The sequence below is a fragment of the Uloborus diversus genome, chromosome 3 (genome assembly GCF_026930045.1).
Source record: "Uloborus diversus isolate 005 chromosome 3, Udiv.v.3.1, whole genome shotgun sequence".
Lineage (NCBI taxonomy): Eukaryota > Metazoa > Arthropoda > Arachnida > Araneae > Uloboridae > Uloborus > Uloborus diversus.
The window spans coordinates 184156807-184300985 of NC_072733.1; the positions used below are offsets into that span (position 1 = coordinate 184156807).

The 144179-nt window shown below is 32.2% G+C and overlaps 1 protein-coding gene across 2 annotated transcripts; it reads right to left on the reverse strand.

Annotated features, from left to right (window-relative positions):
* Positions 1 to 8051: 8051 nt before the first annotated feature.
* LOC129218432 (recombining binding protein suppressor of hairless-like) lies at positions 8052 to 118269 on the reverse strand. 2 transcript variants are annotated; one of them, XM_054852690.1, is made up of 15 exons: positions 118205 to 118269; positions 59125 to 59293; positions 48868 to 49174; positions 45093 to 45270; positions 42834 to 42857; positions 40107 to 40202; positions 38974 to 39139; positions 33214 to 33388; positions 27085 to 27222; positions 24934 to 25046; positions 18651 to 18791; positions 18367 to 18522; positions 13947 to 14050; positions 10419 to 10500; positions 8052 to 8489 (listed from the first exon to the last, which is right to left on the reverse strand). In XM_054852690.1, the coding sequence occupies exons 2-15, from the start codon at positions 59281 to 59283 to the stop codon at positions 8277 to 8279; spliced, it is 2052 nt and encodes a 683-aa protein (XP_054708665.1). In that variant the 5' UTR covers positions 59284 to 59293; positions 118205 to 118269; the 3' UTR covers positions 8052 to 8276. The 2 variants fall into 2 exon arrangements, with proteins under 2 accessions (XP_054708665.1, XP_054708666.1); XM_054852691.1 differs by lacking the exon at positions 118205 to 118269 and adding an exon at positions 63626 to 63732.
* Positions 118270 to 144179: the final 25910 nt, after the last annotated feature.

Here is a 144179-nt window from a genome sequence, read left to right on the forward strand (position 1 = left end):
GAATAATTTCATCTCCATTAAAAATATTAATGTTTTATTTGGCGTTGCCATAGTTACGTCTTTTCGATTCACTTTTTCTTCTTTCTTATTCACAAATTTTAAGGGTTTCGATTTTGACGGAAAATCTTAGACTCAACTCAATTAAAGCTCGAGCTAAAGAGCAAAATATATTACTAGAGTCCACGAATATGAAAACGAAATTTCAAACGTACAAAACTGCAGTTTTGCAATGCTTAGAAGCCCCTTAGCCCTTACGGCTCTGCAAGTTGGTACAAGTTATTTTGAAACCCAGGGAAGGGGTTGCTTTTTGTTCCAAAGGGAGCTCATAATGGGTTTTTGATATGTTTCTTTCTAATTGACAATTTAAATCTTTGCGAATCAAATAAAATTACGAAGCAATCTTCGGGGGTTGGTGAGCGTTAGCGAGCAGGGGCAGAGCCCCCTAGTATGTCAAAAAAAATGTTTGAGAGCATACGGCGTATATGGAGTATAACCCTATGTGAACACCCCTGGTCATTGCTTTAACTACTGCCTCCACGTGTTTCCAAAAATCTTATGCGCCTGTGGTTTTTTTAGCGCCCTTGATCATAAGCGCCTTTTTATTTATTATTATTTTTTATTTATTTATTTATTTATTTATTTTTTTTGCGCTGTCAAACCTGACTGCGCCCGTTTCCCTCCCCTTTTTCTTTTTAAGCCCTCAAATCTGTGCCCCCCCCCCCTTTTTTTTGCTCCCTTCGGGTTTGGGAATCAAGGTTGGCCCACTCTTAGGGGACCCGGTCCGCCTTTGGTAGAAAGATCCGTTTTTGGGTCCAAAACGTCAATTTCGAACAAAAAACGAATTATTCATCGACTTTTTTTTCGAAAAGGTTTATAAACCTTCCCAGCACTAACCTAGGAAAAATGAAAAGTTTAACGAAATCGGTCCGGTATTTTCCGAGTTTAGCCCGGACATATTAATTTGGAGTTTGTGTGTTATTTATATGCAGAAGGAAACTGATGCTATATTATAGGCATGCTTAATTTCATTCGAAATCTTAATTATTGTCCGTTTTCTACGAGAAGGCAACTGACTTCTCCTTCGTCACGTGGTATCCGATGATTATATTCCGCTGTTTCCGGCAGAAGGTATATTTGGATCATAGAGCATTTTGTTGTAAAAGCAGCAGTTTTTAAAAGGTAAGAATAACTAAAATGACTTAGAAGCGCGTGAATTGCATACTGATCACGACCGCGTAAAATGGAACTCTGCGTTCGAGGAGGCGGGGCGAAGTGCCTTCTCGTGAAAAACGGACAATATATGTGTGATCGTAACTTCAATAAATATAAATAATTCGAGAAGGTTTGTAACTAAAGGTCTGTGACACGACACATATGCAACGTACGGTGCTTCAAGATTTTTATTTATTTATATTTATTTATTTATGTATTTTTGCAACGTGCACATTTTTTTCGGACATGGAGCTCAAGCAACACTTATTGTTTATGTCTAAAAAGTTGTGCGGTTTATAGAGAATCGTGTTAAACAGGTCAGCATTATAAAGGTATTCTACTGTGTTACAGTAAACATCTTTTAGCACATAGTCATTCACAAAAATTTTCACGTAACCTCATGTATTAACTTATTTATGTATTTATTTGTTCGTTTATTGTTACATTTTATTTTCATTTCTTCTTTTATTTACTCATGTATTCTATCAAAAATATCTTAAACAACAAATAGAAAATATTTCATTAGAAAAATATTTTGTTTTTCACTTTGCCCCATGAAAAAAAGAAAGGAAAAATTTCCACCTTTTTTTAAAGGTATAAATTTACTGATTTGACGTCATTACTCCTCCCCCCAAACCTCTCCATTTGCTAGATTTGCATGCAACAGCGGTCGAAGGGGGAATAATGACGTCAATCTGAAGCGAAATACTACGAGAAAGTCAGGTTCAATAGAAAAAGGTGCCGCTGCCGCTTGTTTGGGCGTAACAGACATCAGTACACAATATCTTTTAACATAATGGAAACTTTTAAAGTCTGATCAAATCTGAAGTACAAACAATTTTCCTGTATATTATCCGCGGCGGCGTATAATCCGCAGGTCCTAAAATCGGCCTGAAGAAAAAAAAAATTCGTATAATCCGCGGATAATACGATGGGAAAAAAAAATGAAATTTTGATGCAACATACAATTTTAGAAACTAAATTAAAAACGTGAAGTAGTAATAACTTTTTTAAGTTACATTCAATGCAAAAAAAAAAAAAATCTAAAGATTTCCTCTCGAAATTGTCATTATAGTACGCTAATTACTTGAAGCTCAAGAAAGGAGCAAACGGTCTAGTCTTGTGCATATCAAGGCTTCGACTGTATGTTGTTTATTTTACATAGCATGAATCACGTAAGAAGAACAATCAAGCTATGTAAAATAACCAACATACAGGCAGGGTTTAAAATCTCTAATGGCGAATCCTGCTGGAAATATTCAGGTTCAATGCGTTGGTAGAGAGAGAGAGAAAATGCACAGATATTCCGCGGCTGCGTATAATCCGCACCTCGTTAATTTTCCACTTCTTTAACAGATAATCCGCGGATTACATACAGGAAAATACTAAACGCGGGCTAATCGGGCCAAAATGATAAAAAGCGGTCTAAAACGGACTTTACCCTAAAAAAACAGATTTTGGCGGGAAAAGCGGGCCATTTGGGAGCCCTGTGGAGGTAAACCATCATTTTCAGGCTCCTTGAAACGGCATATTGCATTAAACACTGTTTACCGAGGTTCATCAAGCAAACAACTGTCATTCTCCTCGGTTTAACAGTTTTAAAATAGCAGATATCTTTTGCTTGACATAGTAAAAATGCCAAAATATAAATAAATAAATGAAAATAAAATAAATAAATAAACTAGGAGATAGATTATATATTAATTTTTAACTGAAGTGAGAGACAAAAAGAAATAACTCATTATAAAGAAATCAGTTTACTTCCATTCAATGATACAAACTTTCTCAGGATTTTTTGTGGCACCCTGTATACAGGGTGTTCCGTTTTATTTTGCAAGACCTCCATTCTCGCAAACGTGAGTCCTAGATACCAAAATGTTTAAAATCAGATGGAGGGTTAAGATATTGAAAGTTTGAAGTAAAAATAAAAATGAGTCAAAAGATACAAAATTTAACTTTTTATACGAGCCCTAGGTCCCCTAACTTATATTCAGAGAAATAATCTCCAATGAAAAGTAATTCCAACACATAAAGTTTGAAATTAGTACGACCGATATTCACCGAGATATGAAACGCAGCGTTTTGTGACTTACACCACTTTACACTCGCCGTGAGTAACACCTTTTAGGGGGGAAAATAGCAGTTAACGAAGGTTTAAAATTATGTGCGTTCATAGAGCGGTTTTTCAAATTGATTGATCTTTTGCAGTGTGTTTTTGCGTATCATGGCATTACATTTATTTTTGAATATAACGATGAAAAAATAAATACTTAGCTCTTTTACTTCGACAACCTGTCGTTCGTCTGAGTTGGCGATCAATTCCATCATCTTCTATATGGTCCCTTAAAACTTTGAACTGGAATATCTCCTTGAGTTTTGGTCGCACAAATTTCAAATGTTTTGTGTTAATAATATCTTTCAATTCAGACTATATTTCTAAATACATATAAGTTAGAGGACCTAGGGCCAGTATAAAAATTTAAATTTTATATTTTTTGACTCATTTTTAATTTTGATTCAGACTTTCAATATCTCAACTCTGCATCTGATTTTGAACATTTTTGCAATTGGGAGTATGCATCTAGGACTAACGGTTGCGAAATTAGAGGTATTTTTTGCACGTTAAAACGAAACACCCTGTATATATTTTTTAATTTTTTAGGAGACAAAGGGAAAGCCCGATATATTCGAATCAGCGATAATAACAAGGCACGATATAACGACGAGTTACTGTATTTAAATAGTTTTTACAATAAAATACAAAATTATTCAGGTGTGAAGGCATTCTCCTCCATACCCTTCCCTACCATACTACATTATTAAACTTACATGTAAATACTTTTTTAAGTACCAGGAGGATCAATTGTCACCTCCTAACTCTCTTACGCAGTGGACCTGTTTTTATCTCCAATAATAAGATAAAACTCAAGTTTAATTTCATTTTAAAGTTGTTGTTTCTCTCAATAAAAGTTTTCTACTATCCATTTCAGACTTGAAAACGGTTCTTAACTTCAACACACAAGTGAAGCAGGGGTGTCTATCTCCACAAAAAGCGATAGCGCTACCACATTCCTCAAATACCACTAAGATCCCCACACAGAAGAGAGAAACTATACCAATGAAAACAATCCCCTAAAAATTTCAATGATCCAGTCAGATCCACAACACCCCTCCTGTTGTCTGTTCTTTAGTGAATAATGAACATAAAATATCTTTCACACGCTTTGATGACCAGCAATGGGAACTAGATGTTTTGTCACATGCAAATATTGAATTCGTACCATACCTTCCATTTTCTAACAAAATTCGCTAAATTTGCTGACATGACTTAAAATTTCAGCAGATTTTTAAGACCTTATAGTTTGATAACAGGGTCACAAGGGCACGTAATTTATTCATCCATAATTATGTTTTACTATGATCTTTCAAATGCTTCCTATTTTTATATTTTAAACAATTTTTTGATTGTGTAGTTTCTTGGTCAGAAGAATGAAATAAAACAGAGTGTTTACAAATGTAAAAATATTTTATTTAAAACAGACTACAGTTCATAAGAAAATGAAGTAATGTATTCGAACCGTGAATGAATGATAAAAATATTTCGTTGCATTACAGTATTTTCTTCTATAATATTGCTGAAAATGTTACACACAAAAAAGGGGGGGGGGGGGGCACCATGATCACATTGCTTAAGTAACCAGCTAATGAAAAGTTGATTTTTAACTGGGAAATAAATACATGCCAAACCTATAAATATTGTATAAAAACTGCAAAGTATATGTACAATTGAATTAGTAGCACACATTTTCATTGCAGAAAATGATTTACAGAATTACATATGCATCAACTATTATATGCATTTCATAATGGTCAAATATTAGCTTGAAAAATGTGACTAAAAGTTCATAATTAAGCTCTAAGAATTTAGTACATTTAATTTCGGATATAAACATCAACAATCAACATGGTTGCTGGACTCAGAACATATAATTAGTTAAATTTTCATGAACACTGAAAAATGAGATTTTTTTTTAAAGCTAAGAATCAAACAAAAATGAAAAATCTTTAAGAAGGATTTCAATAGCAAGGATTTGCTGCTGCATGAGTGAGTATTTCAATCATACCTCATTCTTCATAAAATTAACAAAAAAACAGCAATTTTTAATTGAAAAAAATAGTTTTATAATTTTGTGCACCAGTCATGTTTAAAGTTAGTGGTTGTAACATATAAACTGATTAATTTAGCATTAAATCAATTGCACTAAAGGTATGAAACAATTCTTAATTTTTAAAAAAGATAACTCATAATGTGTCCAGTTGTAGTTCTAGATAAATATAAATACTTAAGTCAATTTGGACAAACGAAAATAAAACACAACTTAACATTGAATATCTACAAAACAAACATGAACCCACAAATCATAAACCTTAATTTGTGTAGAAAAGCAGAGACAGTAACAATTGATAACCATTTCATATGTATTTGACACATTTTTTTGAACATTTAAGTAGTACTTACATATGTATACAAATGCATACAGAGTTAGAAAAGAATGAAAAAATACAAATTTCAGCATATCTATATATACATATTAGAACAAATAAAAGTTTTACATCTTCCAAGATAATAATAAACTTACATTTATACATCTCATAATAATCATCTACATGATTGGTCAAGTCTTTCAAAGTATCACAACTAATTTGTTTTAACTGCAAAAGTTGTAAAGAAATACTGCACTTATCTAGAGGCACTTTTTGCACATTTTATTTTGTGAGAAAATAAATTTTTAATTAAAAATTTCTTTGAGACTTTTTATCAAATAACATAACCATTTATAGTGAATAAGTGTAATGGAAATGCATAAATCTCATTCCAACTTTTTAAGGTAGAGGAAAATGTTTGAGTGTATACCTACGAATAGTAAAAAAAAGTTATAGTGTATAAGCCATTTTTAAAGTACTAAAATATATTTTTGAAGATTCATTAAATTTGTTTTTCTTCTTTCTTTACTCTCCAAACTTTTTTCTCTTTCCTTCTTTGCCACTTATATTGAATTATTTAAATCTTTTGCTCTTAATTTTTAATTCTTATAAAGGGATAGAAAAATAAATAATTTTTTAAGAAGTAAGTATTAATATACCAGTATTCACACATGTTGCCAATAAGCAAGGTGGGGGGGGGGGGGGGTGATAAAAGCTAGAGGTTTAAGTTCAACTTCAAATGAATTTTCTCAGTTTTGAGAACCATGTCAAAAATATACCACATTAAAATTGGCACCTATTTGTAGCTTTAATTTACCTTTAGAGAAATGTGGCATGAATGAACAATGAATTAGAACTGTGTGTTGACTCGGTACAGCTTTTACACATGGCTTTAAAATGATACTTAAAGAAATACAAAATATTGAGCTACATATTGATATTCTAGCTCTTCATATAAAATTATATTATGTACAATATTTTTTGCAGTACTGGAAAAAATGTTAAGGTCAAAGGAAACTCAGCAGTTTTCAATGTCTAATTAAATTTCCTCTTTAGTATTTTATCATTTTCATAAATCTCACCTACCAGAATGTCCATGAACTGAGTTGACGTTTCATTTCAAAGAATATTAGATTTGTGTTCCTTTATTGAAAATTGTATATACTCCAGTGGGAGAGAGGGAGTTGTACCCCAAGACTCTCCCTTTTGTAGCCCCTAAATCAATAACAGCTTGAGAGAAAAAAAGCTTTCTTTTAGTTGTCAGGTTAGTAGCAACTTGTCAAAGTTAATGCATGGATACAGATAATAAAATACCTATCCACTAAGTCTAAGTATCAATTAAAACAAATATTGACTAGTCTTACACCTGCCCTTTCTTTTAGTAATTCCCAAGAATTTAAACTGCATTGTTTGATACATTGTTCTATCACAGCTAACTGCTTACCTCTTTCCGTTTTAACAAGAACTAAAAAATTTCTGTTGTTCTAAATCCTGCACATAATTTGTCATGGCAGTTCTGCAGAGATAAATAAGATACCAAATAAATAAATAAAATGAGAAAAGGTTTTAAATTGAGCATGGTTCAATTATTTTTTCCAGGTTGTGGTTTGTTGTGATAAATATGAAATTTAAATGGAACTTCATTCTTCATATTTTATTCATTTACAGAGGAACCTCGAATTTACCTATTCTGTTGGACCGGACCAGTGATATAAGACTTACCAAGCGGAAAAACAGAAAATCGGGGTGAGGTTAAAAATCTCAGCATATTGTTTACAAATTGGCACTTATCAAATTAATTAGTGTTTTCAGATACAATTTTATTTATAGCACTTTGTATACTATCAACTTTTTGTATTATTTGCTTCTTGGCTGTCATTCACAAATAAAAATTGTTTCAGTCCTTTGATGCATTGAATTGCTTAATTAGCTGCCAAGACATCCTCCAATTTTTTCTTCTTCCTTTTCAATATCTTTATCACTAACTTTGGAAGGGGGGGGGGGTTAAATCCAATATTGAAGGAACTCATGATGAGAAGAAACTATTCGTGCATCATCGACAGCTGGATCATTAGCAAAAAGAGAGTTAGCGGCTCTAGTCCTCATTGTCATGAAGGAAGATTGAATGATCCAAAGAAACCATTCACACACTGACAAAGGACATAAAGACAGAATTTAAAAAAGAGCCAGAGTAGCTTCAAACAGCTGTAAAACAAATTTATCTTTTAAAAAAAAGAAAAAGAAAAAAAGAAGAAACAGAGGAAAAAAAACCATCAGTGTGAGTCTTGCGGATGAAAAGGGATCTTGGTCTGTTTGTAGAAAAACATATTAAAGGATATTCAGAAAATATTAATGAAAAATGTGGAATATTTTAACATTATCAGTAGTGTTATTTTCAAAAACCAGCAGGAAATGACATCAGAAGCGGGATAACTTATACTCAGGGTTCTACTATATTTAAAGCTGTCATTTTTTGCAATGTGCTTATATTTACAAAACATTCAAAAAGCAGATTGGAAAAAATGATGTCATATACATGGCCTTAATATATTTTCCAGCACTGCATTAAAAATTCAAGATCATAGGTTATGATCATGGTAACTTTGAGGAGGCATCAAAACTGAACTTTGAGAATGACCCATGCTTTCAGTCATTTGATTATGTAATGTAGGAGGTCGTAAAACTTCTTCAATTTGTGGACAGTGGGGCCTTGGGCCAGGTTCTGGTGTATAAGTAAAAGTCAACCCAGTGGCATAAATAATGCCATCACTGCGAACTAATGAAACAGGAACCTGTAAAATCAAATTTGGTATTAGCTAAAACTGGTTTGTGTGAATATTATAATTATAATATAAAGATACAAAAAAATATAAATAAGAATCTGTAATATTTCTCTTAAAATAGATTAATGTAATTGCATTTTCATTCTATACCTCCCTCATAATAATAGATCACAGTCAAAGCTTCCCAAAAGGCTGACTCTCAAAACAATGATATTGGGAATAAACATGAATATCGTAATTCTTTTAAGAACATTCATTTGTGACAGGCATTCCCATCCATCAAATGATCTGGAGTAATAACAAGAAGTTCCCTCTAGAACAGGGTTTCTAGATAGGGGCCATGTTACCCCCTTGGGGACCAGAAAAAATGTTTGGGGGACACAGGAAAAAAAAATAGAGAAACCATGAACCATGTGAAGGGGACAATGGTTAAATTTTTTGAAACTAGTAAAAATCTTTGAGATTAGTAAAACATTCCCTTAATTTTGACCAAACCTATAATGCAGCAAAAATTTTAATAAAAATCTTGGGGCTTTCCTCTAAGAACAAGAAAAATGTCATGGCTAAAATTAAAAAAAAAAAAAAAATGCATAGATTGGAGGGTCTGATTCAACTAGTTATGAATCTGTCAAGTGCATAATTTTCCACGAAGCCTAGAGTGCAGAAGTCCTGTTGATACTCTCTCTGTGTCAGTGATCTTGTTTGACTTTTCCTGAGAAAACTGTCAGTAAAAGTGTGCAACACCCTACCTTCTCATCTTTTCGCTATTTATGAAAATATATAAATTAAAAGACAAAAATCCTTTTGTAAAATGTCATTTTACTGGATTCATTACCAGAAATGAATCTATTAGCAGGAAGATTTAATGGTTACAAAATTGATGCAGTTTGGGCAATATTAAACAAATCTAAGTTACTGAAAATTTATCGCTTTAAGTTCTTTTTCATTATGTTTGTGTAAAAATCGAATTTCTGAAGGGAAAAGAGTCAAAAATACTTGAATGATGGTATAAAAAAATACCTTCAATCAAACACTCTAGATTATTTGGTAGTTTGGCTTACGTTCATATTCCAAAACAAAAAAGGGACAAATTATCCCCTGAAGGAAAAACAGGTGTAATGGTTGGTTATGCAGTTAAATAGCAGAGGATACCGAATTTATTTCCCTTCTAGTGGTAAAGTAATTGAAACTCTTCATGTTAAATTTGATGAAAGCAACAGAAGCAAAACTGGACATAAAAAACTCTGTACCTTTAAAGAATGATAAAAGCATTAAAAATGTAAAAATAAAACTTAATGATTATAAATCAGATTTTTTTTGTAGTAAGTTACCGCCCTAAAGCCAGGGCTAAGGCAGAAATACTTCAAATACACCACCAGCTCAGTTATTTCACCCGAGGAATGGAGTTTCGTGCTTCTTAGCACTCATCAGCCCGGAATAGGAATCACATGAGCTGGAGGCGAAAAATCTCTTAAGGGAGCCAAGAGAGCCAAACAAACTGGTAGCTATTTCAGAATTAGCAAACCAGATTAGCGACCGCAGCAATGGTGCGGTTCAACTCAAAGATTGATGGCAAAGCTAAGGTATTTTGTAGTAAGTTACAGCCCTAAAGCCAGGGCTAAGTCAGAAAGACTTCAAATACACCACCAGCTCAGTTATTCCACCCGAGGACTGCAGTTTTGTGCTTCTTAGCACTCATCAGCCCGGAATAGGAATCACTTACGCTTTTTAAGGTTTTTTGTAGTAAGCGTAACTTGTAATGCCTGATCAGTTGGTTGATGCTTGACTTAAGTTTACTTATTGGCTCAGTCAGCTACTTTCATTTAAGAATGTATTAGAGATCAATAAATGGTTTTCAACTCGATTAGTATATTGCTCAACCACACTCTCATCACCAAATACTGCTGGAACTTTAACAACAATTGAAAAGAAAAATACCTGTGTTGGTTGTCGAACAAACTGCCAACCTTCTCGAAAGGCAGAAATATCAGGAACTACACATAAAATACTCTCTTGACACCTGGTAAATAAATTATAAAATAAATTATCAAAGTGCCTTTCTCATTTAAGTTGAAACATTTCAAATAAAAGTTACCATAAAATCTACATTAATATAGTCGATGCTCATTATAACAACCCCTGTAGTCCAAATAAAATTGGTCGCTATAATGGGACCAGGGTGGCGACAGGAACTGTGAAAAAAAATTCCCTGACTTTTCCCTGATTTCCCTGATTAAGTTCACCAAATTTCCCTGATTTACGTTACCAATGATAATGGTTTTCTTTCTTTGCTCTACTTGAAATCCATTGTATGTTTGTATAAAATACAGTATTTTAAATGTTTTAAGTTGTGTAAAGTTGTTGAACAAAAGATATATTTTAAAAAAGATGCTACTTTTTTAATAAAATGGTTAAAAAAAATAATAAAAAGACAATTTTTTTGGGAGGGGGGAAAAATCTACAAAACAGTATATTAAATTTTTATACATGGAAAGATTATAGAAAATTAAAAAAAAAAAAGATACTTTACTTTCAGAAACCACTTAGCATAAGAATTTTAAGAAACTATTAAAATTACTCTTAAAAACATATGTGCATTTATGATAGAACTAAAAAGTAATTGAAATTATTTTGAACTAAGTTTTCAAACAGTATAATAATTGTTGCAAGAATAACAAGTAATAGTGAAAGAATAGAAGTAATGTACTTATTCTTATATAACTAATTGACATATTTATGCAAAACAGATGAAACCATTTGACATCCATTCATAGGGAGCTTTTCTCTAATCAAGAACATAGATTTTAATGAATGAATACAGCATTTTAACAATGAAAAAATAAAGATTTTCAAATGATTTCAGTATGTAACGAAAAAAAAATCTTAGATTGCTTTTGTAACAAACAACTTTGAAAGGCAAGAAAAAGAAAAAAAAATCAATTAGTTAATTTCAAAATATATAAAAGAAAGAAGAATACAACTTGGTTATAAAATTAAAGAATTACTTAAGTCTGAAGAAAAGAAAACCTTTATAATCTGCGGTGACAACAAATAGTATAACGGCAAAAAACAAGGTTTTTTTAATTGAAAGTTCAATTTTAGCAATTAAATTAAAAATGCAAAGAAGTAATAACGTTTAAGCTTTCATAGTATTAATTTAAAAACCAAAGATTTCTTCTTGAAATCTTGATTACAGCACTTAATTACTTCGAGACAATGGAATAAAGACAAAGGAGCTAAACCATTAATGAAGGCTTCTTCTTTGCCTGTATGGTTGTTTATTTTACGTAGCATTGAAAGCGTAAAAGGAAATTTCAAGCTAGGTAAAATAAACAACCTAACAGACACAGAAGCAATTTTAGGAAGTTCATCCTGTGGTTAATAAGTAAGATTCAATACTTTGACGTTGAGGAAAAAAGCTGCACAAATATGCGGCAGTGCACAAATATCGCACCTCATTAATTTTATTTTTTCTTTTGAACAGATAATTGGAGGAAAATACGTAGGGAATTAGAGTACTTAATTTTGTAAAGCAAAAAAAAAAATTTTTTCTTTATAAAATCAATTTTCCCTGATTTTTTGTTATTTTTTCAAAATTCCCTGATATTTCCCTGATTTTTCCCTGATTAATAAAGTTCCCTGACTTTTCCCTGATCTGTCGCGACCCTGTGGGAGGTCGTTATAGTGAAAATGTACAAGATATTGCATGTTTCTTTTAGTTTTAGATAAAACTACAAATAATTGCAGGCATAAAATAAAAAATATTGCACATAAATTGCAAGTAAATTCAAAAGAATAATACTATTTTAATGTCAAATTATACTAATAATAACTGACAAAGTAGTTACATTTTTATTTAGAGATAATGGGTTGATTTTACTTTGTTAGACGTTTTTTTTTTTTAAATATTACGTTCTCTTCTTATTTAAAGCAGGAGGTCACCTTTTTTAGACTTTTTCTGAAAAAAAAAAAAAATTCATAATTTATATTGTTTGCGTACAGTTCTTGTCAATTTTGTGACCTTTTCATCTTCAAATAACATCTTTCGAAGAAAATATTTTACCTTCCTTTGATTTTTTTTAAAACATCCAAAAATTTAGTTTTTTTTTCTTTTTTAAATTGAATGTGAAGGTCTCGAGTCTTATGAATAACTTAAGTTTTTGGGTGCTTAAATTATTCTCTCACAAGTAGTTTTTAATATTTTGATATCCTCACATAAATAATTGCTGATGATCAAGTAACCGGCGTATTTCAACAATGAAATTCGCGCCACGGCATAATTTGATAATATGTTTTAGTACAGTTTAACACGCAGGGAAAGGCTTTATTGTGACAAGGCTGAACTCGAGCTGTAAATTAACTGTTTTACTGGTTTTACTAGCATTTCAGGAGAATGAAGAAACGAAAAAGCGGTCAACTATGAACGCTATCTACTGGAGTTTAGGGATAAGCCACTGGAGTTAGGGTTAAAATTTCAACTTTCAAAATATCACTGAACAGGCAATTGCTTCGTGGAAATGTAGAAGAAGAGAAGCAATTTTCACCTGTCATACCTTGACGGGCGAGTTTCTAGTTTATAAGATTTTCTGAGCTGTTTTCTTCTTATTTAATATGTATCACTATTTATTATAGTAATTTAAGTTTGAGAAACAATTGGCCAATAGCGCTTGTTAGCGATCCAGAAAACCTCGAAATTCAAATATCTGGGATAGCGATGGTCCCAATCTTTCCAGATAATTGGTTCTCTACTGTCCAACAAATTAACCGAAATAAATTTTATTGGTCTTAACACTCCAAAGATAAAAGGGCCTGTGTGGCTACTCTAGTCATGTGTTCAGTACAACTACAACAAAATTTATCAAACATACAACTTTACACCAAACATACTACAGACTTTTCATAATATAATCGAAATTTAGTGCTTATTTCAATCATTTATGGATAAACTTTACAAAAGTCTTAATATTGAACCTTATGCTCAGAATGACCAGATGAGTCTCATTGATGCCTAAGATATTTTGTAATAAAAATGAAGAATTACTTTATTTCTCATTAATATTGAAAGGGCCTCATAGTCTGATTTTCAGTATTTTAGTTTGCATGTGAACTTTCTTAAGCCAGTTTTAATTCCAAATGCTAAAGCTCCCTTGAGAAGATCAGGCGAACAATAGCAACTGCTCTTTGAAAGAGAAATAAATTTTACATTTTGAAATGAGAAAATGCCATAGTACACTACCATACACAGATTTTATTTAGTCACTATAAAAGATGGGTTTGGCAACAAAGCCTTGTTCATAAAGGAGCATACTAAGATGAAGCTACTGTATGTGATTCTTACTTTGATTGATAAAAATTCTTTGAGTAGTGCAAATAATATAGGATAACTTCATTTTGCATATGCCCATTCTAATATATATTTTATTATTTTTCAATTAATTAAAAAATTCATCAACAAAGAAAATGTACCTGTACATTGTTTCTGCTTCAACTTCCCCAAACCATACTCTTAAATTTGGAGTAAAACTTTCCCCTGAGAGTTCTAACATTGCGACATCACCTCCACCATTCAACTAAAAGTAAACAATCTAGAATTAATTTAGAATAAAAAAAGTGTATCTAAACTTATAACAGCATTAAAAGAAAATAATAAATAAAACATGCTACTACAGTTGGATTTTTTAAAATAGTAAAATTCAGATAGATATCCATAGCTGAAATGTGTGAAGCTAAAAATAAAAGCAATTAAGATGAAAAATGTTAATAGGGGAAAAAATACTCTCATTATTATCTCTTCCTGAAATACTTTATTTTTATTTTGAAAGTAAAAAATAATCAACTAATTTTACTATCAGACACAAACACAAAAATACAGAGGTAGGCCTATTTATTATATTTAAACAAACTTTTCTGTTTTTTTTTTTTTTTTTTTTTTAATGTTGTTACATAGTTTTATTATTTGAACACATTTTAAAGTTTACTTAAAATATGAATTAAACATATGGAACATAAAGTACCTTAAGATTGATACTATAAATATGTAAAAAAATTAATGAATTAATAACTCTGCTTTTTGCTGATATCATGACTTGGATGCAGTGTGGGATGCTTTCAATGCATGAACTTGAGTTACCTAGTATTATATATAAAATTGTTATTTTTTTCCAAAACTTACACTCACAAGAAGAAACTTGTAACTTGAAATTCTAATGAACCGTGACACTGACCTCTGTTACATTCAAAATAATTTTTAAAAAACAAAACAGAAAGTAAAGTATTGTCAGGATAAACTTCAAACTTTTAAATAAACTTTGAAATCGATAACTCAAAAAAAAAAAAAAAAAGTATCTCCCTGCACCTTTAATGCTTTCTCAATAAAATTTTATCTCTTTAACTCGAAGTATTTTTTCGTTTTTCTTTATAACTCAAATTTTATTTCCCATTCAATGAAAAAAATTTCAAATCCTCAAAACTCGATTTTCAAACTCCTATGCCTTTTACTTTGTTATCTTCCCCATTTACGCGCTCTTGAGAAGAAAAACGGGTCCTTGGGCTTTCTCTTTTGTTTGTGATTTTCAAAGTTGTGTTCACCACAGGTATGTGGGAGGGGAAACATGTTTCAGCTGCTGTTTCCTGTCAACAGTGGACAATATTCGAGTTTCTAGAATAAATGTTTCTCTCAACCGGAGTGACTAGTTCTCAGAACACAACCCTTTCTCGTTCTAGTGTACGTCTTCCTACTTTGCTTATTAGTGCTCTGAAGAAGCTAAGGCTTATTTTTCATCGAATTATGGCTACAAAACAAAAATGCAATACACTTTTTATTGCAGAGCAAAAAAAAGGTGATTGATGCGGATGAAAAAATAGAAAGAAAAAGATTGATATTGCGAAGGAGTTTGGTATTCCAAACAGCACACTGTCAACCATTCTCAAAAACAAAGAGACTATTTTTAAAAACTTTGATGATAATCAAGGGGATCGGAAAAGAATGAAGATTGAGGAATGTCCAGAAGTTGAAATATTCTTGATAAAATGGATAACTCAGTGTCGGACCCAGAACATTCCACTTGGTGAAAACATGTTGAAAGAACAGAAGAGGAAGATGAGGACATTGAAGAACTTATCAATCCAAAAAAGATCACCTTTAAAAAAGCAGAAAGTGCCATTCATGTCATGTGGCCGTTCATTGAATCAATACCTGATATTGACACAAAGACATTCAATGCTATATTTCCCATCTGGAAATGTAATTGACGTGGAAAGAAAAAAGAATACCTGTCAAACTCTTCTTGACAGTTATTTTCAATAAAGTATGTAATTGATTTTTTTGATGAGGTTAGCGAGAGTCGACTATATATATATATATATATATATATATATATATATATATATATATATATATATATATATTATGGCAGCTATTATGGAAAATAGACAAAATTTGAGTACTATCTCAAATGCTTAAGTTTAGCAAAAAAATCATGTATTTTCAATTACATCTTTTTTTAAAGCAATGATGCAGAATCTGACATTTGCAATAAAAGTACAGGTAAATATTATGCATTTTTTTATCATCAAAAATCAACAGTCAAAAATATTTATTACTAAAAGTAGAAATTACTGCAACATTTAGCTTGAATTTTCTATTAGCTATGGTTTTAACTGAAACTTAAATAAAAATTCATATTAAAATTTCTAATATCAAACACAAGTATTTTTGATGTAGAATTATGTAAATAAACAAATGAAAATGTTTCTTGCCTTTATGTTTTGTATTTCATATTTGTGCACAAGGTATATTGTAACATATTAACAAAAACATATGTGACCTTTTTTATGGGATTAAATGTTGTTAAATGTGTTACATAATTACAAGATCATTCTATTTTACTTAAAAAACTGACTTGTTTATCTAGCTTTGATTTCAATCAGTTATATGCAACTGTAAAATCGGAGATCATAGCATTAGGATTCAACAATTATGTTAAATGTAAAAAATTGTTGAGTCTACCTGATTACAGATACAAGTAAAAAAGCTATGGAAAATTGCCTTGCTTACTATTGTGTCAACAGTTAGAGATTAAAATCACTCCCAAGCAAGATGTTTTGATTTCTGCTGAAATTTCTTGTATCTTTTCCTTAAAAACATTCTAGGTGGGATTCTTGCCCACAAACATAATGACATACTTACACAGCACATTGTTAAATGCTGCTGAAATTATACTGATTAATATGACCTACACCCTAATGACCCAGTGCAGCACAAAATATTCATACACATAACTAAAAAAATAGGAATTAAATAATTATAGGTTTTGAGGTGTATGAAGATACTGCTATTAATATATATATATATATATATAAGGATTGGCTGTTTGATTTTTCAAAGGGATTTTTTTTTTGAAGCACTGAATTTTTTTCTTCAACTTATTTGATTTCACTCACAAAAAAAAAAAAAAAAATGATGTGAAATGGGCCACAGTTTTTTTCTCTTTTAATTTTCTTAGCAATAGACATGTGGATGAATACTTTCAATGTTATTTTAAATCAAATGCAAATTTGTTGAGTACTTAATCATGGGTGTAAAAACGAATTGCCGAAATCATTAAGCATGTTCAAGTTCTTCTACATCAGCAAATTTATATTTTATTTCATTTTAAAACATTTATTATATTTCAAAATATTTGTGCCATTTTAATAGAAAAAACAAGTAATTATTAAGAATTGGGACAAAATATAGGGAAGAAAAATCCTAAATTGCAAACCTTTAAAATCCAGGAATGCACAAAAGGTTGATAAAGTCAAATAGAGGTAGTGAAAATAAAGGAAACAAGTGAACTTTTTAAAGTTTCGAGTAAAACACACCCGCACTTCCCTAGACAGACTTCCAGTGAAAAATTTGGCTTTCTAGTAGTATCTCAAATTTTTGTCGCAAAACAGTTGGCAGTTTCTCATATCATTTGTATAAGTTATCACAAGTTTTCAAATTAGACACTTAACCCTTTTGTTCCTAGGTGCTTCATATCACTATTTCAGGGGTGGAAAATCAAAAAGTCATTTGTGTATCAGCGAAAATGCCAATTTTGTACCAGAATGACCAGTTTTGTATCAAGTAAACTCACCGTTTTGCAACAGAATATTTAATTTTGTACGTGATCACTAAAAACTTTAGCTAATGCAAAACATTTGCAGCAAAAATTACATAACATTTAAAACTTAATTTGGTAGCAGTATTTTCACGTTGCTTCCACAGCATTTGTTACAAACATTTAACATATTTTTATGTATAGCTTCATATCACACAGACAACAACTACAACATATAAATTTAAAATTGCCTTTAATATATTTATTACATTTTCAGCAAAAGAGAAAAAAAAATAAATAAAACATATTCATAAGCATTGTTTCTAATTATTGCAAAAAAAAGAGAGAGAAAGAGATGCTATGTAATAAAGGTGTGTGTGTTTTTTTTTACTTTTGTGTAAAAAATATTAACTTTTTTCGAAATTATTTAGCTGTTTAAACTTGAAAAGTAATGTTCTTGGGTGTAAAAACCATTTCTTTAACAGAAAGATATTTCAAAAAATTAAATTAAGTTAAAAAAATTGCTTGAACTAAAGTTTTATTTAGAAAAAACAAAAGTTTTTCTATCTCAGCATGTCATAAAACCAAATAGGTTAACAGAAGGTTTCAGATATTTGAATGCATCAACTTCAAACAATTTTTTAAAAACATATTGCCACATTTAAAATTCATATTTTGCTTATATTTTGTTTTTTCTTCAGTTAACCAAAAAAAAAAAGTTTATCACAGCATTTAAAATATTTTTCTGCAGGAGAAATGAAACTAATGCATAAAAAAAATACTTTCCATCAAACAAACCTTACATTTAAGCTATGGACTACTGGAACAGGAGTAACTGGTGCTCTCACAGGACCCATACCTTCATAAAATGTATATTCTGCCTTATCTGTACTAATAATTGTCCATGAAGCTCCATCATTTATCATTTCTTTGTTAGGTTCTTTAGGGCAAGGTGTAGCCTATAATTACAGCATACATGGTTAAATTTATATAAAAAATAGATGAGTGTAATGCAGATAAAAACTTAGAATGCATGCATTTAAAATTAAATAAATTTCAGAAAGGAGTTATGCCCAGGAATAACTACCTGAAACTGGATTATCCTCTCTTGGGACAAGCATAAGTACATCCGTTCTGTATCTTTCATATAAAAGGCACATTTATGTAGCTGGGAGACAGGATCATCGGCATCTAATAAAGCAGTTTGTTTGTCCACTTTTCTTATAATCTAATGAAGAATAACCATATATTTTTAATGCTTCAAACTTGGCAATAAAATGACAACTAAGATTTGCATAATAAATCACTTTGAACTTTTTACTCCACTCTTTACTCTTACTGGTGAAATAAATATAAGTAGTAGCTATTTTAGACCACTTAATATAGGGTAAAGTTACCCAGTATGACAGCATTTCCTAATGAAGGATATTTATGTTTTTTTAATACATGCACCTGACATCTACGGGGAATGATGGAACTAGTTGTGTAAAAATGGATTCCCTGAATTGCTACTAGAAACAGTGATCTGAGCTGCAGTTGTGGAGATTATAGGTGTTTGCTTGTTTTACAGTTCTCCAATTTTTGTACAATGCTACTGTAGTCAGGTTGCACTATTCTTGTATGTTGAAAATTGCAACTTTATAAGCTATTATTTTTCTTATAATATTGTCAAATCTTGTTTTCAAATTACTTTTGGGACTGTCTACAAAGTGTCCCCATAGTCTGAATGACACCTTAACCGGAAGAGTTTAAAAATTCATAATTATACAAAAAATGTATAGTAAAATTACAGATTTAACAACACAAGGTTTAGCTCGAATGTCATGTGTTTTTTCTATTATTTATTTTATTTCAAGTATGATTAATGCATGCAATTAAGAGTGAAAATCAGGTTGCAGAAGCATCCAACAATAAGGAACAATACTGAGAAAAATACAAAATGAGGGGCGAAGCAAATTTCTTTTTCTTTAGAAAAGGAAGAATAGAGAAGTGAAAAAGAAGATGTGTAAATGGTGCTGTGCCTGTACATTTGCAATGTCATCTTCAAAAAATCAGAGATCAATAGTGGGCTCCATGTCAAAAATGTCTGAAATAGGTTCATTATAGACTAAACTAGTAATTGAAAAAATAATTATTTGTTGGAAAAACAAATAATTAGTTAATGACATGCAAACAGTTGTTTTCTAGTATTTTTTGTGTCATCTTATAAAAGGAGACATTCCAGGCAAACAAAACATTTACTGAGTTTTCTTCATTACTAAAATCAGGGATAGAAGTGACATTTGCCAACAAAAATATAGGAAAATATAGGAATTTTCTGAAAAAAATATAGGAATTCGATGGAAAATATAGGAATTTTCTGCAAACAATATAGGAATTTTTCGAAAGATTATAGGAATATTTTGAAAAAAAAAGGATATACAGGAATTTCAATAACAAAGCTCGCCAGTATGACATTTTTTTTCAAAATGCAATACTACTATTCGATTAAAAACATGTAATTACACTACCTGACATAAGTGCAATACATACGCATAAATAAGTCTAAAAATACACACAAAATCAATTTTACAAACAGTAAACGAGCGTAAAACTGTAATTTGTACTAAACATATTAAGGCATACTTCTTTAAAAATAAAAAAAAATAGACCAAACTTTTTGTAGATGAACACAAATCTTTCTTAAAATAGTTGTGTCACTAATCTAAATTATAATGAAAGATTTTGCATGATCCAATACTGCGATGGGCAAGCTGTACAGTAGAATGAAATTCGTGAAGTTCTGCTCTAATTTATGTTATCACTTGACAATGCAGTAAAAGCCAAACTTAAAGTTTTATAAGTTGTTGAAACATGTGCTATGCTGAAATCAAAGTCACATGTCACAGTAATATCAGGGGTCAATCCAGGTTTCATTTTTTAAGTCCCCGTTATGCGAAAAAGCAAAATATTTTTTGTGAATTTTCTTTATTTTTGTGAAAAAGAAATTATTGTGAATTTCCTTTTCTTTTCTAGGAAAAAGTGTTCAGGTAAAAATTTAAATGTATGCAAATTAAAAATTTAAATGTATACTGTAATTTTTTTTCAGAAAAATCTCTGATATGATACTTTTTGACCATTTCCCCCCCCCCCCCTGAAAATCCTGACTTTTCAGCACCAAATTCGATCATAGTTGAAATCCACGATTTCCCATGACTTTGAAGGACACCCAGTAAAATATATATTTGATTAAGAAATATTTGGTCATTAAAGCAAAATAATCCAGACCTAAAAAACTTGGTGGCCACCACTGTCCCAAAGTTTTAAAGTACAAAAAGTGAGGGGGGGGGGTTAGTTTTTACTACTTTCATAAAAAAAATTAATAAATAGAACCTTGCACTTGTTTACAAAAACATGCATTTTGGAAAATTTAAGTTAAAATAGGTTTTTAAATTACTTCAAAATAAATAAATGAGAAGTCGTTTGGAAACTGCATTTTAGTAATCAAAACCGTTTCTTTAAGTTCATACCAAAGCCTCCAAATCAATGAGGATTGAATGCAATTGTGCAGATAAAATTTCACTTTTCTAGAAACTAATGCAGGGCTCCCAACACATTTCAGTTTTAGAAAAGGGTAAAAGAGGACCAATTTCAATCAAAAAGAGGACTAAAGAGGACCAGTTAGGATTAAAAAGAGGATCTTGAGAGGACCATTCATTTAAACACAAGGAAGCATCAAACGGCAAATTAGCTGCCTGCTGCTAAATCCATGAAAATAATTTGTTAATTAACCATAATACTGATTTTTAATGATACAATTCCTTTATCACCTTCTGCACAACTGATCTTTTTATCCATTGAATAATATTATTTACACAAACATTTGGATGGGAGGGGGGGGGGGGAGGCACTTAGCGCAGCACTTAAGGCAGCCTCCATAGAACTAAATGGGCGTAATGATACATTTTGAATTGAATCAGGGATGCTGGTAGTCTCACTGAAGGATAGATGAAGCTGTGCTTCATCTTTCTATATTTTAAAATTTATTTTGTGTTTTTCTGTATTGTAATGCTTCTTTAATAGCATTTATATCCCTTCTCCACCGATATGAATCCATCACACACCAAACAGATCTACTGTATTGAAAGTTTCCCTAAAAATGTCTGAAATTCTCAATCACAAAGAGAAGCAGATCACATGAGGCATAGTTTTGCAATTTTTATATTCAAAGTATATTTTCAAGAATCATAAAGCTTACATTAAAAAAAAATAATCCATGATTGCAGGGCCATGAGTGCTTTGAACTTTTATGGGGGGGGGAACAAATTCCCCCTTTAGCAGGCATCATGCCGCCTGCCTTGTCTAGTGGTCAGAGAAGTCTGACTGCGATAGGAAGGTCCGGGTTCGAATCCCGGCTCGGGCATGGACGTACTTTCTCTCTCTTGTCCTTGTCCCCTATAAACGGGTCCTTATGGCATGTGTGTACTGTAGAAGTCGGACTTCACACCAAATTACTCTACAGTTGGGAAAAGTGAAGCAGTGCACCTCAAACTGCGAGCCTACTTGGCACACAACAACAACAGCAGCAGGCATCATGACAATGAAATGATGTACAAATTCAACTTCATATAATTACATAATTCAACTTTGTTTCATATACAGACGCTACTTTAAAATGTTATGTGCTCAATTGTTTAAATTTAATACCCCTCCCCCTCCCACACAAAAAAAACAGTAATAACCGAAAATAAGCTAATGTTAATCAAAATTATGTTTGGAAAACTAAATAAGCTTGAATTAAACAACACAAAAAATATTAATTTTTTAGTTATTTAAGTAAAAATTTAATCGAGTTAATCTGACGTAGCATGTCAAAATAACTTCTAATTGCCATAAATATAAAAATATTTATAAGATGCAAAACGATTGAAAGCTCAGAGAAGCAAATTTTCACGAACCAAGTTCAATGTTGGCAATGCTTCCCATAAAATAAATTTATTTATTTTCTACTAAATTAAACCTAAACATGCTAATCTAAGTTGGAATATGGGAAAATAACATTCGATTGGGCAAAATATTTTAATATTTACATGATTCAAAAAGATTGAAATTTCAAACATTAAAAGCAATTTTCCGCGAAGTCCGAGTAAGTTCAATGTTACCATGGTTTCCAAAATAATTCCTACGTTAATTATTGAAATTAAATGAAAAATAAGCTAATCTAAAGTAGTATATGTCAAAATAACTTCCAATTGTCAAAAACATTTAAATGTTTACAAGATGCAAAAGGATTGAAATTATTTTCCGCGAAGTCCGAATAAGCTCAATGTTGTTATTGCTTTCAAAATATTTCCTTCGTTAATTATTGAAATTAAACGAAAAATAAGCTAAACTAAGGTAGCATATGTCAAAATAACTTCCAATTGTGGAAAACATCAAAATATTTACAAGATGCAAAAGGATTGAAATTTCCAACGCGAGAAGCATTTTTCCGCGAAATCCGATTAAGTTCAATGTTGCCATGGCTTCCAAAAGAATTCCTTCGTTAATTATTGAAATTAAACGAAAAATAAGCTAATCTATAGTAGCATATGTCAAAATAACTTCCAATTGTCAAAAACATCAAAATGTTTACAAGGTGCAAAAGGATTGAAACTATTTTCCGCGAATTCCGAATAAGCTCAATGTTGTTATGGTTTTCAAAATATTTCCTTCGTTAATTATTGAAATTAAACGAAAAATAAGCTAAACTAAGGTAGCATATGTCAAAATAACTTCCAATTGTGGAAAACATCAAAATATTTACAAGATGCAAAAGGATTGAAATTTCCAACGCGAGAAGCATTTTTCCGCGAAATCCGAGTAAGTTCAATGTTGCCATGGCTTCCAAAATAATTCCTTCATTAATTATTGAAATTAAACGAAAAATAAGCTAATCTATAAAAACATATGTCAAAATAACTTCCAATTGTCAAAACATCAAAATGTTCACAAGATGCAAAAGGATTGAAATTTCAAACGCGAGATGCAATTTTCCGCGAAGTCGGAATAAGCTCAATGTTATTGTTATGGTTTCCAAAATATTTCCTTGGGTTAACTATTGAAATTAAACGAAATATCAGCCAATCTATAGAAACATACGTCAAAATAACTTCAAATTGCCAAAAACATCAAAATGTTCACAAGATGCAAAAGGATTGAAATTTCAAACGCGAGATGCAATTTTCAGCGAAGTCCGAATAAGCTCAATGTTATTGTTATGGTTTCCAAAATATTTCCTTCGTTAATTATTAAAATCAAACGAAAAATAAGCTAAACTAAAGTAGCATATACTAAAATAACTTCTAATTGTGGAAAACATCAACATATTTACAAGATGCAAAAGGATTGAAATTTCAAAAGCGAGAAGCATTTTTCCGCGTCCGAGCCGAGTAAGTTCAATGTTGCCATGGTTTCCAAAATAATTCCTTCATTAATTATTTAAATTAAACGAAAAATAAGCTAAGCTAAGGTAAGCACATGTCAAAATCACTTTGGATTGTAAAAAAAATCAAAATATTAACAAGATGCAAAAGGATTGAAACCTCAAACACGAAAGCAATTTTTCGCGATAAATCATATCGAATATATATGTTCAGAAAATTGCACTAATGAAATATTTTTAAAAGAATTACAAGCACAATCCAAACAATAAATAAATTCAAGCAATAAAGAAACTTTTTATACTTTTTCAAGGTTTTCAAACACTAGAAAATGTGTGTGTGTGACCTTTCCCCCCCCCCCCCCCCCAAGAACTTTTCAAGGTTTTTCATGGGCGTACGAACTTTGTTTAACACGCGCTGCGGCGGCGTGCTTGGGAGAACAGTAACTTTTAACGAAATGAAAAACTTTTAAAATCTGATATTTAAGCAAAAACAATATAAAAGCGAACTAATCAGACCATAATGTCTAAAGTCTAAAGCGGACTTTACCATAAAACACGGACTTTGGCGGGAAAAGCGAACCATTTGGGAGCCCTGCACAGTAGGAAAGATAAAATGGCGGCTGCACGTGGATCGCGGAAAAGGCGGTAGCCAAAAGTCGAGGGGAAAAGTAAAAAAAAAAAGGAATCGGAAACTGAAAATATAGGAAAATATAGGAATTATAGGAACTTTTTCAGAAATATAGGAAAATATAGGAATATAGGAACGCTGCGATGCCTGTAAAATTCTTGTTTTAAGCTTTTAAACTGAAATGGACCAACTACCAGAATACTGAACTTCATTTTAATTTCAATAACCTTCCCCCTCCCCCTTAATTGTGTTAGTTGTACGTCCCAAAAACAAAAGATACTCCACATGTTAGGTGCTGATAGCCTACATTTTACCTTACATATCAGCATAAATACTAACCAATCTTGGCAAAGCCATTCCAGTCACAGAACAAACAAGTTTTACAGTTGATCCGTAATGTATGTATCCATCTCTTACAGTAAATTCTTCAGACTCTGATTCATTATCATCCACTGAAATATTTAAAAATAATAATGAACAAAATAAAAAAGAAATTGATGATAAATAATAAATTTTGCTACAACTCATTGTACAGATACAATGCATGAAGAATGCATTGATTTGCATTGAGAATTCATGAATTTGCCTCTTGTAAATGAACCTTCTTACAGTCTAACCTTATCAACAGAAAATTTTAAAAGCTTTAAGTCACCCTTTCAATATCTTGCGATAAAGAAGTTTTTTTCAAAATAATAACGTAAAAAATAATATAATTAGTCACTTTAGAGATTTGAAGATTACTGTTTTAAATGCGTTTACACAGTCTGATAAGTAAATTCCTACATGTCTAGTATAAGGGGATACTTTCCATTCTTGCTTTAAAAAAAAAAAAAATTAAGTTTGTAACAGTGCTGTAAAATTGTTTTTTATACTTTTGCAATTTACTCCTATTATTAATTTCAATTTCTTTTTTGATGATACAAGACTTTTTACTTTCAAAATTTATTTTCTCGACATTGAATTATCAACACAAAAAGTTGATATTATAGCACCCTGTTTCATAAATAATTTATTTAGTTTTATTCCTCTATTTCTATGACAACTAAACGGGTCCAGCAAAAAACAGCTTTTGAAAAAAATTAAATAAAGAATCTTAAAAACTAAGATGCTTCTATTTTTATAACTTAATTTGTTAATAACTGTTCGATTACAAACAATTTTACTCTATCATTTTTTATTCAAATGACACTATTATACCTCAAGATTGTACTTTTGTCTTAATTAATTTTTCCATAGCATTTAAACTTGTAAGTGAAGAAGTCACTTTCGCTACCAGTTCCATGTATATATCTATGTGTAGCATGGAAAGTTAGTTCTGTTTATTAATTCTGGTTCTTTTATGCGCATCCTTTTCCGGCATGATGGTCACAAAAAGTGAAAAGTTTCAAAAAGAAGTCTCTTTAAAATCACAAAAATGTCTGTAAATGTAGTATTTTGGACACTTTAGAAATCATAAATGGCAACACTACAAAAATGGAATTTTCTGCTGGCTCAATTTCCTTTTCAAACCTCCTAAATTATTTAAACTAAAAATTGGTGATTTTTGTAAGATTGTAAAATTTTAAATTTGTGCTAAAACAGTTAATTATTTTCCTTTCTTTTCCAAGAGGTGTCTAATCAAATTTTTGTAAAAGATTCAAATTCATTTTTAAATACTTTTTGTTTGTAACAACACTTTTTATTTCTAAACCTTCTGTTATTTTTCAAAATCCTCTATAATATGCTGATGAAATCCCATAATGTGCAAATAAAATGTTTACTTTCTGTATAAAAAATTTAAAACTTTATAACAATGTTAAAAATGCACAAATAGCAATAAGATTAACAATGTTTTTGTCAGGTGACTTTTTATCCAGAAGCTCTTTTTAACATTGTAAAAAATATTTGTGGTTATTTTGAAACATATTGTTGCAATTTTTATTACTATTGTGCATTTTGAAAGTTTTGTGTTTTTAACATACTCTATACACAGATTATCAAATTAAATTTGTTGCATGTATGTGTGTGTGAGTACCACACAATTACATACGTATAAACACCTACAACTCTATAATACATACTATTGCAATAAAATGTTGGAACAGAAAAATACAATAATAATGTAAAATCAAATAATTAACGTAACATATTTAGCACCAAGTTGTTCTCAGTTTGAGTTGAATGCATTGACTTTATTAATCACAGGAATCCATTATATGTCTTTTAATACCACCATACGTGAACAGACATAGAGTAACAAATTAGTGCTCTTGATATGTTACTTCGACATCAGATGTGTCTTTAAGCATGTGTGAGAGTTCTGATTAAAAATTTATGAAAACTTTAAAGATCTGTTGATCATGTTAAAATTGTAAGTATATTATCAAAAGGAATTTATGGACACCGTAAAAGAATGGCTGGTTTTGCCCACAATATTTTTGTTTAAAGTAAACAACTAATAAAACAAATAATTTATTTGTAGAAAAAATCTAATTCACTAGCTGCACTTACATAGGTGAATTGTAAAAGCACCCCACTGAGTAGAGCTTGCATGAAAATTTCCATTTTCAACATGAAGATACCTGGTGCTGACTGTCTGAGACCGCAAACGATTAAAAAGAGCAACTTTTGTACCTGAAGCTATGCACACTGAAAGATAATTACACAAATAAGATAATATATATATATATATATATATATATATATATCAAAATAACAAAATCGAGTATTTACTAATCTCCATTACTACTATTACAGTTATGATCAAATAAGTAATTCATTTTTAAAATAAAGATGTCAGAATAGACAATTACTGAGTCTGAAATCAATAAAAAAATATTATTTAGTGAATTCACAGAAGAAGTAGCATGTTTTTTAATGAAACATGCATCATTAAAAATTACTTGCTACATATGTTGTTTGTATTAAGAGTCAATTATAAAAATAATTTTAAGATTAGATACCATTTTTTTCCTTTTTATTATTTTAATGAGGAAAATGTTGATTTCTTTCTTTCTCTCACTCTCTCTCTATATATATATACATAACAGGAGCCCCCCCCCCAAAAAAAAAAAGAAAGATGATGTTCCAAGTTGAACACCCTCTCATATTTTTCCTTTTAGGTCAAAACAATTGCAAAAAAAGTTTCATTTAATTTTAAAAACAGCAACTGGTGCCGACTTGCACCTGAAAGTTGTGTACTAGGCTGAATGGATTTTTTTTTTTTTTTTTTTGGAAGTTTAGAATTTCATGTTGATAAAACGTTGCTCCTATAGCCCACATGTATCACAAAAATATTTACCCAAATTTAAAAAAATATTTAGGTGTCCAGCAGGACGCCTAAAATTTGTAAAATTTGTAATTTTCTTCCAAAATTGATTTTTTTAAATAAATTTTCATAAAAGTGTGAGATATATTTTAAGAAGAAAAATATCAACAGTAAACTTGGTGATTAGCGCTAAATAGAAATTTTTGCTCTCTTGCAACTTTTTTAGTCTCCCACATAGTACTATGTAATTTCTCAAAGCTAAATGGAAAAAATCCATTTTTTGAAGAAAATCATGAATTTTATGCTTCTTGATGGACACCTAAATATTTTTTTATTTGGATAAATATTTTTGAGGTACATGTGAGGTTATAGGAGCAACGTTTTATCAAAATGAAATTTCGAACTCCCCCCCCCCCCAAAAAAAAATCTATATTATTTGGCCTAGTATACAGGGCTGGTTTACACTTTTTGGTGCAAGTCGGTATGGGACAACTTTTTTTTTACAATTGTTTTGATCTAAAAGGAAAGATATTAGAGGATGGACTTGAAACATCGACTTTCTTTTTTTTGGGACACCCTAATATATATATATATATATATATATATATATATATATATATATATATATATATATATATATATATATATATATATATATATATTAATGATTTATGTAGCAAATTTAATAAAATTTCATTTTTGTCTTAAATTAAATTGTCATTATGTAGATGTGTAGTAAAAACATAGGTTGACATGGCTTTCTTTTCCTTCTGTATGCATGAATATTTAAATTTTTCCAACATTTTTTACAAAATACTTCTTACAAATGCTTTTAAAAGGTATTGCTACTCTTTCATTTACTGAAATAATTTATCGGGAAGGTATAATGCTTATATGTGTGAAATATTTTATCAGATCAACGTTTGAAATAAAGCAGGTACTAAGAAAACTAGATATTCTGGTAAAATATATTTGTGCTGTTCTACAGAGTTTAGAATTGAGGGAGCATAGTGATATAAAATACCCGGGTATTTATTTTTTGGGGTAAATACCGAAATTGGGTATTTACCTGGGTATTTATTTCAAAAGTTTATATTCAATTAAAATATTTTTCTGTATGTATTCCACAATGTATATATATAACCAACCATATACAAAACAATAAATTTTTGCCCAAAAATTGTATTTTGATCACATTATATTCAAAGAATTATTGTGTGAAACAACTTAGCAATCTAATATGATATTCACATTAAATGTGCTGGATATGCCTAATCAATGTTGATAGCCAAATTTCAGATATAAAAAGCCATTCTACAAAAGTAAAAAGCTTAACTGGTTACAAAAAAAAGCAAACATCAATTTTTTAAAGTCCTAGTCTTTTATAACCCAGTAATATATCCCTGCATGACATCAAAATGTGAAGAAATGTCGCTCAATTTGTTATTACTATTTCAGGGGTCTGGCCAGAGGATATTTGGGTCCGTTAACGGACCCTTCACAAAAATCCGATCAACCAAAACGGACCTTTCACAAAATCCCTATCAAACAAAACGGACCTTTCACAAAATCCCTATCAAACAAAACGGACCTTTCACAAAATCCCTATCAAACAAAACAGACCCTTCACAAAATTCTGATAAACAAGATCGGATCTTTCACAAATTGTTTTCTGAAGGAGCAAATCTGAAAGCAAAGTAACGCACCTTTCTTAATGTCAAATTAGAGGGATCAGCTTATACAAAATCTGCTAATTTTGCAAAGAAAAAAAAAATCAGCACCTGCAAGCGATAAATTGCTACTGCCAAATAAATATAATGCTTGTTGTTTGCTTCTTGGAAAGAAATTAACAGCTGGAAATAAGTTTGGTTTCAAATAATTTTGTTTTATCACAGCTAATTAGCAGCGGTGTTGTTGTAAACTTTTCTGAAAAGGCGTTTGGTAAGCACTTTTCTCCCCCACTGATGATTTAATAAACAATAATAATATATATCAGCGAAATGAACTTAGAACTGCAAAGGGATAGTAAGGGTGGGGGAAAAAATGTGATCGCTTCAGATAGGGTTACTAACTTTAAAATTATCACCATTTAGCATCTGGCGTTAAACCTTTATAATGACTTGATTAGAAAATATTCTCATCATTTTACCAGCTTGTCAATATTTGCGTTTCTATGGTGCGGTGCGATGTTCAACTGTTATTTTGGGAGAAAATTATATGGGTTTGATTTTTCGATGCTAACAAGGATGATTAACTTTAAATAAACTGTTTTACTTGCCTTTTTTTTCTTTAGATGTCTACATTTTTAAAAATACAATCTTTTAACATCCGATATAAGAATCATATTTTGTTCATTTTTCAAGCTAACTTCGTTTTATTAGGATGCAAATAAATGAAAAGTCTATTTTTGTTAGAACACGCACTTCAAGTTTTTAAAGCAAAATTCCATTTTCTTTTATGACTCAAAAATTAAAATGCTGAATTTAATTTTATTTTTGCTTTAGCTGTGTCCACAGATATTAATGATATGTTTATCATAGGACTCTAAAATGCAATTTAAAAATAATTTTATCAAAAATATTTCTTTTACAAGCCGTTTTTATACCTTTGATGCCTTCACTTTGAGAATTGCGATCTCTTTGCATCCGCTATGGGATTCCGATTTTTTGAATTTTTGATGTTTAGTACGCTTTGTTAAGAAGTAAACAAATAAAATCTATTTTTATTTTTGTTAAAATCACGGAATTTATAAGTTTTAAACAAAATTCTCTACAATTTTAAGAGTGTCCTGGGTCAAAAAGTTAAATGCTGAACCCCCTCGTCTGAATTTTATTTATTATTATTTTTTTTGTTACAATTATTTTAAATGCTGTACAGAAATATTTTTAGTATAATTTAACATAATGTAGAATGGTAGATAAATATTGCTACTTGAGTTAGCGATGCCGCCCCCCCCCCCCCCCGCTAAATACTAGAAAAACAACCCAAAATGATATTCTCAACATAGAAGAGGAAAACTCTCTACTTTAAGTTTAAACGATGTAGTTTGTACCTGCTCTAAATTCTAAAATTTCGATTTAAAAAAATTTTTTTTTTTTTTTTTTTTTGCGAAATTATTTTATTTTTCACAAAAATAATTCACTTTTCACAAAATTATTTTATTTTTCACAAAAAAAGGACCCTGTGAAAAATCCTGGACAGACCCCTGTATTTATTTACTTGTATCTTTTGCAGAAATTTCCTCCAAACTTAGTTCAAGTGTTCAGGCATATTCTGCAGATAACATAGTCCTTAGTTGGCTTATTTCATTTTGATATTTTGACTTTCTCTTTTTATTGTACTTCAAGCATATGTATTGAGTATGAGAAAAAGAGAGACGTTACAGCTGTTTTACAATGTCTTAATTTAAAGAATAACAATTTAATACTAAAAATAAATGCAGTACAACATAAATGTTAGCATAAAAATACTTGATCATTCCTTTTTCAGTAAAATGTGTTTGAAGATGTTTTACGGTTTATGTTTTTTAAAAAGAAAATCATCACCTTTTGATACCACCTAAATTTTTTTTGGCAAAATGGGCAGTTATTAGGGGATTTACCCTGCCTTCGGATAAATACCCAAAAAATATTTACCTTCCTACCCAACATTACTAATTGCGTGTATTAAAAATAGTTTGAATAAATGTTCATCATGAAGTACCGAGGAGCAAATGCAAATGAGCAAGGCAACAAAAAGCAATGTGAAAACTGTTTCTATATTTGCCACGTTATCACTTAAACAGCAATAAAATAAATAAATAACATTGTAGTCTTAATAACTTCTTAGTTTCACATCACTAAGGGAGCATGGCCCTGCCACTAGGAGGGTTTATATGTAGATCATTCTCATGAAAGCATCATTTTGAGCTTATCAAGTTCCGAAAAATTAAAGAGGGTGAAATTAGATGAAGCTTTTTACACAGATAGATATATGTCAGGGCTTAATTTTAAAAAAATATAGATCCTGAAAAATAAAAATATTTTTTGAATATGCCTTATCTTAAGAATCATTTCCTCACTGGTGAGGGAATGATGAATTCATTAAAATTTGATTCTAGTAATTACACCTAACTGATATATTTGAGTTTATTTTTATAAATATTCTCAAGTGAGGAAGCAGCTTATGATCATTCAGTTTTAAGGCATTATTTCATTTTGTTCAACAGATGTAAGAGAATGACGGATGCAAAAGTCCTTATCTTGCTATGCTTTCATACAGATTCCAAGAACAAATTTCCAACAATTGAAAGACTGATTTATGTTGCAATTTTTTTCCAGGATGCCATCTGTACATTACAAGAACAATTTTGTAAAATTTTGAAAAACAAAAATATTTCGTTGCAATTCAGGAAAGGAAATTGGCTGAGTTGTGACAGAATGACACTACCCGCTGGGGAAAAACTTAAAAATGATTGCCTGAACCAATTGTTAATGAAAATTTAGTTGCAAATGATTTTATTTTCTTCAATTATTCAATATTTTGAAATAACAAACATAAAAATGTGAATTTATTGCTTGTTTTCTAACTCTTGCTTGGACAAGGGAGGGAATGACAGTTTGGTACTTTAGACTCACATAAAACATAGTTAAAATGAAATATAGAAATTTTACTTTGATTCTCTTATTAAACTTCATTCTGAAAAGTATTTAAACCCCTAAAAATATGTATAAGTCATAAAATATTTGCACATTACGACAAGGACATGCAAATGACCAGTTCTGTGAGAACGACCCATGCAGATTTTTGAAATGTTATATTTTAAACAAATATAATTATAAAACAAAACTTTGATTTTGCATTAAAAATAATTATAAAGCATTTTTTTCCTTCTTTGAAGATTTCATCATGTGGAGAAAAAAACACTCCCTTGGATAGACTAATTATTCAATGAACAAAGTATATTAAAAGCATCATTATAAATGGTGAGGAGTTTCATCTGCATTGGAAGTAAAAAATAAGTAAAAGAGATTCCACAAACTAAGCAATAAATGCAAACAAAATTTATCAAGCCAAAATTTTAAGTTTCACATAAAATTTGTACATAAAGACTAAAATGATAACGTTTTTAACATGGATAGTTTTTAATTCCAAGTTGAGTTGTATGCGTTACTTATACATGGTTTAACTGGCCAAAATTTTTAGTTTCACATAAAATTTTTGCATAAAATAAATTTTTTTAACACAGATAGTTTTTAATTCCAGGTTGAATTGTATGTGCTACTCATACATGGTTTAAAAGTACATTTTAATCATTGCAGCATTTTTCATGAAAAGTTTTATCGATATATTTTTATGTGTAGACAAATACCTACAAAATATTAGTAACTTACGATCAGCATTTTTTAGAGACTGTTTCTTTTTTGATGGCTTAGATATCACCTTTATCCGCTTGCTCTGAAACATGCCCAAATCTTCCCCATTTCCATAAAACATTTTTACAGACAGCATAAAATGCTTACGCTTGTCAGAATCACTTATAAACAAGGTCTTTGCAGCACAATAATTCTGTAAATAATAAAAAAATTATAAAAATAATGAACATATAAAAGCAAAATAAAAATATTCATTTTTTTTTTTTTTTTTTTTTTTGAAATATAAAATGCACACAATTTTGACTCATGGAACCTACTCTTTGATTTGAATATCATAGATATTATACTCAAATGGACTAATGTAAAAATCACTGAATGCAGAATGCGTTATAAAGACTCGAAAAGACATGAACTGATTGACACAGATGAAACTGAAGTAAAAACTCTTTTTGGACTGTTATTGTTTTCAGCTGTATTCAAATCTAATCGTGAGGATGTAGATCGCTTGTTTGCTACTGAGGGTACTGGGCCAGAGATATTTCACTGCATTATGACCAAAGTCAGATTTCTTTTTCTACTTAGTTGTTTGAGATTTGACAATCCAGAGACAAGAAAAGAACCGTTTGGCAATCAACAAAACCGCACCAATATCTGAAATTTTTAGCAAAGTGATAAAAAATTCCCAGAGCAACTAGTTGGTTTGTGCATATACATGCATATATGCTTGTAAAATTTAGGGGTTGCTGCAAATTTAAAATGTACATGCCAAAGAAACCTGCCAAATATGGACTCAAAATTATGTGCCTTTGTGATGCAAGAAACAGTTATCTTTATAACGCATACATATATGATGGAAAAGATTCTGATGGACATGGGCTTACAGAAGAGGAAAACAATTGAATAAGCGAACACAAGCAGTACTTCAACTGGTAGAACCAATAAAAAAATCACATCGAAATGTTACTGTGGATAATTGGTTTTTTTCCATGGAAGTTGTGGAATGTTTGAAAGAGGCCACACATATGTTGGAATTCTCCGAAAAAATAAAAGGGAAATACCAAAGGAATTCCAAGCAAACAAGTCAAGAGAAATAGGAAGCTCTGTGTATGGCTTTACTAAAGAAGTGACACTAGTTTCCTATGTTCCTAAAAAGGAAAATCTGCAATTCTTATTTCGTCGATGCACCACTAGTAGAAACAGATGGTTCTTCTGGAAAACCTGAAATTATCAGCATGTACAACATGACGAAAGGAGGAGTTGACAAGTTTGATAAAAAATGTTCGATTTATTCAACAGGTTGTCGCACTCAAAGTTGGTCAATAGCAATATTCTACAGATTATTGGATGTATGTGCAGTAAATGCATACATATTGTTTCAGTCGCATAAGAATGCAACTAAAATGAAAAGGAAAAATTTTCTGATATCATTGGCAAACCAACTGACACATTCTCATTTGAAGCCCAGATTAAATTCTTCTCATTTGCCTAGAGAGATGAAGCTAACTATAATAAGAATTCTTGGAAAAGAACGCAATAAAGAAGGCAACGACTATAGTAACGAGGAGGATAAATTAGAGACAAGGAAAACATGCTGACGATGCCCTCCAAGTAAAAAAAGAAAAACCGCATACAAATGTATTGATTGCAATGATCTAATCTGCCTTCAATGTTGGAAAACACTGTGCAACGATTGCAGCTCAGTTCTAAAAGGTATGAAATTTCTGTGTTTAGAATTACATAAAAGCATTAAAAAAGTGAAAATATGAAAATACTAATTGTGCATTTGCAGCGACTATTCTCATTCAACTTCTGTGACTTTTAACGATGTTAATGTATTTTTGGAATCAACAATGTATTCAAAATTATTTTTAAGTACATTTGTATGAATTAAAAAGTTAACACAATGAACACTTTTTGCATTTAAATTGATTTTCAGCCTTTTTTCAAATGAACGTTCTCAGAGACTGCTCGCAGTAGTTGTGGGACAATTTTGGTCACAGTAGTTAAGGGTTAACTTTCTGACATTCAACACTCTTAGGGGCAAGAATTTCATTGAAAACTTCTTAATTTAATTCTTTTAATAAAAATATAACTATAACTTAATTTCTTTGCCTTTTCACAAGGCATAGTAAGTGTCATAAATGCAAAAAATCTTATTCCCATTTCGGATGCAAAGAGATTGCGATTTCCGAAGTGATCACGTTAAAACAGGGCTCATAGCAAGTGGAAAAAAATATATAGGAGTTTAACAGGAAAAATATAAGATAGCAAAATAATATAGGAGTTTGGTAGCAAAATATATAGGATTTTAAAAGGAAAAATATAGGAGTTTGACAACAACAATAAACAAAACAATAGGAATTTCAAAAACGTATAGCATCTAGTATGTTTGGAGCCCTAAAAAATATAAAAAACAGAGAGCAATTAATTTGGTTATTCTTTTTTCAGTGTCATAAATCTATCCATTGTTCTCAATATTGGTACCTCATTGCTTCAATGCTAACACTAACGATGAAAAGTTCATCCAATTCCATGTTTCTCTCCTCTCACTGGTTTTGTTGGACATATCATAAGAAAATCGTTACAAAAAGTGTGCAACACTCTGCCTCCCCATGGTTTTACTATTTACAGAAAAAGAAACTAATTTTTCTAAACGAAGGCAAAGAAAAAAAGATTGTGCTAATGCATACGTTTTTTTAGAAATGGTCAGTCTCATAGGGCTGATTCATTTAAGCGGTAACTTTGATTCAAATATTCTGCAATTTTTTAATGTTAAAACTGGATTTCATTTCACTTTTGAGGAAATGATTCATTAAAGTAACTGATTCAATTACCCGGCGCTCACTGTAATGGCATTATCCATAACTTACAGTTAATGTGTGTATTTATATGTGTACACATGAATAAAATGTGAATTTTACTTAATCTGCCAAACGAAAGGTGGTGTTACAGAGTCTAATTGGAGCATAGATCCATCTATTATCCTCTCCAATTTGTAACTGTAACGTAGTAGATAGAAAAAAATGAGCCAAAAAAACAAATTTCTGATAAGAACGAATTCTGAAATCTTTGGAAAATCTACACAGAAAATAAGTACAAATCTGAAAAAAGCAGACAAAATCCTATAAAATGACACTTTTTTCACTGAGATAGTTACATTTTTTAGCAAGCTACAAACTTCGGAACATTTGAAGTACCCAAATTTGAATTGGTACCAAAATCTGTACGTAGCATTTTCAAAAACAATCGTTTGAGCTACAGCCGGTCATTTCAATTACATGTAACATTATATGTGACAAAATTAAAAGCTTTCAAAACCTTTACAGTAGTACACTTAAGTTAACATGTTATACTATTAAAATTATAAAGTAAACAGTGAAAGAAAAGGAATTAATTGAAAACAAGTTTAAAGTTGCCAAGTAAAACCATCTATTTTGTATATTTCATAAAAATAATCAAACACAAGTTTAGTAAAAATGCCAACATTAAAGATGTAAGAATGCACAGTGCAGGAGAGAAAGAAGAAGAATTGACCAAAAGTTTTTGCATTTTTGGGTAGAATTTAACATCCGATGAAGAAAATATAGGAGTTAGTGAGAAAATATAGGAAATATAGGAGAATATCTGACAAATTGTGAAAATATAGGAGATATAGGAGGACTATGAGCCCTGTTAAAAGTAAAAAGACTGGCACATAAAAGAATTTATTTAAGTAAATTATTTTAGAATTGCATTTTAGAGCTCTACAACAAAAGTATTATTAATAACAATCAACGTTACTGAAGCAAAAGTCAAATTAAATCAGCGATTTAGATTTTAACTTTTTAACTCTCATAAAGGACACATAATATGGTTTGAAAATTTTAACTATGTGATCTTAATAGGAATAAAAGAAATTTCATTTATTTGCTCTCTAAAAAAGCATAATATGCATCAAAAATCAGAAAAATTTGATTCTCATATCGGATGCAAAATGATTGTTTTAATCATAATGAAAGCATCTAGAGTCTAAAAACGGCAAATAAAAGAATTTATGAAAGCAAAAAAATTTTTAGAATGTTACTTTAACAAATCTACAATATGTATATTATTAATAATTATAGACTTAATCATCAGAAATTTAGAGTAAGTAAAAAAATTTTGGGTGTGGGAAAAAAAAATAGTCTAACGAAAAAATCGGATTTTTGGCATTAACAGATGAAAAAAATATTAGAATTCTGGAAAAATTCGGTATAACGTATTTACTCATATCGGATTGGCGATAGAAGAAAATCTTGAATGCCTTGTAGAATAAAAAATAAGGAGTTCGTAAGGAGATAATAGCAAAATTCAGGAGTTTTAAGTGCCCTTATTTTCTTTTCTTAAAAAGCAGGAGTTTCTAAGGAATTTGTAAGGAGCGTACGAACCCTGTAAGTTGGAAAGATGAGGAAGGGGAATTTTTCCCCCATGGCCCATAGTTGTACCCCTATGGAGTACAACTATGGCCACCTCATTTTAACCTATATAATACATTAAAAACTTGATCTAGCTTTTTGTCATCTGAGTCTACAAGTTGCCGTCTGCTTGAAACTGTATAAATAACTTTTTTAGTCCATCATTTACCTTTTTTTTTTCAATTTTTTGAGATTTAATCATCATTTGTCATCTTGAGTGATTGATAAAGTCAAACATGGTAAATGTAGGTAACGTTCATTATCTGCCTAGGTTTTGACATAGAAACATCTGAAAACTAGAAAAATCTTACCAACTAAAGGCTAGGTACCTATAGTGGGGTAGTATATAGGGAATGTAGGTACCTACACTTATGTCTCAGAAAAAACATAGGTCTGACAAGTTTTAAATGAGATCAACAAAAATTTTGAAAACTAAAATGTGAGATCAGGTTTCACATTCCAAATCTCATCAAAACAAATAATTTTTAAAAATTATCTCAGTTTATATTTGGTTCGGATTTCAGTCAGCACCTTCTGCAGCAACTCCTATTAATATGGGCGATAGGGCGATCCCCACGTATTCTTTAGTCTTTTTTGCCATTATTTACAATAAATAACACAAAATATGATGAAAGCACCCCTACAGAGAATAAACTGAAACTTCAAGTGACTAAAAACCATGAAAAATAGGTTCCCCATTGTTGCACCCCAACATTCCCATTTTTGATAAATGCCGAGAGCTTGTGAAAACTATGAAACATTTTAAGTCAACAAGCAGCTGAATTCATAACTGACAAAATAGTAAAGCAAATCTGAATTTACTAGATCTTGGAAAACAGTATAAGTGGTCTGCCCAAAGGAGACTTTTGGCTCTTTCACGAGTGAGTCAACTCACGCACTAAGAATGACTAATTTATCTGAAGCCTACAACAACAATGGCAATCTCTGATAAAGCATCTTTAGCTACCTTAATGTTTACACTATCTGGTGAATTTTTTTGGAGCTCGTAAGTTCAAAAAAGAGGCCACTAGCATGCAAAATCATCACCACAGCAACAGTGGCCCATTGTTGCTCCCTTGGCACAAAGTTGTACCATTTTACGGTTATACACACATATCGCGGTATGGAAATAGTGTTCTACTACAAATAACTTTGAAAAACCATTTTTCTCACTTTAACTAGTTACTGTTACAAGACTCATGTTTTATGTTTCATTTGCTTATTTATTATTTTTATAAACTTAAGCTGTAGCATTGAATTTTATGTCTACAGAAGGCTTATTTAAAACTTATATAACAAATAATCTTAAAGTAACTCTCTCGCACTTTTTTTTCTTTCTACATACCTTGCCATTGAAATCAAGCTGTTGCATATCTTGTTCTGAGTTTCCAATTCCAATAAAAGCACATAAATGAGAACCTTGATCACTTTCACCATCTCGAGCCATCTGCTCTTGCTTTCTCCTCCAACCATCACCCAACAAATAAATACAGGGAGGAGGACAGAAAAATCTACGTAGGAAAGTCTTGGTTTAGTAAATAATTCCAAATTGGTGAATAAAAATAGGAGAATAGTTATACAAACAAATACAGTTTGAAATTAAACTGTCTCTGAAAGCATTAAAACTTAAAACAATTCAATATTTTTCAATTAATTGTCATTTTATTTTTTAATTTCTTTTAAAACACAATTTAATAGTTTCACAATAGGTTTGATTCTGAGAGAAGTCATTTTTTTTTCCAAACAAGAAATTCATGCAAAAAGTTGCATGCATTTTATGCAAGATAAAAAGCTTCCAATATTCATCAAATGCATCAATTTATACCACTCCTAAAATTTAAAGATTTAAAAACCTATTGATTAAGTTATACAGTTGAACTGGGTTATAATTAGGATGAAGGTACTGAATATATATGCTGATTAAATCTCAGTTCTTATAATAACCAAGTGTTCTTACTGCATAAAAATAAACTCCTATAAAGTATAACTTAAAAATTACTTATTTTTTTATTATTTTCAGTAGACACACACACACACACAAAGGGCAGTGTTTAAAAAAAATTTCTTTTCTATTTTCAACAATTATCTGCATGGAAAATTTTGATAAAGATAAGCAATACTTTCTTCAGTATTGATGTCAAACTGTTTAATCTATTTGATCTTCTTTTTTGTATTGTTTTGCTATACTTAATGGGCAGAAATCATAATTCAACTGCAGAGATTGACAATGCATCAAATATTTTAATATCCATCAGAAAAATGTGCGATCAAATTCATAACAGATTGTTTGAGGCAAAATCACTTATGCTTAGAATACTTCAAAAGTAAAAATTATAAAGCTGAAATAAATTGAAAATATTTACATAAATTCAAAGAAAACAGATTTATAATACATAATTCAATCTTTGAGTTATTTATTAAATATGGTTCTTTATGAAAAAGTATTTCTTAAAATGTTAAATAAAAAGATAAATGCACCTCTTTTCATTTCCATATGATTTCTGAGCCACTTTAGCATGAAGGATGACAATAACCATATCACCACGTTCTCTCAAATATTTTTTCATGGCATCTCTAGAGAAATCGAAGAAAGAACACAGATTAAGATTACTGTATAATAATTCTTCATTAATAAAAGTCAAATTGCATAAATATAACAATTGATCTACAAATATACATTACAGTCAAATTCCATTTTAACAAAGTCTGTTAGAGCAAAAATCTTGTTTAAGCGAAGTTTTATGTAATCTCCAACTCAAATTATATAGCAACAATGTCAACACTAGTAATATTGGTACAACGCCATTTGGCTACAGAGTAATGATTTCACTGGTCCCTCTGACTTTGATAAAATGGGTTTTGATTGTATATATCGTCGCCTCAGAGCAACAGTAGGGCATCTTAGTGTTATTTCTAGGATCAGATGTCTGAGTGTTACTCTGAGGCAAGGATATGTTCCCCTTTACTCATTACCTTCTATTTCAATCTATAGAATTAAAAACAAGAATACCATATGAATTAGTACTATTGTTTCTTATTTCAAAACAGAAAAATAAATGATGCACTGTAAATTATTTTTTAAACATTGTGTAATCTAACAACCTTATAGAGCTCTAATTTAACAATGATTGGGAAAATCAAAGCCCACTTAGCTCCACTTGCTTTTTATAGTTTGCAAGAATTATTCATTCAAGTGATAGTGTTTAACCCAGTGATACATTTACAAGATGAAAGGTATGGAATGACTATTATGCTCACTTTCTTTTCACACAGAAACATCAAATAACTTTTTTTTCAATCATATATATATATATATATATATATATATATATATATATATATATATATATATATATATATATCTTCATGTTTTAAACAATAAATAATTATTTATGCAATAGCAAAAATTGGGAACAACGTTATAATGATGCAAGAATGTAAAAGAGAAATAAAGAAGAGATACAGATGGGGGACAAAATAATACAAACACTTATGAAAAAGGCATGTTTTGTCATGCACAGAATATCAACGCAGTATCAGTGACATCTTACACATCTACAGTGGAACCCCAATTTTACCTTGTCCGTTTCATGCATTATCCTACTTCCGACATTAATTTCTGCTGGTCTCTGAAAAAAGCTATACTGATAATGTTAAAAATTCCGGATCTTATGTTTCTCTTTTCCAGAAAGTCCATTTAATACATTTTTCTATAAACAGATCAAAATAATTTTTCATCTACAAGAATCACCACAAACTTCTTTTTTTTAGATTTCTACTTTTTCAAGATGATTTTGTTTTAGAACTGTTTGGAGCCACTCTGACATTCTTATTCTTCTGTATAATTGTTTTTTGTCTGCGAGAAGGATTTCTTCGGATTGTCCAATCTTCCTTCATGACAACTGAGGACTACAACTGCTGATACTCTTCTTGAAAATTTTCCAGAAGTTGGTAACGAATGTATCTTCTCATCACATCACAAATTCCTACAATATCAGATTTACTATTACCTGCTTTCGATGACATAAAGACGAAGAATAAATAATCAAGGGTGTCCCTACAATTTATTCTCTAAGCATAAAAACTCTGAAACTATTTTTAATTGTGAATGATAACTACAAAGCAAATTTGCAAAAAAATGTTAATATAGATTTTTAACGCGGCTCTGATTTTACGTTTTCCGACTAGGAACGTTTTTTATCACTGTCCGAAGGAGAACGTAAAATGGGAATTCCACTGTATTTCAATTTAATACTTTGCATTACTATTAAGACGTCTTTTTTAAAAAGTTTCTATTTAAAAATCAAAATAGTTAGTACTTTAAAATAAAAGTTCAACCAGGGTGGATAAAACACTGCATTAATACCTGTTATACAAAGAACAGAAAGGACAGTCGCAAAACATTCTAAAAGAATCCATTAGAAAGAACAAAGAACTTCCACAGCAACAACTTTTGTACCCAAACAATAGCAATAATACCCCTTTCTTTCAACACATCAGTGCATACTCATGGCACCATCTACTGTAATTTTCGTTAAACTTTTTCAAAATTCTGTACCTCAGAGTCAGAACAACGTAAGTCACATAATCGCGATTTTACAGGAGAGAGGGAAAAAAAAGGAGAGGACATAAATATTCTCATTTCAGCAAGAGCTGTCCAAAGGAAACTTCATGGTTTGAAAATTTATGGAAGAGCTGCATTTGGTAAACCAGTGATGAGTCTGTTGTGCTTTTCAGTGATGCCGATGGTGTAAAAATGCACAAAACTAGACTCCTTGGCAGTGGTAACAAGTTATCTGGTCTGATAAATCAATCTTCACCATATTTCAGATAACTGGAAGCGTTTATGTGTAAAGAAAAGCTACAGAAGTCTTTTCTCTTGGCTGCCTCTTACCGATTGTGACGCATGGAGATACGCACAACAACACAATGTCGAACATTACCAAAATAAAAAGTGTATGTATGCATAAACAAATTAATGATGTAAATATAACCTTCTATAACACAGATTGTTCTGAAGTAATATTCTGATTGTGTATTTTCAAACTATTAGAAATAGTTTAAGCATGTTTTACTGAATCAAACTCAAAAATTAAGCTACGTGGAAATATATAAGAACTAATAAAAAGCAGATCTTCCATATAATTTTATGAAAGCAATATTTAGTAACCCTTTGTAACAAATAAAGATAGCAAGCATACAGACCTTGATAATCTTTGATCATTCCATCTGAAAAAGAAAGGTTTGATATTGTACATTGCTGAAACTTTTGATTAATTTCCACATATGTAGCCTCAAAATATACATATGATTTTTAAATGTTATTTTGTTTATAATTTATTTGAAAATGTATGTCCCTATGGTTCAAAAAGTATCGCTAATAAAAGCAATGGTTAAATTATTGATACTTATCTTTATGCAAACCATATACTAATTAAATTTGATAGTAACAAAATGAGTTCTATTTTCTTATCACTATTCCAGATAAAGCAATACTACTAGAAAGGTGGCTTTTGATTTAGAGAAACCATTATTATTTCTGTTATAAAGTGGACGAGTATATCACTTCCTCTAAATAGAACTTCAACTTCTTGAAAAGAGCATTTTCTTTAAGCAATAATTTACGGCTGAAATATTTTTTTTTTTAATTTTACATATGTGCAACATTTTTCCTGAAATTTGGAGCAAGAAACAAAATTTAGAATACTAAAAAAAAAACATAAAAGATGGAAAGAAATAATAACGGTGGAGTATGATGTATTGCAATAGCATGGATGGGTCAGTTCACGTGAAACAACAAAAAACAACAGAAACACATGCATTTGTTCTGAGAGTTCATGAAGATTTTCACAAATCAGAAAAAATAATTTGCACTTTTCCTACAATAAAAACTAAACGTGTAAAAAGTGAATCAAAAACTGAAATATTTCCACTTCAAAAATAATTTCTGAAATTCTTCATATACATTGGAATCTCAATTACTCAACACCCTAGGAGAACATAAAAACAAATCAACTTAACCAGATGTTAACTTACTGAGGTTCCATTATTTTAATTCCTAAAAAGTTTCTGTATCACTTACTAACTTATGCTAACGTTCACATTATGAAAATTAATTCCATACAATACATTTTCTTTCCTTTTTCTTTTCTTTTCTTTTCTTTTTTTTTTTTTTTTTTGAAAATTGCATTAAAAAATCAAATATTATTTGAATATTCCATGAGGAATAAATCCAAAATTTTTGAAAAGATATGAAAAAGGTTCTTGACACCAAAGTCTGTTAAAAATAAAAAGTTCTGCTCACACTTGTTTTGAAAAACATGTCTGGTGCCTTCTTTCTGTTGAGGACTCCCCTCACTAAAAAAAATTGAGTAAGGTTTGCCAGTAATAATGGGTGAAACATTACATGAATTCTGGAGTGTGTATTATCATTGTTTTAAAAGGTATAGAAAGAAATTAGTTACTTGATCATTTAATATGTCTGGATAATTTAAACCATCTAATAGTTAACTTGAAGTATAAGTCTACTTCCAATTAAAAATGAGTACCCATTCAAGAAAGTCAGATGAGAGAGAGATAATGCTTAATTTTTGCTAACGTATAAACTTTCAAGCAATTTCTCAGTAAGGATACAGAAAATCTGGCATAATCTTACGCAGAAATTAATCAGACATTACGCTATAATTACATTACAATGGTGTAACCTTCAACAAGTGATGTGTAACTTTACACCAGCTATATCAGTTAAGTTAATCCAGAGCAGTGAAGGCAGTTATGCTGCCACCGGTTTATGGAGTAAGATTACACATATTTTTTTACAGTGCTGGGTACATTTATCCTACCCTTTCCTAGTCTTTTAGAATTGCACTAACAGCACAGAGTGCTGCGTTGGTTGAAAGATGGAAATCTCTAAAAGCGCTTTTCAGAAAAGGATTGACTGATCAAGAAGCTGCAGCGAAAAATTCTGAGAAAAAGTCAACAAGTCAATATGAAAGAATGCTGGTAGCAAAAATTGGACTAGAATAGTGATTGGATGTCGACTTATAGGAGTTCCTGCAAAAGTGTGTCAAATTAGGGAGGTTTTTTGCCAATTGAAATTAGCATTGGGTCAGTCATAAGAAAAATAGATGTCGAGTTACCAAGGTAGTGAAGTTACTGAAGTTTCACTGTATGTATTTAATTATAGTTGAAACAACACATAAATTAAGTTTGTACTTCTAGAGAAGTGCTGACTTTTTTGCTAGAGCAAAGACAAGCAAGGAACTGAGTTATGTTCAAAGACATGTATATGGACAAAATTAGACACTCTGCAAAATTTCTGGTACATTTAACGAGCTTCAAGAGGGCAAGAACTAATCGGAAAAAGACTGAAATTTTCCTAAGAAAAACAATAAGTATTTGAAATGTTCATGTCTTGAGTTAATAATAAAATCATACAAGACTCATAAGTAAAAATGCAATTACCTCTGTCTATTACGATCATCTAAACTTGGAGGAGGAGTAGGTAATGGGTTTGGTGATCCATGATGAGGAGAATGATGTAGCATTGGATTACCAAGAGATGCACTATTGCCTATTGATAGGAGTTGATGTTGATCCCCATTGTGCTTATCTTGGGCAGAAGCATACTGCATTGAACTGTCTGCATAAAAAATAAACAAAGGTTTCAGATAGTTGAAGCTTAAGTTAAAAATGTTTGTTTTGATTCATAAAACAATTTCATTCAGCATTTAAAGCACATTATATTATTTCAAGTAATGCTAAAAATTATAAAGAAAATTTGCCAACTATTTTTAAAAAATAATTTTAAAAAATAGATTTGTTAATGATTTCATGAAATTGTGATGAAACATACTATAAAAGTAATATGATTGCCTGACATCATGTTAATATAAAAACCTTATTTCTAAAACAACATGACAATACGCTGAGAAAGATAAAAAAGATCTAATATGCAGTAAAGACAGCTATTTGGAACACACATATTTAGAAATTCGTGTCCTAAACATGTTGCTCGAAAAACTTCTAATTAACTCTATTCCACAAACTAAAACTAAAGCATGAAATATGATTCCGAACATGACTGAAGGAAAGCATTTTGCAAGCAATGATAGTTAATAACAAATGAATTTGAAGGACTTATCTAACTGTTTTTTTCTTTATCAGATATTATGAATAAAACATGCATCTCACCAAAATCATACAAAAAGATACATGAATCGAGGTACGAGAAGCCATAGTCATCAAATAAAATATCAAATTGTGCCATCAATATCTTATAATTAAAAATAGCAAAAACAACACTATTTATGACTTAATGCATTAACACTAGCAAAAATGACACTAAACAGTTTTTATCTGATGACTGTGCCTTTGAAAGTTCTTATCATGGAACAGATGTTATTGAGGCAAGATTCCCATCTATATCTAATTTAAAAAGTCATAAGTAGTATCAACAATAGGGAGTAAAATGAATTTTACATTGGTCTGCAATCTACATAATCTAAAATAAGTATCAAATAAATGATTAACATCCCTTAACATTATTATTAAAATCATCACTCCGGGTTATATTTAATATTTGAAGCAAATATTTGCAGACTTTGGCATTCATGACACACAATTTTTTTTGCTAGTATGCAAAATCTATAAATAAACAGATAATACAGACAATATTTATTTAAGAGCTCCTTAATATCTTTATTAATATTCAAGCATGAAGGTCTCACTTAGTAAAAATTTTTATCTTGCTTTATGTGAAAGTCAATAGAAAACTTTATGTTTTTTAAACTAAGACCTCTAAAACTTAAACATACATAATTACATACTTATTTATTTATTAATTCTGATAATCATACGGGGCACATTTCTGATATTCAAATAATTACCTCAGTCAAAATATTAATCAAATTGTTAATGAGTTATAATGTTACTTTTAAGCTGTGGAAAGCAAGTCTCACAACAGATTTTCTGCTTGTTCTTCGCAAATATTTTTAAAGTAACGAAAATTGCACTTGCTACTGAACATATTGAAAAGAATTTAACTTTATACAATACATAAATCTCCTAGTCAATACAATATAAAAGGATTCAAAGATTTCACATTTATTAACACAAAAGTGAAATACTAACTAGAGATTTTATGCATGTATTGAACACTTAAAAATTATTGAAACAAAAATTAATTCAGCCAGCGACACAGTATTCAACTTTTTGACATGACTTCTGTTCAAAACTTTTCAATTTTTAATATAAAGGAAAAGAAATTTTATTTGTTTGCCTCTCAACAAGGCGTAGCAAACATAAAAAGAAGAGAAAAATCTAATTCATACAAATAGATTGTAACTTTCAAAATGAAGGTGGTAAAAAGTATAAAAACGACATATAAAAGAATTTATAAAAGTAAAATTATTTTAGAATTGTATTTTAAGCTAAGTTTTTGAACAGATGGCAGAAACAGCAGCAGGGCCATGGGCGGAGTTATACTTTTGTATTTTAGGAAGAAAGGCCCCAAACAAAAAAATAGCTTAAAATATAAGGATGAAAAGAACAATATTGCATACAGTCAGAGAAGGTTAATCAGGGTAGTATTTCTAGTGAAATTTCATCCATGCAGAACAGTTTTCGTCAATTTTTGGTGGTGTAAAGAGAAGAAAATTGCGGCGGTAGGGATTCAGGACACTTCACTGGATAAATTTTAAATTAAGGCCAAAAACTGCAATTTTAGGCTATTTCCGGTAATATTAGCGGAAAAAGAGATGGGATTTTTGCACATTCCCCCCCCCCCCCCAACCTAAGTTAATTTTAGGTAATCCTTGATTGCATAATATGAGGTCAAGGGGTCTTCCGGGAAATTTCAACATTTAACTCTGAAAGACAATTGTGGGTACTTTTGCCGATACTGAGGGAAGGAGGGGCGATCCTTTGAAAATAAACTTTAATTAAAATATCTTTCAACATTGCAGATAAAGAAGTGCAATTTTAAGCTACCTTTGGAAGTAATTTTCAAAATTAAATCTTAAAGGCTCAATTTCAGGCTATCCTTGGGACTAACATTAGGGAAAGGGTGCCAGTTCTAGGAACCTTCAACAAAAGTTTTTTGGAAATCCAAAAAAGCATTTTAGGCTGTCATAATGGTATTCAAGAGAAGGTTCATTCTAGTTATATTCTGAGTTTTTTGATATTGAAGATTTAGAAATGATATTAGGCATTAGAGAAGATAGAGGGAATTTTCCTTCGAAAATGTTTTGAAATTTTAGGACCAATAACTCATTTTTAGGCAATATTTGATAATGTTAGGGAAAGGGAGAGTTTTAGGCTGCCTCCCGAAAATTTTCCAGCACTGTTAGCAACAGCAAGCGCACAATGAGAAAATATGAAAAGGGCATGAGTGAAGAGAAAACCCCTCATTAAATGTTCAATGCTGAGAAAAAAAAAAGAGAAGAAAGCTTTGAGTAATATTTTTCAAAAACAAAAAGAACTATTAGAGGGATACACATTCAGAAAGAAGGCTTTAAACTTCGTTTGTGTGTGAGGGTTTTTTTTTTGTAAAGGCTGATAAGATTTCAAGCAGTAATTAGCCCCCTTTTAAATTCACCCATGGATAGGGCCAGACTAAGATATTGGGGGGACCTAGGCAAACACTTTGTTGGTCTAGCTGCAGTCAAACTTGCAATTTTAGTCATTTGGGAGTTCCTAAAAAACTGGGACCCTAAGCCACGGTCTAGTTAGCTTATTCAGTAATCAAGCCCTGAACAAGGGGAATTGCTAAAGCTTCTCAAAGTAAATCTTGAAGTAAAGAAAAATGATTATTTCAAAAGGTTTCAGGTACTTGGGCAGTTTACACGAAAGAGATAATACTTGCAATGGAATATAAAGAATCATATTTCAAAGAGAACAAATTTTATAAAATTTGTGGGAATTACTGATCAACAAGAGAAACATGTTATTTAAATAACAAACATGTTCAAAAATATGAAAAAAGCCCTTTTATTCATAAACTTAATGAAATAAAGGACTCTTTAATAAAGAGAAATAAACAAGTGAAATACACATCTTAACTTGAATATATATATATATATATATTCAAGATATATAATGATAATCAAAGTCAGATTATATATATATATATATATATATATATATATATATATATATATATATATATATATATATATATATATATATATATATATATATATATATATATATATATAATCTGACTTCAAAATTCACTAACCATTGCACCCAGACATATTCACTGCAAGTCCATTCTCATATGAAGGTGGTTCATGAGACCTATAATGCGCAGAGCTTCCTTGATGATTTCCCATATTCATGTGATCATAGTGACCATTTGGACGAGGACTAGAAAGATCAACTGGGTGGCCTTCATATGCCCCACTTCCTCTAGTTTCTTGATGATGACCCATATGGTGTCCATTCATTTGCATGTGACTTTGAGAAGGGTGTGATTCACTGAGATTCATCATCATTGAAGACTGACGGTGACTGTCAATCAAAGAAGTTTGTCTATGATTTTCACCCTAAATCGTGAAGAAACATTTAGAAAAATTACTAAATGTTGAAAAGTACATGTGCTAAAACTATACATGACATTACATTTCATGTTATTCTTCAAAGTTCAAGACAATTGGTAATAAAACATAGAAACACTTTAGGAATTTCCGATCGCTCTTAAAGCAGAATGATACCTATTACTTATCCTTACAAACTCATCATGGTGCAATAAATAAGTGACCAGGAAAAGAAATTTACGCTTCTGTAAAATGACCTTTTGAACACTATGAACGGTAAAGTTCTGAATAGTCTTTTCATGACAGATGAGATCGATTTCCATATGTGTGGTTATGTTAACACTCACAACTACCGCTCAGATGTTCATAGGATAATTAAAGTTAAATAAATGCTTTGAGTTATTCTTTAAGTCTGAAATAAAATAATATATGTGGTAGTGAGAAGCAAAGGGAGGTAAGTGGACTTTAAGTTAAAAAAAAAAAAAAACATATTTGGAATTCAGATCCTAGGTAGGCTCTCATTGATTTTTTAAAATAAATCATGCTGTATAGCACAACCTACCAGGGCTACTAGTAGTATTCTTTGATTAATGCAGAGGAAAAGTTATCTTACCATTTGCACAAGTTATCTCAATTTTTACAAATTTTTGCACTTACATCCCTTTGCTTCTCACTGCCACATATGCACATGCAGTGGTCCATATACGCTGTATGGTCTCAAACATTTTTTAGACTATAGAGTAACCCTCAAGCTTTAAAAATTTTTCATATTATGACGTAATTATGTATATGATCGCGTACACATATTATGCGTAACGCATTAGTGGGAGTATACCCTCAGAAAAATTGATGGGAACATCACTCTGCTCATATGTAATCATTTTCATCTAAACATAACTTAAATTTTAATACCATCAGGTTTCTTTTCCTGACCTAATACATATATAGTTTAAACTAACGAAAAATATTCCATTTCTCGCTCTATTTTGACAATGTTCTATAAAAGGAAAAAATATTTTACTTTGGCTACAGTCATGAAATTAAACACTAGGGAAAGGTTTAGAAATGGAGCTGCTGTCAGATGAGCATTGGAAGTTGAAAGTTCTGTGGTCTCAACCTGAACCATAATAAATGCTAAAAGCAACTGGTGCTTGTTAAACCAGCCTTTGGGGGCATAAAAAGTAGCTGATAGAAAAAGCATTTTACTTAGTTAAGATCTTTAATAATAAGTAAATAAACAATATTTCATTTATTTACTTATTATTCTCACGATCTAAATCGAAATCCTCCTTCCTTGGGGGCCACACATTCACAAGGTCAACATTCAATTCCTTCTCACAAACAGAAAAAGGATTTTCCATGTAGCATTGCTAACAACAATAACAGATCTGACAGAGTTCAACTTATGGAGAGCCTGCTTGAGGTGTATATAGATATATGAAGTGGGCAATTCCCAACCTCAATCTAATTTAGCCTGTGTGCAACATGAGGACAATCACCACAGCAAAAATTAATCCAAAATTCAAAAAAAAAAAAAAACACTCAATTTTCAGTTGTGCAAAAATAGAATTTTCTTTTACGTGCAAATTCTCACACATAGAATGTTACTTTAGCTACCCAGTGATTAAACAGAATTCTATTTTCGATCAACCACATTACGAATCTTTGCATTAAGAAGTGCCAATTATCATAGTAATTTTTAATTATGGTTTTAAAAAAGTATTTGAATGCACAGTTGAATTTGGTAGACACGAAATGTCAAAAATGCATTTAATTTGTTCACATTATTCATTATTTGTAACAACCATGAATAAGTGATACTATGAATAAACAAGAAATACTTACCTACATTTAAAAATATTTACTGCTAATTATGACCGCTAAAATACCCATTGTATCCTAATTATTAGTTCATTCAGAAAAATTTATATATTTCTTAAAATTTAATGTTTTTGGTAAAAACTGGAAAAGGAAGATGATAATCAACAATTGCAGAACTGGTCATAATCCATAAGGAAAATAAACAGTTTTATCTCCAAACGAAGTGAAATGTCTTTAGGTAAACAAGGCTCTGTTTTACATATAAAAGCTTAAACATTTTCTTCTGGCTACACAACTTCACAAAATGATAAATAACTTCTAAAAAAGAAAAAAAAACAGCATTCAATTACAAACTTTTTCAGAGCAGAAGTTGGGCAATTTTGCTTTTTTAGACGAGACTTTCAATTTAATGCACATATTACGAGTGAATTTTTTTATGTATTAGGGGTCAGTCAATAAATAATGTGTCGGAGGCTATAAATCAGATTTTATTCAACATTCTTCAAAAATACTGACCAAAATTATTTAAACACTTATCCCACTGTGAAATTAGTCGCATGATTCCAGGCTCATAAAAGTCCTTTGGCTGGGCTAGAACCAATTACGCACGTACTCTTTTACATCATCATCCAAAAGAAATTGTTGTCTCTGTAGTGCTTTCTTCAGCTCCCCAAAGATATATGAAAATCACATGGGAGTGAATCTGGAGAGTAAGGCGGGGTGGTTTCAAGGCTTCCCATTCAAATTTCCACAAAAGGTTCATTGTTGCAAGCTGGTCTGAGACACCCGTTGGAGCACACTATACTTGTCAGCCAAAAGCGATTTGCGTCCTTTCGCAAATTGCCTATAGCACTCCTGAACTCTTGACAGGGATACAGAGTGTTCCTTGTAAACTTCTTCTATTTGTCGATAAATTTTACGTTCTTCTTCACCTTTAGTTGTCAAAAAATGCACAACAACCTGTTGCCCTTCTTTAAATGTCTCCATTACGTTTCGCTTTCCAAAATTCATTAACTGAACACGTCGGCTGCTCGGTCTTTTATTTTTCCTCCTTCCTTCTAAATGCAAATTGCCCTCTAGCAGGTGAAATGAGTGCAAATCCTGTTTGCCACATAAGAAAATGTATTTCAAGTCCCTCTGTTTCTTAATGCCACAGTTTAGGCATAATGTCCTCTGCCTCCAGAGATGGATACAAAAGAGAGGCGATGGGTGCGATCGCCCCTCCCTTGAGGGACTCTCCACCGGTACTTTTTCAAAAATGAAATACAAAAAAAAAAAATGCAAATTTAGACGAGTTTCATTGATGTTGGGAGAAGGGAGGTATAGGTTTGGGTCTGTATCCTGGAACTGTTTTGAAATTGAAGTCCAAAAACTCGGTGATCAATATTTTAAAATCAGTATACATAGTAAAAAAGTAAGTAATAAAAATCAATCACCTCTCCCTTGAATACTTTCTGGATCCGTCCTTGTCTGTCTCGTTATTTATTGACTGACACTCATAATTAAATAGTAAACCAAACTTAACTAATAAAGTACTCGTTTTAGACGTGATTTTGTATCAAATGTGGTCCTATTTTGAGAGTTTATCTGTATTTTATTATGGAGTTAAAATTATACTGCATTTTTTGGCCTATAATCCACATTGCAACCACTGGTCCTAGAAAATGTGCTCCAAACCAGTCTGTAACATGCTGCTGCACTTATACCACATACTGATCAATGCAACCGAATAAAACCATATTCTTTCAAAAAAATACATGTGTTAGGGTAGACCGACCAGTGAGAGAACACCACCCAGTGAATGAACAGCGCGTCATTTTTTTAAAAAAAAATAAGCTTCCAAAAATTTTTTTCTAAATAAATTCACTACAAAAGTGTTCTTTATTGATATTCTAAGCTATCTGACCACCTGATTGGTTACTTTGGATATGTATTTTTTTCCTGAAAAAATTTGAAAGTTTTACTGCCGTGAATTGTTCTTTTTCTCTTTCAAAATAATAAGGCTGTTTTCGTGATGGCAATTATTTTGATAAATATTATTTTTATTGATAAATTTTATTTTTTAACTTTACGAAAGAAAAATTAAGTATACATATTTAGGCTATGGATTTAAATTGTTTCAGTCAATGCAGAATGCGTAGATTTTCAGGTAGAGGGGTGTTCAGTCACTGGGTACGAAAAATTGCCAAAACCCCAGTGAATGAACAATGGCCAAAATTTCTTTTGATTTAAAAAGAAGTTTGAAGTTTTCTTTGAGATATTTTAATTTTCGTACTTTTTTGTAATGCAGATAGTTTTATATGCTTATTTATTTATGTACTAGTGGTACCCGCACGGCTTTGCCCCGTAATAGAAAAATTAAAAGGTCTTTTGGTTCGCCTGTATATTTACAAATAATGTTGTTACGGTTCCATGTTATGATAATTTCGTATCTTGCCAATTGGCTTGTGCCCATGTTACGGTTCCATGTTATGATAATTTCGTAATTTACTCGTCCATCTTATGATATTTTTGTTCTTAAAATTGGAATAAAAAAAGAACCACATCGAATTTTCGAAAAATCGCTTCGAGGTGCACACCCCCATGCTACAAACTAACTTTTTGCCAAATTTCATGAAAATCGGCCAAACGGTCTAGGCGCTATGCTCGTCACTGAGATCCTGACAGACAGTATATTTACAAATAATGTTGTTACGGTTCCATGTTATGATAATTTCGTATCTTGCCAATTGGCTTGTGCCCATGTTACGGTTCCATGTTATGATAATTTCGTAATTTACTCGTCCATCTTATGATATTTTTGTTCTTAAAATTGGAATAAAAAAAGAACCACATCGAATTTTCGAAAAATCGCTTCGAGGTGCACACCCCCATGCTACAAACTAACTTTGTGCCAAATTTCATGAAAATCGGCCAAACGGTCCTAGGCCCTATGCTCGTCACTGAGATCCTGACAGACAGAGAAACTTTCAGCTTTATTATTAGTAAAGATTTCATTATATATTTTATAATTTCTTTATTTTTGTCTTTATAAACAATGCACTTTTTACTGAGTTTTATCTTTTATCTATCTATATCTCTATTTGTATATTAAACCTACCTACCTACGTCTATCTTTCTATATCTTTATCTCTCTTGATAGATAGACAGATAGATAGAGAGATAGAGAAATAGAAATATATATACAAAGAGAGAGAATAGATAGGTAGATATGTGTGTATGTTTGTATATAGGTAGATAAATAGATAGAGGAAGATATAGAGATAGATATATAAAAAATAAGAGTTAAATAGATATATAGTTAGATAAATATAGAGATAGAATATGTAGGTAGATAGATATATAGGTAGATAAATATAGAGAAAGAATAGGTAGGTAGATAGATAGATTGATAGATTTATTGATAGATAAATAGATAGGTAGTGGTTAATAGATAGATAGGTAGATTGAGCAATAATATAGATAGCTAGGTAGAGAGACTGATATAGAGATAGATAGTAGGTAGATATATAGACAGGTAGATAGACCGATAGATATAGATTGGTGGATAGATATAGATAGGTAGATATACTGATAAGGAGATAGATAGATAGGTAGATAGATAGATAAATAGATAAGTAGATAGATAGATATATAGATACATACATAGATAAGTAGATAGATAAATTGATAAGTAGATAGATAGATAAGTAGATAAATAAGTAGATAGATAGATCGATAGATAAGTAGATAGATAGATAGATAAGTAAATAGGTAGATAGATAAATATATATAGATAGCTAGATACAGATAAGTAGATAGATAAATATAGATAGTTATATAAATAGATAGATAGATAAATAGATATAGTAGTTATATAGATAGATAGATCTCAAAGAAACTTAGTTTGTTTTTGAATCAAAATTTATCATGTTCATTCACTGGACCAATTTGTGTTCATTTACTGGTTCGAGGTGTTCATTCACTGGGTCTTTGTGCCATTTTTTTTTTAAACACCTAAAAAAGTCGGAAGCGGAACCATTTAAGTTCCCACGACTTTTTAGAGATATTTACATAGATCAATTAAAATGTTTTAGCTATCACAAATTGTATAGTATAGAATTTAAAATTACTAGGATTTTTAAAAAATGAAATAGTGCTTAACTGTTCATTCACTGGTCGGTCTACCCTATTTTGCTTATTTTTTTTAGTGTGTATTATTGAAAAATAATAAGAAATATTGTAAACTGAAATCCTAGTTGTTTAAAGATTGCTGCACAATTACATCAAAATGCCTATGTTATGCATGACACAAGGTGAAGAAACACAAAAACAAGTAAAAAAAAGTATTTAAACTGTAAAAGCTGAATTTAAACCATTTCAAACATTTAACTGTAGAACAATTATTTAATCACTTATTGATATAGTGATATACAATCCAAGCGGTGCAGCCCCATAAATATAGATATTTATGCTAAATTTTAAGCAAAGTTAAATTCATTTTAATCTTCATTCTGTCTGTGAATGTAAGTTGATGAAATATAAATAATATGAGACTGAGGATCTGTGGTGCAGCTCGTATCCAACATGCTATGTTTCCGAAACTAAAATAAAAAAAATAATAATAATAACAATGCTATGTGAAAACTTACCTCTTAACACACCCTCTTAAAAATTTCAATGTCATAGTCTGCGCCATTACCCCCTTCCCCCTCTCCAGTTGGACACCTTTGTATTACATGCAAAATGATTCAAACATAGCTAGTGGGTTCCAGATTAAAATAATACATTTAAATTCTCCAAACTTGGTAGCACCATGCTTATTATCCCTCATAATTGAGAACAATAATTGAATGGGTCTCTAGAAGAAGGAGAAACTTTACAGTGGAGGAAGGGCATATGCAGTGGCGTAGCTACACTTTCTGCCACCCAGGGCAGTTCCTCAATTTGCTGCCCTTTTGATGGGAAATAGCTAATACGTTAAAGAGTAAAAAGTTTAAAAAACTTATTTTTTTCTTCATATACTTTTTTTTGCAGAAGAAAAAAAAAAGGAATTCAGAGCCCCACCGAAAAATTCCACAAGTTAAGTCACAAATCAGAATTTTAGGCAATTTTTAGTAATGCTAATCGAAAAGAGGCTTGGAGCTCCCTCAATATTTTTTTTTTTTTCAAAATCAGTCAGTTTTATCTCTTCTTTAGTGACCTTAGGAGGTTGGGACTTCTCAGCGCAATTTTCCGAAATTAAAGTGTTTTTTCCCCCCTCCCGAAGATAGCTCTCCCATCTTCCCTTTAAACTTTTTGGAAGCAATGTATTAAAAAAACAACGTTAGCCGTTGTTTGGCGTACAATGTTATGAGAGAGAGTTCGGAGGGGGTTTTCCCACCCGAAATCTTTTTCGAAACTGTTGCTCATTTTATGCTCTTTATCACCTTCGTCAAAAAGGCTTTGTGGACTTCCCTCAGAAATTTCTAATAACGAAATTTGGAGCCAGCTGTAATGAAGTTAGGTGATTGCGTGGACATTTGGAGTCCCTTCCTTAGAATGTTTCTGAAATTGAAGTTTCAAAAACCTGAAATTGGGTTTTTGGGGGCATTAGATGAGATGGGGATTTTAAAGTTCGAAGTTGATGTCCTAAATACACATTTTAGACTATCTTTACTCAAGTTACAGGAAGGATCAGGGTTTTCCTGTCCTCAGGAATTTGTTGGTATTGAAGCTTTAAAAACTCAATATTAGGCTAAAAGATAAGATGTGAAGGGATGGAGTGGGCATTTTCCCTTGGAAATGTTTCGAGACTGAAGGCCCAAAACTGCACTTTTGGGCTGTTTGCTGACATTAAAGGATCAGAGGGTTCGGTTGCTCCTCCTGAAAAATGTGACGTTTATTGAGAGTTTAACTTCGGTGGGTCAATATTCTCCTGCTTAAAAACACATTTTAAAGCTATCTTTTGCAACGTTAGACAGCGAAGGAGGAGGGGGGGAGGGAGTTGAAAATGGAGCTACCAAAAACGCTGTTTTAGGATATGTTTGGCAAAGTTAAGGAAGGAAGGGATGATAAGTGGCTCTCCTGCAGAATTATTTCAAAATTTAAAGTCCTGAAAATGCATTTTAAGCTTTGTGACAGTAGGAAGGAGTAAAGGTCTGGGAAACTTTCCTAATTTTAAGTTTTAGAAGTGCAAATTTAAGGGTCTCTTTAGTTTTCAAATGAATTAATAACTCCCTCCTCGATCCGTGCTTGAGAGAATCACTTAATGTTGGCAAACTGAGAAGTTGATACCGCCCCAGGGTACGAGCAAGACTTAGCCCCTCTCCTTCCCTAGATCCGGTACTGCTATATTACTAAATTTTGATGATTCTCTGTTTCACTGATAGAGGACGATAAGATAAAAAGGCCCTTCACATTCGATTAACCAACTGTGATTCATGAGAAGAAAAAGTTATGTATCAAAAATCATTGATTTTGATGGAAATGTGAAAGGCTTTGCCTAGACAACATTTTACTGATTAAAAATATTTCATTAAAATGAATGACTAAATGTGAAACTCATTGTTTAAAGAAGTTTGTTGACATAAAACAGTAATATAAGTAATTATTATTTGAGTTGTGAATAAGTTTTTTCGTAAAATGAACGTAAAATTTATTCTGTAAATGAAACTTTTGTAATCATTGACCAAACAACACAAATTGTTGATACAAGTAATGCTATCCTGAAAATGTGCTAGAAATCACCCATCTTCTGAGACCTCTCTCCTCATACACTTGTTGTCACTTTCCTTTAAAAAAATTATGTTTTTACTTCCTTTTCCAAAAAAGGAAGTATTGTATTCGCGAAAAATTTTGCTCACCCCTGATTGAATGTTGAAATTTTTCTTGAACCCGACCACACGCAGATAAGTGCCTAAGAACGTATAAAACACCCGAAATATCCATTTTGACACTCCCCGAGTTAATTACAATGACTTTTCTCGTGACGTCCGTATGTGCGTATGGTATGTCGCACAACTCAAGAACGGTATGTCCTAGAAAGTTGAAATTTGGTATGTAGACTCCTAGTGGGGTCTATTGTGCACCTCCCCTTTTGGTTGTATTCGGGTGTTATTAAAGGGGTCTTTTGCTCCTTTTTGAGGGGAAATCATTGTTAATTTCGATATATACTCAAGTGGTGTTATAATTTGGCAGACACTTGACGATATATTGCAAATCTTTTGGTCGCCAAGTTGGCGATTTTTTTTTAAAAAATCTGGGTTTCAATTTGGCCACTGGTGGTGATATTTAAAGAGTAACTTATTGAATCACATTAAAATTGCCAATAATGGGAAAATGACATTAAAATTGGTGTAAAAGGAAGTCATGTGATGCACACATCAGCTCGTTTTTTTTTTTTTTTTTTTTTTGGTTTTTAAAAATTAGGTGGTTTCCATGGAACTTTCTTAAAATCAAGTGGTAGCTTCATGATCTAACGAAAAGCTATGAAATGTATCATTTCCTCCGAAATAATTAACCTTAACAGTGAAGAAAAAAAAAACCATTGCCCCTTGACTTTGCACTACCCCCTCCCTCAGTCTGTAGCTTTAGATAAAGAGCAAAAACAAACAATTGTGCTGAGCTGTCCACAAGAAAAACACATGTTTTGTATTTCAGTAATTTTATTATCATAGCATAGTTGTACCAAAACCTTACAATTTAAATAACTTTTTTTTTTTTTTTTGCTTTCAGTAATAGATCAAAAGCATGATTTCTTTATTGGGAAAATGTGATGATTTTTTTCGCATCAAAAAGTGTAAAATTGCCGCCCGGGGCGGACCACCCCCCTCCGTCCCTCCCTAGCTACGCCACTGGGCATATGTGACACTTGATCTTCATTAATATTTAGTCCTTCCTGTCCTAAGAGAAGGGCATATGTTACAAATTAGAAATAAAATGTTTAATTTGTAACATATACCCTTCTTCTAGGGAACATTCAATTGAAATGCAGCTAATTTGGCAATAGAATTCAAAATGACAAACAAAGTGAATTACAGACAATGCAAACGAATCCGAGATCGAGGATTCCTGGTCAAAACATTTTGCTGCCACTAATTTATTCAAAATTGGTTGCACCACTATTTTTGATTGCAGCAAAAAGCAATGAATGTTAAAACCTGGAAAAATTTGCTTACTTGGCTAGGAAGGCTATAAACGGCCATTGTGGATGAAGACGTAGGAGATGCGCTGGACAACGCAGAAGAATATTGCGGAACGGACATGGCATTGTTCATTCCATATTGTCTGCTTTCTTCGCTTTGATAAGAATGACTAAGTCGACTGCCCATAGCCATACTGCTCTTGCTGCAAAGAAAGAGTGACTTTTATTTTCAAACATCAAAATGCACATATAATTTAATTAGAATCAGCATCATTTGAGGTGCTTGAAAAAGGAAAAAAACGTTCAAAACCTGATCATTTGATTTGAATCTGCCAATGAATGATTTTTACTACGGGTGTAAACAATGCAAGACTCAATACTACAAAGAAATAAATTATGTAGACTATGAGCCGATCAAATAAATAATAATGGTATAACAATCAGAAATAATTATCAGAGAAAGGTTAAAATCGAAATATAAAGCGCGTCTGTTATTTAATCACACAAAAATATACAAGTTAAAATGATACGTTAATATACCAAATAGCTTTTTTTTTGGTTAGTGAACCTTACTCAAAATAATCTGCAGCTAATTAATTGAACTGAGTAATCAATATTATTATTTATAATCACATAATAAACAACAATTTATGAGGAACTAGTCTGAAGGAAACGAAAAGGACACAAGGTGTTGAAGAAGTGAAAAATCTGCGCACGATATGGCGTATGGCGTGCTAAAATAACACACCGTAATAATAAGAAAAATAAATACCTTTGTGCTGAACAGTAAAGTAAGAAAAACAACGTTAAAAAAAGCACAAATTTGCCAATTATAGTAGACACGTGTTTTACCGTAATAATCTTTACATATAAAAAAACAAACACCATAAAGTTTAAATTTGCAATTTTTCCATGCTCAATCAAATTACTTGTTTTAAAACAAGTTTTGAAAATGTGTTTGAGTTTCTTTGAACAAGTTTCTTTGAAAAGAAACAACGTACGCACTCTTAATTTTTCTTTCTCCACGCCGCTCTTTGAAGTGTGTATTTTTTATGTTACTTGCTTATTTTACTTTTTACTTGTTTGGTTTTGTTGTTGTAAGTAAACAGTATCACTTCAAGGCCACTGGAAGCAGCTATTCCTACTGAACTGCAGGTACGGAAGAATTATCGGCGCATTTCTATCACTTCTGATCAGGGTTCATACTCAATTTGGATAAAAAAATTCCATGACTTTTCCAAGACTTTTTCAGGATTTCATAAAGTTTTTCATGACCTTGTCACATGAAGAGAATAGTACTATTTAATGTAAAACTTAACAATTTCCGGAAATGGGCATTAGAAAAATTGTTACGTGAGTGCCACTACCTCATTGAAGCACTTACTTGTGACTGAAAAAATATCAGTGCACACTGCAGAAACTAATTATTCTTATTTGTCTTTATTATACAAATTCAAGCAAAAGAAAAAAATAGTGAATGCAACACACTGATGTTTTAATGTCTAACAAATATTTAACAAAATAGGGCCATATAGTAATGCATGGGACAAAAATTGAATGAGTCATTACTAAGTTTCCAAAAATAAATTTAATTCATTGTCCTTTGGTGTCAATAGTGCATCTAATCATCCATGTGACTTGACAGTATATGCGTTCATTAAAATAAAGCCACGTTTTTTCAGTAAATTACTTTTCCTAACCCAGATATTTCAGTTGGCCACCGAGGATCAGTTTTGCAAACTGTATGTAGGGAACTACTGTTTTAGAGTATTAGAATTCCCCTATTTCTATGTTCTATTGCCTGTCTAAAGTCTTCATTTTCTAAAGCCTTCAATATATTAAGATAAACTTTGGGTAAATTTAATAATGAATATTTTACAAGTAGTTGAAACAAACTTGGATGCAATTGAATTACTCTTTTTTAGAGGGCGCGCCAAAATCAAAAATGTGCAAGTCCACTACTACAGAATACAAAATATAAGAAGTGCTGAAAATAATGGTGGATTCAAAATTAGTACCGCCCCAGTAGTAAAATAACATTACAAAAAAAAAGCGAGCGGCTGTTACAGAAGCAGATGAAATTGGATTTCAAAACTCGGATTTGTTTTTGAGATCGTTCAATTTATATGCAATATTACTAAATCACTCAATATTTCTAGCGCTCTTTTAGCTATTGTTACTTTTTTACTGCCCAAGACATTTTTCCATGACTTAAAATAAAATTTCCATGACTTATATTGAAAATATTAATTTTCCATGACTTTTTCAGGTCTGAAATTTGTTTATTTTTTTCCATGACTTTCCAGGATTTCCATGACCCGTACGAACCCTGTCTGATTTTTAACGATATCAGACCAAAAACGGTTTGAAACAAGTTGAATAATTCTAATTTTTAAAAATTTTATTAAATTCGTAAGTGATTGAATCTAAAAGCAAATGCCTTAGAAAAACATCTTTTTCTTTTTTTTACATTAATTTATATTCCTGAAATTCAAGTTCACGGAGGTGTGAGTCACTTAGTTTTTCAAACAAAATCTATCTTCTTGGTTTTCAACAAAAAATTCACAACTTCTTTATGGTTGAAAATCATGGGAAATAAAATGTGGTGTCATTATACAGCCACGTGTTAATGAGAAATGGCGTTTTGTGTTTAGGTAAAGGAGGTGAGAATTTGTGTGACATGATCCCTTATCCTACTAAAACGAACTAAAACACAATAATAAACAATTAAATATACTTAAACAATTAGTATTTGAGACACCTTGTGAAAGGAATAACAAATAAATAAATATATACTTTTAATTAAACAAGTTATTAAGCAATATAAACATTGTAAGCAGGTTTTTATAGATATATTTTTGATGACATTAAAAAGCATTATTAAATGAATTGTTCCTTAAAAATTTTAAAGTAAAAGGCGTGTGACAGAAAAGTTACACTTTTTGTAGAATGACCCATATATGTTTTAATGCAAGAGGAAAAAAAATCATGTTAAAATAAAGGATTAATAATACTATATAGATTACTACTTTGTCTATAACACTATCACTGCATTTTCTAACGTCGTGTGACCAGTGGCGCAGCCACGGGAGGGGTTTTGGGGTTAAAACCCCTCCCAGAACACAAGCACATTCATTTCCTCCATTAAGATCAAGGGAAAAAGCAGAGTATTTGAGCTTTTCCAAGCGGAATAGGTTTCAACAAAATATTTTACTGCTTTTAATAATCGGGAAGCAGTCAGAATTTACTTTTCAATTCTTAAATATAAAAGTTGTATATTATGATGAGCACCCCACGTCCCCTATGGTATAAGATAGCTAAAATGGTGTCAATAAAGCTCTACATGGTATCATGGTACCTCAGGACTTCCATCTCTGCACAAATCCTTTTTAGGGACATCTAGAGAGAGGAAGCCTACCGCACCTGATTTTCTGAGGCTTTTAAGGAATTTTCATCAAAAGATCGAAACCGTTAGTAGCTAGCATTTGACATTCAAAAATACATGAATGTATTTGAGGAGGAGCTTTTAAATAATCTCGCAAAAAACACACAAAAAATGAATATCAGATTAAAGTTAAACTAAATTCTGTGCTTTTTCCCACTTACTTCGTTTTATAGTGACATCAATGCGAATTATTAACTGCTTTTAAGAAGTTACTTAGAACGAATAATTACTAATCTGTAGAAATTCTTTGTTATTGAATAATTACGCATTGTAAATGAATGGGAAAGAAAGCAACAATTTTCAATTTTGAAAACCATCCTAGAAAATATTTCTGGCTGCGTCACTGCGTGTGACACGAAAAATTGTTCATAATTATTTTAAATAACCAAATCTCATTTAGCAGAGATTTTGTAAATATGTATCAACATGTTTAAATCTAAAGGTCAAGTTTTGTTGGTCTCCTGACAGCCATTTTTAAGTGTTATCTTTAATCCGGAATTTGCGATTAAACGAAGCAGGTCCAGTTACTTCCAGAAATCGAAGCTTGATAGCACAATAGCAAAAAATAGTTCATTTATAATTATGACTCTTTTTGGTTATACTCAGGGGCGCCCCGAACTTAAATTTTTAGGAGGGCGGAAATTTTCATTTGCCGAATGGAATTCCAAATTTTGCAGAATGATAAAATGCGGGAATGCACACCTAAGTACATAAAATGTAAAGGGGCATTCGGACATTATTGTAATACTGTAGGTATGTTTCCAAAGTTACCGAATCGTCAGACAGGCTTTGACGAATAAGGAATTTCTTGCGAGGTCACGTTGACCTCCCGTGACCTCCCATCGGGGTGCCCCTGTATAGACGGTCTTTGATAACATGCAGTGTAAGCAGGGTGTAAAATTTACACGGAAGCTCAGCTCCGTCACTTCTTATCAGTTGTGAATTTTCTCAATGTCAGCAGAATTCAGACTACTACACTTCGGGAAAAAAAAAAAAAAGAAAAACTTCAGACGGCAGGGCTCCTACACTTCTTTTTGTTAGCAATTGAGAACTGACTGTAAGCATCCACAAATTTTAGGATAATCTTTACCTTATAGTTATTTTCCCTTCAATGCTGAATGAATTGTATCAATGTTTTCTTCAGCCACTGGTGTCATAATTAAGCTACAAATTTTACAAGTCATTCTTTCAGCCTTAAATTACAACAACTAAAATATTGTATGCAAAGGTATCGTTGCAAAAACATTTGAAGGCGTTGTTATTAATAAACTACATATATATATATATATATATATATATATATATGTAGTATATATATATATATATATATGTAGTATTATATATATATATATATATATATATATATATATATATATATATATATATATATATATATATATATATAATATTTGCACTACTTTTTCATGCAAAAAATCTTCCATTCAATTTTTCTGGGTTAAAATAAAGAAATATGAGATACAAAGATGCAAAAAAAAATTTCAAGGATAACTATAAACATATTGTTAAATCCATTGAAGCTGTATCACTATCGTGAACCCCGAATAATTTCACTATCTGCATCAGTATTTGGTTCGGCGAAGATAATATTCATCCCCAAAATTGCCGCGGCATTAAAAATCGTTATAACAACTAATCTAAGAGGATCTATTTCTAGAAAAATATTTTCTGGACTATTTCATATGCTGGCCATTTTTAATCACTACTCAAAACAAAACGAAAGTTCTTTACAACGAAAGTCGAAGAGATAAATAACAGTAAACAGAAAATATTTTTATTACATAATATTCATGTTTATTACTTATAATATTCATGTTAGAATTTCATACGCTTTTAACTGCTAAGACTATGGATTTACAAGTGTTTTAGCATAAGTTAAACGGTAAGTACTTAGTACATAAAATAATCAAATGAATAAGCGCAAAATTAAATAAATACAGAATATCATAAATAGAACAACTAAAAAACGTATTCAAAAAAGTTGGTTTAACAAAGCATCGGAGTTTAACAACGACGTAGAAGCAGTTCGCATGACTTGCAAACGAAAAGCAAAATTTTTTACGAAAACCACAGCCAAATTTTAGAAAAAAATCGGCATAAAAAATGACTGAAGCGGGAAAATTCTGTCACATTCAAAATATAGAGGTTAAGGCCATCTTACCGCTTTGTCCAACCAGGAAAGTTCGTCGGACGAAAAATCTTGAAGTATAAAATCTAGAAGGGGCATTCCGGATGTTATAGTGCGCGCAATGCCAGTGACCATAATATCGGAAAGGATTGTCGTCACTGCACACGAAACATGAACAAAAAAGAGCTGAAGAATAAGTGAGACTTCGGTTGTTTTGTGCAAACAGGTGGTCTAGCACCCATCAGGTTATCAAATCTTATCTAATTCGAAAAAGTAAATGTTATCACTAAACAAGACAAAATAGCGGTATTTTCAAACTGGAACGATTACTTCCACGCGTTGCTCTGATACAACATTAAGAAAATAAGTAAGGCGAAACGCTTAGCATTTTAAAAAGTATGGAGGAGTTTCCATCAGGAGCTTTTTGCCGTTAATTCTTTGGTAAATGTGAGCATTAAATGATGATGATAAAACATTAAGAAAGTCAACATTTAAACAGTAAGTTTAGATTTAGATATCAAATATTTATTAAATACTCAGCACATGTAAAATACTTGAACTACCTTTTCAGATTAGATTAAAATATTTTAATAACTTAATTTTGTTTGTGTGTTTCCCCTGTTAGGGTGAGTAGTTTATATTTAAAAAAAAAGGTATTTTCTCCAGTCAAGACTGATTTTATAGTATTTTTCTTTCTCTATGAGACATGTGATAGTTTGAAAAGTAAATTTACTTTTAAACAGTAGCTTTACATTTAAATATCAAATATTTATTAAATATTCAACTCATGTAAAATAAGAAAACTATCTTTGCAGATTAGGTTTAAATATTTTTATATCTTAGTTTCAAGTGTGTAACTCCCTGTATGGTTATGTTTACGTAAAAAAAAAGATTATTTCTCTCGTCAAGCTCTATGAGGTCTGGGATAACACGTACACATGCCTACATGTAATGAGAAGAGACATTAGGTATCATTGAAAAAAAAAAGCAACATTATATCAAAACTTGCCGAATACGGACTTTTTCGGGAGGTAACCTCCTCATCGAGGCACACATGCCTGGTTTATTCATAAAACATCAAATAATCCATTTTTCCCCCTTAAGTCAAAACTAATTTTCAATGATGAATTTTATTTTCTACCTTATCTGTGGCTCGTCAAAGCTAGTTATAAATGACGATGTGTCTCGACTAAGGATGCTGAACTAAGGGGATGGGGTAAGAGCGCAGACTATGTTATTGAAATTAAAATTAAATTAATTTAAATATTAGGCAGTCACAATTTTTTTTTTTTTTAGAGAAAGAAAAGCGCATCAAATAACTATGAGTATGCCAGCCGCATAGTTAAATATTGTACATAAAGAGCAGGACGGTAATGTAAATAAAAGATAAATAAATTAATTTTGAATACATATAAAAAAGGGTCGCTTGTAACAGTTCGTATACGTCTCTGATTTTTTTTTTAAACAAGTCATCAGAAATAAAATTAAAAAAAAAAAGCCCTTGTAAAAGGTAATAAAGCAACATTAAAATGCCTTAGTGCAAAAGAGTAAAGAATATAGGAAACATATAAACTTGAAAAGCACAACATTTGCAAAAGAAATTGCATACACGTGTTTTGGAGGAACAAGGCACCCCTACCCCCCTTTTTCAACGCAACAAGATGAGTTATGGGATGTCAAGAGATCCGACAAAAGCCAAAACCCCCGAAGCAAGAGACGCATTTTTTCTTTTTTGCAACATTTTGAGCTTTTTTAACGCTATCAAAACGCTGTTTGGTGGCTGGTCCACCAAAACAGTGCGTGTACGTGGGGGGGGGGGGGGGGGCAGAGGAGATGTGAGGAGGGGGAAGATAAGGAAGGAGGCGCCACTAAAGTTAACTTCTTGGGAAAAATTGGGCAATTTTATGCCATTATTGATTCAATGCCCTTCTCAAATAAATTCGGTACAGATGACCCCACAGTAGAATCCCTCCTTCCAATTCAAAATTCCACTTAATTTTTCCAAAAATAACAAGAGAAAAATATAAAACACACACTCTAGTCACATGTGAATGCATCAATACTATCACTATCCGATAATTTTGAACTTAAAAAGCGGATGGGGCAATGCCTCTTTTCTTTTGAAAGTGAGGAGGCAGTCGCTCCTTGTCCCCCGTACGAGCCGCCCAAGACGTTGTTTATATATTTTGAAACGGCTAACAAGGGTTTGACACATTCTAGAAACATTCACCGTGTTTTCATCACAATGTTTCCTCCCATCACTTTCGCTTTCTTTAATTCCTAGCAACCGATACTAAAAACACACACGTTAAGCAGGGTGATAAATCTAACACCCGAGACCCCCACCCGAAGAAAAGAACCGCAAGAATGACAGAGAGCGTCAACAAGGTCAGGCGCACTAACCCGCAGCAATTAAACGTAAACACACCGTTAAATCGGCAAACACACCGCGGAAGTGCTGCGACACAGGGGACTTGCGGGATGAATTTGTGCAGTCAGTCCTTTTTAGCGGGCTGAAGAAGATGGTACCCGATGACATCCATGGTTGCGTTTCCACCCGGACGGACAGCGAGCGATGGATTGAGGCGTGTGAAAGTGTCGGTTCCCGCCTGACCTTGAACTCAGGCGTGGAAAAGGATGTCTAGTAGCAAAATGCTCTTTCGCTCTGTATCAGAGATGCTGGGGCTTGTTAGAGATCTTCGTACACAAGTGGTCGCTCTGGGATTACCTGCCAACCGGTGCCGCGATGTAAAATGACACTGACATTCCTCATGAGTGACGTGGAATTTGCACCTTTTTGCCAACTCAAGTACATTGAGACATCACACATCAGGATCGTATACAAGGGGGGGGGGGGTTCTTAGGGTTCAACACCCCCCCCAAGAACATTTGAGTTCGGAATAATATTTTTTGGAAATTTTTAAATATAGACGAACATTTAACTGTCAAACCTAACTTTTCGGGGGGAGGGGGGGTCTTAGGGTTCCCCCCCCCCCAAAAGTTCGGTTTGACAGTTAAATGTTCGTTTACATTTAAAAATTTCCAAAAAATATTGTTCCAAACTCAAATGTCTTTTGGTGTATATTAATTGCATAAAACTTCCATAATAAATAACCCGACGGTCGACTTTAACATTAGCACAAATAGCGCAAAGATCCACATGCAAGTTTTTAAACCCTCCCCAAAATTATTTTTCTGGTTACGGCTCTGTCACACATTGCCTCAAGAGTAAAACGTATTGAATATTAAATGAGGCAATGATACGAGAATTTTTCATCTATTTTTTAAGTTTTGGTTTTCGAAGACGAATACCGAGCTGAGTTATTTGTGACAGGTAACGCCCGAGGAACACGATTAAGCGGTCCCGTGTTCTTTGAAACAGTAATGTTCGATACTACAAAAAACGGGGTTCCGTTTCAAGTATCACCCCCTCCTATATACCTTTGAACTAATTAACCCAGGTCCGTCATGTCGAACCTTTTCCGGGGGGGGGGGGCAAGCAATGCAAATGTGATCGGAAAACCACACCCACCTATGTGTAAAATCATTACATTTTCAAAGCCAGGGGGAAATTTACCCCCCCCCCCCTTCTCTGATCACCCTAAATGACTGGCCTGGTTTAACTCTCTATTTTATCAAACAAATGAACTTATTGGAAATAGTTTTGTATCAAATAACAAATGAAGAGAATAGGAAAGAAAGGTAAAATGTCAATTTTTCCTGCGTTCAAGAAAATCACGCTTGAAAGCTCGAAACCCCAGATCCTACTCTCTCTCTCTCTCTCTCCTCCTTTCTTACTTTTTTTTTTTAAATAGAGCAGTAAATTTTACTCTACAAACACTCAGTGTTGCCATATTGAAATCAATTTGATCAAAACGATGGACACTTGGCCTTTCTTCCCTGCACTCTTTCAAAATATACGAGTATTTTATTCTTGAACATAAGAATTCCTCTATAATTGTGTAGTTTGAAATAGTGCAATTCGAGGGAAGGTGTCATATTCTTTGGACACTTTAGTATGGCAACTTGTATTTTATAAATTTAGGCAATATTTTTTTAATAGTTTACTCAAACTTTTAAAAATCAAAGTTCTTCAAATAAAAGGTTTACCTAGGTGCAATGAATTAAAAAAATGTAATAACATATGTTGTTGTCCTTGTGCCAGCTCGGCATTTCCAACTGTACCGTAATTTGGTGTGAAGTCCGAATACTACAGCACACACATGCCATAAGGAGCCTTTTTAGGGTAGTCAACCATTCACGGCATAACAACACGTTCACACAGAGAAAGGACAAAGACAGGAGTTTGACCTTTAGCAAAAATGCCATGAACTTAAATCTATAAAAAACAATCTGTATTACTTATGATGAAGCGAGCTCGGAAACGTCCGTCAGTCAAATCTTTCTCGCAGAACTAAAAAAGCCCGTCAAAAAAGTACACGTCGCAAAACTCAGTACCCTGAATCACGACAAAAACCAATGCAAAATGTTAGAGATGAAAATCAAATTTGCAGAATTAGTAAACAAAAAATTCAGGCAGTGAAAACGCTACCAGTTCCAGATCGTGTCGCACGCAAGTAACGTGCAACACGATCCCAAACTGACAATATTCCAACTGGTTGTTGATATGGTGAATTTAGATTACTAGTCATGTGTTTAGTGACACTCCCAAGGTTAAGACAAATCGATTGACGTTAAGAATCATCAAAATTGGCCAAGGCGTTTAGCCTCTACAACGCCACATAGGATCAAACATACATACAAACATGCATAGACTCATTTTTAACACATTACCCTCTTTTGCTTGGCGCACGTGCAGTCGAAAAATACGGCAATTAAAATTTTATCTTTTTTTTTCTTTCTTTTTCAAATCTTTTTTTTTTTTTAACTTCAATTTACCACAGTATAAACTTTTCCTTTTCTCGCAATCAAAACAATCAATTTGCTTATCTAGTTCGCGACGAAATATTCACGATTTTTTCTTTATCCGAATCATCTAGGATTTTTTTTTTTTTTTTCTGCCTGATGGTATCAAACTTTTTTTTTTTTTTTTTTGTAAATAATAAAATTCATTTATTTCATCTTCTTCCTGGTACGAGAGTAGATGTTCAGTTACAAGAACATCGAACCACATCTGATCAACTGACTGGTTAAACTTTGCGAAAGGAATTTCACCGATCGGGTGACTTTTTTTTCGCCCCTTTTAAACAAAATAAAACTTTACGAGCAATGAACAGGGGCGTGCACAGGGAGGAAGAAGGGATACCTGTTGGCCCGGGCCCGAGCCTGAAGGGGGCTCAAAACTTTTAAAATGAGGGGTGAAATTAAGTAGGGACGTGGGGGGTGAACAATATGGAGGGGGGCCGTAAAAATCACTTGACGGGCCTTGTGAAGGGCTTCAAAATTTCTGTGCATGCCCCTGGGCATAAAAGGTCGGTTGTTTAAGTCATTGTAAGGTATTTTCTATGATTTACTTTCAATAGCATTTATATGTAAAGAAAAGTAATTATTATTATCACTAAACAAAATAAACAAAACCTTTGAGGGAAAAAAAATCACAAAAAAGTAGGCAAAGTAGTTACAGCTCCCCCCCCCCCCCTCCCAATCAAAGTAAAAAATATCGTGTAAAATTATGATATTGGTCTTATTATTACTGTATTATATCGCATCAGCCCGGCATGCTGCAGAATGTGGGGTTCACCTGGGTTCTAATAACATTGCGTGGTCTATTCCTGCATACCGGTAAAAAACGAGGTCAGAAAATTACACTTAATAAATTAAACATACGTTTAACTTCTAAAATACTATACGTATTATCTTATTAACATTAATGAACGGTTAAATTTCATTAAAATTTTCAGAACAATGCTATTTTTTTCATTCTGATAAGAAAAATCTTATCACGAACTAATCACGAATAGTTTTATATTGAAATTAAATTAAAGCGATGCAAATATTTGTAATTTGATTGCTTCTAAATCAATCATTTTCATTTGGATCCCACAAACAGAATCGAAATTAAAAGATACAGAAAAAATAACAAACTATACCAATATCCCGCGTTAAATATTTGTATTCTTGAAAAAACAAATTTCTTCAGACTACCTTTTTCTCTTTTTGTTGTAAAATGAGGCTAGGTAATTATCCCCATCCAGCATGCCGGTCAACTTCCCCTATTTCTGGCATGCCGGTTGACGCGGCGTGATACAGTACATTATCAAAATTAAAGTTTTTGGTATTATTATTATTTGAGCAAAAAATGTGTTTAAACAGGTGCTGGTAAAACTTCCAATGGACCGGGTACCAGTCCGCCGGAATAGCGGTTGAGAACCCATGATCATTCAGTTGAGCGCTTTGGCTATTTTGCTGAGATAAAAAAAAAAAAAAACAGCGCATCGGAATTAATTATTAAGTTTTCGCAGACGATGCATATTTTTGCTTTATTTGTATTTTGGAAATGATTGGTTTTGATCATGTGGACTGTTCCTGCACAAACTTAAAATTAGAACCGTCTATTTTAAGAAATTGTACAAAAACATGCCTGGCGAATTTATTTTAACTTAAATGATTTTTCTCTTCTAAAGCTCAGTTTTATGCATTGATAATAGCGTTCCATCGAACTCCGCAACACGTGACCTTTGCCTGACCTTTCAAGAATAGATCATACCAGACATTTTTTTTTCATCCAACCAATAATACTATACTTAAACACATTAAAGGGGGAGGGGAGATACTCCTATTACCGAAATAAAAGTGTGTCATGCGCCTCAACTTTTAATAAGAAAATAAAGAACGATGCAATGTCAAAAGCAAGTTTAGGGTCTTGTTTGAGGCTCAAAAAATGTGAACAGTTCACAAAAATTACGATCGCCAAATCTCTTTATTATATTTTGCAAAATCATCAACTGACTACGATTCAGGACCGACGAAAAGGCCATGTCAGCCTAATCGGAAACTAGGCGTCCGTCCCTGGAGGGGGTGGGCCAATCGGAGTAGCAGATTTTTGGCAAGTTTTTTTTTTTCTTTGGGGGGGGGGGGGGGGCCGACGACCAAATTGAAAGGGGGCTCACCTTGGCTCTCGGCGGCCCTAACTAAAATTGCACAAACACGCAAATAAATTCAAGATCGTTAAAACACATCACTGGGGAAAATGTTGTCTTAAGCAATCACCTCAAATATTTAAAAAAAAAACATAACACAAATGCAAATTATAATATACTGTAGTTTATGCATATGAAAAGGGTTGTTTTGGTCAAAAAAAAAAATCCCTTCAGAAAGTATTTTTGATCAAAAAATCCCCTCCAAAAGGTATTTTTGATTTAAAAAAAAAAAAAACCCTCCAGGAGGTATTTCTGACTGTGCTAGTGATTGCACTTATTGCATTTTGATCTCACAGAAATCGTAATTCGTTCTTTGTCGTTACTTTCGCGACCGATTTTATTGTTTGTGATTTTCGTGACCTATATAATAAAAACAATCAATTTCCTGAGTGAGTAAATTTATTTAAAAAACATTTTTTCACACCACTTAGAAAGAGTGTTTAAAGGAATCCCTTGGTTTTGTTTTTTTTTTTTCTGTTGAAGGGTGGAAGTTCGACAAACCATGCATAATTTTGGCCATTTTTTTTAATCATCACATTAATGGAGGAAGCAGATGTCCATTGTCCCACATAACATATATAACATATTACCACTTCTAATGTATACGCTTCTTCTTTGATATGAACGGGGGGGGGGGGAGTCACACTTGTCATCAACGTAGGAGATATCGTCACCCGTGAACAACGACTACATCAGAGACCCTTTTGTAATATTTTTTTTCGTTGAGAAGAGAGTGAGCTGTAGTTCAATGCACTATAGTATCGTAGTCCGTTTAATTTGAGTTCATTTCTTACTTCAAACTTAAAATATTATGAACTTTTCAAAATTTTTACACCTTGTTTTTCTAAAATAATTAAGGCCGGTAAAAGAGGAGATTCGTTTAAACGGAAGTCGGTTTACTTGAATCTGAAAAAATAAAAGCAATAAAAACCTCAAATAGCCAAAAATGAACATAAGTTGCTTAGGCGAATTCACTCTTGAAAAATCAATTAGAAGCACTTGAAGGAAAATGTTTAAGCTGGGGATTTCGCTGGTAAAGGTTTCCGCCCCAATCTACTAATTTCATGCAAAAAAATAAATTAAATAAATGAATGTTACACATAACTCGTTTTGATTTGTATTTAACAACATATCTAACAAACTCCAATAAAACATACAGAACGACTGCATAGAAAAAAAGGAGCAAGATACGAAATAATTTTTAAATTTGCTATAAAAAAAAAGTAGTTGAAATTTTTAGAATAAGGCCAGTTTAATTAAAAATAGAAAATAGGAAACACTAAAACAGAGGTAAAGCAACAAGCAAAAACACAAATATTTGAAAGTAGTACTTACAACTTCACTGCTGGTTCCTTAAAAATCGGTTTCCATAATTTGGGGAATATCCATGCAGAGAGAAAGTATCTGTATAAATGTATATGGGTACTTTGAACAGAAAATGGCCTTTTCCATCTGAGATAAGCGCCGTAATCGCGAGCATCAAGAAAAATGAGAAATTTCATTTACAGCTTAAAATTTCTACATAAATCTTTCAGATTTCTCTAGAGAGAAAAAAATAACTTGCTGACAATATGCTTTATCAAACGTAAGGTCAATATCTGAGGTTACATAGAGTTGGTTATAGATTATGTACGAAGGAAAGATGAAGATGCATATAATATTAAAGTGATAAGTGAGCGATTATGTCTTCTTTTTTTTCCCGTCGAGTTCGATGAGCTGCATTCCACTGCAAGATCGAAGTTCTACATGAAAAAAATAAATAAATAAATAAAGCTCCGAAGACTAGCTTTTGTAAACCATCACCAAGCTTGTAAATTATCTCATAGAACTCATCAGGAAGGAAGCATTCATATTTTCAATAATGATCGATATGATACTGGAAAAAGACAAAAAACTAGCCATGCAACTGAGATTTGTGATGAGGTTTTTTTTTTTTTTTTTGTCATACATTATGCAAAAAAAAAAAAAAAACTTTTAAATGTGTTAAAAATTTCTTTATGAAAAATGTACTCATATCAAAAAATGGGAAATTAAAACGGGCTCCTGATGTGATGCACCTGACACTGACATCACAAGACGCTTTTGATTTCAATACGCATAGCTCGTAAATAAGGTACCTATTAAAATAGCAAGTAAAATTATGAATACATTAAGGGAATGTCCAAAATGATGTCATATTTTTTATAAACTTTTTGACCCCCCTCCCAACATTGTCGCTGAGTGTCAAACTTCCCTACAACGACCCCCCCCCCCCCGTAACATGTCACGCTATTCTTCATTATCATATTTTTATAAAAAATGCGTCATGTCACACTTCTTGTTACCTCCTCACCCTCCCTTGTCACAATTTCATCAACTCTCTTGCTCCCTCAAAGCGTAACATCATTATTTGTGGACAGCCCCTTAATTAAAAAAAAAAAAAAAAATGTGAATAACCTCTGCGTTGAAATCCGAAGAAGACAATAACGAAAGGTGATGTATATAATAAATGAAACAATACATACAAAACCTCAAGGAAACTAAAAGGAAACCGCCAGCAAAGACTTTAAATTATGAACGATGAAACAATAACGAAATAGGTGACGATAATAAACATTCAAATACATTTTAACATTAATATACGGATCATTCTGCATAATTAGTAACTTTTGAACGAAATTATTTTTCAATTTCAAAAACTCTTGTTTTCTTTGTTTTTTTCATTCCTACATGAAAGTATTACCTACTAGAAAGTTACCATAAACAATGGCCCAGCTAAATTCCAATTATTTTACTCATACATTCAAAAAAAAAAAAAAAAAAAAAAAAAAATTCAAAAATACCTTGCTCATGGAAATAATAAAAAAAGAAAAAAAACTTTGGGTGCTTGAAAATAGAGGGCAATTTAATGACAAGGTAGTAATTTTGTTAATTGTGAAAACAATGAGCTATTTTAATGATTAGCGTGAATTTAATGTGAAGCTCTCTTAATTAAAGTACGATTTAAATTTTAGACATCCTTTTAGTTCGAATTTGTGTTAAAAATGGTATAGTATTATGTATTTCCAAATTAGTATGTTTGAGAATATACTATTAATTTGTAATTTTGGTAGACTGTATAAAATTGATGTATTTCCCCTCCATCATTCTCACCTGAGAAATAATGACATTAATAAGGTGGTCACGGAGGTGAGGAATTTTCAATTGTTGTGTACATTTTTCAAGGTTTTTCTTCGCAGCTACTATTTGCACATGTTAAACATAGGAAAACACATGCACTTCTTTTTTTTACATTAATTTTCCATCCCTGAAATTCATGTTCATGGAGGTGAGAATTCCTAATAACCCCCCCCCCCCTACACACACACACACTTGGATTTTAAAACAAAATCTGTACATTTTTCAAGGTTTTTCTTCGCAGCTACTATTTGCACATGTTAAACATAGGAAAACACATGCACTTCTTTTTTTTACATTAATTTTCCATCCCTGAAATTCATGTTCATGGAGGTGAGAATTCCCAATAACCCCCCCCCCCCCTACACACACACTTGGATTTTAAAACAAAATCTATCTTCTTGTTTTCAACAAAAATTTCACAACTTCTTAATAGCTGAAAATAAACAAGGGGACTTCCTTGTATCATGGGAAATAAAATGAGATGTCATTACTGCCATCTGTTAAGGAGAAATAGCATTTTGTGTTTGGGTAAGGAGGTGAGAATTTATTGCGTGACGAAATTCCTTATCCTACTAAAACGATTTAAAACACAATATTAAAACAATAAATATACTTTAAAAATTTGTATTTGAGACCCCTTCTTGTGAAAAAAATAATAAATAACTAAACATATACTTCTAATCAAACAAGTTAATAAAGCATATAAACAGCCCCACCCGGTGAGTATGCCACGGAGGTGAGAATTTCACATGCTGTGAAAAAAAAAATACATTAAAATAAAAACTATTATTAAAAGATTGTTGACAGGTTTAAATAGATATATTTTTGATGAAATTCAAAAAACATTGTTAAATGAATTGTTCCTTAAAGTGTTTGCTGCAAAAGGCGTGTAACAGAAAAGTTACTTTTTGAAAAATGACCCATATACATTAAAATTAAAAAAAATAATAAATAAATTGATCTTAAAAAAATGACTACAAGATAGTCGGTTTACATTGCTTTAAAATATTTTACAAAGGTATTTTAAAAGCATAAATGGGTTTTTATAATATTATAGCTGTATTCAAACTTTTTCTCAACGTGTGTAACACTCCGCGTCACGAAACGAACAGAAACAACAGAAACAAAGTAGTTTCATTTATTTATACATTTAATTGCATGTACATCAGTCGTGTTTAGTCTCCGTTCGTCAAACGTTTTCAAGGCGTGGGGGGCTAAAGGTTATATGGAGGCCAAAGGTAATTAAGCCTAAAGGAATCCCCAGAGGGCCAGTGAGGCCGGGGGGGGGGATCATAACAGCTCTTTCATGAGAACTAAATATCACATTATTATTGGAAATATTCGTAAAACAGAGGGATCTTGGAGGTTGACCCCTAGCCCACCTCGCAGCGCTATTGCTCCGGGCTCTTTGACAATATTATTTTACATCGAACACCAAATACGGCCGACATGGCACATTAAACCAAACAGCGAGGGTAAACAATCTTTTAATAGTTAATAGTTGAATAGCCATATACATTATTCATTATAATATCATAAGTTTCCATTCCACAAGTTGTCGGGGGAAAAGGGCTTACATAAACAGTGTTGCCAAAAAAAAAAAAACGAAATGTCATTCCTAGGTAACCAAATCAGAAGAGCACGTGATTAATGTTTCTGAGCTCTTTCCTCCATAACATCATTAATGATTGTCAATGTCTTTACGATCGCCGACAAAGAGAAGAAGATTTCCAAGCTCTCCCCCTCCCCCCAAAGCCTGGATGATTATCATTTTCAAAAGAAAAAAAAACCAGACATAAAAATTACTATTTAGAAAAAAGTGGCTGAAAGGCGTGCTATCAGTTTTTCCTCAACTGCCATTTTTTTCGCTTTGGTTTAATTTCTAAAATGATTTCACCGAGACAGGTGATAATAAAATAACTACACTGCGAAAGCAGGAAAAAATTAGTACTTGAAACACTAACCCATTACTTAAATTATACTATCTTTAAAGATCTGACAACAGGTCAGCAGACAATTACTAAACTGTTAACGCAAACATGCACTTCAACGACTGTACTAAACATGATTATCATAGAGACTCAAATAAATGGGATGAGACTTGATAAATGATAGAAAAGTTTGAAGTCAAAAGTGATGATCAGATTATTATTTTTTTTTTTTTTTTCGTTCGTTAGTTCAATTAAATGCAAGAACTGAAACTACTTCAGTGTTGACTGACTAGCTCATAAATATTCGTAACTTAAGAATATTTTAAGAAGGTTAAAATAAATTTTTAAACAAAGCTGTGTCGGCAGGTCGGGATCTGTGTACTCGCAGACCCCGCAGTGTGTGTGGGGGGGGGGCACGTCCTTAGGAATCAACGGCGCAAGAAATTGAAAAAAAAAAAAAAAACTATCACTAAGACTTATTAACAAATATAGATTGCTGGCCTCTAGGGAGGGGCCCTCCAATTTTTAGCAGGGGGGCCCAACATTTATAGATCCGCGCCTGTGTGTTGCTCTTACTAACGTAATACGTATTTTGTTCGGTGTTTCAATATGTGGTAAAATGCGAGTAAGTCGAAAGCTTACTCCAAAAAAGAAGCTTATTTTTGAGTGAACAAGGAATGTTTATCGTGTCATTTTACCGTAGCTAATGTCCGTTGATTTTTTATATGCATACTTCTCATATTTTTTGTTGAATATATGTCACGTTTCCTCCTCCAGAACCTCGGAGAGTTAGAGGTCAAGAAAGATAGCAAAATATTCGGAATTTTAAAAATAATCTAATTCGCCCGGTCTGTAGGGTTTTCCTTAGTGGAGAACTGGAGATGCTTATTGAAAACTAAAATGACCTTTATGCTCGGAAGGAAATTACTTGTATTTTATTTCCAGAAAGTTTTACTGAAGCTAACGCAGGTGATGTTAATCACACGTGACGAATGAAATTCGTGAAATTTAAATTATTAAGAAAAAAATATTTACTCGTCTCTGGTAATAAACATTATTCTCTGCTATTTTCACATACAAAAATTCAGTGCCCCTCTCTCTTTTTCTTGGCAACATCTTTCGAATTGGATATTCTTCGTACTTATTATTATGTCGGTATATTTTTGGAATATTACTTAACTTTAAATGCTTACATATGAAGAAAAAATGAAAGATAAAAAAAGAAAAGCAATGTTGAATCCCCCCCCCCCATTAATATTTTTTATTTTTTTATTTCTTAATTTTTTTCACGAAATGAAAAAAAAAAGTTCGAAAGCTTGGGTTATGTTTAACACAGGTAGCACTGAGTTAAAAATAGCACAAGCTTAAAAAAAAAAAAAAAAAAAAAAAAAAAAAAAAACACTACATTAGTCTAACTTATAAGGCGTGCGTTCTGCGGTTATACGGGGTGTCCGAAAAGTTTACAAGTTCAAGAGTTTTTTTTTAGGACATCATAAACAAATTTTAATAATTAAAGATCTAGTGCTATACTCTCCGGGCAGTGGCGTAGCGAGAAAAAATCCTTAGGGGGGTTAATTTTTTCTGAAGTTTAAAGTAAAACTATGCCCTCTGACCCCCCTTTCCTCCCCATGGCTACGCCACTGTCTCCGGGTAAGGCAACGAAATGCGTTTCGTACTTTGTATTTTACACAAAAAAAGGTTGACATTGCTGTGCATAGTTAAGCATTCAATAGTTCTAAAGTTACTGTTTGTAAGCAATTTTTGAGGTTGTTGAAACTGCTCTTCATACACTGCTATATAGCAATGTATGAAGAGCAAAAATGAAGAAATATGAAAAATATCTAAACGGCAGTAGTATTTATTATTAAATATTTTTAATTACATTTTTTATGATGTCATAAAAAAAAACCTCTTGAACTTGTAAAGTATTTATGGGCAAACTGCAAATTCATAAGGCAATTTATTGATTTTTTATGATTTTTTAAAATGTGTCAAGGACGTTTCGGACACCCTGTATATCTATTTGGTATTTAACTTATGCGTTAAATAAATAGGAAACAAAACCATGTGCTTAAAATATGTCTATCAAACAGAGCGTTAGTAAACTACAAGGGACTGAGGGTTCACTTTAAACGAAAGTCTTACGATATCAATTTCTTTTTAAATAAAAGCATACTTGCGGGTGTTATTGAAAATTATATACCAACCAAAAAAGCATATACTGAATTACAATTAATAAAAATGTATATCTATTTTTAAAATTATTGTTATTATGGGAAATTACTTCAATCAAAATATTTGCACACAGTTCCTCAATTGTTTGTTTAGAATTACCAAGGACTAAAGAACTTTTTCTAAAAACGAAAATAGCTTGTTTTACAGTTGTCCTGATTTTTAAGGGATGGTTTGAAAAACACATGATAACACGCACTAAACTGCTTTTATTTAAGATGAATAAGTTTTTAAAATTCTTGTTATGTGACATAATTTAATCAACACTTTTGGATAGAGTAATAAACTCTTTGTGAAGAGCTGTCAAAGAGCTTCTTATGACAGTTAAGTTTAAGAGTCAAGAGTTCATATCTTTTGTTCTCAAAAGTTTGTAGAAAAATCTTTCAATGGAGGGTTTTGCTCTGATCTTTAAAGTGTGGTTTGAAGGGTGGAGTCTGCAGTGGATCAGATCACGATAGAAATTGTGGGAAAAGTGGACGAGTGAAGGAAGAGGCAAGTAATTAATCCGATAGGAATGCTGATTTTGTGATCCTAAAATACGCAAGGGTAGTGTAATAGTGTGCTGTGTCGACAGCTCACTACAGCGATGAAAAAAAAAAAAAAACCTATAAGCAAAGCACCAAGTGAATAGGAAATAATTTTTACAATACTAACCTTTGATTTTTCAATTATTCAACTAATATATATATATATATATATATATATATATATATATATATATATATATATATATATATATATATATATATATATATATATATATAGTATTGAAACAATTCCTCATTATTATCAATTAGGTAAAGGTTTAACATTAAAAGCGAATGACAACTTTAAAAGCACAGCATAATCCTACAATTTGCTTTATTGTCTGAGAGGGCTCGTTCACCGAATTTTGCACTACGAAAAGACATGGTCGTAAATAGAAACGTAATTCAAATGGGCGGGGGGTAATATAAGTTGAGTTTGCTATAAAACTCGAAATGTATGAATACAATTTTCGGCTTAAAAACTTGTAAGTTGGTGACCTGGGGAGAGGGTAGCTCCTCAGCAGTTCCCTAACTATACCCATGCCAATGAACTTAGCACTCGAGACAATACAATAAAAATGTATCGTACGAAAAAGCAGAAAACGAAGCATACAAAAAATTAGAAACTTGGTTCATTTTTACATGACAAAGGAAATAAAAATGAAATAAGAGAACATAAGGCTTTTTTTTAAAAAAAATGTTATGAAAGTTAGAGATATCCAAGGGCGGATCCAGATTTTTTTTTTTTTTTTTTTTTGGAGGGAAGGGGGATCAAGTTTCAATGGTCAGCGTTATATTTCCAACGTTAAAAAGTATTAGGTAAGCAAGGCTGCCCATTCCCCAAGGGTGATGGCGCACCCCTTCATTACGGAGCATCATCCCACCCGAAGAAGTTCAAAACTCGTTCAAATTACCCCCCCCCCCCTCCCTTAAATTTTTCACTGCCACCAAAGTCTGTGCCATGGCTCATATTCACTCAAATTTTCTTCAAAAATTATATTTTTTTAGGCAGACAGGCTGGTCACATTACCGTAAGCTTTGAACATACGATATTACAGGAATAAAACAGTTGGAAATTGCCCAAACACATGTAGTTAGAGGTGGTAGAGTGCTCTGAAAGAACGTTGAGCTCCTCAGAGATTATTGTTCTTTGAAAATGAATAAAAAACTCAAAACAGCCCTAGCATAGTAAGCGAACTCAGTCAATCCTTTGGATTATGACCAAATGAGAAGAAATACCTTACAAAACAAAGCCATAAAAGAGTTAACATTGATATTTTTCTCAGATGTAAAAAAATTAAGTTTAATAAATAATAATCGTGATAAAATTCTTGCCACAGGAGGGTCAGCTGACCCTTTGACCCTCCCCTGAATCTGCCCCTTTAGATGTCATCTGTCAGGGTTAAGGCTGTGCCTGGACAACAATGACGGACAATTTGAACACTTGCGTTAAATGGCTGGTTCCTAACGTTATTCCTATTATTTTGATTTCAGAAACTTTTCTGTGTCATTATTAATTGTTCATGTTACAGTCATTCAAAGATAAAGTGTATACATTTTTTTGGGACACTCAATATATGGGATGGGCAACTAATAGCGCCTAGAGGTTATTCAACAAACTAAAACTGAAAAGTTACATGAAAATTACAGATAAAAACAACGAAAAATTCGACAACAGTGTAATTAAAAAATAAGGCTAACACAAATTCATTTAAGATTGAATTTTCCCTAAAGTTTTAAGACTCCAAATATTTATTTGATTACAGTAAAAAAAATGCATTGATTCTGTACACAACTTGTTGAGTTTTCAGAGAACAGTTCAGATTATGATCTGTGGCATTATTATACAAAATGGGAAAAACGAACTACATTAACTGCAAGCTACGTAAAATTTAAAAAATGTAACAAAAGGTAACGCGCAACCATGTAGGATGAGAGTACTAAATATTGGATATTAGTGTAAAAGTAACAAAAATATTTATTGCAGGAAATAAATAAAATATACCCAAGCTATGACTTCAACTGTGTCCACTTTGAAATAACGTCAGCGAGAAAACTACGTTATGCAATTTAATTATATCATAAACAGCCAAACAATAAACCCCGCAGCTGAGTTTCAACGGAAACAGTCCAAATTTTTAAATTATTTAAAAAAATTAAACTCCTAATGATGTAAGATGTGAGTTCAAAAACAGTCTATAAATAATGAAAATAAACAATCGCTCAGTCTCGATCAACACACTTGGGCTTCGTATTTGATATTTAGCCACTATGAATATGGAAGGAATAAGCCAATAAGAAAATTTTATGATCTGCAATTTAAGCATACAATCAACTAAAAAACAATTAATAGTAGAGTTGAGTTTTAGCGGCGACGCGATGCTGATTACATTTTAAATTTATAATAAAAGTATTACCCAACAAAAACCTCACCATGTCAGATGGGAGTACTAAAAACATTATAAATAATAAATATATCGAATCCCTCAAAATAAACAACATACCTAAGCTGTGTATTGAATATATATTCGCATTGGAATTAGCGTCAGTGAAAAACTTTGCGCAAGTGTAAACAATAATTAATACAGGATTTGAGTCCGAACATTTCCAGAGAGAGGGAGCCTTGTCACAATTCAAAAGAGAAAGATCAGCTGACAAAAAGAAAGTATTTAATACACAGTTTGAGTATCAAGAGAAACATTTGCAGCTAGATGGAGGCTTGTCCCATTCCAAAACTTAGCTGTCCTCAGCATATTTTAATTAAAATGTGATGTAAAATTCAGAGCTTGATACTAGAGTGAAAAAAATATAGCTCTTCCAAGAGAATGAACAGTGAATAAATAAAATAATTAACGCACAATTTGAGTTCCAAGAGAAATATTTTCAGCTAGCTGGAGAACTGTCCCATTCCAAATGTAACCATCTCCGGCCTTTTTCAACCAATATCGGATACGAAAATGATGAGCTCGTTATAGGGAAAAGAACAGTTAACTCAACAAATAAAGTACAGCAAACATAAAAACAACAATTAATACATAATTTGAGCAGCGAGCGAAATATTTTCAGCTAGATGGAGACATCCTAATAAAAGTGACACTGCAAATGCTGAGCTTGTTTTATAGTGAGAAAAACTTAACTAAGAGAATGAACATAAACAAAATGTAACCAGAGATATTGTAAGGGTATTTTATTTTATTTTTTCAAATCAATGCGTGTAAATACTTCTTCACATTTTTAGGAGGACTAAAATTCATCATGGAAGAGTAAAATAGACAAAAACTGCATGCAGAAGACCAAAAAAAAAAACCACTAGCTCTCTACAGGATGAAATGAGATGGCAAGGTCTTTAAACAGAAAGGATGCGTACTATTTTGTGTTTTAACGTTCAAAACGTTTGACATGTTACATTAAAAAAAAAATAATAAACATTTAAATGTAAAAAAAAAAAATCCAATTCTATCTTTCCCCTAGCTGATCTCATTTAAAATTCAAAGCGTAAAAATAAAAAAAATCTGACTAAAATTTTGAGGCGTAGAACTGATATTCAATGCTATATACGCTCGTAGAAGCGTTAAAAACAGCTTTAAAAATTATTAGTACACAGTTTGAGTGCTATGCTATATATTTTCAGGTAATGGTGAATTGCCCCACTCCAAACGTAACTGTCTCCGATATGTTTATGCTAAATCTGGTATGATAATATACTGAGTTCGTTTTAGTAAACAAAAACAGGTAATTTAACAAAAAGAATAATTTCTGGCAAACAAACTATAATACAAAACTTGAGTTATAAGGAATAGATTTCCAGCTACAGAGAGGATTGTTCTACTTCAAACGTTGTCCCCGGTATATTTGCAAATGCTGAGTTTGTTTTAGCAAAAATATAGTTCACTTAGCAAATAGAATGAACAGCTGTTAAAGAAAATATAATACACAATTTGAGTTTCAAGCGATACATTTCCAGCTATATGGACATATGGAAGATTGTCCCATTCCAAAAGTAACTGTGTCCGATATAATTCAACTAATATCTGATATGGAAATGCTGATTTTGTGAAAGGAAACAAAAAGTTAACTCCCCCAAAGAGATTGCACTCCTGACAAAGAAAATAAGTTCTACACAATTTGAATTCTAAGCGATAGACATTTCATGAAGGGAAGGATTGTCCTATGCCAATCGTAACAGTCTCCGATATATTTCAACTAAAATCTGATATGCGAATGCTGAGCTTGTTATAGCATAAAGAAAGCGAACTCCCCAAAGATAATGAACAGCTGTCAATACATATATTGAGTACATGGAGCTGTCATAGTACAGCCTGTCAAGGAAAACATAATACACAAACTGAGTACATGGAAGGACTGCCCCCGATATATTCCAACTAAAATCTAATATGTAAATGCTGAGCTTATTATAATAAAAAGAGATAACTCACCAAAGAAGATAATTAATACACAATTTGAGTTCTAAGCGATACGTTTCATGAAGGGCTGTCCCATTCCAAACTTCCCTGATACATTTTCACTAAAGTCTGATCAACAAATGCTGAACTTGTTAAACTAAAAAAACAGTCAACTCACCAAATATGAACAGTAGAGCAACAGAAACTTCACCGAAGGGTTCGCAACCAAACATAGGCTTGTCCCGTTGGTAGCATAGCTGTTATCCAAGCGTCCACCGTACAGGAAAGCTCCGTTTAGTACGGGGAATACCGGGCAATCCCCGTTAACCAGAACGGCCGATTATGCCGACAGAAGCGGCACGCCGAGAGCTTTCCCAGCGTTGACAGCGGTCTTGCCCTGCACTGAGCACAGGAAGCTGAGCTGATTGCACGCAACAGGGGGTCACGACTCTCGTTCTCCTCAATTCCGAGCCCTCTCTCTCCAATTGTTCGGGGGGGTTCTCGACCAACCGAAAACGAGATTGGTTGATTCACCCCCCTTACGCAAACTGCACGCATCAGATTTTTGCTTTTGGTGGGGAGGTGTGAATGCAGGAAAAAAAAAATGCCGTGGTCGAGATTTGAAAGGGGAGGGGGATTACTGCGAATTTACCTACCGCGGAGGTGGTCGGGTTACTTTGACACTCATACATACTCTATGATATTCTACTGTTCACGAGGAGAAAAAAAGACAGAAGGGGAAACGGGTTTACATACATATTTTTTTCCGTTGCTTTATTTAATTATGATGTAACACCACACGTGCTGCGAAAGGGGGAAATTCGCAGAAATGAACATTAACTTCGCAGCTCAACTTTCGTGGATTTCAAGCTGTTATTTAGTTTTAACAGGTACGGTACTCAGACTTAATTTGAAACTCATGCATAGTAAATACCTCATGCGACGCAAATGCAGGGCACAAGCGAAAAATGCAATTGAAAAAATAAGATTAAAATATTGCCACCAATAAATAAGCAAAAACAAAATGCAATCAAAAATTTAACACAAAATGACAGTTATTATTCCCTTGCATTTTGGATAAAATATTAATCAAAAACTTGCTTATTTTTTTTCCTCTCTCTTTCTTTAATGTCTCAAGGAGATAAACCAAATACTTATTGGCAAGTGGGTTAAAAACTGTTTATTACTACTTAATATTTAACAAGCTTTGTGTTTTTCAGGGCATAACAGGAAAATGCAACTATACAAAAAAATATTCACCATATCATATCTAGCATCCAGCCCCTGGCATTTATTAGAATTTTAAAATCTTGAATTCAAATTATGCTTTTCGTAATCACGAATTGCGAAAGGAGCCTATTCGTTGGGTTTCTCGTTTCTACAAATGGGTCCTGTCGCAATCATAATTATGAAAAATATAATTTTAATTCAAGACGTCAAAATTCCAATTAATATGACAGGGGCTGGATGGTAGATGTTGTGCGCTGGCTGCTTATTTGGTTTAAAAAAAAGATTGTGTTAAGTCGAGAGGGTCGGGTATAGAAGTCGAACATCGGGGACATGAGCGAGGAGCCGGAGGAGTCCGCCCCCGCCACCACTCAGAAGGATCATCCGCGTGCGGAGGCTGGTGAACCTCAAAAAGAATAGAACGCCATTCAACGGTAAAGTAAAAACAATAAGCAAACGTGATGGCTCAAAAAACTAACTTTCTGAGGATGAAATGGCAGATGACAGTGGAAGAGCAGATGCGCACTATTTGGATTTTCAACAATTGGGATTTTTGACATTTAAAATTTAGAAAAACAAGACTACATTCAAATGCAAGGCTTTTAAAATTCCGATTATTCCCCCCCCCCCCCCCACTTTCAACGATGCTAAATTTTCCTTGAAAATACAAAACGTGAAAATACGCTAGACTAAATTTTATGAGGCGTACTTATGAGGCGTTAAAAATATCTCTGGTAGTACTCATAAATACAAATTCTTACACGTTTAAGAAAAAAAAATCTAATAATAGTTTTGAATTTGTAATTAGTTTAGATTTTTATTTAAAGATAGAAAAGTACTAAAAAATGCAATGCACGGGGACAAGACATTTGTAGAAAACAATGTCATTCGCTAAACGAAAAAAAAAAAAAAAAAACTGAAGAGAAATGAGGGGAAAATATTGATCAATATCTTCAAACCGCATTACACATTCTTTAATTTTCCTCGGGCTAACGGATGAGTTCATGCTAGACATTTTATGCCTAAGGGATGTAACGAAAAGGAACAGCAGACTAATTTTTTAAAGGCCGCATTTGTAATTAAACATAATTCCAAGCCATAAAACAAGATTAAAAGGGTTCTGAGTTAACAATGTTCCCACATTTTGTTAGGTTTAGCTATAATCGCGTTTTAACTTCGGTTCCTCTTGGAAGAAAGTAATGAATATTAATTGTCAAGTTCACGATTGAGAATATTACTATTACAAAGTTTAAAAAATAGGATTAGATATTTTTATTTGTGTCGAAGGAAGATAATCACAACAAGCGTTTGAAATAACATCTCAGTTATAAACCTAGAAAAAAAAAAAAAAATAGCAAGATATTGTGTATCCATGTCCTTAGCAAACGCAAAAAAGAATTCATTTAAAATATAGATTAATGGAATAATATAGACAAATTTCAAGTAACCTTTAACTTAGTTAAGATTCGCTTACTAGATATTTTCATTGGAATATGCTGTTTTAAAATATGAAACACTTAATGTCGTTTAAATCAAAAACAAAGCTGCAATACATTTCTGAGGATAGAAAGTAAAGGGCACTAAGTATTAAAGTCAAAAACAAAACTGCAAAACATCTCTGTAAATAGGAGGTAAAGGGCAAGAAGTCACAAAAACAAAATTAGTTAGGAGATAAGTTTAAAGCTTTGCTTCTATGGTGATTTGTAATACTGGATTGTCATTTATGGGCTTTTCAAACGATAATGTGTTTATCAAAAGCTTAGTAGTACATTATTTTATATCACTGAAGAGAGAATAAAAAAATAAGTAAGACGGTGTTTAAATCTCGATTTGGAAAAAAAGTGGACATAGCACCCTTCATCTCTCCCCCAGAAACAGATTTAACCACACATACCACACGTTTTCAATGAGTTCAATGTAACCAGTCTCATACCTCCTTTCTTATGATTTACATTAATATCAAGGCTGCGAAGTCGGAGGGAAAATAACCGACTCCGACTCCTTTACCCAAAATCAGTCTGACTCCACAAGCACTGGTAGAGTTGTGAACTTTGAGATAAAATGACCGACTCCAACTCCAGACCTTGGAACAAAAAACTTTCGACTCCCGACTCCGACTTCTTTACTTCAAAATCAGTCCGACTCCGCAATCCTGATTTATATACATGGTTAAAATCGAATCAAACCATCATCTCACTACCCAACCGATTTTTAAAAATCGATACGATTAATATGAACCATCCGTGATTTTGAGCTAAGAAGAAAGAGTTAAAGGAGAAAGTAAGCGAATGAACATCTTACCTCATCAACAGAATCCTTTTCAACAGTCCGCTAAGAAGAAAAGCATCTTACCTTTTAACTTGAACCAACGACAACGTTCTGAAGAGCTATGCGAAAGCTAACCGTGTAAGGTCAAGTTCCTCTAGACACAAATAATAAGAAGCAAAAGGAAGCCAGGGGTCTCACACGTATCGTCCATTGTTCTGTGATTATATGTCGAGATGACAAAAGCTCATCTTTATTACGATGCCCGTTATCTCTCCTACCCCATAATTAAGCCTAAGGATGCGATATGGAATTTTTCCCACAGTTACTTTCATTGTTTCCTTGCGCAGTCTCCGACTATGGAAGGGATTGGGAATTGCTACAATTAATTGTTTGCAAGCGTGTAAATGGACCTCAAATGAGAATTAAACGACAGAGGCGTGGAAAGAAATAGAGATCCACTACTTCCGCAAATTGAGACTGTTTTAACGAAACGAAAGTAAGCTATTTTGACTTCCACAAAATAAATGCATCTTAGGAAACGGACTTAGCATGAAAGATTTAAGGTGTGATTTTTTGAATGTATTATAACTATAAATGCTTGACTTATGCCAAGCTTTACCAACTATGGAAAATGTAATAAACATTATCTGTAAGCTTTGTTTCCAAGCGTTTAAAATTGCTTGAAATTAGGATATGACGGGCAGAGGCACGGAAATATAAGATCCATGGTGTTTTTGATTTGCGCAGAATGTGACTATTTTAAGTGAAGAAATAAAGTTTTTTTCACAAAAAAAAAAAAAAAAAAAATACGGAACTTATTTAGGATGAAATAATTAAAGTAATTTTTGAATTAATAAATCAACTAAAAATGTTCGATTTACGCCAAGCTCTACCAATCATGAAAAATTTAGTGAAATCAGTCTTCGTTTACAACTGTGTAATAGGAAAATACAACGACGGAGGAAAGGGGGGGGGAGATACTGCTTTCTGTTTCTAAAAATAGAGAAGGTTTTAAAGTGAAGAAAGTAAACTATTTTGATTTTTACAAAAAAGGAAGCAGTTTAGGATGAAATTATTAAGGTGATGCTTTTGGAATTTATAAGCCAAGTAAAAATGTTTGGCTTAATGTCAAGGTCTACTATTTATGGATAAAAAAAAAATGAGGAAACAATCAATAGAATTTGTTTGCAAGTGTTAAAAATTGCCTGAGATGAGAATATAACGACGAAGGTTCGGAAAAGAATTAGAGATCTAACTGTTTTCTACATTGGATTTTGATTTCTCACAAAGGCAGTAGTTTCTAACTTTTCTTTAATTTCATCTCACAATAATAATGATAATAATTACAATGATAATAATAATTGTGATAATAATAACTAAGATCCTTTTAATTTTTGCAACATTTCAGTTTGGTAAACAGTTTTTATTTTCTACTTGTTTTAATGAACCGCAGTACATTACACCATTTATTGGGTTTAGAATGTGTTATTTTACCTCAGCATACATTTCTCCATTATATAGCACAGTAACATTTTTCTTAATTTTACAAACGTATACTATTGCAAGTTAAATACAGAAGACATACATTGATACAACACAGTAGTATTTTATAGCAGTAAGTTACCGCAGTATTTTATAGTATTTTATAGCAGTAAGTATAGCAGTATTAAGGTATGAGAACGAAACTGTAGTCTCTAGCTGTGATAACCGGGCTGTCTGATATATTGCAAACAGTAGTATTTTGTTTAATGCGATTGCTGGGCTTGCTTTTCGGCAAATTTTTCTCAGACAACTGTTTCGTTAAAGATACTATCACTTTCGGTTCCTTTTAAATTGCACGACCATTTCGACACTTTCTCATCACCGGTACATTACGTTGCTTTGTGCTTGAATATAGGAAAGATCGATAACTGTTTCACATATTCACATGGCAAACATATCATACAGTAAAACCTGTAAAGTTGACCACCCTTGTAAGTTGACCACCTGTCTAAGTTGACCACTATTTTCAGGCACAGAGTTAGATTTATATCATATAATTCAACCTCTATAAGTTGACCACCTGTTTAAGCTGATCACTAAAGTAGCAAAGTATCGCACCGCAAGTAGTCAACTTACACAGGTTTCACTGTACCACGTACAGGGATGAGGTACGCCCGTAAATTGGAAAACACTGGATTGAGGTGCTTTTGGGTTTGTAAGTTAATTGAAAATGTTGGAGATATAAATTCTTATTATTGAAAATAGAATGAAATAGGTCAACATGACTTACTGCAGCAAAAATAAAAGTTTACGAATAGGTTTTAAATTAGAGCAAAAATGAATGATGATAATTACTGTGACTTTTTACTCAATACTCTTAACACTGAAGGCATTCAATAAACGTTCACACTGCGTATACACCCACACAAACTATCTACTTGGGAATTTTTCTTTAAAAAAAAATAATTAAAAAACAGATGCTCATTTTGTTTTGTGTGAGTTTTTGAATATGTTTTGTTTTGTTTTTATTCAGATTTTGCATGCTTAACTTTGTTTTCTGAGAGTTTCCATTATAAAATTTTCATTTTGTGTGTGCAGTCATTTCGCTCTTTAGAATGAAAAATATTTAGTTTACCTAATTTTGGAATGACGCGCATGAAATTTTGCATTAATAAAAATTTTGCGGTTTTAGTTGTAGTACATGCGGTTTTAGTTGTAGGTGATGCATCGTTATGTATTTACTATTATATGTAGCTAATAACTCTAAAACAGATTAATTCGTAGCTCTACATGAGGATATAGTATGAGAAAACCCGATCCAACAAAATCGTCTTTTTTCTTATGCTTATAATTTTAAAACATTTTTAAAACTCTAAAATTCCAGAACGCCAAGCTCTGAAAGTGAAACAATTGTTATTTAATTAATGTTTGAAAATTGTTGTCCATTAAACTTAAAACAAAAAGGCATTAAGGGTAAGCGAGGGCAAAGGTACTGTAAAATACAGCTTTGGTTAGAAATTTGGGAAAGAATACTGTCACTATTTCTCAGCAATTCGCTCGTATAAACTGAAAACACTTTTACCATCCGTTTAACCACGACTGAATGGCATTGGTTTCAAGAGTTAGTTAACATCCTTCTTCATCAAAGCGCCGATGTATGATTTGTATAAACAATTAACTTTCTTGCGGGATATTGTCTGGATCCAAGTCTCACGCCTACAACATGTCGCATGCAATACTTCAATACATCACGTGACAGATTCTAGACGGCCATTATGCGAATCAGTCTAGTATAGGGATAACAAAATACTTTTGGAAACAACATACAGTGAAATCTCGTTACAACGAATACCAATACAGCGCAATATCCGTTTCGAGGAAATAAACTTTCAGTCCCAATTTAATTTCCTTTACATTATATGAATTCCATTACAACGACATTCCCGTTACAACGAAAAAAAAAATTGCGGTCACTTGAAGATTGCTGTAACAGGAATTCGCTGTATTTGTTTCCCAAGTTTCATACAAGGCATAAAATGAAAGATAAGTTATATGCTCTCTGACAGCTTATATTTTCTAAATGAACTGATTAAGAAGCTTAAAAATATTTTAATTGAAAAGTTACTTTTTTTTCTTCGAAAAAACATTTCTGAGTTTAAAACCAAAGCTCTTTAAAACAGATTAATACTTCTAAAATAAGAAAACTTTGAAGATGCTGCAACCGGGATCTATCAACTATTTGTGGTGTCAAATCTTTCTAGAAACAGAACAAAAATTGCTAAAAAATTATTAAGGTTTCTTTTTTCCGAATAAAACAAAATTTTCATTGATGGTAATAAATAATTAAGGAATTAGTGTACGTAAAAAGAAACATCTAACGTAATCTAAATCATGAAACATTATTAAAAGTATCTATACACTGGAAAGCAAAACATTTGAACCTATGAAACTGATCCTTTCAAATGTGAGAACATTCATCAGTGTCTTATAATACATATAAATGCCTAAATTTCTCCACAAGAGGTTACATTCTTTTTACAAAACAAAAGTGGATGAAAAGTTGTTCCAATGGGAATGAAGTATACTAGCAGAGATCTTTCAAGCGAACCATTTTATTTATTTATTTATTTATTTGCTCATTATCATATCTCCAGAATTTTGCCCTGGGAGTTGTCGTGCTCATAACGAATCGTATTTTTTCCCAGAGGGGTTAGTCATAAAATGTAAACATATTATCATGCACATGGCTTAAAACCAAGAATTCTGAGGGGGATAACCACCCCCTCGCTACGGCTTTGAAAAAAAAGGAGAATTATATCAAAAGTTAATGGAATCAATGCTCCAGAGAAACATACACACAAGTGCCCTTCTTGAAAACCTTTCAAAATTTTACTTATTTTCATGCTTTCATTCTTTTTCTCTCATTCCCTACTTCTTGGAAAAAGTAGGGTAAAAAGAAAAGCAATCTGCTCATTCCAAAACCGCAAAAACACTTATAATTTACGAAGGTACAATGACACCAAAAAATAGCGCGTAGTGTTTAAAGGAAGAAAGTACCAGCGAACGGAAATGAAAATATATAATTATTTTATACGGGCGAACATATTTTTAATGCTTCTAAGCAAACAGGTCTTTAGATTACATCAAAATTACTGCTATTATTATAAATTAAAAGTATAAGCCGCTAATGATTAAGAAATTCAAGATATAAAGCGATTAAAGGAAGAAAAGAGTGCGCTGGGAAGCGATCATTATAGAAAAATTTTAATTTTGAATAATAATGAATGTGATGAGTTTTTTTTTACAAAATAATTAAACGCATTTTTGCCGAAATAAACTCAATCAAATAAATGGTTTCATCAAACAAATAACTAGTTTTTCTCTATTTTCCTATGTTTCAGTTAATTACATTCATTTGCACCTTAAGTGTAACAGAGATTCAAGTCACTGACCCATCTGTTAAACTGGACATTCATGTATGAAATTCATGTTGAAATATCACTTTTAATTTTGGTATTAAAAAGTACGCACGCGTCAACGTATTCAGAAATCATGCAGTTCATTGAATTTCATATAATTTATTGTTTAAATTTTAATATAGACGGAAACGTTAGCATGGCATATCGTATAAAAGAATTTCGTTTTAGTCAATACTTACCTAAAAATAACGATTCTGAAAATCATTGACAGAGCGTTGTATATAAAATTTGGTCCCGGTGATTCGTCTAAAATTAGTGTATCGTACTGTTATTTAGACTTAATATATAGAACTAAAAAGTTTATAATATGAGGACCCCAAAATCCTGCAAGTTTTTATTTATTTATTTATTTTTTCCTGTTTTTGAGCAAAAACAATTTTTCTCAAACTTAAAAAAATAATAATAAGGAATAAAGCAGACAGTATAGTCCCCCCCCCCTTCAATTTTATTTAAGCATATCAGTTTCAAAACAGCTCAGTATGCGAATCGCCTTATCTAGTGGTGAGAGGAGTCTGACTGTGGATGAGGAGATCCTGGTTTCGAATCCCGCCTCGGGCGTGAATATACTTTCTCTCTGCTTTCCTTATCTTTTCTTTGTGTAAATGTGTGGTCCTTATGGCATGTGTACTGTTTAAGTCGGACTTCACACCAAATTACGGCACAGTTGAAAAAGTGAAACAGCGCACCCCAAATCGCCAGTCTGGCTGGCACAACAACAACAACAGCTCATTATCAAATGGTATGAATACATGCTTACTCTTTCAGAAATTCAAAACATAATAGACAAAAGTTTCAGATATAATTTCTCTAAAAATTTAAGTACATAATGGCAGCTTTTTAAAACATATTAATGAGTTCATATATAATGGGAGGGAAAAGAGAAAAAAACAATTTATGTTTTATAACTTTAAAACATTTTTAACCTACATAATGTACTACTCAAAGTTTTAATCATCATTTTACTATCATAACAGTTTTATTTACAATGGTCTAACTGCTTGGGACTTGGAAAAATATTAGTTTACACACTTTCTCTTTACTTCCTCATTTGAGCAGCCTTAGAGCAGCCTTAGTTACCTCACTGAACACACTAATCTCCAGCATCCGGCTACCCAGTAACCATAACGCACCATAAAAATAAATTTTGATCGTAAATCGGTGCATCTGAATGAACATTTGAATATTACGAATTCAGTCACAATTTCAAGATAAGGTTTTATTACGCGGTTTTCTTTTGTCTCCTTGTAAGCGTTACTTGCTTGCAAATAAGAGATCGATAATAAACAACAAAGTACTTACGTAAGAGTGCTTTGTGCAATCGATTCCTCAAAACCGAACAAACCTAATAGTAAAGCAGTGGCGTACCTAACATAGATGACACCCGGGGCACTACTTTATGGAAACAGCTGCCCCCCCCCTGGGGGAAAGTTCAAAATTTGTAGTCTTAAAAATGCATTTTAGCTTTATAGTTTACAAAAACTTGCGATTTCACTTTGGGTGTCACTCCTCAGACGGGTGACACCCGGTGCGGACCGCCCCCCCCCCCCCCATTTGTAGTGACGCCGCTGAGTAAAGATAATGTGATTCTTACTACAAAATTATCACACATAAATGCTTTCGGTTACTGTAGTAAAAAGTCATAAACTATTATTTTCCACCGGCGTCTGTATAAATATTTATGAAGGCCAATTTTAATATATTTCTCATAAGACGACAGCATATCGATAGGTGTGCTAATGAATGAAGAAAAAATAATATGCTTTTGAGAATTTAGAAATAAGCATTCAGAAGGACGTATGATGAGTTTCAAACAACATGCGTATCTTTTGCTAATCGAGTAAAAGTATACGAGTGATTCTCAAAACTCCTGACAATATCATGTCCAGGAAGGATAACACAAGAATTGATTGATCAAGAAAGTTTTTTTTTTTTTTTTTAATTGTTAGAAATAATTTTTTGATGCTATTCCGTATTAAAACAATAACTCATTTAGTTTTCCAAAAAAAATTTTTTTATAACCAGAAGGTCACTCTAGTGCCGTGTCTCAATCTGTTTCTCAAATGTACCTATTATTATTATTATTATTATTATTATTGAATTTTATATCAACATTCCACTTAATCTATTTGTAGGACTCAACTAGAGATGAAGAGAAAAAAGATGTTTTTTAAATATTTTTTAAGCACTTTTAAAGCACTTGTGATTGGAAAATGTCAGGTTTGTGGAGAATCAATCACCCAAGCATGCGTTGTACCAACATAATGTAATGGCAATTATAATATGTTATATTATATATACAAAAATACTAATTCTGGTTGTGCTAGGGGCTTTGTTTAACTGATTGTCTTCCTTAAATATCTAACTAAAAACCTTGCAAATAAAATGAAACAAAAACTTCTAATATACACAATAATAGTAAATTATAATAAGCAGTATGCTCAATCCATTTCAACAGGTGTGACATGCCTACGCATGTATTTGCTCTTTATTCCAGGAATTTTAAACTTTGGTTTTTATTTTTTATGTATTTGAATACAAGGAGCCATTATGTATTTTAATATAAAGTATCATTTCCAAAAAAAAAAAAGGATTAAAAAAGTGATTAGTAAGTGTTCCGGGTCCATAACAACTAGAGTGCTAGTAACAACGTACTGAACAATTTTTTTAAATATAAATAATATGAAAACATTAATTACATGATTCATTATATAATTTTTTATTACTAGTTTCCAATTATAATTAGAGGAAAATGTGTAAAAATGGACACAGGTGTAACTATGGGCACCCCTACCTAGTGGCTAAGGGGGGTACTGAAGACTGGTGTTGAGGACTGTATATGGTGCCGTTTACTAATATAAGAGAGCAGTTGGAAACATTCTTTACAGTAGTGTGGATGCAGCTTGAGTTATTGTTCAAATTGGTGCTTTTTTAGACTGCAAACTTTTTAGAGGTAAGTGAAATCTTTCCTTTCATGTTCTTATATTTAGTCAAAAACAATTTCACATTGATATCCAGAAAGCGGAGGTCGTAAGTTACTTTTAGAAGCACACCTTTAGTCACGCACGCTTTTATGTTACATCTGAGAGTGGCTATCTACCTTAGGTGTAGTTGGTGTAAATATGGACCCCCATTTTAAAAGTGCCATTTTAAACTATACTACACCTTTTTTTTAAAACGACAAAAACTAATTCTCAAGCGGTGAAACTTGCATCTTTCGGGATGGAAAGTTCCTTGAAGCACTCGGGAAGAGATGTGGGTGAAATATGTGCCTTACATCCGGCACAATTTGAGTAGTGGCAGGTACGGGGGACTCTGGAGTGAAAATTGAAAAGTGGCAGAATCTAATTCTGCCAAATGTGGGCACTAGGGTGGTTCAAAAAAACTTCTTTTCAGCTAGAGTCCAGGACACTGCCTATTTTTTTAGACTTAATAATAGTATTATGCAGTAAAAGTTTCAGCTTATTACTCAGATTTTAAGAGGGTGCTCAATAACCCCTTAATTAAATATTAGCCGTAACACAGAAAATGTCACTAACCGAAAAACATTTAATTTCCCCAGCTGTTTTTCTTAAATAATTATGTTTTTGCAATGTATATGCATATTACTCGTGTATATTATGTAGCATTGTTTTTTCAAGTCAATATATTTTTTAACCCCCCCCCCCCTCCCCATACTTATAATGTTTGGGTGAGGGAGTCGAGCACCCACTTTCAGTTGAAATAGAGAGCTAAAAATCTTCCACTATATTACTATCCACAAGTCTAAAAATATTGAAGGTTGCCCTGTTATCTAGGAAACTTTTTTTTTTTTAACTTGTATTTTGGAACCACCCTAGTGAGCACACATGGATTGTACGGGGCTAAAAACGCCCGTAATGTTTGTGATTTCTGTAAATATTTTTTTTTCCATGTAATAAATAAATTGTCAAACATTTTGTATAATGTTATTCAGTTTTTAAACTTTTTTGGGGACTTTTTTGAAGGGTGCCCATATTTACACCCCATTTTTTCTGGTGCTGTTTTTAAAGCTTTTTGTAAATCGTCGTTTTTGAAATGAAATCATTGATATTAATCGCTGTTACGCCTTCTCGCATATAGGCTACTTGCTGTAGTTGTCAATGAAAGACAAAAATCTAGAATTTTTCAAATTAAAAGTAACTGTAAATCAAAAACAAAAGGAGGGTGCCCATATTTAGACCTTTTCCTAATATTAAAATTTCATACTTTTGGTAATATTTTGATACCGGAAACCATTATTTGAATAGCAAACAATTAATTACTACGTGACTGAAAAGGGGTCAAGGAAAAAATAACTAGGCAAAACTGACTTGAAAACATGAAAACAAACATAATATTTAGTAAAAGAATATTCGGATTTACTTAATTTACAGAAAACAGCTGAACAGAGTACAAGGATATTAAAATATGAGAAGTTCATCAAGTCACTAAGAAAAAAGTAACGAATATTGCGTATGACACAAATACACATTAACACAGACACGCATAAAAGCGCGAGAGCCCTGTAGAATCTAATTTTTGCACACAAAAGAATCTTATTTTTTTAAATACATTTTTCGCATTCACTCTGCCTTTATATAAGTCAAAAATGAATAGAATATAAAAATTAAAATCACGAAGGGAAAAAAATTTAATTTTTAATCTACAAAATCTGTAGGATTTAAAAACTACTACGCAGTCAGGTATTTGAATAAACAAGTTTCCGAAATATCTAATCAACTAAAAGGACGAATCAGGAAGCCACTAGAATTTACAACAAAAATTATGAAATGAAAAGAAGAAAAATAACTCAGACCGTTAAATGAGCCACTGATTTAAATTTCTAAAACGGAAATTTACACACAAGAAGCATACATAGATTCACGCTTTGCATACTCTTTAACCTTGGCTATCAAGAAATCTGTTCAATATATAGTGCGTGAGAACTTTATGCAAGAAGTAAAACATTGCGAAACAATATTCCGAACTTCTGTAAATCATTATCACACACAAAACACAGAAACAGCTCACTGAGCACGAAAGTCAATGCCAAACAGTGAAAGGATAAAATAGCCACGAACAATAGAGGAATAAAAAAGATTCATTAAGCAGAACTTGCTCATCCATGGGCGAAGGGGAAAAAGATATTAATCAAAAGCATTTTACCATTGAAAAATTTTGGACTAAATATGCAAGTATCAATGGGAATAAGTTTTTAATTACATTTAATATTATTTGCCAAAATGCTAAATATTCTGCGGGTTATTATTATATATATTTTTTCAAAATAAAGTAAGCTATTTTTATTGATCCAGCACGCTATGGATCACGGCCGTCCGAACCAGCGATGTAGCTTCCGGAAAGAGAAATTTTAACTTATCTAGAGGTGCCACGATTTCGAGCACCGCAAACGCGAGCTACTTTGGTCCTAGGGTCTTTCTTTGGCCAAAATGGAGAAAAAGATACAACGTTCTCTGTCAACCTTCAGTATGCAATTTTTAAACATATTTTGACAGAAACCGCTAGAAAGCATCCCCAAGTACTCAGTAATGTGTACCAAGCAGTTCCATTGCTCTGTTCAAGAAGCGACACTAGTAGTTCTGCGGTCTTAGGTTCTGCGTTCCTTTCGCTAACATGTGTCTTCATAACCTCTCAAACTTTAAAATACAGAAGCAGTTCCGCATCAGCTAAGAGTTTTTTAAGTGTCTATTTATGAGCACTATTTAATACTCTAGGTCGTAGTAAAGTTGTATTTCTCATTTGTTTTTAGGCTTTATTTTTAAAAAATGACAATGACAACATATCTCTTAACCTAAAAATTACGACCTACTCTGGCCTAGCAGAAAAACTTGAAAATATCCCTCAGAGAGATTTGGAAAAGTAAAGAACAGCTAAAAGTATGACTCTAAACAAGAAAAACAAACAAAAAAAAAAAAACCAAAAAAATAACCCCGGATTTATCGGCAACGGATAAAGAGAGAAAGAGTGCAGACTCAATTCTTTAGGGCTCAGTTACATGACTTTCATTATAGAAGATGAAGAGGAATTAAAAGTTGCAGGAGGTTTAGAAAAAGGTTTACCCAGTTGCATCTACTTCTTACGAATTTTGTTAATTCTGTTGGAAATTTACGGAATTTTATTATTGTAAAATGGAATGAGCTCAGGTTCCCAAAGATAGCTGTTCATGCGAGAGAATAAGGAGCTAATGTTCAGAGTAAATGGAACGCACCAAAAAGTTTCAATTTAGGATCTTATCTGTTGTACGAATGGTATTATCTTAATGAAGTTATTCAACCTCCAAAACTGATGAAAAGATGACTGCTCTCCATCAGTAATTTCTGAGACACTATCTAGGATATGCACACAGACTTTTAAAAAAAATAATAATAATTTTCCTTAAAACAAATATGCGTGACTAAAATTTCTTGTAAAATGTGTTTTACTCTTTCGAATAAATATTTTTCCCTAAGAACACATGTCTTTCTTTGGCTCTAGTTAGATCTACATTGAAAATAGGCTTTTCGTCAAATTCTTTTTTTGCATTAAGGTATTTGTTTACTTCTTACTCCAAGTATCTTATGAGCCTTCTGAAGCAGGATGTATAACTTTTTAAGTTTCTCCTGTTACAAGTTAAGAAATCATTAAAATGCTTTGGAATGCAATTTTGCATTTTGATAATAGTATGGTTATTGCAAAGCGAAGAGAATCACCGTTTTCTAGTGGTTAAACACAAGTTAAATAATTTACACATGGGAAAAAATCAACACATTTTAAACGATGGTAAGAATGGAAGGGGGGAAAAACTACAACGGTACTTTTTAAAGAAAATAAAGGCATACAGTTCTGACGTAAAACACGCTGTTCAAAGCCGTCTAGCGCGAAAATAAATCTTTCACAAAATTCCTGATCTCATTAATAGGTCATACCCCTTTCACAAAATTCACAATGGCAAAAACAAACTCACAAAACTCCCGATTGAAAATTCGGACAAAATCCGAACGCTTTCTAAAACGATTCAAAATCTCAATAAGCATTTAAAATTGGTACATTATATCTTTTTTACTGAATTATTTCGAACTGGTATAACTTTCTTCATATTTTCGATTTTACGTAAATTCCTATGTCAGTTTTCATACAATAAATAAATAAATAAACAAAAGAATTAAATTTTATTCTGTTAAGTTTACGTTTTTGCAATTAAAGATTTCCGTCAGGTTTTGAAAAAATATTTAAACATTGTAAGGACCTTAGGTAAGCGGCAAAACATCATACATATCAAAAGATTACACATAAAGCAATGGATCACGTGTGACTCGCTGTATACCACTCACAAAGCGAACAACAGATCATGTGACTCGCAGGTTATGAATAACAAATGGAATAAAATAGTATATAGCCACGAAAAAGTGAAATTAATACGCAAGCATGATTGCTCAAAAAAGAAAAGAGAAAGAGAGAGCGAGAGAGAATAAAGAAAAACACACATGAAAACGCAGAATTGTTTTTAAAACTGATAAAAATAAATGAATAAACAAATAAATATAAGACCCTAGGACAGTTTCCAGGCAGGTCACTAATTGTTTTACAGTTTCCAAAGTAGAGCACAAATCGTTAAAGAAATACTTGCTTTGAACAATTCCTTAATGTTCACTCATTAAAAAAAATCGTACAAAATATTTTCGATTGCTCCGTATTGCGTTCTAGTAAAACGCTGTCATCTTTCTACGCGTAGCACTGCAGTAGCTATTCAAAAATTCGAACCTGTAGCTTTTATTTGCTTACCAGGATTTAATATGAATAATTTATTCTTCAGGAATTTGTTCTTAATGATTAACTTTTAAAAATATTTCAGTAGGCAATAATTTTAAGAGCATAAGATGACTTTATTTTTTTTTTTTTTTTTTAAATTCTTCTCCGAAACATCTGAAAAATTCTACAGGTTTATCTGTCTCTCCCTTTTTTTTATTTAAAACGTTCCTTCCGTTTTGAATATTGAAATTCGACTTAATCCCATTTTCTTTTTCCCTGACTTGATTGCGAGTTTCTGACACGAATAAACGAAAAACATATTGCTCTAGACACACGCACACACAAAAAAGTTGCTTCTAAACGTGTCTAAAATAGAGCACGAAAACTATACCAATGAAACTAATTTTAAAATTTGACCCAATTGTTTATTTTGTGTTTTTATACGCTGAGTTAAAACTTATACTACGCGTTTTAGCGCGGTTTTTCATGTTTAGAGAGAAAAACGACAGGTTGAACTTTTAAAACCTTGAGAAAGGAACCAAAAAGATCCTTTCAATGACACAAAAGAATTAATAATACTTATTAGATGCAACTGATCATCAAGGTTTTTTAGAAAGAAACTTTAAGAAATGTTGAAAGTTAATGTTTCCATTTAAAAAAAAAATGTGTTTTGTTGTAGATCAGAAGTTTCCAACTTGGGTTCCCCAAAATTTTAACAGAGATTCCACAAGTGATAACTATCTGCTTAATCACAGCGCCAAGAGTTTAATTTTTATAAGAAATCAAATTTTTACAGGTAGTTTGCCAGTAAAAGTAAGTATTAATAAATATTTTATTTGCTGCTTTCGTTTATCAGTCAGAGAACATATTTTAAAAAAACCAACATTCAAAAAAAAAAAAAAACATTTTGTACCTAACTATCAGGGGTGATAGTGGACTCAAGTAAAATTTCTTGAACACTGAAACTTTTGGAAACTACTAACCCGGAAAAACTCTTCAAACATGCATACAAAAATCATTGTGGGGGAAAAAAAATTAAATGCCCTTTTTTTTTTAATTTTTCAGTTTTAATGTATTGTCAGCCCACAATTTTCGGATCTCAACCACACCTACTTACTACTCGTTATTTTAATACGTATTTGCATAGTCATAAAAATTTAAAAATAATTTTCTAAACTTGAGTAGGATCAAGCTTTGATCCTAATTTTTCTGCTCTTTGATCAAGAAGTTCAAATCGTAAAAGGTGGAAGACCCCAGCTCTACACGAAATCCAAAACCTTCTACCCAAAATGCTACGTAATGTTTTAGGAATGTTAAATTAGGAGTTAAGAATTCACTGGATAAAAAATTGATCAGATGTTAAAGAATTCGATGACAATAGAGATTCAAGTGGGCGATATGGAATGAATAATCCCATAATGAAAATCCTTATATATTATTTCTGTAGCCTGTTTTTCGTTTCTACGCCAGATTTTCATCAATTCTTGATCGATTTCTTTGATTTACGCCTTATTTTAAAGCTTATGGTACTGGCTACTGACGAAAAATAGACCCACGGTCTAAAAATTGTTTTTTTCAGCAGAAAAACCTGTTTTAAAGAACCAGAATGAGGTTTTCGGTTAAACTTATAAATTTAATTTGCGCTATGACCGACAGAGCTGAATAGCTTGATCGGCAGAGCGTTCTCTTCGTAACCAGGAGAATGCGTGTTCGGACCCACGTCTGGACAATCTGCAACAAAAAGTTAGAGAAATATCGCGCATTACATGAACAATTAATTAAGTGAATAACCACTATGAAGAAATAGAATAAATGAGAAGGAAACGCTCCCAGCTGATATGAAAACTTTAAGTGACTTTGCGCTAAATTACTTCTGAATTGTACGTTTTTTTTTTTTTTTCTTTTTAAGCTTTGGCTCTGGTAAGAAAATTAAAGCATAATGTAAGCGAAAATATAAGTAACAGGTTTAAGATTTCAGACTACAATAGAACTGTTTTTTGTTCAGAAAAAAATAATGAATCGTATATTGAAATATATATTCTTCTAATGAGTTTTTGATTCTTTGTACAAATAAAAAAATTACTACCTCAATTTGAAGGGTAAAATATATATTTTTTCTTCTTTTTGCAAAAAAACAAATAGCTTATCACATTTTTACTACAGTCGAAAAGCTACGCTTAAAAAAGAGCATAGTTCAATTTATTTTGTATTTTAACCGTGCTGTTAAATGATGAACACGTGCTGCCATCTAAGTTATAACGGTTCAAGCAGCCTGCGGTAACAAATTGTAAAAATTTTCAAGAATAAAAAAATGTTTCTTGAATGTCTTATCTTATATATTGTTCCCTTCTCATTTTGAAACTTATCAGGCTGGCTAATGAAGAAAAATAGGCTAACGGTCGAAAAATCAAGTTTTCGAAAACGCCCCTTGCTGTTTCAGAACCTTGATGCTGCCTATAGTTCTTATGCATTTTTTAAAAGCAAAATTCTAATGCAGTTTTCCATTTTTTACGTCGCTTTCGGCAAAAAAAAAAGGCCTGTGTGTGTGTTCATATTTTAATAAAGCTTAAAAGTACTGGACTTAGTTGTTCGGTTAAATTGATAAGTTTTTTTCGGTAGAGCGTTCGGCTATAAACTATCTGAACTTCGGGCAAGTTTGGGCTGTCCGATATAATATCAAATTTATATTAGTATTACGCATTACATGTACTCATAACATACAAACGTAATAGAATAAATGCAGTGGGAATGCTACTTGGTGTTTCGACTCTTTTAGGCAGGCTGCAGTTATCATTCGGATAAGTTGACAGTTAATCGAAGGGTGTTCTTCCTTTTTTTAAGCTTTGACTACATCCAGACCACTCAGCATAATGTAAGCATAAAAAAGTATTAGATTTATCTAAAGGAAATCCTTTTTGTGCAGAAACACATTTTCATCGTATGCTGAAATGTAGATGTTTGTAATAGCAGTGTTCGACCTTTTGTACAAATGAAAAAATACTACGCCAAATTAAAACTACGAGTTTCACCAAGTAAACCTTTAATTTTTTATTCGCACGAATATGATATAAAGCATTAAAATTATTATCAACTTCATTAGCAAGAAATCATTTTCTACTCCTCTGCTTTCTGCTAAAAAAAATACATTTTGTCTTCGTTCGAAAAATTACACTTAAAAAACGGACTCAGTTCAACTGGTTTTGGTTTTGAATTTTAAGTGTTCGATTAAAAGAGAAACATGTTCAAAGATAAAAACGCTCTTTTTCAATCTAATTTATTACTTCTCTAGAATGTTCCTTTCAATCGCTACATGAGATCTTCGTCATTCTTTAATCAAATTCCATGCTTTGCGAATAATTTTAAATCGTATCATGCTGGTTAATGACAAAACATAGAAGCATGCTCTTATTATTATTATTATTATTTATTTATTTATTTATTTATTTTTGGCAAAAAGCTTTTTTGCTGTTTTCTTACTACGCATTCCTTCAATGAATAGCTTTCGAAAAGGAAGGCGCAATTGCTAGGTTTGTTGGGGTGTGGGGCTGTTAATCAGAATGGCGCCAATTCGAATCCGTGCCAATAAATATCTCTTTAATGTTTCTTTTTTTCCCGTCATATGCTTGCATGGGCAGGACTGTATTTGCCACAACCTGTTTTTTTACATGCACAATTATTGCTTTTTCACGAGTCACTACTCAGTCACACTTTTAATTATATTTATTTTTGAATTGAAAATATGTACGACCAAAAGGTGAGCTATGATCAAATTATCACAACGTTGTATTTAACGAGGTTTTGTTACTGATGTCTTTAAATTACATGCCTTCTCTTCTGCGCTTACTTTTTTTTCGGTTCTTCTTCTTAATGTTCTTCCTTTGAAATTCTTAAAGAGCGAAATACCTTCTGAAACGATTCGAAGCACAGTGCGGAGTTCCGCACGGGTCGGCTAGTTAAATATAATGTAATATAAGTTAAAAGTTATGAGCATAAATAAGAGGGTTTTATTTTTTAAGTTGTGATTGCATCCGACTTAATTAATATTATCAAGAAAATATTTCACTTTAAATTATTTTTATTGACACGTTTAGCAGATTTATGCTTGGTAAGAGAAATGAAGAGATTGTTAATCCCACATTGATGTATAGATAGATACACAGGAGTTTAGGTACGGTCTTTTCCCTAGCTTTGAAGTTACACATTACTAAAAGTGATACAATTACGAACATTGTTTATTTTTTAACAAGAATTCAAGAAGCATTTACAGACGCCTTTGTGAAGGTTTTTTTTCAGGTCAAAAATTGGGAAGTAAGACTTGTGGGGAGAAATTCTTATGTAAGAATTCCAAACTTCGAAGAATTGTACAAGTACGACTGATTTTACAATTAAATAAATAAATTTATTAAAAATAATAAATAAAATACATCGAAGTCGAAAACCAAATACGTGAAACGTTATTTGCTGAGAAGTGGAATCAATGGTTAAATACGCCTTCCATGCACTCTCTCCGTGCTCTTTTATCTTATTTTTTATTTTATTTATTTATTTATTTATTTATTGTTACTTATTTATTTATTTACTAGTTTCTAAAGGATGGAAAACTGACTGAATTTTCCATATAATTGAGTGATTGGCCGAAGAACAGGCTTCTTTTATTGCTGCTTCTCCGTTTCTTCCGTTATATATTAAGGTACTTTTCTTTCTTTTCTTTCTTGGGAGGAGGACAAAAGGGCCACGATCAGTCAAGTGTGAGTCAAATCTGCCAGTGAAGAAAGCTGTTTATTACCCCTCAAGAGTCAAACAATCATTTCTCCGTCGGATAAAAATACGACGCACTACAAAGAACAATATGATAACTTGCATTTTAAGGCTGAAAATCACCAAGCAAATTCTTGAGAATTTTTCTACGCTGAGATTTTAAAAGAATGAGTTTTACTTTAATTGTAAAATGTTTTTTGAATGTTCTTATAAAATACATTTCGGCAAGATCATTGTTTAAAATTATTGTCATCATTGTTTTAATTTTGTCGTGAAAACTTTTGTTGTGCTATTTGGAAAAGGTAAAAAAAAGGGGGGGGGGGGTATCCGTTGGAGAAATGTAATGAAAAGGCAGAGATATATGCGAGGAATAAAATAAGTTTTTTTTCTTGTTTTTCCAAAGAAATAACAATTATATATAGTAGAACCTCTCAATAAGGGACACTAAGGGGGCCGGAAATTTTGTCCCTTAAATAGAGGTGTCCCTTATTTGGAGGAAAATGAAATGATGCATGCAGTATATTTACTCAGTATAACTTCGTACTAAACATAAACTATTAGCATTAAAGATAAAATGCTAAAAATGATTTATACAGAATGAAATTCAAAAGTAATTAAGTTTCAAATGTTATTCTTTTAATAATTAAAATTTAATAAAAAGTTTGGCAATGGTATAGTTTTGTAGCATACATGAATTATTTTGAAAGTAATTCCATGACTGAACATGAATGTACATGAACTTTTTCGATTTTATGGAATTTAAAATTTAATATGATATAAATTTCAATCAGTGTTCACATTTCAAGTTTTTTACACTAAGCTATTCATGGGCCGTTGATTATCCTTTGGCTGTTAGCCTACTTTAAAAAAATACTAAGAGAAGAAAACAAGAATGCAAATTTTAGCACGAGTTTCACAATACATCATATTTGTACATTCTAATGTTAAGCTTTCATCAGTTGAGTTTTAGATTCTTAAATTCCATTAAATTCAAAACTTTGTATGATGCATTTATACATTAATTGTAGTAAGTTTCCTCCGTAACTGTCCCTTAGAGTGTCCCTTATTCAGAAGCAAAAACAATGAGGTCCCAATTCAAATGGACTGGGACTAGAAAAAATTTCCCTTATTTGGAGGTGTCCCTTACAGGAGGTACTACTGTAGTACATGATTAGAATTTCCATTATGAGTGCTTTAAGAAGGAAAAAATCAATCACTAGCGGATCCAAAATCTCCCTCTGGGGGGAGGGGGGTATAAAAGGCTTTACATACACAGCATAAGATTGCCAATGTGGCATAGGGGGGTCCCCTTGCTACGCCCCTGCTTCCTATTATTTGCTACTCGAATTATTTTCTTAAACTATCCTCATAACCACAAACAGTTTGAAGCTCTAGAAATCATCAGTAAAGTAGTAGGAAATATATTTCTAATGAACTAAAACAGAAAAAGGTGGAGGGTTTGAAAAAAGGTTTCTTCAGCTCGCCCTTGTAGCAAAATTCTATATCCTCCTAAAACTACGATATGATTTTTCCCTTTTTTTTCTTTTTTACTGGAACAAAATCGCTTAGATAGCCTGAGACAAAAAACATCTACATAATGCTCAATTATTATGTACTATTGAATAACTTAAGAAAATTAAATTACATTTAAATAAAATATTAATTTTAACTATTTAATAGAATTGAACAGCTAATAATAATAGAAATTTTTTAACTCAACAAATAATTAATAATAATAAATAAAGAAAAATCTAGTAGAAAGTGACATTTTTAAAAACAATTTTCGTAATAAAACTAACTGAGCTCACACACCATAGTGGGGGAGTTGGAGATCGTTGGACCTAGGGCGCTTGGACCTGTCTCAATTATCAAAAAACTATTAATATTTTTCACTTTAATTTACGACAAAAAATGACACCTACCTATAGTCTTACAAATGAAATCACATAATACAGTTATATTGAAAGAATATTATTGTAGAAAGTTTTTTTTTTTTTTTTTTTCCCCAATAGCGTTGAGTAATTTTCGGAAATCCGCAACTTTATTTTTCAAAACGGTTTTCATCATTAAAGCGATTATTATAAAAATTAAAGCGATAAAATCCTTCAAAAGTAAAGTTGTTTTAGATCACAATTATTTGTAGTTTCTTTATTTTTTGTCACGAGGAGGGAAAAAAAAAACATGATAGCATATTTTCAATCGAAAAACATGGTTTACGTGGTGGCAATTTCTTTGGTTATGTTGGACGGACCAGCTTACCTCAAGTATTTTCCACGGTAAAAGACGTACTGTTGCACAAAATACTTTACGGAACTACAAATATGTCAGGTCACTGTTTATTTGCATGAACTTAGAGAACAATATGGTCTCTAAATTCTATAATGCAATTAAATTTTGAAGATTTCCAGATACAATATTAAATTTTTTTTTTTTTCGTTCAGCAACGGAGGTTAGGAGATCCACCTGTTACTGAGAAAATACAGTAAAACCTGTAAAGTAGACCATCTTTGTAAGTTGACCACCTGTCTATGTTGACCGCTTTTGTCAGGAACGGAATTAGTCCCATCTTGTATAATGAAGGAAAACCTCTGTAACTTGACCACCTTTCTATCTTCGTGTCTATCTTGACCACCTGAGTATCTTGACCACTAATGTACCCCAAATTTGGTTTGGAGTATTGTAAAAAACCCTTTGTAAGTTGATCACTTGGTTTATTTTTTAAAATTTAATTTAGCAAATTATTTTATTTTATTATTATTTTTTTATAGCTTTCCAAGAATATTTTTGATGCCAGACCAGTATTTTACCAACTAAATAAAACAGTAGCATAACTAAACTTCCTTGTAAGTTGATCCCACATTGGAAAACTACTAAGAACCCTTTTATTCTCCAAACTTGTTTTTCTTTTGTTGTTCTATTTGAGATTACCTTTTGTACTCTCTGTTCAATGAAAACATGTGTCAGTAAAAAAGTACAAAGCATTTTTTTTCCAATTGCAATATTTTGTGGCAACACTGGAATTGTGCTAGAGTAAAAGTTACTTGCACTGCAGTATTTCTGGTGCAAGGGATTAAGAAATAGGACATTTTCAACTGCTTTTTTGAACTATGCGAGTACAGCTTGTTGCTCTTTGTGTTATAGTTTTACATAAAATGGCTTCAAAAAGAAAGTGAGTTGAACTTGAGATTGATAAAAAGTATGAAACATTAAAATTAATTGAAAAGGGAGAAATCCAGAGAAAAGTAGTTGACACATACGGAATTTCCAAAACTAGTGTCTAATAAGTGCGCCAAACTTCAATAAGAAGTTGTTTTGTTGAAAAGTAGATCATCGTGGTTATAAATGTATTAAATGTATATGAGAAAAAAAAAAAGCGAAAAATTTATTATTTTTGATTAGCTATGAATTTTTTGGAACTACTAATATCAAATAACTTTTTATAAACAATGATTTTTTTTTGATCAATTTACTGAAATTTAAAATTACATGACACATTATACATTATTCTGAGAAAATAACCTCTAAAAATATTTGAATAACATTTTAAATTATTGTTTCAAAGTAATGTTGAACAATGAAAGTGAGTTGAACGGAAAGAGTAAGTATCAATTAGTCAAAAATGAATACATGGTGCAAGAAATGACAAAAAAAAAAAAAAAAAAACATTACCCCCTTTATAAGTTGACCACCAAAGTACTGCACCGCAAGTGGTCAACTTACACAGGTTTCACTGTATTATTTAAATGTTGTTACTGTCCATTTAAATACTGCTAATTGTATTATATGGAATATAGAAGTGGAGACCATGTTCCTCATGCAATGTAACAAGGAACAGTCATATTTAGAGTATTTATTAGGTGTTTTGTACACAGCTGGATACGTCTGTTAAAATAAAACTTCCCTTCAGCTTATGTTTTTTTTTTCAAAATGCAATAATTATAATATTATTCTAATTCCTTATATATTTATCGTACATTACTTCAATGTCGCACATGTATTTTTGCAAAAGCATAACATATGAGGTAGTGGGAAGCAAAGGGATGCAAGTGGCAACATTAAAAATTTGGAAATAACCAGTACAAATGGTAGGTGAACCCCTCCTCTGTCTTGGGGCAAGAGATAGTACTAGTAGCCCTGGTAGGTGCTGCTGCATAGCATGATTTAGAAAAAAAATTCAACGAAAGCCAACCTAGGACGTTATCTTTATAGTCGTTTTACTCAAAACTTGAAAATGTCCACTTGCATTCCTTTGTTTCTCACTGCCTGATATGTAATACATGCTAGAATAAAGTTCGTTGGTTAAAAAAATTTTTTCGCCAAGCAATCATTCGACATCGATACAAAAAAAAAAAGATTGTTGTACTTTTTGTTAAAGACTCGAATTTGTATCAAATATATTAGAAAAATAGTCTGAATTATTTCCTTTTAAGAACTAGCAGGAAGCAAACTGGATTAAAAAAAAAAACCTTATATAAAAGATCTTAAAGTGATATGGATATATCAAGGCCACTGATCATTTCCAAATCATTAAAAATAAACATTGAGCAGGAAGTAGCAGCCTTTTTTATGTTCACAAATATTATTTAATACATTTTTTGCTAATTTTAATGCGCGTTAACTCTTTCATAAATATTATTTTTTTTTCCTTTGACCCTTTGAGGAATGACTGTGCACCAGAAGTGATTACCTATAACTATTTTTGATTAAAGCCATCTCATCAAAGTTAATTTAAAAAGTTACATTTAAACTTCATGTTTTTGTTCTTAAACGCAAAAGAAAGTATTTTAGTCACAATATTGGATAACATTTATCACTAAAATGGTAAAAGAAGTTGTTTGCATAAAGTGGTCAAACGTGCCCCATTAAGTGGATCAACGAACTTCGGACATAAGGCACGTTGGTCCAGTTCAGTTAAAAAATTATATAAAAAGTTAATGAGTCTAACATTCTCAAAAAAAAAAAAAAAAAAAAACTAGGACAGCGGAAAATATGTAATGAAACTTACGGTAGCAAACAAAACTGCTCATTTAATTTTTGAAGAGATAGTAACTGTAAAACAGAAAAGCGGACCAACGTGCCCCAAGTTCTCCTTTCTTGTCGTTCAATGATATAATCATATTTATATTTCTTATATACTATATAATAACTTATGCCAGTGGCGCACACAGGAATTTTGCAAGGGGAGGGTCCCAGGTCGAAAGCCTCATTATTATATCTTACCCCAATATGTCGTCAAACATATCGCCTTGATTTTATCGATTCCTGAGAACGAAAAACAGTAAAAAATTTAAACTATTGAATGAATAATTAGCATAACTTAATGAATTATACTTGAATAAAATAGTAAAATAATTTACGATGAAAGCAAAATAATTTACGCTTTTACTTTTCTCATAATGAAAAAAATTTGTTCAAGTTCAGAGAATCTCATTTTACTCTGTAATTACAAAACTAAAAGCATAATTATTACACTGTATTCATTTATAATCACCATTCTGCTTCTTATTAGGAAACGTGTAAAATATTTTTTTAAATCTTTTAACACGAGGATTTTTTTTTTTTTTTTTCACTTATTAGAACTGAAATTACTCCTTTGTTTGAAATTATTCGACGTACAAAATACATAGAATCGTATTCAAGCGGGAAAAAGATGCAAGACTCTGGGAAAGATCCGGATCCCCTGGACCTCTTGCGTGCGTGCCCCCCCCCCCCCCCCCCCCCGCCACTGACTTATGCACATAATATTTTTCCGAACGGCGGAAGGAATTTACCAGCAAATATTTCAAATGCTGAAACATTATCCAAAATTATTACGGGTTAAAATAATTTCATTTGCGATGCAGTTATGCACACATGAATACAAAATCGTAAGATACAAATTTGTAATCAATGAAAATTTCAATTTTCATAGCAAACTCACACCATGCAATGTTGGATTCACCAATGCAAAATAAAAGTTAAACAAAAGAGTAATAAAGAAGCCTAGAAAAAGAGAAGGAGAGAGACAGTTAGTATTTAGATTTTTTAAACAATCGAAAATTTTCGATGACCAATCCGTCCCTGCCCCTCAAAGAAAATATCACAGGGCAATAGTAATTAATTTATTTTGAAAGTTTCATTGAAACTTAATTTCCATTATACTTTCACTGATAATTTTTTTAAAGAAAAAAAATTGAAAAAAAAAAAAAAATAGAACCGACTTCAAAATTGCTCTAAAAAGTGAAAAATAATTTTATTCTTTAAACACCATCGATAATACTTTTAAACATAATTTTTGAAGTTGGCGCAAAAACAAAAAGTAAAATCCATTGTAACCATGCTTCGTTCATATTTTTATCAAAAAATAATCCAAAAGTTAGGAACGAAACATTTATATCTTTACTCAAATATGCTGTCATTAATGCGTAATGCATGTGGTAGTGAAGAAACTGGGCCTGGTTAAATTTATACTTGTAGTTGAGTTATGGCTGTGAATGATTTTATCGATCGTTTTTGCGCCAACTTCAAAAATTATGTTTAAAAGTATTATTGATGGTGTTTAAAGAATAAAATTATTTTCACTTTTTAGAGCAATTTTGAAGTCGGTTCTATTTTTTTTTTTTTTTTTTCAAAATTTTTTTATTTTATTCTTTTTCGTGTAAATGTATTTCTGAAATATTAAGAAGTTACCATAACGAAACTTTACCTTATATTTTTTTTTTATAAAAATTCTCCATACTTTGAAAAAAAAAAAAAAAAAAACTAAAAACACGCCTTAAACCTTAAGCGATTGAAACTAAAAATTTATCTTTGTTCCTCCCTGGAATTCATTTGTGTGTTAATTTAATTATAACCATTTAAATATTACGTTTTCCCAAACTAATTTACATTTCACAGCATAGTTCCTTTTTATGCAATCCTGTAAATATTTACTTAGCCCAAATCATCTGTTATTAGCATACATGATAACGATAAAATACTACTATAGTTGAAGCAAACCTAACCTAGTAGCATTGTGAAGGCTAAGCATATCCTAATCACTGCCTAAACCTCGCTTCCACGTTAGGTTTACCCCCATTATAGAGCAATGAAACTGAAGAAACTTGATGCTTGCTTCAGAGAAGCCTTCATTCAAAATTATCACCACAATTACTATTAATATTATTGTTGTATGGCACCAAATTTTTTAAACAATGGGCTTTAAATTTAATCATTTAATAGGGAAATTGCATGAAATTCACTGTAGTTTGACCATAACTTTTTTTCTAAAGAACAATTATGGTCAAACAAAGTAATGGGACCTAAGTTGAGTCATCCCCTATCCATTAAAAGAAGAATCATCAAAATCGGTTCACTAGGTGAGACGCCGTGAGTGGACAAAAAAAAAAAAAAAACATACATACGGTATGAACTGATAACCGCCTCCTTTTTGAAGTCGGTTAAAAATATTAAAAGCGATTTGAGCTCCCCCCCCCCCTCCCCCACCGCCCAATCTCAAATGTAAACAAAAATGTCAATTTCAGAACACGCAAAATGCAATTTAAAAAAAAAAAGAAAGAAATGCTTTTTATTATCATTTTACTTTGGAACAATCATGGGTAATTTTTAACTTACATACAGGATGATTTCGCTACGATTTCAACTTTGTTCTCTTGTTAGTTTTTTTTCATAAGCTGAAGAAATGCGCTGATTCTTAATTGAACACGTTATATGGAAAAAAAAAATAACTGCTTTATTAACAATGTTATTTTATTTTTTAACAAAAAAAGTCAATTTTCAGAAAAAATGGATGCGTTAAAAAAACGAAAAAGAGACGATTTTTTCTAAATATACAAGCTTTAGCTTCTCAAAAAAATTTCGTAAGGCTATTAAAACATTTTTCTTGAGGGGAGAGAGAGAAGAAATTTGTATTTCCGGCTCAAAAAAAAAAAAGTTTTAAATGCCTAAAAAAATTACATGAATGGATACTTTTTATCAAAAATTTTAGAACTTCGGATGACCTAAATGTATAAAAAATAAAAGTCATATTTCACTATGACAGAGAATAAGAAAACAAACAAATGGAAATGGTTTACATTTAAGCATTATTAAGGAACAAGTTCAGAAAGGTCCAACACAAGTCATACCTAAATTAGCAAATAATTACTCAAATGAACAGTCCACTTTCACTTAACTATTTTAAAGGGCAAAAGTTTTAAATGGCAAAAATTTTAAATAAGTCATATCCCACTTAATTTGAAAATAATTACATCGAAAAAGGACCGACTTTTTACGTCAAACTTTGTACTTAGGTAGTAATTATATCAATTAATAAAATGGGAAAATCATATAACAGGAAAGTTTAAATACGCATGATAATTTCTTCTATTTCGGTCGGGTTGAAGATTTATCTTCTGCTATATTATAACTTTGTAATGATCTAAGTTGTGACCACTTCAAGTTTACTTTTGTACTTTGAAGAAAGAAATGAACATCATATTGAATCAATTTTACTCATCAGTTATTTGAATTTAAATTAAGTAATGTAAATAAATACTTCGGATGGGAGAACGTCAGATGGCCACTACTAAAATTTTCAGATTTTGGAGTAGCCACTGCTGGATCAAATTTGAGGTTGGAGGGGGGAAAATGAAGAAATTGAAATTTTGATATTTTTAGAAATTGGGAATATTTAGAAAGCGTTGGGCTATAAAAAGCTCAAGGAGTTTCAAGAAGGGCAATTCACATTGCAGACCTACAGTTTAAAAATATACTTCACTGTGGTTACTACTAGTGCGTTTTAAACCTTGAAGTGGCCACTACTGAAGAAGTGGCCACATTTGGTGTTTTACCTTACTGGATATTCTTCCACATAAATAATCCAGCGTAACAAAGTATTTTAAATGAGAATACAGTATTACTACAAATAATCTTCTGAATACATTGCAAATGGATTTCACGAGGATTGAACAGTATTTGAAACTTCTGAAACATATTTTTCAGACACGGCGGGAAAAAATAGCAATTCGATTCGTTTCAGATGGTTTTTATGTACTTGTAAAAATAGTGTATGGGTCATTCTCCAGAAATGTAACTTCTGAGCGCAAATATTTTTCAATTTCGAAACCTTTTGTATTCTTTTTTTTTTTTCATTCTTACATGAAAGTGTCACCTACTAGAAGTAACTATACACAATGGCCCAGCTAAGTTCCAATTATTTTACTCATAAATAAAAAATATATAAAAAATGCCTTGGTCACGGAAATAAAAAAAAGAGAAAAAACTTTTAATATTTAAAAATTGAGGCCAATTTAATATTAAAGTAGTAATTTTGTTAATTGTGCAAACAATGAGTTATTTTAATGATTAGTGGGAATCTAATATTAAGCTCTCTTAATTAGTAGTTATCCTTTTAGTTCAAATATGTGTTCAAAATAGTATTTAGTAAACTTGAGAATATGCTGGCAATTTATAATTTTGGTAGAATGCCTTAGATTGATGTATTTTCCCTCCATCATTTATTTTCACCTCAAAAGTAATGACATCGATAAGATCTATCACGGAGGTGAGGAATTTTCCAATATAGGCAGGCCTATTTGATACATTTTTCAGGGAAATATTTTTTTTCTTTGTTGCTACACTCTGCACATGTTAAGCATACGAAAACATCTTTTTCTTTTTTTACATTAATTTACATCCCTGAAATTCAAGTTTACGGAGGTTAGAGGTTACAATAACCATACTTAGTTTTTAAAACAACATCTATCTTTTTGCTTTTCAAAAAAAATCTCACAACTTATTTATGGCTGAAACTAAACAAGGGGGGGAGGGGAGGGGCTCCCTTGTATCATGGAAAATAAAATTTGACGTCATTACTGACACGTGTTAATGAGGAATGGCATTTTGTGTTTAAGTAACGGAGGTGAGAATTTATTGTGTGACATGACTTCTTATCCTACAAAAACGAACTAAAACACAGTATTAAAAAAAAAAAAAAACTATGCTTAAACAATTAGTATTTGAGACACCTGTGAAAGGAGTAATAAATAAATAAGTATATACTTTTAATTAAACAAGTTATTAAGCAACATAAGCAGTCAAACAAGGTGTGTGACATGGCGCGGAGGTGAGAATTCACATGTTGTGAACCAAAACTATACTAAAAGAAAAATTATTACTAAAAAATAGTTGGCAGGTTTAAATAGATATATTTTTGATGAAATTAAAAAGCATTGTTAAATGAATTGTTCCTGAAAGTTTTCACTGTAAAAGGCGTGTGACAGAAAAGTTATACTTTTTGAAGAATGACCCGTACCTAAAATTGCTGGTAATATCTCATATCGTTATTTCAAAAACTTTTAGGTGCTATCTGGAGCTGAATTAAAGTGAATCGTTTGTTGGCAAAACGATTAACTCGGCTTGACAGAAATTGAGAAAACTGATGGAGGAGAAGCAACGATTGAGCATGCGCGTTACAATTAATTTCTACTAGATTGTAACCATGATTTTTCTTTTCTTTTTAAACATTATTTTAGATCAAGTTTCCGAACGCGGGGCCCGCGCCTCACCAAGTTGCATATTTTTTTCTCAGGGGGTAGTGTAAAAATAAGTTAATAGTTTTGAATTCTAGTCAGAGATACTTTCAACGTCCTTACATGCGTATTTCAAGAGCTGAAAATCGGAAATACGCCACAAAATTTAGTCAATAGCATTTTCACGCTATGTTATTTTAAATAAGATTCAGCATCGTGGAGGATTGGGGAAAAAAACAACTGAAATTTGAAAAATATTACATTTCAATAGTTTTGTATATGTATTATATATATATATATATATATATATATATATATATATATATATATATATATATATATATATATATATATATATATATATATATATAATTCAAAAGGTTAAAAATACTGAAATATAACACAACTTTTCTTCTTACAATTTCCGATTTCATCTTCAGAAAGTTAAGATTTTTGTGAAATTAACAATTAAACTTTACTGTTTTCTTATGTTCCGAAAATAATGTTCTCAAGCTTTAAAAAATAAAAGTATGGAAATATATCTGCTCTTAGTGATTTTGCCTTTTTTACATTGCAAACTTTTTTTTAAAGTTCCTACAAGTTGCTTGAAAGATTTTTAAACCACATTAATAGTCATAAACAGTAAGTAGTAAGTTAAAGCTCTTGAGCCAGGGCTAAGGCAGAACTACACGCAATGAACCGACAGTCCGGTTATGACATCCAGAAACTGCAGTTTCGTCCTTTCTACGGACTCATTTGGAATAGTCAGTAACCGAGTTTGACGTTCCTGTCATTGAAGCTGAGATTACCTTCTTTCCAGACTGATGAGTCCATAAAAAAGAAGGGGTTTCATAACCGGGCTGTCGGTATATTTCATACACATTAATGGTCTCTTAAGGTTATGCAGGGATTCGAGACTGACAAAAATCATTTTAAGAGCTGAAATATTTAAGAAATGGCGTATTATGAATGATTCAGTTAATTGAATGTATTTTACATAGATGCAGGGGCGCTGTGAGGAAAGGTGGGCAACTCCCCACAACTCTTGATTTTAAGCCAAACTGCCAATTCTAGTTTTGAAATATTTAATTATAGGCATTTGAATATTTTAAATGCCTCCAGTGATGGCGTATTTCGCGCATTTAAAATCGGAAATAGGCCTTAAAAACTTAGTCAAACATATTTTTATGCATTGCATTGTAAATTAAATACAAGCACCATGGAAAATGGGGGAAGGGGAGAGTAATTGGAAATTTTAAAATATTAGATTTGAATGCTTCGTTATTTTTTTAAATACAAACTGTCAAACATTCTGAATGTTAAAAATCAGCATAGTATGCAACTCTTCTTTCCGTGCAATCTTCCATTTCATTCGAAGAAAATTAGATTTTTTGGAATTGATCTCTATTATGGTTTTCACTGCATTTGTCTAGTGCACACCTCTCAAATGAATTTTATTAGTGTATTTTGTATAGTGCACTATTAGTGTATTTCGTAGTGAAATTCGAAAAAGTGGTAAAATGCCAGAATATCTTATTTTAGTATATCATCCCCCCTCCCCCATTTAAAAAAAAAAAATCTTGGTGCAAAAAAGGAATTTGCTGTATCAGTTCACATTTTCAAAATAAAAATATTTTTTGCACCTTAAACTATAATTGCCAGTTTAATGAAGAGATTTTTCCGTGTTTTGTTCTACTTCGGTAGGAAACAAACATCGAGGACTAAACTTCATGCGTAAAGTGAGTAAAATTCATGGGTAACAAAACCATTACTGCAGAATAAATTGAAAGTTATACTAGTATGCTAAAAGACTTTAGCATCACATGGGTATTAAGCAATTTGTTAATTTCACATTGGTGCCAGGGAAACATATTTTTTTCTTTGTAATTAAAAAATTGTAATTAAAACAGACAGTCTAACTAGTTGACAAGATAAGAGACAGAAAAAGACATGCAAAGTAACAGCAAAACAATTAAAAGGTAATAAAACGAAACTAAGTCGCTCCCATTTAACCTACTACACGAAATAATTTCAGGTGAGCAATGAAGAAACTGTATGATGACACAAAAGAAACCATAAATAAAATTTAAAAAATCAGTTAAAAATTAGTAACTTTTTGAAGCTACAATTTTTAGCAAAAATCAAAAATGTTAAAACATTTCAAAATTGGGAATTTTTAAAATCAGTTTAAGATTGGAAATTTTCAAAATTAGTTTACAATTGGAAAGTTTTAAAAGCAGTTCAAAATTAGAAATTTTCAAAATCAGTTTAAAATCAGCACTAATTTTAAAAATCAAATTAAAATTCTTAATTTTTAAAATCAATTTAAAATTAATAATTTTCAAAACCAGTATAAAATTAGTAGTGAACATTCGTAACCTTTTATCAAAATTAAGCTAAATTTACATTAATTGCAACTTTTGTGCTACTTTCATCGTAAAAAATGTTAAATTGTTATAGTAAAATCTCAGTAATAAAACGCTTTGCATCACGTAAAAGGTGACAAAAAATCCAAAGTGCTCTAGGTAGAGTAAAGACCTATTTTTAAGTGGAGAAATAAATAAATAAAAAAAAAGAAGAGAATAATAATAAAAGGCAAATATAGACATCTTCCGCGTTCCAAAATCAGTGAAAAAAAATCTTACACATAATTTTTGAGCAACCTTGAAAAAGACAACATAAATATGAGTCAAGAGAAAACACAAGCAGGGAAATCCATACCTCAGTCATATAAACCTCATTCATTTTCCCGAAGAGAAAAGCGGCTAATCAGATCGCGGGCCGAAATTCCTGCACATCCAACTCCTTCGATTGTCTCGAAATTATTAAACTCGGAAGAAACTATCTTTTGGAATTTCACACCTGACACCAGCAGCAGCTCCTCCCAAACACAACAACAACACACAAACAAATCCGCCGCTTCCTTTTCTATTTGTCCAACAAAATCCTTTCGTCTCATCCCACCTTGATTCTGGCAGCCAATCGCGCGCATAGCTTGCGGAAAACGAGAAACAAAAAAGCAAAGGGATCGTCCATATACCGTAAAAAAGAGCATCCAAGATCGAGCTCTATATGGGATGAGTGTCTTCCTGAGGGAACAGCACACTGGGCTACGGCATGGGAACAAACCGATCACGCTTGCAGAGTGACACCGTGGGAACAATAGGAAAGGATCGGGCTACTGGCTCTCTCCCCCACACCACGCTTTTCGAATATCCATCACTGGAGAGGGATGCTTAATTGGCTTACAGAGCGGGGAGATATTAGTTCTTTTTTATTCTCCTCCTGCCGTTTTTCTTTCTTTTTGCGAGTGCGGGTGTTGGTTTAAGTCGCGGATTACGCAACAAGTGGATCGTCGTAGGGATGGGACGTTTTGGATTGGGTACCATTGATGACGCGTCTCTGCCTGTGTCCACATAGTAGGAAAAAAAAGTAGGAAATGGATTTGTTTTGGTTTCGGAACTGAGCAGTGCGAATGACGGAAAGCATAACACAACCATCACCTCTCATCTCAAATACAAGGTGTTTTTTTCTCTCTCTCTATCACTAGAATTCATTGCGTTTTGGATTTGATGACGCGTCTTTGCCCGTCTCCACACTAAACAAAAAAGTGGAGAAATTAGTTTTGGTTTTGCAACTGAACAGTTCAAATAATGGAAAGAATAACACAACCATCGGCTTTCTCATCTCAAATGCAAGGATTTCTCTCTCTCTCTATCTCTCTAACAAGAATTCTTTAAGTTTTGGATTGGACACCATTGATGACGCGTCTCTGTCCGTCTCCACACAGTAGAAAATAAAATGGAGAAATTTGTTTTGGTTTCGGAACTGAGCAGTTTGAATAATCGAAAGCATTACACAACCACCAGCTTTCTCATCTCAAATGCAAGGTTTTTTTTTTCCTCTCTCTCTCTCTCTCTAACAAGAATTCATTACGCTTTCGATTGAGTACCATTGATGACGCGTCTCTGTCCATCTGCACACATTAGAAAATAAAATAGAGAAATTTGTTTTGGTTTCGAAACTGAGTAGTGCGAACGATGGAAAGCATAACCCAAAAATCACCTCTCATCTCAAATACAAGATGTTTTTTTTCTCTCTCTCTAACTAGAATTCATTGCGTTTTGAATTAAATACCATTGATGACGCGTCTTTTTGTGTCCACAATAGTAAAAAAAAGGAGAAATTTGTTTTGGTTTTGGAACTGAGCAGTTCGAATAATAGAAAAGCATAACGCAACGATTACCTGTTTCATCTCGAATGCAAAGTTTTTTTTCTCTCTCTCTCTTTCTAACTAAAATTTATTACGTCACATAATAAACACGAGAACTTATGACAAACTCATTACAAATTTACAGGAAGATGAAGGATTGGAGAGACAGTGGACTCAAGTAAAATTTTCTGAAGACAGCGCGAAATTTGCGAAAACTATGAGGAGATTCGAACCCCCCAACCCCCCTCCCCCTTCGTAAAAACTCTTCAAATAAGCATACAAAAATCACTAAAAAAAACATTTTAAAATGTTTTTTCATTTTTTAATAATTTTTTTAGTTTCAGAATATGTTGTCAGCCCAAAATTTTCGGGAACGGTAACCCAAAATTGTTGGATAATAAACACTCCTACGACATGCATAAAAGAAAAACGCCTCCATAAACTTGCTAAATCTTATCACATCGTAGAAATTTCTTTATTCTACTACCAAGTAAATTATATCAAAAATAGGATTGGGCTTATTTTTTCAAATAAAAGTTTTTTAAAAGTTTAAACTTGGAAGGAAAAGAACTGCGACAATGAAAAACTTTGACACATCGATTTATCTGTTGCTCCTCTTAACTTTCTTCTCTCTTTCCACACACCCCTTTCCCCAAAACCCATGATCTCTAACAATGCTTGCAATTTTCAACGTGCGGATAATAAACCATTATTCAAATAAAGCATTGATTAACTATTTAAAATAGTTCATAAATCATTTTACATATATATTAGAGTGAGCCTAAAAAATAGAAATGCTGCAGAGCACTTAGCCTTAATGCAGAAAATTTGTGACTCCCTAATACTAATTACTGTGCAAAATTCCGTGACTCAGAGTTAATGTCTTCTGCTCTGGCAAGAGACTAGAATTTTTGAGATTTTTAGAAAAAGATCAAATAAAGAGAAAATTTACAAAATATTTTAAATTACGCTGAACTTTAAGCTTTAGTGCGGTAATATTGTAACTTCCTAACACAAACTATTGCGTAAAATTTCAAGCCTGTGAGTAAATTATTTCTGCTCTGGCAAGAGGCCTGAATATTGAGGATGTGACCAAGTTAAACAAGCTTTAGCTTAGGGCCCCCGAGGCTTAGCTTAGCTTAGCGCCGAAAAAATGTATGATGCCTCTCCTGAAAATATATAAACCATTTGAAAAATTAAAGTTCATTTCCAAGTGCTTGAAAACCTTGAAAATTTGGGAAAATATAGTTACAAACCTTGAATTTCAAAATTTCGAATGAATGCGAGGGGGAGAGGAAGAAGGTCAGAACGCATTACATTCAACTTTTGGGCTGGACATCCAGGGAGAAAAAAAAATTAAAGTCATCAACTGCCAACATTGTACTTAAATTGAAGTAAGTTCATGAAAAGTTTTTCAGTAGTGTTACGACAAACGGGCTTTCCCACCCACTTCCTTATTAGACTTTCTATATCTGAGAGAATTCAATCTTCAACAGAAACCAAGAAAAAGAGGGAGGGGGGGCAGGAACTTTTTTGAAATTTACGGAGGAGAAAATGACGTATTTACCGATATTTCATGACGCATAAACGGCGCATATTTGGGTTAAACTAAGCTTGGGAAGAACCGAAACCATGATGAAAACGACGCATGAATAATAAAGACGTACAATCAACATGTTCAGTTTTCGAAAATAAAAAATCTGATACAAAATTTAAAAAAAAAAAAAAGGTTTTATTAGAAACATTTCACAATTACAAAATAAATATGTCTTAAATAAGAATTATTTATAAAACTCGACTAATTTTATTTTCCCCGTGAAATGGAGCAAACGTTTATTCAAAAAATTAAAAGTAATAAAATCAGTCCATCGCTTTCAGAAAATGTTTGTAAACATAGTCAAACTAGTTTGTCCACAAATACAGCTATTAATATCACCTCATCCTGAAGAAAAAGCAAAAACGCATGAACTAATATTTATTTCACTTTTGTTTCTAATATATAGTTGTTTTTAGCAGTGAAGAGAAATCGATTTGCTATTTTGGTATTTTCAGTTACTTACAGTCTATAATTATCTTGTAGCTTTTGCTTCAATCAATTTTTTTAAGTTTTGCTTGCCCCAATTGTTAAATTTAACCATCATATTGCTTGAAGCAATTGGCACAAACTGATAAACCACTTTTTTATTTTTAAATCATAAAAATTATTTTATTTCATTTAAATTATTTTTTGAGAGATAAAATTAAAAGTTAAAAAATACTCGAGAATTAGAAATAAAAATAATTATCAAAGGATAAACTTCTTCGTTTCCCCTACATTTGGCTTTACATATTATTATGAATTGTATTCCGTCACATAAGTGTTTTCAAGGTTTTAAAGAAAAATATTCGCACAAAAGGAATGTTTTATGTTAAAAACATAAAGAGTAATAAATAATAAATTAGTTTAAAAGAAATCAAATAAACACAGCAGCGTAAATGCTTTGAAAAATCGTAATACACCAGTCAAAATATTTAAACAAAAATTTTAAAAGGAAAAAAAAACTATGGAAATGAACTGTCCCACTCAGGGTTGTCATAGTTTAAGACTGTTTGGCTTCAACATTTTATGACAACGAGACATTTGGTTAAATGATAGCAAATGTTTTTCAACCACTGCATATACAAAAAAGTGCGAGAAATGAACGTTCAATTTAAAAACAATAACCGCAACAAGGCTACAAAAAATTAAAAGTAAAATTAGAAAAAGATTAATTAATAGTAAAAGTAGCAAATAAAAAAATCGTAATTGCAAATATGAGCAGTTTTCTAAAATTTTCGAACGAAAAAAAGAAAACCTACATAGACTGTACATTCGACTGTACATCCGAAATTAAAGTATAAAAAACTTTTCCAAAGTTGCACTCAAAGAGCCTATTGGTGGAAAATTACGTGACCACGTTCATGGTAAAAGCTGATACTTTGTCAGTCAAATTTTCCAGAGTCGATCGCAAATTTTCCTGAGTTTTCCCGCTTTTCCAGTGGTTATTTCAAAATTCCCTGAGAATTCCTGTTTTCCAGAATGTGTGGACACTCTGAAATATGCGGATCAAAAATAGTTAATTTAAAATGTTCTTAACGAATGGCAGAAAATAATTCTTCTTTCAGTTTTATTCCCTTTTTTTCAATTATAACCTTCTTTAATTACATATAAATGCAAAAAGCAGCATTTCATTTTTTTCACTGAGACATAGTTCTAGGGTTAGCACACAAAAGCCTCAAATGAATCATTTAAAACAGACCCTTACACTCAAATGTTATGATCCAACATGTAAAGAAAACGCTACGTGTGTGACATCTTTTATAAAGCCCTATTAAGTATTTTCTACTAAATGTATAAAGGTGAATGTTAAATGTTAAGTTACATGATTTATATATCAAGTTATTTGTAACAATATCCTTTATTTATTTCAGTCCTTTATTTGTAACAATACTTAAAATCTTTGTTTAAGGAGAATTTTTATTTCCATAAATAAACATTTTGATATTAAGCAAGAAGTATTAAGAAGATGCCACCATTAATGCATTTATAATGTGAGATACTTTTCTTTTAGTTCTAATTTGACTTAGGAGAAAAACTTCACTGCTTATGCGTTGTATATGACTAAAAAAAAGTGAACGGAATATTTTCTAAGCTTATATAATTATAAGTATTCATAAGAAATTTACAACACATACATTTTGTGGAGCATTTGCGTAAACGGCATTAGATAGTTTTATATAAAAACATTTAATGATTAAGAATTTGGTTTTTGAATTTATCTCACTAACAAAAGTTTTTTCTCTCAAAATTTATGCCAAAATGAAGAAGAGCACTTTATGTGTTTTCACTTTACGTGAAAATTTTTTTTTAGTGTACAAAGATTGTTTTTTCGTAAAATCGCCTTACACTACGTATTTCCAGAAATGACCGGTCACTCAAGAGTGTAATCGTTTTGTCGAATATCTAGAGAACTACTAGACATGGTCATTTATCTTGAAACCAGGGCTGTGGAGTTGGAGTCGGAGTGATTTTGGGGTAAAGGAGTCGGAGTCTTTAATTATTTATTTATTTTTTTGTTTAATTTTCACTGACACTCCTTGCATTTTTTGAAAAACTGACTACCAATTAGTTTGATTACATGTATAAAGGCCTACTAATAAGAAAATAACTGTCATTGTGGCAACCAGCTGGCTTGATTTTTTATCGAAATTTCTGTAACAGCTATTGTCCGTTTTTTACGAGAAGGCACTTCGCCACACCCTATCAAAAACAGAGTTCCATTTTACGCGGGGGTGATCGGTAAGCAATCCACGCGCTTCTAAAGGAGACAAAAAAACCAGGCATCCTTAACTTGGGCTTGCATTTTAATGGGCAAAAAAGTCTTAGTGTCCTTTACATCACTTGCTTCACTTGTCTGATGTCATTTTAGATATTCTTACATTTTAAAAACTGCTGCTTTTACAACAAAATGCTATGATCCGAATATAACGTCTGCCGAAAACAGCGAAATAGAATCATCAGATACCATGTGACGAGGGAGGAGTCAAGTGCCTTCTTCTGAAAAAAGGACAATACTTAGCCGTTCCCAAGTTTGCTTATTTTTTTAACTTTATTTAACTGGATAGTAACTGTCAGCAAACAGTTTTGTTGCCTAATATTCTCAAAGTAATCAATTTCAAATTAATATATATATATATATATATATATATATATATATATATATATATATATATATATATATATATATATATATTAGGGTGTCCCAAGATATAATGGCGAAAAAAAAAGTTGTGAAATCGAATACGCATACCCTCCAAATTTTTTCCTTTTCACCTCAGAAACATGAGAAAAAATTTTTATTGCAATAAAATAACGGGAACCCGTGCCGACTTGAGGTCAAAGTTGGACCTGAAATCCTGTACTGCGACTACAGTGGAAAGATTGCCAACTGTATAATTCCTTACTACACGTGACATCAGTTTATTTAAAGCAGATATTTACAACAATATCAGACTACAAGAAACATTACTGTACATATTTTTATTTCAATGTTTGCTCTTTGCAGTCAGGATAGAGCTTCCGGTGCTCTTGAACGCAACGAAACACAAATTGTTTTTGTTTCTCATCAGCTGTAAGCAAACCATAAAAATCCTGCATCATTTTTACCGCTCTTTCAGCTGCATCGTTTACTGCTCTAAGCATTGAAACAGTCTTTTTCACATCAAAGAATGAAATATTATTGATCATACCATAAAAGCTGGATGAATTTTTGTAGAGCAGCTTTTGAGATGATTGGGTCCACATTTTCGTACACTTTTTCAAAAAGCACAAACCTTTGTTGGGTGCTTTGACTGCCAAAATGCATTGAAGCCATGGTTTCAAGTATATTGTTACTACAAACAAGCAGACATCAAACAATGTTTCATTTTCCTTCGTATCTAATTTTAGTTGTGAACTAAATAGTAATAGTTTTACGGAGTAAATCGCTCAAGCCGTCCATCGAGCTTGGTGCATGGCTCCCGATGGTCTTATTTTAAATTCATTTTCTGTATCTCCACCTACAAATATGATAGGCAGCTCTATCAACTCTTGATAGTCATCCCTGACCATAATATTAGTGAGTTCAGCACGGTAAAAGTCAAGTAAATATTCCAAGTTAGGCTACAGTTCGTAACAGCTCCGCAGCTCCTGCATAGCATTGTATTTTAGTGGGGTAGATCAGTTCATATATAAGATGGTGGCAAGCAAAGGAAAGCATTTCTCTATCAAATATTTGCTCAAGAATAGCGCAAGAACCACTTAAAGGACCTGTTTTGGAAGCTGTAGTATCACAACAAAGAGTTTTGTACTTTGTCTTCGAGATTCCAATCTAAAACTGCCTTTCAAACAGCCTGTGTTTGTTCTTTTCCTGTAGAATTATCCAGTTTAGACTCAGCAATGAGTTGATTGTCACATCCTTATGAAATAACTATAAATAAGTGATATTCTTTTGATTTTTGAGCACTCAAAGCAGGCAACAATTTATTCACTACATGTGGTACCTTGCACTGAAAACCAATTTTTATTCTTTCCTCGTGCTCCTTCCGCTTTTCGGTTCAAATTCTTTGAATTGAAGATATCTATGGGAAATTCATCAATGTTACACCCAAGTGCGTCAATAGTAGCTTCAAAAATAAACACATAATCTCGTATACTTGGACACCTGTCCAATGGAGCAACTGACTTTGGAGTAATAAAATCGCTCCGCATTACATATTTACTTGTTCCAGGTTCTGATAATTCTTGTTCCAGGTTCTGGAATACTTGTTCCAGGTTCTGATATACTTGTTCCAGGTTCTAATATACTTGTTCCAGGTTCTAATATACTTGTTCCAGGTTCTGATAAACTTGTTCCAGGTACTGCTTTATATGTTTCAGGGAAATCTTCTGAATTAATATTTTCACTAGAGCTCGAAGAGGAATTTTCTTGTACAGGTTCATGCAATTCCGAGGATGTTGAAGCGGAATCGTATTTCATGCGCCTGTTTTCTTCTTTGACAGTTCAAAGTCGAGCCCTTTCCTCTTTGTCGGCCAGTTTTTTATCCACTCCCCCTAAAGTGACCACATCGGCCGGGCTCTCTTTGGAGTCGCAAGAAAATCCCATCTTCCTCTATTTTGACTAACCGAAGTGCATCAGCATGTGCAATATTGAATAAATTGTTTAAATTACTCTCAAATTCTTGTTGGTGCTGCATGAATACTTCTTGTAGTTTTTTGCTTTTTTTTTTTTTTTTTTTTTTTGTAAGTCTCTCCAACTTTGATATAGGTTTCTAAGTTTATTCACAGAATTTGGCTACGATTTGGTGGGAATGAGTGCCTTTTCCCAAAAGATGATGCATTCCCGAATATCAAGATTGGCACTTTCACTGATGGTTAAATTTACTTCTCGAATGTTATAAAACAAAACAGACAGAACTTGTCCGTTAGAAAGAAGTTTCAAACTCGTAATTTGGTGTTTTACGACTCCTATTAAAAATATCTCTTTTTTCGAACTTTGCAATTCCAGTGCCATGTTTCGTTCCCTATGGAACGACTATACTGCGCTCGCTGACCGGAATGCATTCGTACTGACACGTTTGACGGTTTGCGAATTTCCACGGATAAGCCCCCCCCCCACACACACACATATTTTTTTTTTCTGTTTTCATTTGTTTTCTGTCATTATTTACAGCTGTTTTGAGCTTCGCAAAGTATCGCGTCGCCAGTGTTCGCTTGCTTATGAATACACGTGCTATTTACACGTTTAGGCCTTTAGGCGCAAGTCGGCACGGGTTACCGTGCTTCAAATTGCATGAAACTTTTTTTACAACGGTTTTGATGTAAAAGGAAAAAAATAAGAGGGTATGCGTTAAAAAAAACGACTTTCATTTTTTTGGGACACCCTAATATATATATATTACCTCGATCTCAGTTATAAAATAGTAAAAGGAATGTATGTATCTCTTGCGTAAGTCGGAAAACTTCGGAGGGTGCTTGGTAAATTCAAATAAGCATTGGCACGAAAGCGCAAATCTAAAAGATCCGATAAAATATAGTGCAATATATTCGTTGAAATTCTTGAAATGAAATTAAATATTTATTATTCGGGAAATTTTTTAGAACTAAAGTATTTATATTTTTATAAACTCTGAAACTAAGTTGAGGTGTCACTCACCAGATGGATGTCACATGGGAGGGGAGGGGGAAACCGCCCCCTCTCAAGAAAAGTTTTTTGATCTAGCAAAAAAGTTTTTTTTCTCTCTCAAGTTACAGCTTTAAAAATTGAAAGCACAGAATTAGATCAACATCTATTTGTTAAACATTAAAGGGGAGCAAATTAATCATTTTCAATTTAAAAAAAAATGGAATTTTTAAGTAATCTCACTTTTAAAATCGCAACTGTTGGACAATTTGATTTTCAAATTGAATTTCTAACTTATATGCATCTTTGGTTTACACAGTAAAATATAACGCGAAAATTTCCCAAAAAGAAATTAATGTTTCAATATATCTGTTTAGGTGTTTTTCCCCCTTCCAATTCCGACTTTGCAGCCCTGCTTGAAACTTCAGGCGTAAAGATCACTTTGTAAGTCCACATGAACTTCAACCAAAGTTTTGTCCCAATGGAAAACAAGAGAGCAACAAGAACTTGATGAAAAACAATCATTTAGCTTTGGGATCATTCAGCAAAAAGTAAAGCTTGAAATGAGTTTTTACTGTAGCATGTGAATGATACTTCTTTCTAAGTGACGGGCATAATCGAGTTCTCATAATCGAATCACTCGATTATTCAAGATCATTCGTGTTCTCGATTATTACAGCTCGAGTAATCGTTTATCACATCCCGAGATCTCGATTCAAAATAATCGAGAAGTCAATGGCTCGAGATCTTGATTCGAAAGATATCGATTGTCAATCGCTCGAGTTCTCGGTTTCAAAAGATCTCGATTATCGATCGCTCAAGTTCTCGCTCAAGTCAACCGAACGATTTCGATTGTCAATCACTCGAATATTAGAAGTACTCGATTACCCAGAACTCATATATGCTCATCACTACTTCTTTCTTCATCTCCGTTCATAAAATGGCAAGAATTTTCATGGAGATACAAATGTTTCTTTTTAAATCCGCAAATGTTTCGTAAATGTTTTGTTTGTGACAAGCAGAGATTTCAACTTAACGCTCATAAATTGTTTGGAGAAATTAACTATTTGTTCAGAGTAATTCCATCATTTTTATACGTTTTGATCAAGTTCTCCCGGTCGCATATTTGCAAGGTATTCAGTATTCATACGGGTTGGCTAACTTTCATATGTTCTCTGGATTCACATTTGGGACAATTTTCCTGAAAATCCCGGTGTTGTTAGAGAAGAATACAGTGAGCGATTCTACACTACTGGCAATTAAAATTGCTACACCAGGAAAAAATGCAGAAAACAAAATAATATTTATTGGACAAATATAAAAACTGGACAAATAATGTTGGAAATAACAAATGATTAAATTTTCAAGAAATTTGGGTGAATAGATCCTGAGAAATCAGTACTTAGAACTACTACCTCTGGCAGCAATAACAACGCTTATACGCGTGGGCATTGAGTCATACAGAGAGTGGATGGCATGTACAGGTACAGACACCCATGCAGTTTCAACACGATGCCACAGTTCATCGACCGTAGTGGCTGGCGTTTGTTGACGAGCTAGTTGTTCAACAACCATTGACCAGACGTTTTTTATTGGTGAAAGATCTGGAGAACGTGCTGGCCAGGGCATCAGTCGAACATTTTCTGCATCGAGGAAAGCCTGCACAACACCAGCCACATGCGGTCGTGCATTATCCTGCTGAAACGTAGAGTTTCGTAGGGCTCGAATAAAGGGTAGTGCCACGGGTCGTAACGTATCAGAAATGTAACGCCGAGTGTTCATAGTGCCGTCAATGCGAACAAGAGGTGACCGAGATGTGTATCCAATGGCACCCCACACCATCACGTCAGGAGATGGGCCAGTTTGACGATGCCGAATGCACGCTGCCAGTGTGCGTCCACCACGATACCGCCAAACAAGGATGCGACCATCATGATGTTGTAAGCAGAACCTGTATTCATCAGAAAAAATGACGTCTCGCCATTGGTACACCCAGGTTCGTCGCTGATCACACCATTGAAGGCGCTCCTGTCTGTGATGCAGTGTCAATGGTAGCCGCAGCCATGGTCTCCGAGCTGACAGTCCATGCTGCTGTAAACGTCGTCGAACTGTTCGTGTAGACACTTTTTGTCTTGCAAATGACCCCATTTCTTGACTCAGGGCTCGTGACGTGGCTGTAAGATCCACTACGGCCATGCGGATAACATGCCTGTCCTCTCAGCTGCTAGTGATTACTGGCTGTTGAAAACCAGCACGGCGATCTGTATTACCATTCTGAACCCACTGATTCCATATTCTGCTAACTGTCATTGGATCTCGACCGATGCAAGCAGCTATACTGCGGTAGGATAAATCGCAATCACGGTAGGCTACAATTCGATCTCTATCAAAGACAGAAACGAACTGGTACGCATTTCTTCTTCTTACACGAGGCATCACAACAATTTTCCACCACGTAACAACGTTCTAATTGAATTTGCACGTGAGAAATTGGCTGTATAATTTCCTCATTTAAACACATTGTAGGTGTCGCTGCCTGCGCGTACGTTGTCTGAATGCGCTGAAAAGCTAATCATTTGCATATCACATCAACTTCTTCTTGTCGTTAAAATTTCATGTCTGTACCATGTCGTCTTCTTGGTGTAGCAATTTTAATGGCCAATAGTGTACAAAAATATTTCGATGGGAAAACGCTACCAATAAAAAATGAAATTCACATAAGCTTGCAGACTGGACACTAAAAACGATGTTATCCTAGCAAACTACAGTTGAAACTTATTAAAAGCTACAGTTTCATTTAGATTTATGTAAATAAATGGATAACAAATAATCCTTCGACAAGTTATGAATTGTTTCCAGCTCAAAGTTATTATAATTTGTTTAAGCATTCGAAAGTACAATACCTATTTTATAATAAAAATGTTTCATGTCAATTGCTTAAAATTTTTATTTAATTTAAATGTTTTTATCTAAAACTAGTCATCATGCTAATCGAAAACTAAGAGAACATACCTTCGTTTCATTTCTTTTTATCAACTTGAATGCATTCTGGCTTTATATCTGCAAGAAAAGATAAAGGCAATGTTATGTTAATGTATAATGCAAATTATAACAAATGGATTCGGTTAAATTTGTGAGTATGTGCTTTAAAAAATGATTTGTAAAATACTATTTAACTATTACAATAAAATTTTGTCACATTAAAACGCTACCAATCAAAAACAAGCCGTTTTAAACATAAAATTAAAAGATGTATTAATATTTCATCTTTCGCTGTACTCGTTCAACATTAAATCAAATTAAAAACTTTTTTAAGCACCTATTAACTTTCGTCATATTTTTGTATCACTAAGAGAAACATTTTTAATGACACAGCCGCGCAGTCCTCTAACGTCCAGTTATTTTTAAGTTGACTCACATTAAATCAAGCGAAAGTAAGTATTAACGTGGTTGTTACGCATAAAAGCATACATCGACGGAAAAAAACCCGGAAAATTTTGGAAGAAGAGAGTTTTTTTCCGTTTTTTTATTCCCCGAAGATTATTTTCGTTCAAGAAAATTGAAATTTTCGAAGTTTCCAGCGTAAAATAATGAGTTCAGAAATTAATCAAATTACATTTTAATGCTTTTTTCTTTATAAATTTTTTATGTTCAGTATTCCACGTGAAAACACCAACTTAAATAATAATGGAAGCTGTGTGATAATTTAATATCTCTGTACATCAAAAGTATTATTTGCTACTTTGCTCCCTAAAACTAAATGTGTATCAATAAAAATTAACGTTGCACAACGTAACATTTACTTTACGAGACACAGTTTACTGAGTAAAGATCTCTTATGCCAAAAAATCATTGTGACTACGGATTTACACAACAACCCTGTTGCCAGTTTAAAACAGTAAATTTTAAGGGAACTTTTTTCAGTGCATGTTTCATTCATAGTGTATGGAAAACAACATCCAGATACTAAAAAAAAAAAAAATACTATCCTACGGAAGTATCATTTTATTCGTGAAAAAATGATAATTACTAAAATCACTTTTAGAAATTGTCTTTCATTAAAGGAAGTAGCGACGCACATCACATTATTCTCTCCAGGATTCAAAAATCAAATATTTAAGAACATTAAGATTTTGCTTCAAAATTGAAACTACATTTCTAGAGCGATAATAACGAAATTACACAGCAACAAAAGCCAACTTTTAAATCAATTAAATCTGACAATTATTTTTGCACTCAAAACCACAACGCCCATCATTACACAAATGTAATAAAAAACATTTCGGTTACTTAGAAACAACGCGGTGTAAGAAGAAGAAAGGCAATTTAAAGGAACGAACAAGAGTGTAAACCTATCATTAAATCCATTCCTTTAATGTGCTTGCAATTCCGTCTTTGTGACTGGATCTTCTCGTTCTTTTTTTGTCGAAAGTACTAAACTAGATCGTTCTTTGCTTTATACAAATTTTCAATTGTCCAATGAAAGAAACAAAATCAATGTGACCAGAGCAATAACTGGTTCATTACGAAACATTCCGAGTTTTTCGATGAGTTCATGTTCGCAGAGTCATCGATCAAAGTCAACGAACTATATAGCTTCCGTAAAATACGTTTATTTATCTTTTTCTACAGTTCAAAAATATCCAGAAAATTGTGTCATATGAGCTCTTATTCGTTTCCTAGTCGGTTTATTTTAGCATAATTCTTGAGGTCGGCAATTATCAGCAGCATATTTGTAACGTTTTGTTTGTAGCCCAAATTCATTTATTACAGGATGAAAAGAATAAACATCAATATTATTTCTTTCGATCCAGTAAATAAATCAATATTTATAACCCATGGCAATTCAACCAGGGCGTTACCTTGATAATCTTGGAATTTTTTGAATATAATATATGCTGAAACTCAGGAAAAAGTAAGGTTAGAGCAGATTTTAGTTTTGTCCAAAACAAATTCTTGGTCCGAGACACAGGCCGCCAAAGATGGCAACCCGGGCATCCTTTCTCACTTTGATTTTCTACAAAAACTTTTAAGTCCTTTATCTCAGGAAAGGTACATCATATTTTGCTACGGTTGGATTTATTTTAAAGGTTATTTTTTCTGTTAAAAAAAGATATGATACATTTTGAAATGTGTGTTTAAGTTTTCTTCCCATAGTCTTTTGAAAGAAAAAAAAAACCCTTAAAATCATTTATTTGATTTTTCTCAAAAATGATACCAATTTTGATTTTATTTTTTTTACTGCTGATCAGTAACAATGTTGAGCACCACATTCCCAGAAAAGAAAAGCTTTCACTTTTTCGTTTAACACGTTTTAGATGATTTTGAAAAAAATGGGGGTTTTTCATGAATTCTATCTGTAAAGGTAAACTTGAAAATTCAAAATTTTATTTAGCAGTAAGTGGCCAGAAAACACTTTTAACTGAGTTATATAGCGAATTTTTCATTTTGAGTCACCACTTTATCCAGGATATTGATTTTAGGGAAAACAATCTGACACTGCGCTAAACGAATATTTTGGTGCTACGCTGTATGTTTGAATGCAGAAAAAGGCTATGGCCCAGCAAATCGGATGAAGACTGCGTTCTTCCCTCGTTTCATAAAAACTATAAAATTCCTGGAAAATAAAAAAATAAAAAGATTTTTTTTTTCAAACGACTTCTAAATAATTTCAACTCTTATGTAACGAATAGAAAGGCGCCCTCAAGCAATCGAGCTATTGTACAGATTACATTAGTTGCAGGACATGTTTAGCTGTTAAATTGAGGGGCGCCTGGGAGGGAGGTCACTGTGACCTTCCAAAAATCCTCATTCGGCAAATTTTGTCGGACGGATACGCAAATTTGGAGACACTTGCAACTTTAAAGTGCTCGGATGTTCCCTTGCATTAGGTGTACCTTATGTGTGCACACCAATATTTCATCAGTACAAAACTTCCAGTTCCATTTGGCAAATTGAAAATCTCCGCCCTCCCAAAAATTTAAGTTCGGGGCGGCGCTAGTTCTTTATGACAGCACATCCGTGAACACAATTAACCTTAAATTAAAAGTAAATATTTTATCGCAAAGCAAATTAGCAGAAAAATAAATAATACTTGCAAGCTGAATAAAAACTTCGTGTTTAATTTCAGGGTTATGGAAAGAGGGTGCACTTTAAAAAATCTCTTACATTTAAAACAAAAAATTCAGCTACACACAGGGCATATCAAGAGTGAGTTGAGTACAAAAGATTTACGAATCCGAAATTGAACTTAGAATAAAAATCATTCGCATATAAAAAGCACACGTTCGATTAGCTTGCCTAAATGATTGGATTATACAATTAAATGAACCGCAAATTATCAACCACCCAAAGGAAACATCATCTTCGGCAAACCAATCAAGATCTCATAAAGGGAGGGGAAAGCGAAACGGACGAGCAAGGGAAATGATGATTCAGGAAGAAAGAATGGTCCTAACAGCAACTATGAGAACACAAAGTAGAATAAAATAGCGCCCAAACAGGAGAATCAAACCTATAATCATTAGTAGAAGTCTTCACAGTTTCACAGTATGTATCGGTCGACAGCGTAAGGTTCATGAGAAAGACATCCAAGTTAATACATTTCCTATAGTTCGTTAGTCGTTTGCCAACAGCTGTAATGGCACAAAGAAAAGAAATTATTCCCCAAGAATTTCTCAAATGGTAAAGAACAAAGTCATTGCTCCTAGACCACATGGTAAAATTTAGATTTCTTTTTTTTTTACCCATAAGTAAAATAAGAAATTGTGCCTATTACATAAAGGTGACCATAGGCGGAAACCGTTACTAATGTCCTCTTGACGGATAGAAAGGGAGAACAGACAAGGGAATATCCTAACAGAAAACAGAAATAACGATGACTTTCGCGATGACTGACGGCTTTTACAAAGGATGTCCCAAAAAATGAACATATTTTTCGAAGTTCCCATTATTATTTTCGTGGTACAACTAAATATTTATATACTGCTGTCATTATTTAATAATGAGATTACAGCACTGCCAAAATTATCCAGACTGTATTTAACATGCTGTGAAAAAAAAATAATAATAAAAGAATGGCGAGTTCATTTTTTATATGTTTTCACACATTGCTTTCACGTCACAAATGCAATATAAAGCAAAAATAACATCAACTATCAAATAAAAATGAATATTATTACAAATTAAAAAAGACACCTTATTTTAGAGCACCCTTTACATGATGACCCTTAACAATAATAGAATATGAATTTGCTTTTTTATTTTTTAAAAAGAAGGAAATTGATTCACAAGAGATGTTAAAACAACTGCATTATTTAAAAATTTCAGACAGAGAATAAGGGTAAAACAAAACGAGGAAAGAGTCATGGCAATTGAGGTAGTCTGAAGCGAAGGACGTTTAAGTGGACGTTTTAAAAAGTTCTGAGTTAAAAGCGTTAAAACATCAGATCCTAGGTATGGTGTTACGTACAAGCACCTTCCAGGGTTACTCAAGTAATCTATCTCTTGCCCCAAAACAAAGGAGAAGTTTATGAACCATTTGTACTGGTGATACCTAAATCTTTTTTTTTTACTTTGGCACTTATATCAATTTGCTTTTCACTGCCTCAGTTTTTGAGCACGAAACAGAGTTTGTGAAGTAAGTACTCATAAGATCAGAAAAAGTTTTAATATTTTATAATATAGGATCCTGTTTACATTTGTTTCAAAGAGCATTTCTTAAAATAAAAAAATAAATAAAAATAAAGATATGGTTAAAGTGAAAAACCAACGTAACTAAAGCACAAATCCAGGAGAAAATACAACATACGTATAGCTTTTTCATTATGAAATAGCTATGTTGCATTTTCTTCTGAATTTGTGCTTTATTGACGTTGGTTTTTCACTTTAATCATAAGCTCAAAGATTATTTGATCATTTTTCATTTCAAAATAAAGATAATTAAAAATTTCGTCAGTGCAAATCCTTTCCTTCTTAGCAATGCACCCCTTAATAGCACATGCAATGATTTTTTCTGAGGTATAATTACATAGAAAATAAATCTATGAATTTTATATGAAGTTCGCAATCATCATTTATACTACCAAAAAATCTTTATCTTTTAAAAAGGCTGCAGGAAAAATACAACAGCACTTTAAAATACTGTATGGGAAAGCGCGTTATACTTATACAATAAGCCATATTCATAAATGAATAAACTAACATGTTCAGTCACTAAAATATTTCTTAAAACGAAATGTTGCCGAAATTTGCTAAATACGTCGAATCAATTGGTAGAGCAGAAGAAACGTTTTCTGTGAAAGATTTAAAAATAGAAACTAGAAGATAATCTGGAAATGCGTTATTTTAACCTACGTGTGAATCGAGTACATTTTCTACAAAAAAACATGCGCATTACTAATAAACATGCATTTGGACTAAAATAATCTCAGTTATTCTCACATTAAATATGTCACTCTAACTACATTACCACCAAATTCTACCAAAGTACCTATTACCAATCACGAAGACTAATCCATAAAATACAGGAAGTATTTCTCATCCGAGTCGATTCGCATATCAGGGGGACTGCACGCAATTTATAAACAGACCACGATTAAATGAATACATTTAACAATTCTGCCTCCAATCGGAAGATTTGAAATAAAATATGCATAAACAAAATTAACGCATCCAAATTGAAAAACCTGCAAAACTAAGGTTTCTGTGGGAAGAAACTTAGATTTCACGCTACAATAAGGGTGGCGGAAAATTTTAGGCTCGAGAAATATTCTTCGTGGTTTTCTCACAGTCTTGAAAATGCCTTTATTTCAAGCAGGGCGCGTTTCCCACTCATGCGCTTGCTGCTGAAAATCAGATGACGTATATGTGTGGGATTTCGAACTTCCAAACGCACGCATCAGGAAGTGGAGAAAGTTGGCGATGTTTCAAATTAGTTAACTGCTGTGGAGTCGCTGATCTTCGGTTGAGAAACGAATTTCTTGCCGATCTTTTCCCAAGCTGAGAATGTTGAGTGAAAGGAACTGTTAATTTTCTCTTGTTCTCCGAAAGGAAAGTCACACAAATTTTTTCTAGGTTAATGGGTAGGGTCAAAGAAGTAATGTTTACATTTTTTGTGAAATAAACAAAGATAGCTTTTTGGCACTAGTTCAAACTAATTCAGAAAGTTAACTAGTTTAAAAATTCTGCTGGATCAATGTTTCCCCAATTAAGATTATTGACTTTAGATTAATGAATGAAGCAATACTTAATTTAAAGCACAAGTCTCAATTTATTCTAAGGAACATATTGATTTTACAGGAATCAAGGATGATTTTAATCTTTCCAACTACATTGAAATTATTTTACGGGTTAAGAGTAGGAGTGACTTAATAAAAAAAGATTCATACTTTCAGGCTATTTGAGATATTAAACTTTATTCCCCCACCTTTTTTTTTTTTTTTTTTTTTTGAGCAATCACGATTGCTTATTGTTCTCATTTGACCGTCCTTGGCATTCCGGTTCCGTTTTCAGCTTGGACCAGGCGCATCTGCAGCACCACCGCCCACCGTCCTCTGCAGGCGGCGCGGCTGCTCCGGTCATGAGCTATCCGTTTCTCCTGGTCGGAGGCGTCCCTGTCCTACACACACGCACGCTCACACATACACGACTTCACACACATACACTCACACATGCCTACGTGCATGCACACAGGTTTACGCACACACACAAGCCTACACACTTACACAAACAACTATGCACACGTAACCGCCCAGGAGGAGAGGCAGGCTTGGGGGGACAGGAGTCGTTTCTAGAAACAATAACTCCAATGAGTAGGGTCCTGTCGCAGTTCGTGATTGCGAAAAACATAATTTGAATTCAAAATTTCCGAATTCAAGTTATTATTCTTTCTTTTTTTTTTTTGACGGTGAGCATTGATCTAGCATTTTTAACGTTTATGTAAGGGTGAGTTGAGGAAAAAAGGGGAAGGCGTACAGTGTTTCAATTAATACAAGCTAGCTGGACATAAGTCAATTTCAGAATTCATCATTTCATCACACAAAATTTAAGTGTTCCTGAATTTACATGATTTAATTGTTCAAAATGGATATTATTTACACTGGTAAGTTTTTTTTTTCCTAATTTAATTACTCCATCTGATAATTAGACAATATTAAAAACATTTTTAAGATAAAAGAAGGAGTTTTTTGCTCGTTTAAAACCTTTCAAGTGATGGTAATGATTTTACCCGTTTGTACCCGGGCTAAGTTTTCTGTATATAATAGCTGCACTTTCCCCATTATTAATAAGGGGTATTCTAGTCCGCACACTCGAGTGTAACATATTTTTTTTCTCTAGAGTACGTTCTTTCGAGTAGGGATTTATTTGAAGAATGATTGAAGCACCCAAAGCTTTGAGTTAAAAAAATATGTTGTACTCGAGTGTGCTGACTGTAATACATCTTATTAATAATAGGAAAGCTGCAGCTACTATACACAGAAAATTTAGCCCGGTCAAACGGGTACAAGTCATTTTCATCACTTGAAAGTTTTGAAACAGGCAAAAAATCCTTCGTTCATCTTTTAAAAAAGTTTTAACATTGTTCAACTATCAAATAGATTAATTAAATTGGGAAGAAAAAGCACTCACTAGTATAAAAAATATCCATCTTGAACAATTAAATCATCTGAAATTAGGAACACTTTAATTATGTGTGATGAAATGATGTCGGGAACTCAACTGATTTATTCTATTACAAACGGATACGTACATTTGAACCTTATTACTCACGTGACGGAAGGGAGTTAGACATAAACAAATAACTAAGTATCATGTTTTGGTTTATTGTTTACATTATCCCAGTACAAAAGTTTAAAATTTTGTCCATCTAGCTTGTACTAATCGAAACACTGTGAGCCGACTTAAATAAAGACACTCAGTTTCTATCAGATAAGTGCGGACACTATCGGTACAATTCGTGTACATCATTCCTTATCACCTGTACACCTAACTAAATCCAGTTGTTAAGATGTTTGATGGTATATTCTTTTGCGTGACGATTGACGAACATATGAACAACGTTTGCAGAAAATTTTCAAATGTGGCAGTTTGGGGATTTTTTCATTAAATCTTCATTACAAGGTCATATTTTTACTCCAGTTTCATTCCTGTAGCAAGTACTAATTTCGTCGATAATGTTATAATTATTACCAGTTATTCAAGTAGAAACATACTTTCTATTCAGCTTCTGTAACATGAAAATGACACATGTACGTTTGAACATGATGTGTTAGCTACTACGCTAGTCTCCTTGTGGATCTTTGCCTCACTCGTGGTCTTTTGCTGTTGGTAGCGATATAGTACTGGAGGAGCACAACTTTTTTCTGTAGAAAATATGAAAGAAGAAACTACTTGAGTTCGCAAAGAGTTTTACATTTTATCTAGGTCCAACCTGCACTTTTAACTGTGTTGTTCCTAATCAAGAAACCTTAGGTCATACGATTAAGATAAGTATAACATTGACTATTCTAGATTTCAGTTAAACTTTGATACATTTCTCGATAAATTATCTAAGATATGTCAAAAGAAACGCCAATATTTTAAATTGTAGGTAATTCTGATTTGGCAAGGATGATTTTTGATTATTAATTATTCTTATGTATGGAATAATTGCTGTACTGTGCAACTTAATGTCATGTTCTATACCCAAAATGTTTTACGTTTTGAGTAAAACGCGTTTTAAGTTACAATCTTACACTGTAAAAACAATCCGGAAACGTTTCTGAGTATATCGTGCAGCTGCGGTTCATGAAATTTTCAAAAACGTTTCTGAGTATTTCGGAATTATCTTTCTGTAATGTCCAGAAACGTGTCTGAGTATTTTGGAATCCTCTTCCGTAGTTTAAAAAATCGTTTCTGAGTATTCTGTGCAGCTGTGGTTCATAAAAGTTTCAAAAACGTTTCCGAGTGTTTCGGAATTCTCCAAACAATTTTCAAAAACGTTTCCGAGAATTTCGGAATCCTTTTTCCGTGATTTTTTCTAAAATATAATTCTTTATTATAGTATTGCATACACTGTAACAAATTTCGGAAACGTTTCTAGATATATCGGAAACGTTTCCGAAATAGTAGGAATCCTTCATCCAATAGCGAACTCATCATTATTCAGAAAGCTTTTTGTTATTTCAAGAAATCTAGAAGCGGAAGTGATGACGCAACGCTTCGAAACGTATTTCATCCTTCCAACACGAGCGCCAATGAGTCGGAAATATTTTTTTCTTTATCTATGGTTGCTGCAGTCAGCAACTGTTTAGCGTTGGATTGCTTGTTATTTATTGTCTAGAGAGTAGCAAAATGTGTCGAAACTAATTTTATGCCTTTGCATTTTGGACTGCCCTTGATTTTTTAGACGATGTACGCAGCTATTAAGTTAGTTAATAACCATTTGCTTCTTTACAATTTGAAGTGCTACTATAATTAGATATATATTGTGTGTTCAAGCGTGAATAGTTTCAAGACGTTTATACTTAATGAAACGAAACTCTTTGGATTACTTATTCAGTTGTAATGGAGGTACTTAGATTTTCTTTCGTTGATGTTCACTTGTAAGTATTAATGAATATTTTAAAACATGTTGTTACATACATTTATATTTTTGTTGATTTGCATTTGATGAGGCTCCAATTGTAACTGTTTTTGGGTTTATCGAATTAATTTAAAGTTATCCTACATATACCTATGTGCGCGGTGTACTATTTGTTGTAACCAACTGAAACTGATTAATTACGCAAAAGAAAAAAGATTTATATTTGAGAAGCAATCACAGAAAAGTTATTTCGAAATACTTGGATGTACATACATTTTGGTTCAAAAAGAAAAAAAAAATCAATTGTTTAATTCATTTAAAATATGGTAATGCAAATGTTTTCTAGTATTGTAATATGCTTCACAAAAAATGTGCCAGTATTATTTATCTTTTTTTATTATAATTTATTCATTCATTTAAAAAATATTTATACCATTAGAAAATGACCCAGTTATCTATTAGTAAGCAACATAGTTATGCAATTAATTCATGTGCTTATTCATTTTGTTAAATGTGGTTGACAATAAAAAATTCCTTGACATTAGTTTACCTCACCAATTTCTGTGTTGGTACTTTTCGGTACACTTTGTACGTCAGAGAATTTGACTTGAGGTGAACGAATTCCGGAACGCGAAGGGTAGGTAAGTTCTGTCAAATTTTATTCGAAAATAAACGCTATCAAGTTTGATACAAGATATGTTTTTAAGTTCTGCATTAAAAATACAATATGTTGATAATTTTGTCTTGAAAATATTGAGAGAAAAACTGAAGTTTAAGATTATTTAACAAACAATCCCACTTTTGAGAAAGCACCCCCCTCCCCTCCCCTGACGATTTTGTGATTGAGAATGAAACTACTATATTATTTCATAAATTTTCAAAAATTTAAAACTGTGCATATGTTATGCTGTTAACCATGCTATTTGTCATTAGAAATTCAGAAAAAAAAAATCCACGAATGATTCTAAAACTGCTTGTTTCATTGCTCTTATATATGAAAGAATTGAAACTGATATGGTATGCAATACTATAGTAAAGAATTATATTTTAGAAAAAATCAGGGAAAAAGGATTCCGAAATTCTCGGAAACGTTTTTGAAAATTGTTTGGAGAATTCCGAAATACTCGGAAACGTTTTCGAAACTTTCATGAACCACAGCTGCACAGAATACTCAGAAACATTTCTGGAAATTACGGAAAGAGGATTCCGAAATACTCAGAAACGTTTCTGAAAGTTACAGAAAGAGTATTCCAAAATACACAGAAACATTGAAAGAGGATTCCGAAATACTCAGACACGTTTCTGGACATTACAGAAAGAGAATTCCGAAATACTCAGAAACGTTTTTGAAAATTTCATGAACCGCAGCTGCACGATATACTCAGAAACGTTTCCGGATTTTTTTTACAGTGTACCATATCAGTTTCAATTCCTTCATATCTAAGAGCAATAAAACAAGCAATTTTAGAATCATTCGTGGATTTTTTTTTTCTGAATTTCTAATGACAAATAGCATGGTTAACAGTATAACATATGCAGTTATAAATTTTTTAAATTGTATGAAATAATATAGTAGCTTCATTCCTAATCACAAAATCGTCGGGGAGGGGAGGGGGGTACTTTCTCAAAAGTGGGATTGTTTGTTAAACAATCTTAAACTTCAGTTTTTCTCTCAATATTTTCAAGACAAAATTATCAGCATATTGTATTTTTAATGCAGAACTTAAAAACATATCTTGTATCAAACTTGATAGCTTTTACTTTCGGATAAAATTTGACAGAACTTACCTACCCTTCGCGTTCCGAAATTCGTTCACCTCAAGTCAATTTCTCTGACGAACAAAGTGTACCGAAAAGTACCAACAGAGAAATTGATGAATTTAAATATGACACCAAGTCCCCCTGCTGGAACCATTCGGGTTGATTCTTCCGTTCTTGCCCTTTTCCAGTTCATCACAAATATAAATATTTAATCAAAATAGGTTACTGATTTTATTTTTACAATGAGCGCAAGATGCATTATATATTTTATTTATTAAAACATTGAATTCTATTACATCATTATTCCATTTTATATATACGAGAAACCCCCCCCCCTCCCCATGTAGTGAGGTGCGCCATGCTGTACAGCAGCAACTACCAGAGCAACCACTATCATTTGCCCCAAAACAGAGGAGTTTGTGTGTTAATTTTTAATTTTAGCACTAACATCTCTTTGTTTCTCACTACCTCGATTAAATTATTAATGAAATCTCTGAGTTTGATGCTCGCGGAACTAAACATTGGAAATTCGGTTCAAGTTTTGTAAGGAAAAAACTAAGTTCTTCTCTTTCGGAAATATTTACAAGCGGTTTCATAATTGGTCATGACATGATTCACAGCATTAGAGCTTGATTCCACAAAATCCGAGTAGGTAAAGGTATAAATCAGTTAAAAATTACTTTCCCACGTATTCGGATACAAGACAGGCATTATTTTAAACTCTGCCATAATATTTCAGATTCACTATTATCGAATTTATGTTAATTTTCTCCGACATACTTGATTTCTAACAGATTTTAGCAAGCTGCCTCAACGCCTTCACTATTTTCGGCGACAGTTTTTTTTATCCAGTCATACGACTGCATTTTAAAAGTCATTTTTCTATGTTCAATGCATGTTCGTTGAGGCTGCAAATTGGTATCATTATACCTCTTGAAAATATGTGCTAAATGAAAGGCATCTATCAATCTTAAGTGTTAGTAACTGTTGACACAAATTGGTCTCATTATTACTTTTAAAACGAGCTGGTGTGCATCACATGACTACTTTTTACACCAATTTAATGCTATTTCCTAATTATTGGCAATTTTAATGTGATTCAATAGTTAACTCTGAAATATCACCAACAGTGGCCAAATTGAAACCAGATTTAAAAAAAAAAAAAAAAAAAAAAAATCGTCATTTTCATCAAGTTGGTGGCAAAATTTGGCGACCAAAAGCCTGGCGATATATCGCGACGTGTACGCCAAAATAAAACACCAATTGAGTTTGCATCGAAATAAGCAATGATTTCCGCCTAAAAAGGTGTAAAATACCACTTTTGAAACATCCGAATCCAATAAAAAGAGGAAGTGCACAACTAGACCCCACTAGGAGTCTACGTACCAAATTTCAAAGTTCTAGGACATACCGTTCTTGAGGTATGCCAGATACATACGCACATCCGTACATACGCACAATACATACATAGGGTAGACCGGGGCACGTTTACGCGGATTTTTTTCAATGAATTTTCCAATTTTTATGCTTTAACTTGGGAAATTTTAGACACTGCCGTTTTGTGAAGCAGTTAATGGAGTAAAAATTGGTATATTCAGTTGTTGCCCAGTTTGTGTTTTTATCCTTAAAAAAATTGTTTTTGAGTCCCATTCGGTTACGTAAACTTGCCCCGGAAACGGGGTACGTTTATACGCATACTTATTTTGACACTTAACCTGGTTCTGCTAGTGGTTTGAACATAATGTCCTACCATCGTTAAAATAAAGCAATTTTATTACAGACTGAATAGTGTATAAAGTTAAAGCCGATGGGGCATGAAGGCATCACTATATGACTGTAAGCTATAAGATACGAATTTGCAACTCAATTAAAAATTAAATGGTGATTTTCAAAACTAAATAGCCTGAAAATACTAAAAAGTATTGAGACAGTTCGGAGCAAAAAAAATGTCAGGGCACGTTTAGAAGTAAGACACAGTAAGAACGTTCGTAAAGGTGCTCAGGCGTCAACGCGTAAACTTGCCCCATCGCCAAGCTTGGATTTATTTTTACCGTGCAAAAAATTCAATAACATCTCAGTTCATACAAATGCAATTCTCAAAAAAGGATAAAATTCTGCTACGTAATATTTATTCACCATAAGCTTCAAAATGGTCAACTCAAAATTTACTCGACTTGGTAAAAAACAGATTAGTCTTTCTGCATGCTAGACCGAAGCTCGACTGATGCTCAAAAACTTGTGAGGATATTTGCTAGGGAGCAGCATCAATCTGTTATGACGGTTGACTCTCCAGTTATAATTCGTTTCGAATAAAGGGCACTGCGTAAACGTACCCCGGTCTACCCTACAGACGTCATGAGAAAACTCGTTGTAATCACCTCGGGAATCGTCAAAATGGGTATTTCGGGCGTCTATACGTTCTTAGGTATATATGCACGTGTGGTCGGGTCGGAAAAAAAGAAAAAAAAATTGAACATT

What these genes read in the sequence shown, in the direction of transcription:
- LOC129218432 (XM_054852690.1), bottom strand. Translation starts at nt 59,283, where the DNA reads ATGGCTATGGGCAGTCGACTTAGTCATTCTTATCAAAGCGAAGAAAGC. An exon ending in GATGATCGTAATAGACAGAG is followed by an intron (nt 42,858 to 45,092) that starts GTAATTGCATTT and finishes TTTCTTTTTCAG; the next exon opens with ATGGAATGATCAAAGATTAT. An exon ending in TGCTTTTACAATTCACCTAT is followed by an intron (nt 25,047 to 27,084) that starts GTAAGTGCAGCT and finishes TAAATATTTCAG; the next exon opens with TGGATGATAATGAATCAGAG.